This window comes from Cetorhinus maximus, chromosome 21 (genome assembly GCF_964194155.1).
Source record: "Cetorhinus maximus chromosome 21, sCetMax3.hap1.1, whole genome shotgun sequence".
Taxonomy (NCBI): Eukaryota; Metazoa; Chordata; class Chondrichthyes; order Lamniformes; family Cetorhinidae; genus Cetorhinus; species Cetorhinus maximus.
In genome coordinates this window covers 16,615,004-16,759,182 of record NC_135899.1, presented here as the reverse complement: position 1 = coordinate 16,759,182, position 144,179 = coordinate 16,615,004, and the positions used below count along the sequence as shown (strand labels likewise).

Genomic DNA, 144,179 nt, shown 5'->3' with positions numbered 1-144,179 from the left:
GCATAACAAAAAACAAACCCCACACTGGGACTTATTTCTAGAAGGATAGAATTGAACAACAGAAATTCTGGTAAACTTGCAGAATCTTGGTTAGTCCATGCTTGAGCATTTCTGATCTCCACAATATTAAAAAGATTATCAAGACTCTGAGGAAGGCGTGAAAAACATTTACAAGGACAAATGAAAAGGACATTAAGTATGGTGGAGGTATGCACTCAGTGTTAAACTATATTATTACATTTATTCAATTATTCGTTATAACATTTTATTCAATAGAATTTTGAAATCAGGTGTTCTTCAATATTCCAGAGACATTTCAAATTTTGTGTATTTGTGATGGCAACGATCTGGATCCTTATGGACTTCAAAGCAAAGACTGATAGGACAGAATTCAAGGATCCTTCAAAAATTCACGGATGGTAAACTGCCAGGCATACTTTGGTGCTGTGAGCTTTGGACAATATTACCCTCTAAATGAATAGATTATAACTATCAACCTTTCCATTATGGTTACTTCAATTATTTAATTATCTAATAATCCCACATGAATGTAAATTGAGCACCTTAGACAATCTGATCAGTAGAGCCTGGATTGTATGAATTATATTATTCACTCCACAGTCTCCTTTGTGGAAAAGCAGTGTTTATTTTCATCTCCCCCACTGCCCCCTGCCAACCCTCGCTGCATTAAGTCAGCGGACAATGGAATGCTCTATAACCGTGATGTAGATTTTCCTTTTCAGCGCCAGAGTATCGGAGCTTGGCTCACAAAGAACCCAGGGCAAATTCAAGTGCCTGTTGCCCGTGACTCAATTCTAATTCATGGACAGAAAATGGTGCCCAGATGTATAACAGATGCTCCCAGTCAATGAAGCTTTCTTAGTTGGCTGCAATTCTGACTGATTCTGTTTTGTATAAGCAGCTGTAGTTTCAGAAATTACATTACGGTCATCAGGAGTCAAAATGTACTCTTTAAAGCGGATCTGTCACAATGTTGCTCACAGTGCATCAGATGATGTGCTGTTTTACAAGGACAATGTGTATTCTGCTGGTGAGATTAAGTTTTTAAACCACAGGATCTCCATAATAAATATACTGGGGATGGAGCAGACAGTACAAGTTGGTAACCAAAGATTTCTAGTGGATGTGACGTAATAGAGCTGCCCTTAATGAGGGTCAAGCTAATTCTTCTAATAGTTTGTGTTTTGTAACTTGAGTCAAAGAATATATATCATTTATTTAATGTAGCTGTCTTGAATATATAAAAGTGAGCCTTTCAACTAATGTGCACATTAATCTGAAGCTCATGTACTTCCATGCTATCCATCGCAGGTAAAGAATGTGATCCATCAGAGCCAGCAGCCAGTGTACAAAAGATTGTAATTCCTGTGGTGGTGTTGTAGTGGTGCTGATAGTTTTCTTGGTCAATACACATTACAGCAAATGTAAGTATTGATGCAGTTACAGGTTGCTTCAAAAGTGTTGTAATGGATACCAGGTGCTGTGGGAAGGAATTGTGACTGGGATTTTTCACTTCACTCACTCCTTGAGCCCACCAGGAGTACACATTGGGAATTCTGTACTTCTAGTGGCTAGCACATAACTATTTATCCACTCATTTTTACTGATTAGAGAAACATTCTGAGCTGTGAGTGTGGAATATACTGATATTATTGCCTGGTTTGTGTCAGGGCTGCTAAAATGGGAAATCCTGGCAAAGTTCTTCCTTCTAACATTTGTCTTTGGAATTTTGTTAAATGAATGAAAGGACTCCATTTAGTAACCTGGCAGTTTGACACATTGGAACTCTGATATAAGATGCTTGGTTATGGGTTGGCTGGATGAGCGTTTAAGGTCTGCAGTATATATTCTCATTTTGATCCAGTGCCACCTGGCTCATGTGTAAGTAGGCTCCACACTCCTTATGATCGGGAGTCTACCTTTACTGGACAATATCTAGTCACATTATAGTGTGGCCTGGGAGTCATAACAATGAAATCCATTTATTGAATGAACTATGTATTTAATTTTACACATGCCACCCACATCTGTTTCTTCAAACTTCTGAAAGACCAAATGATGAACACTCATGAGCGATGAAGCCAATTATAAACCAATGGGCTGGCTTGTCTTCCAAAGGAAATGTAGGCCACAGAATTCTAAACTGTTTTCAAATGCTCCTTATAACTTAGAAAATAAAGTATTTGCACTCTCCCTGTTATCAAGCTAAATGCACTTTTCTTGCCAGTAACTTCTCTGAAGCTAGTTAAATGTAAAGTTTCCTGCTTGGTGTTTAGCTGTTCCTGGGACCTGACTTTGTCTTGTTGATTGCAGCATTGATTTTAGATTGTAAAGTCAGTTTTTGTTTATATTTTTTTGTGTGACTGGTTGATCTGCCGTGCTTTTTCTCCTTCCTACACTCACCTTCTTTTGACTGGCTCAACCCTGTTTGCTGTTTTATAAAACGGACCTGAGACTACAGGACACTGTCTAATGTTTGGAAGGGGCACTCGAATGTAACATTCCTTTCTTTAGTGGGGGCAATAAAATAAGCAGATTAGTAATATGGACAAGGATTCACAGGAGCTGTTCAACTTTGGCATGCTGCATGGTAAAATTTGATAGAGAAAATGTTTTGGGAGGGGGGAAGAATTGCAGACTCATATTCTAATCATCTATTGAACGAAAACTTTTGTCAGTTCATTTTTTTTTTGCATCAATATAATTCATTGCATGTTCACATCAACGGGTAGAAAATGCAAACATAATTGAACAACTGGATCCCAGGCAGTACATTCCAGTGCACATTGTCATGAACTTTAATGTGCTGTAAGTATTGTGATCAAATTTTAGTGACAAGTTAGATATGCAGCTGTTTTGCTCTGAACCTCTCTGTAAATAAATGTCCCCTTAGTTTTTGCATATTGTAGTAAGAAATTGGAATTCTGTTTCATTTTGCTGTTCGAGAGTAATTAGTGTAAGAATGGGAACTACTCCAATATCTGCTGTACTGAGCAAAATGCATGCATGTCACGGTGTGTTTGTTCTTAGAGAGAGACAAATGAAAGGGATTATTTCTCAAGTTCTGTTCAATATCTAAAAGGGAAATGAAATAAAACTATCTCTGTCAAACAGAGTGTTAAATATTCAAAGGTATAGAGATAATTTAAAGTGTATTTAATACCATATATTTAGTGCTTCTGATAAAATGCATATTCAACAGGGTGATAACATGGTTCACAAAAAGAAAAACTTGGCCATAAGCTTTTTCTTGTCTGAAAGAAAACTTGTGAAGCATAAAGTGAAGAGAAAACTCAAAAAATATCACCTAGTGTTAAAATGTTTTTAATTATTGTGAAAAAAATCAAATTTTTCTTCAGCTGTTTGCAAACATTTTGATTCCATTTTGACTTTTTTTTTCTATAGGAGCTGAATGTCCCATCCTTTAAATCCAGGAGCACTGTTCCATTGAATGCCTTAAATCTGGGAGTATGACTGCCATTGAGGAGCCATCTTATATTTGACTTTGAATACGGGTGAACAATGAGCTTCCAACACAATTTTCCCTCATTCTCAATGAGTGCAGAACATGGATCAAAATCAGTTTTTAAAGCTGTTTTTGATTTTCAGCGGCCACGTTTTCAACCTCACTAACCTGTTTACTATGTGATTGTGTCACTTAATGTTGTCTTCTGTATTTGTGTAGACTTTTTTAGCTTCCTTCTTTAGCTAAATAAGAGCAGAGATATTGCATTTATAGTGTATATTATATTTGTATATTATGATATTTGTAAATTAAATATTTTAACCTCTTGGGAGTGTTGCGATAGGTCACCGGGTCAGTGGCCAGGTTTCGGAGGAAGTTAGTTTCGGGGAGTCAGCCTACAAGGGTCAGAGACAGGACAGGAGCAGGTCCCAGTTAAGTTTAAAAAAGCATGAAAAGGGCTGCCAGTTAGCAGACTTTGAGAGAATCGCAGAAGATCCAAGAAGCAGCACGCAGCCACAGTACTGCTGTTGGCTCTGAGGAGCTGAGTCGGGAACGAGTGAAGCCCTGGGAGCTATTTGGCAGCCTGTGCAGTTGGGGCTAAGAGTAAGCCCTAATGTGGCGAAGTGGGGGTGGTGGTGGTGTTTGCTGGTTCTGTGCCGCTGAGGCAGAATTCGGGTTTGGAAGACAACTCTGCTACCAAGCACACTTACAGTTAAAGGTTAGGTGAGGATAGAAGTAAAATGTCTCTTTAAGACAGATTAATGAAGGGGTAGTTCCTTTATGGGTAAGTAATAAACATTTATGTAATCTTGCACGGCGCAAGGATTACATATATAGAATGAATGTTTAATGTATAGTAAATAATAATATGCTAATAGGCATTGTCTTAGTGATACCTGTTATACCTATGTCAACACCTGGCAGGACATTACATAGAGTAGAAAATATTGGGGTGATATGGGGGGATAATTATATGAGGTACCATGACATTCCACAATATGCAGTAGACATCGTTAGCACCACATTAGAAGAGTGTAAGATAGCACACTCAATATATGAGACAGATGAAGCTAAGTGCCGATTTAAAGCAGCAACAACTTGTACAATGGAAACTATTGTATCACCACGTGGCAGCAAAAGATCCAGCATGGGAGCAACCGGATATGCCCCATCCACACACATTCAATGTGCCTACACCCGCAGGTGCCGGCAAGGGTAGGAAAGGTGGAACTGACCGAAATATACAAGAGATGGAAAGTCTTAGGGAGAACCTGACACAGTATTTGAACCAGTTCTCCTATGAAATTCCTTTACTTCCAGAGCACTTGACTGCGAATCGGAGACAGACTCAACAAATGAAAAGGACTTACTATACACTGCAGCAACAGGTTACAGCCTTAAAAGGTGTTGATCGAATAGATTTTTCCACATGGTGGCCCGATATGTGGAATTGGGGCATAAATGTACACACACCCATGGATTATCTCCCATGCTCTGGTTGTGATTCAGCTGATACTAATTATATATTTTTCTTTTATCTATATATTTAACATACTTGATTCAGCGTACCCGAAGGTGGCAAAAGAGGTGGTGCTGCGGGAGTTTTAGAAGGAGGAGAAGAAATTTAGTGAGCCAGAGGCCTGAATTGAAGGGTCAGATGATACAGGTGGTCTGACAGTACCTTTTACAACCCAAAGCTGCATGACTGGCCAGCATCAATGGGTGGCGGTGTGTGAAGAGGGCGGACAGTACCACTATAGTTGGCTACCTTGGGCTAGGCCAAGGGCCAAAAGGGGGGACTGTTAGGGGGAAGAAAGTAATTAAGAATTTATGGTAAGGGAGAATTTATTGAAAGGGAATGAATTACTTAAAATCTCCAGGTAGCCAGTGCTACCAAGCACATTAACAGTTAAAGGTTACCAGATGAACCTTGCACAGCCTTAGGGCCTGCAAACAACAGAAAGGCCTTGGGAGCTGGACTGGAGTCAGAGGATGACAATAACAACTAAGGTTAAGTGTGCTCTTCAACAGATAGGGGAAGAGCAAATGGTCCTCGTTTAGGGAGGAGGGAAGGTCTCTGCCTGGGTGAAAAATAGGGACATACGATGCATGTGCCTGTTACTAGAGATGTCTGTTTAATGTAAACTTATATGTTGATGAGATCGGTAACTGGAAACGTTCTTCTACGTGACCAATAATGGATAAATATGTTATTTAGCAGAGTGCTATCTCAAGCTGCATTGAGATGGTTCTCTCCTTGCAATTGCTTGAATAAACGATCGTGACCTGTACCTGAGATTCCCATGGTCCGTTTGTCAAAGTGACCACAACATTTGGTGAGTCATCCTTCTGTCTGGTTAGCTTGCTTTCTGTGGAAGGAGCCAATTGGAAAATATAAAGGTATTGTCTCAGAGTTAGCTCATCAATCCTGTGCACATACAGTGCAGTGGCAGATCAGTGCTGCTTGTATCCTGCTGGATGTGGAGCAAAGGTGGGTAAAATAGAGTTGAGGTACGGCCAGGAGTCTGATTGCCTCAGCATGCTGCCTTCAATGCAACTGCAGTGGAGCAGAGACCATTGCCCACTTCCCCCTTAATGTGCCTTTGCGATGCATGTCTGGGAAGAGATGCAGTGGTTTTAGGTTCATCTCAAGCAGCTCTGTAACGCAGGATTCAGTGTTCTAAAAGCAGTTCCTATGGACTCAGATTGAGATAAATATCAGCTGCTGCTGGAGGACCATCAACTTGAGGAAAGACATACTTTGGTCTTCCCAAAACTGGCTGCGCTTCCAGTACAAAGAGCTACCTGTGACCGAGTGTTGCGACTGGCACATTACAAGATCCTGGACGACATCTTGAGGGATGCAGCAAAGCTTGAGGCAGCTGCCACAAAGCCTCAATGGTGGAAAGGCACTGTCTAAGGCTTTCTACCACAGTCTGCTGAGGGTCTGGAACCAATGTAAACCCTCTCAGATGTATGCAGAGAATGGCATGAAATGTGAATTTCAGTCAGGTGATGATCCCATGGCACAGAACTGTAGGACTCATCTCACTTAGTTTAACAGCCCCAGCTTCTTTAATCTATCCATGTAAGTGAAGTTCCTCAGCCCTGGAACCATTCTCATGATTCTTTTCTGAATTTTCGCTTAACGCATTTGTCATCATTGGCATCCTTCCATCAGTGTAAGATGATGGGCATGCAGCAGATCAGTTGGAGATGGGATAGTGCACTTTTGCTGATGGCTGAACAGACCACTCCATGAGAGGCAGATTCTGCCACAAGTGTCCAACATGAAGTGCTCATTGTGGGTTATTGTTTTTGGTGTTGGGACTTGTTGCCAAGCTACTGTGGCCACTCATCATGGTAGCGCACACTGGTCCACAAATGATGTTGTATAACTAACCTGCAGTGTGTAACATGTCAAATGTAGCAAAATGCTGGGAGTCTGGAATTAAAAACAGGAAAATCTTGGACACTTTCATCAGGTTAGCATCTGTGGGGAAACGAGCAGTTCAGGCCAATGACCATTGATGAGAACACAGATGTAACTTTGGTGAGGATAGAAGTAAAATATATTTGAGCGTGTAAATTGTGAGAGCTGTAAGTGGAGACTATAATTGCTATTACCTCATTGTAAACGAGAGCAGAGAGAAGACTAAAGACAGTTAGAGCCAGGAAACAGCTAGAAGGGACACGAGTGTGTGTGGTTTCTAAACCAATAAATTTCTCTATCTTCATTAATCTTCCATCTTTTCAAGTTCTATTTCTGACTCTTTCCTCATTCTGTTCACACCAGTTCTCAGAATCTCAGAATGATATTTGAGGATTGCTGTGTAGCACATTGTCCAGAGGTGGTGTGACATCTGTGCTGCATGCTTCCACCATACCTTCTGTTCTTCTTTCCCCCTTTCCATGTCGAGGTATGCTTTACATACCTGTGAAGTGGTTTGGTTAGTTATTTTCCTGGGGAGGTTATTCCAGTCTTTTATGGTATTTGAAATGAAGCTGTTCAGATATGATTGTGTGTAACATTGGAGAGGCTGGTGTTGGTGTTTTTACTCTTGCAGTGGATTACTTGTTTAACACATGGTGGAATATCAATAGCAACTTCATGGTGAGCTGCTTTGTTGAACAGTGTAAGCCTACTCCGCTGTCTTCATTGTCATGTAGGCCTCTCCAGAGAGTTCATCATAGACATAACACTGGATGTCCAAGCATAGTAATTGAAGACAAACCGTTCTGTCAAACTATTTCCAGTTTGTTTCCAAGGTGGGTTTGGTAGGGGTCCCAGACTGTTGCTGCATACTCCAGTTTGATATTGTACCAAAAGCCTTGACTTATGTTACATTTGGTTAGATTTCTCCTTAAAGATCCTAGGATTTTGTTTGCATCATTTACAGCATGTTTTATGTGGTAACTTGAGGAACAGCACCTCATCTTTCAACTTGGCACTCTTCAGCATCTTGACTCAACATTGACTTCAGCACCTTTAGATCATCGTGTTCTGTTTTGCTTTGCTGGGTTGGTCTTGTCTCTTTATCCCTTCATGTTGCACTCAGATGGTTGCTATGTAGCCATTCATGCCTTATTATATATCTGTTTCATTACTATAAAATAATAAGTATTATATTTGTTTGTCAGTGGTAACACACTCTGGCGGTTGCTTCATGAAATCTTCTGATATTTAATCTTTCCTGCCCTCCACCCAATCACAGACCTTCCTTTTTGTTCTTCCTACCCCTTCTCAGTTTTCACTGGCTTAAAAATTCCTACATTTCTATCTTTCTAAAGTTCTGATGAAAACTCATCTCTGCCTGAAACATTAACTCAGACTGACCTGAGTTTTTTTCAGCATTTTTTTTTTTGTTTTTCACTTCAGACCTCCAGAATCTGCTGTATTTTGGATTTTTTTTAATGGTTAACCATATGGTTAAAGAAATGGTTTATGTGGTGATGTCCTGCCATTTGTCAGCAAAATACAAGCTCATTTTTCTGGCTGTAAGATCTCATTAGGTTATCTTTAATATTGCCACCCCTCTTCCTTTTCTATCTTTTCTGAACATTTCGTATCCAGGAATATTTAATCCCCAGGCCTGCCTTTCTTTGAGCCAGGTCTCTGTTATAGTCACAATATCATATTTCCACATGGCAATCTGTGACTATAGCTCACCAATCTTATTTACCACAGGCCGTGCATTTACGTACATGCACAGCAGCCCTAATTTAGACTTCATTAATTTCTCCCATACTCTGAACCCACTTAATCTTCCACTATTTCCCCTTAGTCCACTCATAACAAATATCGAACTATTCCCCTCTCCAGAACTCGCCTAGTGTCTAACTTTACACACCTCGTTCCTTTTTTCCCCCATATGTGCTGGTGCCTATCCCCTGCGAATTTAGCTTAACCATCACCAGCCACACTAGGGAAGTGATTGTATTTGACATGAAGGATTGACTTGAGGAGTTCACCTGACATGCATCATAAACTCTCCTTTTTTTGTTTCATCATATTCTTTGTCTCCAACCACATCCACTAATTGGCCACTTGTGGAGCTCAATAAGCCTGAAGGTGCCTGGGCCATCCAACGCCTTCCCCACCTGCTCTGTAAAATTTCAGACAGGTTGGGTGTGGGCGGGTAAGTGGAGTGAAGCCAGCCCCGCTGGATATTACCCCAGCCTTTAAAATAATTTATGGGGGAGAATAAAATCCAGCCAGTGAGGTTCTACAAGAGATATCCTACAAGAGGCAGCCAATGTGCAACAGTAATTTTACATCCGGGTAGCAAATTGAAAATCAACCCCAGAGGCCGGGATTTTGCAGCGCCGTCGTGGTGGTACCGGCCGTGGGAGATTCAGCGGCCCAGCCAAAAACCCGTTGACTTTCAGCAGGGACGGACTATCCCAGTGGTGGGTAGGGCCAATAAATCTCACCCATCGTCTTTCATATTTGGCCTAACAAAACCTTTAATCATCTTACAAAGACTCCAAGCTAAGCCAAATTCTGACAATCTACCATCTAGATAAGCTTCTTTTCATTTATTCATTGGATATGGACATCACTGGTTCGGGCAATGCTTATTGCCCATTCCTAATTGCACTTCAGAAGGTGGCGGTGAGTCAACTTTTTGAACCACTGCAGTCCATGTGGTGTAGGTACACCCACGGTGCTCTTCGGGAGGGAGTCCCAGGAATTTGAACCAGCAACGGTTAAGGAACAGCGATATCGTTCCAAGACAGGTTGGTGAGTGAGTTGGAAGGGAATTTGCAGGTTCCCACGCATCTGCTGCCCTTGTCCTTCTGGCTGGTAGAGGTCGTGGGTTTGGAAGGTGCTTTTGAAGGAGCCTTGGTGAGTTACTGAAGTGCATCTTGTAGATGGTACACACTACTGCACTAGTGTGTCGGTGGTGGATGGGGTGCCAATCAAATGGGCCACTTTGTCCTTGATGGTGTTGAGCTTCTTGAGTGTTGTTGGAGCTTATCCAGGCAAATGGAGCGTATTCCATCACACTCCTGGCTTGTGACTTGTAGATGGTGGACAGGCTTTGCGGAGTCAGGAATTGAGTTACTCGCTGCAGGATACCCAGCCTCTGTCCTGTTCTTGTAGCTGCTACTCCAGTTCAGTTTCTGGCCAATGCTAATCCACAGGATGTTGACAGTGAGGGATTAAGTAATGGTAATGCCATTGAATGTCAAGAGGAGATGTTTAGATTATGTCTCGTTGGAGATTGTCATTGCCTGATACTTGTGTGGCATGAGTATTACCTGCCACTTATCAGGCCAAGCCTGAATGTTGTCCAGTCTTGCTGAAAGTGGACATGAACTACTTCAGTATCTGAGAAATCACAAATGGTGTTGAACATTGTACAATCATCAGTGAACAACCCCACTTCTGACCTTATGATGGAAGGAAAGTCATTGATGAAGCAGCTGAAGATGGGATCCAGCATCAGTCCAACTCGAGGGCAGGATTTTCACCTTCCGAGGTCCTTGATCCCATGGGAGGCCCTACGCTTATAATTGCCTGAGTGTACTTGAACTACTACTGTGTATAAACATACAGATTAGAAGAAGGCCATTCGACCCCTCGAGCCTTCTCTTTCATTCGATAAGATCACGGCTGATCTGATTGTGACCTCAACTTCACATTCCAGCTACTCCTGATAACCTTTGACTCCCTTGTTACTCAAGAATCTATCTACTTCTGCCTTAAAAATATTCAATGCCCCTGTCCCTACTGCTCTCTGGGGAAGGGAATTCCACAGACTCAGGACCCTCTTGAGAGAAAAAAACTTCTCATCTCCATCTTAAATGGGAAACCCCTTTAGTATTAAATTGTGTCCTCGAGCTCTAGTCTCTCTCAAAAGGGGAAAAACCCTCTCAGCATCCACTCTGTGAAGGCCTCTCAGGACCTTATATCAGGTGATCAACAAGATCACATCTCATTCTTCTAAATTCCAGTAAATATAGACCCAACCTGTCCAACCTTTCCTCATAAGATAACCCCTTGATCCCATAAATCAGTCGAGTGAACCTAATGCAATTATGCCCTTGCTTAAATAAGGAGACCAAAACTACACGGTACTCTAGGTGTGGTCTCACTGACACTCTGTACAACTGTAGCAAAATATTCGTCTATTTCCCTTGCAATAAATACCAACGTTCCATCTGCCTTCCTATTCATTTGCTGTACTTCCACAACAACCTTTTGTGATTCAAGTACCAGACGCCCCACTTTCTTTGTACATCACAGCTCTGTAATCTCTCTCTATTTCATTAATTTGCTGCTTTTGTATTCTTCCTGCCAAAGTTGTCAAGTTCACATTTTCCCACAATATACTCTATCTGCCATTTTTTTTGCCCACTCACTTAACCTATCTATATCCCTTTTCAGAATCATTATGTTCTCTTTGCAACTTACTTTCCGATCTATCTTTGTGTCATCAGCAAATTTAGCAACCGTACATTTGGTCCCTCCATTAAAGACATTGATGTAGATTGTAAATGGTTGAGGCCCCAGCCCTGATCCCTGTGACATTCCACTAGTTACATCTTGCCAACCCAAAGATGACCAATTTATGCCTGCTCTCTGCATCCTGTAAACTAATCAGTCCTCTATCCGTGCTAATGCATTACCCTGTACACCATGACCTCTTGTATGGTAAACTTTTGATGTGGTGTGAGGCTCCCATTGGTTCTCCAACCTGTGGTGGTGGATTCTGTGGCCCTTGAGCTTAATTCTGCCCATGATCTCCACATTCGCAAGCAACCCCAGTTTCCTTAGGGCCTGTTTTTTCAGGTATGGTCACTTTTATACTTTTGCTTTGAAGGATTTTTTTTTAATGATCTAGTTTCAGATTTTTTGGATGGATAATCCAGGTGCACTCCGGGCAAGGTGACCAACCATGCCACCTTTTCCAGGGCTGTCCTGAAAGAGTTGTCTGCACTGAGAGTTGGTGGGTGAGAGAGTTTTAAGAGTTAATTTCTAACTAAAGTCTAGTTATTTCTTTAATTTAGCAATGAACTAAAAATTACTCTTTAAGTTAAGAGAAGTTAAGCTTTATTCCATCCATAAAACAGTGATATAGAAGCTCTCTGAGAGCAGTTGCAGCTAGTTAATTAGATAGCTGGCCTAAACTGGTTATCAGAAGCTTGAATCAGTAATCAGGGAGCATAAAAAGAGGCCTTCCTCAGTGCTGCCTTGTATGCACTTGTTTTGCACCCGATTTCTTCTTTTGCTGTTCCCGGCATGAACTTCCTTCACTACCGTGTGTCTGCCCTGCATGTAAGTAGTTTTGATCCTGGAACGCACTCCGGCTGAATTGATGAACTGGAAGCGATAATCCCTCACTCCCCACGCTTTCGGGTCCGCACCCGCCCTTCTGCTCTTTCGGGTCCGCACCCGCCCCTCTGCTCTTTCGGGTCCGCACCCGCCCCTCTGCTCTTTCGGGTCCGCACCCGCCCCTCTGCTCTTTCGGGTCCGCACCCGCCCCTCTGCTCTTTCGGGTCCGCACCCGCCCCTCTGCTCTTTCGGGTCCGCACACGCCCCTCTGCTCTTTCCGGTCCGCATTCCCCCCTCCTCCCTCTTTCGGGTCCGCATTCCCCCCTCACCCTCTTTCGGGTCCGCATTCCCCCATCACCCTCTTTCGGATCCTCATCCCCCACCCCCTCTCCGTCTTACCGTAAAGCTCCGTATCCCTGTGCCAAGGTGTTTCAATCATCACAAAATATATTTCAAAGCGTAAGAGTTAATTGCATGCTGTACCTGACAACTTGCCCTTAAATGTGGTTACAATATTTCTTCAGCAACTACCTCATGAAGAATAACAAGCTGATAGCTCTCTCCACCAAGCAGAGATAAACATCAGTCTTCCCAAGAGGCGCTTCCGTTGCCTGGTACGCTCAGGGGGTGCATTCCAGTACCCCCCAGATCGGGTCTCTGTGATAGTGGTGGCATGCTGCGCTCTGCACAATCTTGCACTGGAAAGGGGGGGATGCAATTGACGATGAAGACCTTGACGCAGTGGATGAGGCTGCACATGCCGAATCCAGCAGTGGCTCAGAGGATGAGGGAGCACGGGACAATGAGGGGCAGGACTCCAACACGCTACTACACCAAGGAGGCAGGGACACCCGGGACACTTTAATCCAACGAACCTTCAGCTAGCGCCACACACGTGGGTCTGCAGGACCAGCATTGCCTGGCGCTTCCACATGTAGCACTTTGGTGCTACATCTTTTACCTCATCAGCTGCAACTAAGGGCTTAGTACAGAAACATCAGTGTCCATTCAAACACTCATGATATGTCTGTGAAACATACAAATGCAGCACAAAGGAAACACCCTCAGCCATGGTGAGAAAAGTGGACTTTATTGCCACCAAAATAAATTACAAACGTCGCTCTGATGCAGATAATGATATATTCCCGAATCTAGGGCCAACACAAAATCACCAGTGACAAACCTGTGGAGTGCCAAATGTTCCTTATACTTACATTTGCGGGTTGCTACGTCTTGGTGCCGCCCCATTGCTCCGAGTGGCTTGTGAGACAGCCTGCTGACTCTGCTGTCCTGTTGGCCTCGATGACCTTGGCGGGCATCCTCTGGCCCGTAGAGCTTGTGCTGGCCCTGCCTGGGAGGGAGTGGCCAGTTCCAGAACTCCCCAGTTGTCCCAGCCTCAACGCATGCAATGGTCACTGGCAGAGGGTCGAAGGAGCTGCTGCCCTCATCCGGAGCGCCCTGAGAGGAGCCCGCAGCGATGACAGGCAGCTGCTGCACTGACGTGAGGTCACATTGGACCTCCCTGCTCACCGCAAATGAACGGGTACTGAGCTGCAACACTTGGGGCCCAGAACATCTCCCAAATTGCCAATGACTACCTGTGGCCACTAGCGATGTGAGGGCTTGTAGGTCAGAGCGTAACCCAATCAGAAGATTCTCAATCTGCTGGAAGCCCCTCTCCATGATAGTCACCAATCTCTCAATGGAGGAAGCCTGCAGCTCTGTCCTGAGGTTCATGCCATCGCTGACACTCTGCCTGGATTCCTCCACCACACAGACCAAGTGAAGCACACCCTTGTGCAACCCTGCCAGATGCTCCCACGCACCCTGCCGCTTCCCCTGCAGCTGCTGCATGGCTGACATCTCCAGAGGCAAATCATCACTGCCCAACTCAGCATATGCCTGGTCCCCTGCAGTCCCCCAGCTGCTGGCGCCATAGGCACTCTCTGTCCATGCCATCTCCTCCAGCGATTGTGAAGTGCCCTCTCCACTGTGCCCCGGGACACTAGCCGATGTCATAATCCCCACCGATGTGTTTGTCGCTGCGCTGGTGCCTGGCTCGCTGAAATGATGTGACACAAGTTGCAAGTCTTGGCCCTCAGGTGTGGAGGGGGGGGCTCTGGACTTGTTGTTGATGATGCTGAAATTAACAACAAGGACAGTGCATCAGTTAGCATTCAGTCAGTAACACCTTTCATCACTTTCCCCTCCAGCCTCATAGTGCGCTCAACCTTCAAGAACCTATGGAGATGAACATTGGTGGGGTGGTAAATAGTCAAGAGGAGGCCCAAACATTACACGCACATACAGACAGGCTGGTCAGATGGCCTAAGGAATGCCACGTGGAATGTGATGTGGATAAGTGTGCAGTTAAGCACTTGGGCAAGACAAACAAGGCACAGGAATACATGAGTAATGGTAGGACCGTGGGAAGTCACGACAATTACAGGGACCTTGTTGGGCAGAACCGTTCGGGTAGCAGAAGAGGAGCATAAGGCGTTTAACAAGGTCAAAGCCAGACTTGCCTTTATTAGCCGAGAAATAGAATGTATGAAATTAGAGGTCATGTTGCAGGTGCAGAAAACGCTGTCGAGGCCACATCTACACTTCTGCATTCACTTGTGATCTGCGCTTCATGGGAGGGATGGTAATTGAGTGGGGAGAGTGCAGAGGTTCCTGACCTGGATGCATGCTGGCCTGGAGAGTTGGAGTTATGAGGAAACATTTCATACACTTGCGACATTTGCTGTGGAGCACAGGAGATTGACAGGTCACATTATTGACCTTCATACTGTTATGAGGAGCATAGACCAGGTGGACAGAAGGCAACATTTCACTTTGGCGCAGGGATGACTAATGTGGTGGCATTTATTTAAGTTGAGTGCCATGAGGTTGACAGGTGAGGTGCTGAGGACCTTTTGGACAGAGTAATGTGGGACGCACTGGCTGAAAGAGTGGTGGAGGTACAAACCCTCCTAAGATGCAATAAGTCTTTGGATGTGCAGCAGCGATGCGATAGTGGTCACAAGTGGGATAAGGCGACATTGGAAGGAGCTAGAGACGTGCATCCTCAAGGGGCCGAGGGACCTTTGTGTATGACCCACTTGTCTGACTGTATCAGTCTGTGAATGAGCAGTGTTGCTGCATTAACGATTGCAGCAACCATCAGTGCTTTGGATGGTGGGGAGAAAGAGTGGATGGGACTGTGGCCCTCAAATACCTGGCCGCTGAACCCCAGCGTCGCCGACACCTGCCGACCTGGCCACCTGCCTCCTCCCCAGCTCCATTGCCTGCTCCTCATAAGTGGTGATGTGCTGCAGCACGGTGTGCCCACCACCAGTCCGCTGATGCTCCCGGCTATTGTTCTCGGTCTTTGCCTGCAGGGCAGAGAAGAGCATTTATTGGGGCTGATCGCTCATGTACTCTGCACATGCACCATGCACCCCAAACACAGTGGCCCATCTGAGGTCTCCAGCGGCTCCTGTCCACATTACTGGTGATCAGTCACCAGTAGATAGTACGGCTGCTCCCAACCCCCTCCCCTAATGGCCACCTTGGACACATTTGGCGTCCATCATTTTGAATAACACACGGATCTTAGCGCCCATGGCAAGGAGACGCAACTAGGTGTGGCGCAGAGGCCAACAGACAGATAACCCTGGGAACCACAAGGGTTGGGAGGGCCTCAAAGGGCTAAGGCTACCTGCTGGGTAAAATGGCCATGGCGGACATGGTACTCAGCCTTCCAGAGCACAAATCATTGAAGCGCTTGCGGCACTGTGTTCCTGTGTGCCACACAACATCTTGAGAGCTAACAGCCTCTGCCACCTCCTGCCATGCCTGCCTGGTCATGTGGGGGGCTCTCTTCCTCCCATCCTCTGGAAACAACACCTCCCGACGTTTTGACACCTCTTCCAGGAGGGCAGCAAGGTAGGCATCGGAGAACCGAGTGGCACATTGGACCCCTGCTGGCCTACCCTGCAGCCTGCCCCCCTGCTCCTCTGCCCTCACCTCTTCTGGTGCCCGGTCGCTGGCCATGGTAAACAGCCTAAAGGAGGCTGCCTGGCCTTTCTTTATACAGAGTGTCGATTCCCCATTGGAACCGGTGGTCTGAACATGCCGCTGCAGATTAGAATTTCCAGCTGGACACGGGAGTCTGAAACGTGTTGGGTGGGCCTTAATTGGCCCGCCCGTGCAAAATGGCAGCGCTGCCCGTTTCCCCGGCGGCGATCGTCTCCGTGCCCGCTGCCGATTGGGTCGGGCCCGCCCACTCGACAAACAGAAAATTCAGAAGAGAATGAAATGGAATATCAGACTGACGTAGAACAAAGAGTTGATTGAATAACGCCCATTAATCTGTGTTTCTTCGTCAACTTGTGCAATTCCAGACATTTACAAGTATTCTCTAAAATTATGAATTCGCTCACACCACATTCGTCCGGGTGGTCCATAATCACCCAAGTAATTCTTCTCTCATTCCCAAAGAGCCCTGGAACAATTTTCATATATAAGGACATTTGGAATATTGGAGGCAGAGCCTCTGTTAGCTCCTCTCTGACTTCCTTTCACAGTCCAGGTTACATGACATCGGATCTGGTGACTTAGTCACCTTGAGCTCTGCTATGATTTTCTCATAAAATTTCTATTTTTCCACAGTTGTTACCATTATTTCTTTTTCCATATTCTTCTCGACCATGCCTAAACATTTATTTCCACACCACTTGTATGAAAAAGGTGCCAAATATTTATGTAGTGGCTCCACCATATTCCATCACCCTCCACAATTAAAGGGCTAGAAAGAGAAAGAGGGGTTCCTTTTCATGGCATATTGGCACTAGATCTGGGACAGGGAAGATTCTCTATTGGACCGAGTAATGAGAATGAACCAGTGCAGATAAGAGAAGGAAAAGAAAGAGAACACACCAAGGCAATAGTGACCATAAGATGATGATAGAGAAGGACATAATCACAGACTCAGAATTTTAACGGCACAGAAGGAAGCCCTCATCATGTCTGCACTGGCTCAAAATGAGCATTATGACCTAGTGCCATTGCCCTGCCTTTTCCCTGTACCCTTGGATGGCGTGAGGAGGGCGAATGGGTGTTTGAGGAGGAGGGGGAATGGGCAGGTGAGGAGGATGGGGATGGGTGGGTGAGAAGGAGGCATATGGGGTAAGAAGGAAGGGAATGGGAGATGAAGAGGAAGGGGCATGGTGAGGGTAAGGAGGAGGGTGCGATGGGGAGCTGAGGGAGAGGGGGAATCTGGAGGCTGAGAAGGGGGAGATGTGGTGAGGAGGAGGGAGGAGGGGGATGGCGAAAAGGGGGATGGGTTGAGGTGGAGGGAGGATGGCGTGAGGAGGGGGATGGGGAAAGGAGGAGGGGCGAATGGTGGCTTAGGAGGAGGGGTATGGGGCTGAGGAGGAGGTGAGTTGGGGTGTTGAGGAGACAAATTCAGGAAAATCAGCGAGAAATACAAGGCAAAAACAAAGATAAAAACCAAAAAGGGTCATGAGGACTCGAAACATCAACTCTTTTCTTCTCTGCCGATGCTGCCAGACCTGCTGATTTTTTCCAGGTAATTCTGTTTTTGTTTTGAGAAATACAAGGCAATTGACAAGAAACTATTTTATATATAATAAGTTAGACTTGGTTATAAAAATTACACTTTTAAAATTTGCAGATGATACTAAACTTGGCAGCGAGCTGAATAGTGAAGAGAAGAGTAGCTGACTTCAGGAGCATATGGACTGGTGAAATGGACAGGCTCAAGGCAAATGAGATTTAATGTGGATAAGTGTGAAGTGATGCACTTCCATAGTGGAAAGATGTAGAGACATCATAACCTAAATGGACTTATTTAGACAGGGCCGGTCTTAATGTTGGTTGACTGCCTGGGGAGAGCCTGATAATACTGAAAACAACCTCTGCAAAGAATTTGGCGAACTCCAAAATCTGTTTCCAACTAACACTAGTGCTAGTTAAATAGAACAAATTTCTGGTTTCTGAACACATGGATAACACTCAAGACCCTGTTAACTCACATCAGTGGTGAGCAGTCAACAGTTGTAGCTTAGAAAATCACATTAGTGATTGAATGTGGGAGAGGACAGACTATCTTCACTTGTGACCCTGTCTATCGAAAATGATGTGATTCAAAATGTCTTGGTGAATAAGGTTTTTTTAAAATCGGCATTATTATTTATTAGTTCAGTGTTTAACGTGTAGATTATTTGCCACTTAAATGCAATGTTATTCTTATAACTTAAATAATAGTCAATCGAAGAAAAACTTCCAAGATTGCAGTTTTCTTTCTGAAACTTTCACTAAATACCACTACATACAACTCAAAGGGCATCAAAATACACATTTGTCCAGGCCAGCATTTTCCTAAAGGAACATAGGAACAGCAGAAGGGGTATTTAGCCCCTTGAAGCTGTTCTGTCATTCAGTGAGATCATAGCTGAGCTTCGATCTAACTCCATATACCTGCCTTTTCCTTTATCCCTTGGCTGACAAATATCAATCTATGTCTGACTTGAAATTCAAAATTGATCTAGCATCGATTGCCATTTGGGGAAGAGAGTTGCAGACTTCTACCAGTCTTTTCATCTTGAAGTATTTCCTCGTTTCACTCCTGTAACGTCTGGCTCTATTTTCCGGAATAACTTCCATCATTTCTTACTTTGTTATTTTGTCCTTCCCGCTCCTCTAGTACCTTTTCTTATTCATCCTCACCGTACACATATCTTTCTCTAGATACTCAACTCATCATCATTCCCACACTCATCACTACTCACAGCCAGAATCTCCCTGCACCTTCCCAACAGCATGTTTGTCCTAACCACGTTCTCTGGCTTCTGATCTACTGGATCTTCTGTATTAGGCTTTAGTGTTTGATTGAATGAAATGGTGGGGAGGTTCAATAGGCTTAATGTCCTACTCCTGTTCCAGTAGCTTCCCATTGTTGTGGCTTTATCAGTGTCTTTACAAGTGTTCTCCCTGTTGTCAGTGCATCCTCTATTATTTTATGTGTTTGGTTTCCCCCCGCACTTATTTCTGTTTCCTGCTGCCTCTGTCTGTTGGTAAAAATCCCTGACACAGTTCTCCAGTGATTCCCCCCTCAATATTGAATACCAGCCCGTCCACTGACCGTTTAGCCAATTAGTCCTATATTATTCACTCTGCTTTTCTAATTAGCTTTTCAATCGCTTCCTTCCATTAGTTCACGTCCACTCCTGTCCAAGACCCAAAGGCTCTCCCTTCATGTTCTTTGCAGCTGAGATCAGCAATTTGCTCATCATTTTACTATTGACTCTTGTGCTCTTTCATGCTGGAAAATCAAAGCTTTTTGAGTCTATTTTTGGACTTTCATCAGTCTACAATGTGTTAACATTTGAATTTTGTATATTCCAGGACAGTACATCTGATGACATGTTCTCGAAAAATTACTGAGTAACATTATGAAGTGTTTTTTTCAGTTTCTGCTATTAAATATATCACATTTGCATAATTAGTTAAAATGTTTATCAGCCAATCAAAGCAGAAAGCCGTCTGTCACTGGGAGCATTTAATGGATGCACCCAGGATGGAGAATGGAGTGATGTAATAGACCTTCTCAGAACTGGTGTGGAGATATTTTGCTGTTTACTTATTTAACCCACAAACTCCTCAAGTGTGCACATCTACCAAATAGCAGGTATAGGTGAGGTGAGGGTGACTGCCCTTGACATCTCAGCTTCAGGGCATCATTGCAGGAGTTCCTTCAGATAGTGTCCTAGGCCAAACCATCTTCAGCTTCATCAATATACTTCCTTCCATCATAAGGTCAGAAGTGGGTTTGTTTGCTGATGATTGCACAATGTTCAGCACCACTTGTGACTTCTCAGACACTGGAGAAGCCCATGTCCAAATGCAGCAAGGCGTGGATAATATCCAGGCTTGGGCTGACAACTGGCTAGTAACATTTGCACCACACAAATGTCAGGCAATAACCATCTCTAACAAGAGAGAATCGAACCATCACCCCCTAACGTTCAATGGCATTACCATCACTGAATTCTCCACTATCAACCCCCTGGGGTTTACCATTAACCAGAAACTTAATTGGACCAGCCATATAAATACTGTGGCTAGAAGAGCAGTTAAGAGACTAGGAATCCTGCGATGAGTAACTCACCTCCTGACTCCCCAAAGCCTTTCCACCATCTTCACGGCACAAGTCAGGAGTTTGATGGAGTGCGACCCACTTGCCTGGATGAGTGCAGCTCTCACAACACTCAAGAAGCTTGACACCATCCAGGACAAAGTGGCCCGCTTGATTGGCCCCACATCCATAAACATTCACTCTTTCCATCACCGATGCACATCAGCAGCAGTGAGAACCAACTACAAGATGTACTGCAGGAATTCACCAAGGCTCCTTAGACTGCACCATCAAAACCCATGAACACTACTATCTAGAAGGGCAAGGGCAGCAGAAAGTTTGGAACACCACCACCTGGAAGTTCCCCTCCAATTCACTCACCATCATGTTTTGGAAATATATCGCCATTCTTTAACTCTTGGTGGGTCAAAATCCTAGAGCACCCTCCCTAAAAACACTGTGGCTGTACTTGCACCAAATGGACAGCAGCGGTTCAAGAAAACAGCTCACACACTTACCCCTTCTATGTGTCTTTGCTGGCTTCTTATGTCATCTTCACAACTCACTTTCCCAACTTTGTGTTATCAGCAAATTTAGCAATCACACTTTCAGTCCTTTCATCCAAGTCATTGATATAAATTGTAAACAGTGGATGCCCCAGCACTGATCCCTATGACACTCCACTCGCCACATCTTGCCAACTCAAAAGTGACCCACTATGCCTGCTCTCTGCTTCCTGTTAGCTATCTAATCTTCTACCCTTGCTAATATGTTACGCCCGACACCATGAGAAATTTCTTCGCTCATAGGATTGTGATGATTTGCAATTCTCTACACCAGAAGGTTGTGGAATCAGTGAATGTATTTAATACTAAGGACAGATTTTTGATCTCTCCAGGAATCACGGCATAGGGGGAGTGGGCAGGAAAGTGGAGATGATGCAGAATATCAGCGATGATCATATTGAATGATGGAGCAGTGTCTGGGCCCGATCGTCTACCCCTGCTCATGGTTCTTGTGTTCTTCTGGTCTAATCAAATCAATTCATTAATAAGAAACACTGATCTCAATCAGTAAGCTTGTCACAGTGGGATCTTAAATGGCTTAAGACTGGAAAATTAAAAGAGACAGATGTTCACAACTGATTTGTCAAATAACGTTTGAGTGATAATAGAGAAAAAAACTTATAACATGAAATATTTGCACTTATATTATTAAAGAGTAAGAAACGGATATGAAGGGTGTGGAATTTGAGGAAAGTTGAAAACATTTGACAACAAAATGAGGAAAATCAGAAAGTAATGGTTCATGTGTAGAATGTGTTTTTAAAACCTATAGGAGAGAGAGATCAGAGATGTTAAACTATAATTTTCCCATCAATGTGACGTAAGAGGTTGACTGATACATTTTCACAAAAGGAGGGATGACGGTCAAGTGCTCAACGGTGGAGTTTCCCAACGCCTGTCCTTTATCACTGTGGAGCCTTGGAGAGGCTTCTGGAATGTAATTAAACATCAAGTCCTCTTTTTAGATCAAGTGCTGCTTTTACTGTATATTTAACAACAGTGCTTGGCAGCAAAGGTTTTGCACTGATTCATCTCAAACACGCTGATGTCCCACCACCTTCCGCCTGTGGAGCAACATTACAGGCAGGAAGGTCACCGGGTTCCTGCAGTTCACAGCTCATTCTACCCAGTAAGTTCTTCTCTACAATTGAGCTTCTATTTGTTTCTTCTCTCCCCCTCCTTCTTTCCCCCAGCCCTACAGAGGTCCTCGCTGATCTTTCAGTTCCCAGTTCCCATACAGGGTTTACACCCGGAATGTTAACCTGGCTTCTCTCTCCACCTGTGATAGAGACCCACACCCATCAGTTTACTGCAGGCAGAAGGCAGGGAGACAGTGTGAAATTATGGGATGGATCTGTTAGTGACCTTAAATACCACGGAATGCCAGCGGTGCAGAATTTTCCTGTTGTTATTCCATCCCGGCTTGTAGAAGGGAAAGATTCTCTCAGTGAAAGTGTGGGTGGAAGTGTGGAGATGGGACATGTTGTCCGCATTGTAAAACGACACCTGTCCACCCTCATAGCCCAGGAAAAACCCGATCTTCCGGGGATTCACACTCGGGGGGTCGATGAAGGGGTGGTTCTGCCAGAATAACCTGTTCCTGGTTCGAGCCACACTATCCAGTATCCAGTTTCAGGTCTCTGGTTGATCATCTTTTTACTGTTGGCAGACCCTTGGACCATTGTCAGACCCAACAAGTCTTGTTTCCCACCTTCACCTTCCAGCAATGTCTCCCTTTTATAAATTGCCCTAATCGCAGGACGCAGCCCCAGATGTCAAACCTCTCCGGGCTGCCGTTTGTCTCCGAGCCTCACACTGGTCCGGTTCTCAGACAGGATAAGCCGGGGATTCGCTGTGTTCAGATCCAGAGTCAGAGAGGCTGGATCTGGGGGAAAGTTAAAATAACACAGTCAGTGATTTAATATTCTGCTCTGTTTAATTTGAATGCTTTCCTTTTAAAGATCTCACTCAGGTTGTAGTTTAAATTCTTGGAATTTGCTGTTACCTGAGAGTTTACACCCTGGGTGTCTGGAGATAAAGACCTGAAATTCACTGGAAACATTGGGTGGAGGGGCGGGCTGCGGAGTGTGGGAGAGTGTGGTTGGAGAGCAAGAGTGCTCAGTGGGGAAGACAAACTGAATGATGGTGGGGTAAGGGGAAAGTACATTGCGGCAAGGAGAGAGTGAGCAGGGGTAAGGAGGATGGTGCAGGGAAAAGTCTGGTTCAGTCAGAGACAGAGTCGGAGTCAGACACCGTGGACAAGGAGCGGATGGAGAATCGGTAATAACTTTGTAAGGTAATAACTTAAATCTTCTCAATACTCATTTGAAAGAAATTCCGGTTCCTACATAACTGAATTCCAAATAAGCTGCTTGAAAACAAACTGGTGGTGGAAGGTCCAAGACAGGTCGTGGAGAGGTAGAGTTGGTTGTCATTGGTGTACATCTGAAAACTGACCCTGTTTCTGTGGATGAGGTTGAACTGTGCAACATCTGGATCAGTAATAGAGAGATGTAAAGAATATATCCTGGGGAGATTCCGGATACAGTGCTGAGGGGGGAAGAGAAACTATTGCTGCAGAAACACTTCTGTTGATCAAATTGCCAAATGTGGAACCAAATCAATACAGTCACACTGACAATTGAGGAGAGAAATTGGAGGAGAATGGTGCTAATGACCATGTCAATGGTTACAGGATGGTCCAAGAGGATGATGAGGGTTAATGCACTATACTCGCTGTCATAGTACATGTTATTTGTGACAATTATTAGACCCACTGACTCTCTGATGGATGAAAATCCTGTTGTTGGTTTAAACATGTAACTGCTGGAAAATGGACATGGATTTCAGAAGTGAGCACACATTCAAGGACTTTGTTAAGGTAAGGTTGGAGATCAAGTGCAAGAACAGCGATTGATGGTCGGTATTTTTGAAATGGGCCTTATGAAAGTGGGGGAATTTGAAAATTAGCTGGACAGGAAGTGAGGAGATGCCCCCATTTACAATGTGAGCTAACATGGGAACAGGACGGGAAGTTGGATAGCAGCAGTTCAGTGGGAATGTGCTTAATGGAGCTCGGAGGAGGGTCCAGAAGAGGATACAATCTCAGTAAAAAGCTGCAGCAAATACAGAGATCACAGTACAACTGGAATTCAGCTCAGACAAAAGCCAATTCCTGACCAGAACCCAGCAAAGTAGCAGAGTGAAGCTCAGAGATCAGCTATGCAGCGAAGTATTGTTCTGACCAGGAATTTATAACAAATGACATTAAACTTGAAGCGATTGAGTGGAAGAGCAGAATCATGGTAGCCAGTGAACACTGGGGGTGATATTGGAAATTGGTGAGGACGCAAAACAGTAGAATCACATTTTTTCAATTGTTCATGGGATGTGGATCTGGAGTCACATGTAGGCCAGACCAGGTAAGGACGGCAGATTTCCTTCCCTAAAGGGGCATTAGTGAATCAGATTTTAAAACAATCGGCAATGGGGCAATGTAATAGTCATCATCAGACTTTTAATTCCAGATTTTTATTGAATTTAAATTTCACCAGCTGACGTGGTGGGATTCGAAACTGACTCCCCAGAGCATAACCCTGGGTCTCTGGAATACTAGTCCAGTTACAGTACCACGATGCCACCTTTCACTCCCTTCCTATCTGCCTTCTCCACTCCCCTCCCCTCCTCCTTCCCACTGACAGGGTGGATATTATGTTTTGTTCAAGTCAATGAAAGTGAATATGGGGCGGAGAGCAGAACAGCTAACCAATTGGGTACGGTTTGTATTGACCACCGACCTAAGTCCATTTATATGGCTGGAGCATTTCTCAGCAGAGTGGCACAGTCCTAATGGCTCAGGGATTCCGGAGTTCAGAAAGTCTAATGGGAGCAGCGTTCCAGCCATTGAAAAGAGCAGAGGTTCAAACGCAGAACAGACAGAGGAGAGGATGGACAATGTGTTCTGTACCTAGATTTACCTTGTAGTTTAGGCTTTGTAGCCTGAGCTAAACTGTACCACCAATTAGGGGCAGGAATCTTAAACAGTGCAGGAAAGGAGACTGGGGCTCCATTCTGCAGCCCGGATTCTGATTGGATATCAACTTGTGACAATATGCTTTGCAAAGAGAAGAGTGGAGTGAGAATAAAATAAAAATATCAGAAGATTGATCCGAATTATGCCGCTTTTTTCCAATAGGGATATTGGTTTAAAATATCAGAACAGAGATAGATGTGTATTTAATTGGTGAACTAAGAACTGTAAATAACTGAAACCAGATCATTGAAAGTGGGTGACAGTCTAGGTTGAAGTGAATGACGCTGAGTGTCCTGTTCAATCAATATTTATCTCTCAAACAACATCACAGAAACAGATTATCTGGTCATTATCACATCTGTAGATTATAGAATGCCTGATGTGTTTCCTATATTGCAACAGTTAACAGACTTTGTAAACAACTCACTGGCTGTAAAGTGCTCTGGGATGTCATGTGGTCGTGAATGGCGCTATAGAAATGTAAAGTTATTTCTTTTTGTTCTCTTTATTGACAATTTGTGCCCGGGAGGCTGCATGAATTATCCTGCCTGCTGCTGGCTGCTCCTCACCTTTCCACAACCCCGATATACTGCATTCACCACCTTCCCAACCAACCCCACTCCCACCCTACACTCACACTTTAAATACCTCCTACTCACTTTCACTGCTGCGAGAGCTGCTGGGTTTTTCCAGCACTTTCTGTTTTTATTACAAGGAGACCTCATCTTAACTTCGGAAATCTTCACTTTCTGTTTTGTTGTAGTTTACAGAATGGCCAATGTATTTTTTTGTGTGTGATTCTAATGAAGACTTCAACCGATCCTCGGATTGAGAAAGACAATCACAGAATGAAAGTGTTTCTGAAAACATGTGAGTGAATCTCTTGTTGATTGTACCTTGTAGATCTCAACAGCTTCATTGATCAGCAGGAGATGGTGCGACTCGTGATTCTGTTGGTCTCTCCCAGCAGGACATGTCTTGTCAGTTTCACAAAACAGCTTCACTTCTTCCCGATGATCCTCATGTTTAATTTCCTTGTCGCGTCCAGATTGAATTTTCCAGATGTTTTCAGCTGAATCACCATGCTGCCCAGTTCTAAACTCTTAAATCAGATGAAACATACTTCCAGCATCTACCATGACAAAGCTCTTAACAATTTTAAATGCTGCAATGAGACAACCTTTCATTCTCCTCATCTCTACGGATTACATGCTAGATTTACACAAACTCACCGCATAGAAATCCCTCATCAATTAGTTTCATGAAACTTCTTTCCACTCCCTCTATAATAAGCATATCCTACGATAGTTAAGGAGACCAAGACTGTACACATTACCAGTTGACGACTCGCCTAGCCCCTGTATAATTACTGTAAGACTGCTTTACTCTTATACTCTGATCCCTTTGGAATAGAGTGAAAGGCAGGAGTTAACAGTGACCTGATTCGGGGATTAAAAAATATAAGGAAAAGCTTTAGGTGGAAAACACGAGGCTCATAATGACTTTTATTGGCACACGTATCTCTGTGCTTGTCTGTAGAGTCTAAGGATGTCTGAGCAGAGAGTTGACCGTCACATAATTTGCTCCGTAGAGTGAACCCCATTGCGTTATTCACTTGAGTACCATACAAACCAGAAGTGTAGAAGATTGGGAGTTCATCACCACCATCTTCTCAAGGGTAATTAGGGGTGGGCAATAAATGCTGGCCTAGCTAGAGAACCGCACATCGCATGATTGAATTAAAGAAACTGACACCTAAACAAGAAGTTTGACACCATACTGACAGTGATTGTGTCTATTTCCTGAGTTCTTCAATCAGTTGGTCCCACCATTACTGAACTCAAATCGTTCTGTTAGAACTACACCGTCTTGACGTCAACCATGTTCTTGAGGCTGAAGTTAAAACCAGTTAAATACTACAGTTTATATCAAAGGTTAGACATTAATGGAAAATCATGCTGATTATATCTATCCCACATAATTGTGGATTTTAGTGTGGGGCTGCCCAGTTAAACTTTCCCAATGATGGTCACGGAACATACAACCAAACAAGGGGATTGGATGAATTCAATTTGAGAAAGTGGTATCGATTAGATTTGAGTAGCAGAATACATGATAATCATTGTATGATCCAGCACAGAAGGACCCCAATCGATCGATATGGCACATAATTTCCACGCACACACAAACCAATAAACTGGTACTAATATAATTTTATGATATTGCTATGTTGCCATTAAAATTTCGAGCACTTCCATTTGCCAACTTTGTAAACTTGTAAGCTTGAGGCCTTCTGACTAAGGTCCATCCTTAAATAATTCTAAATGCCTATAAAGCATCTTTCTTATCCAGGGAATTTTTGTACAGTTTTCTACTGATACTTTGATGTATAATACTGAAAATTTATGTGCAATTTGGCTGGGAGAGTGTTTCAATTTTTATTAATTGGAGCTGTTATAATTTAAAATACTGTTGCTGGATTAACCCTGCTGTACTGCAATTACATACCAACAATAGTCCATTTACAAGTTAGAAGTAATAAAGTTGCTACACCTTCTGAGACCTAACTTCTGTATTTTAACCTTGTAATTTGGATATTTTATTTTATTGAAGCTTTTGCTTACTTTTCTTCACTTGTAGCCTTCCTTTGCAAAGTCACATTATCAGACTTTCTACAAAAGAAGAAAGCAAAATTACAATGCACTCCTGTTCTTTATAGTTGGATAATCAACCATGATCATAATGAATGACGGAGAAGGCTCGAAGGGCCGAATGGCCTACTCCTGCTCCCATTTTCTATGTTTCTATGATCCGTGGTGCCTGTGAACCTTCAAAGTTAGCCCCCACTTCTCGGGTCCTTTTTCTTTCATGCAGCACCGAGCTTCAGTCAGCAGGTGGCAGCTTTGTATCAATGAAAAACTTGCGTACATTCAGAGTTTCAACCCATCCCTCAAACTAATGCGGTCCACAGTGAATTACTCACAAGCGCACATTCACCCGTCACAGTAAAATCCCACAAAATGCCCTCTGATATCGATACTCAATGATAATCTTCAGTAATCCTGCAAATAAAAAAATCTGACACCATAAATGCACAACAAGCTCTTAAATGGCTCGTAGCAAGGTGCAAAGTGCATATGGCAAATACTGCTGCCACCGAACACTGGTGGTGGAGGGGGGTGAATGTTTAAGATAGTGGATGGGCAGCCGATAAGGCGGGCTGCGTTGTTCTGGATGATGCCGAGTTTCGTGAGTGTTGTTTGTTTTACCAGGCAAGTGGAGAATATTCCTTCACACTCTTGACAAAAAACTAGCATGCAGATGCAGCAAGAAATTGGGAAGGTAAATGCATGCTGGCCTTCATCGCGAGGAATACAGGAGTAAGGATGTCTTGCTGCAGTCATGCAGAGACTTGCTGAGACTTCACCTGTAGTAATGTGCACAGTTTTGGTCTTCTCATCTAAAGAGGAATATACTCGCTACAGAAGTAGTGCAGCGGAGCTTCACTAGATTAATTCTGGAGGGATTGTTTTATGAGGAGAGATTGAGCAGACGGTCTGTATTCTCTAGAGATTCAAAGAATAAGGGGTGACCTCATTGAAACTTACAAAATTCTTACAATGTGATAGGGTGGATGTAGATAAAATGCTCCCCCTGACTGGTGAGTCTAGATCCAGGGGAGATAATCTCAAGATAAGAGGTAGACCATTTAAGGCTGAGATGAGGAGGAATTTCTTCATTCAGAGGGTGGTAAACCTTTGGAATTCTCTACCCCAGAGGACTGTGGAAACTCAATCACCAAGCATGTGCAAGACAGAGATCGACAGATTTCTTGAGACCGATGTCATCAAAGAATATGGAGTTATTGCGGGGGAGTGGCATTGAAATAGATGATCAGCCATGATCTAATTGAATGGCAGAGCAGGCTCGACAAGCCGAATGGCCTCCTCCTGTTCCTGTGTTCTTAGGCTCATAAACTGGTTCCAGAGCAGGTGTTAATGGTTACAGCAGAATGTGAACGGTGGTTAGAATCTGAAGTTCCTGAATTCAATGCTGAGGCTGAAAGGCTGTAAAGGGCAGGATGGCAACATTCCTAATTCCTGTCAGGAACAACTAACACTACATTCCCTGCGGCTGTTTGAAAGGGAGACTTGTAGGTGTCATTTCAGAAACAAAGGCAACAGTTAACAGTGGAGTCAGTAAAAGAGGAGTAATAATTACATAAGAACACACTTTAGATGGAAAATATGAGGTTCATAGACGATTTTACTGGGTAAAGCGACCCTATGGTCCTCTGTGGAGTCTAACAAGTTCCGTAGAGAGAGTTTAATGTCCAACATTTCATCCCGCAGAATGGATCCCATTGTGATATTCACCAGATGAACAGACAAACCAGGAGTTCAGTACATTGGGGTTGATCTGCACAAACCAGAGTATTGATATCAAGACTGACTCCGATGCTGTTCAGTTCCAGAGATCTCCAATCACTTGTTTCCCACCATTACTGTTTTTAAATCCCTCTGTTAGCACAGCAATGCCAGGATGACAATCATGTTGGTTTATATAGCCGATTTCAAAACCAGCTAAATACTGCAGCATATATCACATTAATGCAGAATCTTAATTTGTAAATATTTCCCGGATAATTGTGGATATTAATGTGAGTTTCTCCAACTAATCTTTCCCACTAACACCCCTGGGAACAAATCACGAAACAATGGGATTGATTGAATCGACTTTGTGAATCTGAATTTGATCGGATCCAAGTCTAAGAATGCTTGAAAGTTGCAACCTCATACAACACAGAAGGAGACCACTCAGCCTTTCGAACCTATGAACCTTCAAAAACCATACTCAGCAATTCTTGGGCCGCTTTGAATGCTCAATTCTTTCATTCAGCACTGAAATTCTGTCAGAAAATAAAAGCAGAAAGTTCCTGGAAAAACTCAGCAGGTCTGGCAGTATTTGTAGAGAGAGAAGGAGAGTTAACATTTCCAAATTGCACTTTGGTGCTGCTTTGGGCTGCAGTAGATTGCTTAAGTTGGAGTTTGGTGACTGAGGGAGAGCGGTGAGCAAGGGAATGTGGTGATCCTTTGAGGACTGTGTGTACATTCAGGTAAGTATTTACTACTTTTAACACTTATAGTTTTCAAGGTCTTATTTTGTGGTTCATCGTTTGTACGGGCTATATTCTGTAACAACGAGGAGCAGAGAATAAGTAACCGAGAGTAATTGATATATCTGGTATTAAGTATAAGGTACAATTTAATTAAAAGTGGTAAGTCATGGCAGGAGAGCTCAAAGCCGTGGTTGCTCCACCTGCTCCATGTGGGAAGCTGGGAAAATTTCCTGTGCCCGGGGCCAGCATGTGTATGTGAGGTGTTTCCAGCTGCAGCTCCTGGAAGCCCGGGTTTCGGAGCTCGAGCGGCGGCTGGGGACACTTTGGAGCATCTGCAAGGTGGAGAGTATTGTGGATAGCATATATAGAGAGGTGGTCACACCGCAGGCTAAGAGTCCACAGGCAGGAAGGGACTGGTTGACCACCAGGCGGAGCAAGAGGACTAGGCAGGCAGTGCAGGAATGTCCTGTGGCTATTCCTCTGCAAAACATATATACAACTTTGGATACTGTTGGTGGAATGTTCTCTCACAGGAAAGCAGCAATAGCCAAATTCGTTGCACCACACTTGACTCTGCTGCACAGGGGAGGAGGAAAAAGTGTGGGAGTGCAATAATTTTAGGCGATTCAATAGTAAGGGTAATGGACAGGCGTTTCTGTGGCCACAAATGAGACTCCAGGACGGTTTGTTGCCTCCCTGGTCCTAGGGTGAAGGATGTCTCACAATGGCTACAGGACATTCTGAAGGGGGAGGGTGAACAGCCGGTGGTCATGATAAACATTCGTACAAATGACATAGGTTAAAAAAAAAGGTTGAGGTCCTAAAAGTAGAATATAGGGAGTTCGGAAGTAAGTTGAAAAGTCGGACCTCAAAGTTTGTATCTTAGGATTACTACCAGTGCCACGTGCTAGCCAGAGTAGAAATAGCAGGATATTTCGAATGAATACGTAGCTGAGGTGATGGTGTGAGGAGGAGTGTTTCACATTCTTGGGACATTGGGTCCAGTTCTGGGGCAGGTGGGACCAGTACAAACTGGACAGGTAACACCTGGGCAGGACCGGGACTGATGTCCTGGGGGGAATATTGGCAAGAGTGGTTGGGTAGTGTTTAAACTAAAATATCAAGGGGATGGGAACCTATGCAAGGAGTCAGAGGAGGGGGGATTATGGACAAGAACAAAAGACAGAAAGGGGAATAAGAAGAGATAGGCAGAGAAATCAATGGCAAGAATCAAGCAAGGCCTTGGTGAAAAATAATGGGAATGGGACAAGTAATATTAAAAAGATAAGCCTTAAGGTTTTGTGCCTTAACACAAGAAGCATTCGCAATAAAGTGGATGAATGAATTAATAGATGTAAACAGGTATGATATAGCCGTGATTTCGGAGACATGGCTGCAAGGTGGCCAGGGACGGGAGCTGAACTTCCAGGGATATTCAGTGTTTAGGAAAGACAGACAAAAAGAAAAAGATGGTGGAGTTGCATTGCTGGTTAAAGAGGAAATTAACGCAATAGTGAGGGGAGATATTAGCTCCAACGATGTGGAACCTGTATGGGTAGAGCTGAGAAACACTAAGGGGCAAAGAACGTTGGTAGGGTTTTTATATAGATCCCCAAATTGTAGCGGTGATGTTGGGAATAGCATTAAACAGGAAATTAGAGAGGCATGCTATAAAGGAATGTCTTTAATTATGGATGACTTTAATCTGCATTTAGATTGGGCAAACCAAATTAGTAAGAATTCCATAGAGGAGGAATTCCTGGCGTGTATATGGGATAGTTTTCTAGATCAATACGTTGAGGAACCAACTAGAGAACAGGCCATCCTAGGCAGGGTATTCTGTAATGAGAAAGGAATTATTGGCAATCTAGTTGTGCGATGCCCCTTGGGGATGCGTGACCATAATATGATAGAATTCCTCATCAAGGTGGAGAGTGATGTAGTTGAGTCTGAGACTAGGGTCCTGAATCTCAATAAAGGAAACTACGATGGTATGAGACACGAGTTGGCTCTGATGGATTGAGAAAACTTACTTAAAGGGATGATGGTGGATAGGTAATGGCAAACATTCAAAGAGCGCATGGGTGAACTGCAAGAATTTTTTATTCCTAAATACAAAAATACCTGGAAAAACTCAGCAGGTCTGACAGCATCTGTGGAGAGGAACACAGTTAACGCTTCAAGTCCGCATGGCTCTTCATCAGAACTAAGGCAAAATAGAAAAGAGGTGAAATATAAGCTGGTTGGGGGGTGGTGGCGGGGGGTGGGGGTGGGACAGGTAGAGCTGGATAGAGGGCCAGTGATAGGTGGAGATAACCAAAAGATGTCATAGACAAAAGAACAAAGGGGTGTTGACGGTGGTGATATTAGGTAAGAAATGTGCGAATGGTTAAATTAAGGGTAGAAAGCAGGGCAATCAAGTGACAGAAAACTCTAGTGGGGGTAGGGTGGGGGTAAGGGATTGAAATAGGCTAAAAGGTAGAGGTAAAATAATGGATGGAAATACATTTAAAAATAATGGAGGACGAGACAGACTAGATGCAGGAAGGATGTTCCCGATGGTGGGGGAGTCCAGGACCAGGGGTCACAGTCTGAGGATACCGGGTAGACCATTTAGGACTGAGATGATGATGAATTTCTTCACTCAGGGAGTGGTCAGCCTATGGAATTCGCTACCACAGAAAGCAGTTGAGGCCAAAACATTGTATGTTTTCTAGAAGGAGTAAGATATAGCTCAATACCCGAAAGGGATCCAAGGGCATGGGGAGAAAGCGGGAGCAGGCTATTGAGTTGGATGATCAGCCATGATCATAATAAATGGCGGAGCAGGCTCGAAGGGTCGAATGGCCTACACCTGCTCCTAGTTTCTATGTTTCTTTGTTTATTAGGCTCTTCTTCGGAACTGATATTCTGTCAGCAGGTGGCAGTGATGCACTTTGTATGAATAAAAGAGACGTTCACATAGAGTCTGAACCCATCCCAGAAACTGACTGCACCCGAAATTCATTACTCGCAAGTGCAGTAACCGCCGTTTTTCAGAGAAATGAATGAGTCATATTACACCCAGCACGACCCTGCAGAAAGGAAATTAGATGAATTACGGGTTAATCTGTCCTTGGTGGTGTTGGTTGAGGGAGGAATGTTGTCCAGGACACCGGGAGAATTCCCCTGCTCCACTTTACCGTGGGATCTGAAACTCCCACTTGAGGCCTTAGTTGAATATCTCATTGGAAGGTCTCAGACTGTCGGAGGGGGACAGGAAAAGGATTGGAACGTTCAGCCGCCTGAATCCCTTCCACCTTTCGATTAGATATGACTGACATGTCCCTCAACTCCATTTATCCGCCTCAGCTCCGTATGTTTTGATACCCTGGAAAATTACATTATTCCTAGTATTCCCCCTTAAAGGAGAGACAATTCCACATTTCTCCGACACTTGGAGGTAAAAAGTTGCTTCGAGATTTCACTCCTCAATGGCCTCGGTGAAATTTTAACGATGATGACAGAACTCTCCTCATGTTGATGATGGGTGAGAGTATTTTCCAAAATCGAGTCGAATTCCGACCGGTGGGGAGGAATGTTTCCAATGACAGGAACTTCCCAGGTTTTCCCTCCATTGAAATGAATGTCAGTAAATTCCGGTGGGCTGTGTAAGGGGTGTTCATGTCCCCCAGGCCAGATTGTCATTTCTGTGCCCCACACAGGAGCTGTTCAGCACCCAGACAGTGACATTAAAATCCAATGTTCAATACTGTCAAATGTATGAAACATTTTGCGCTAGAATATCAGACAATATCTCTGCAATAAAACAAGACATTTTTTTTCTCCAATCGACATTTTCTCCAATCGACTTCCCCTCTGCCGCCTTAACTCTTTGGCCAGAATTTTTCCGTCGGCGAGTTGGGGACGGGTCCCGCTCGCCCATCGAGGGCTAAATTCTGCCCTATATTTTTCCAACTTTACTGAATTATCTGTTTATAATCCTGATGTATCTCAAAACTTCAATAGCCTGTGGTTTTCCTTTCTGCCGGAGCACAAGTGTCGGGGGAAGCTCTTCAAGTTTAACCCCAATAGGATGCCGTTTTATCCCCACCCATTTTCCATTGGCCTGTCCCACAGCCCTGCCCCCACAGCCTGTGATGTCCTTCCTCTTTATCAGGGACTGGGAGGGCAGCACTGCCTTAGACATGAATGCACAGAGCTCAAAATCCCCGAGGCGGAGTTTGAATATCTCTGGATTTTTTTTTCTATTTCCGAAACTAAATCTTATTTTCTCAAGCAGTTACAAAGAAACTCCAAATACATTCTGCATAAAAACATATTTCAAGCCTCCTTTTCAATGCATTAATGCTCTCGACCTCAGCCACATCATGTGGCAGCGAGTTCCACATTGTGACCAATCGCCAGATGGACAAATTCTTCCTAATATTGGGGGAAATAAGTCACCCCAAAGCTTTCCTGCATCAGTTGAAGTGTCCCTGGGAAGGATCCATGAAGCACAGAGGTCTGTGCTACAGAGTTACCTGGGAGGAGACCCCCTCGCCAGTAAATCCGCTGCTTCATCTCTCCACACTCCTGCATAGAAACATTGCGGAAACAAGTGAAAAATATCTAATTTTAGTGCCATCTGTCAGCTGTGGCTCGTTGGTAGCTTATTTACCTCTGAATCAGAAAGTGGTGGGATCGCGTCTCATTCCAGATGCTTCGGTACAGAACTCAGACTTGTTCTCATGTTGACTGATGTATTTTCCAACGTGACACCAGTGACTCCCCTTCTAAAGTACTTCCTCTGCTTCAAAGCGCGTTGGGACGTCCAGCGGCTGCCAAAGGCGCTATTAAAACACAAGATTTTCTTTAATTAAATATAAAGTAACTTGACAGGACGAACCCTCTAAATTCTCTGAATCTATCTCTCGAAATGCTTTCTTGAAGTTATGGTACTTTTTGCCTTAGTGTGAGCGACTGCAATCAGGAACGCATTTTAAGGATCTGGATCTCACACCTTGTTTCACCAGAGGGTTTGTAATCGGCAGCGAGTTCACACAGGAGAAAAGTGCAATAGAATCTCGATCCCACCGATCTCCCCCTCCTCTCTCCCTCCCTCTCTCTCTCTCTTTCTCTCCACTGTCAACATTCCCTGGAGCCCAACCCGCCCTCGACAGGTTTCAATTATTCCCCTCCGTGCTTCAACTCTGCTTTTCCCCCTTTAGACTGGGCGTGTTATTTTTACTGTCCTGTGTGGAAGTCGCGAGGACATAGACTACGATGGAATAATAATTCCCTGAGGATCGAAGTGAACGTTATAAGAAAATAGCTGTACTGAGGGTGTGCGGCAGCAACATCGAAACTGAAAGCGGTTTGAATCAGGAAGTGCTGAGTGTGAACATGGCTTCCAGAGAACAGGTCCGGAGTTTGACCGAGGAGGCAATTTGTTCCATTTGCCTTGATTTCTTCACTGATCCGGTATCACTGCAGTGTGGACACAACTTCTGCCGCTCCTGTATCACCCAGTGTTGTGAAAAGAAGGAGATAAACTCCTGCCCGGAATGTAGAGAGGAGTTTCCGGAAAGAAACCTCAGGGCAAATCGGGCCTTAGCGAATCTGGCCGAGAAAGTTCGAAAATTAAAGCTGGATCTGAATGAGACGGAAAGCAAACTTCACTGTGAGGAACATCAGGAAGAACTGAAGCTGTTTTGTGAAACTGACAAGAAATTGATCTGTGTCACTTGTGTAGTTTCGCGGGAACACAAATCTCACAACTTCCTACCGATTAAAGATGCTGTTGAAATCTACAAGGTAAAAGGGGATATATTTTCTAAGTTGATAGTTTTATCACATTTTCATGGTCTAACACTTCAATTCTGTGATTTTCTCTCCCAATCCCAGGGTCAGCTGAAATCTTCCTTAGATTCTCTCACACAGAAGAAATCTGCGGTTCTAGAAACGGAACAGAAACAGAAGCGGAAGATTTCCGAAGTCATGGTAAGGTCTCCCTGTTCTGGTTTTCTGGGATCTCGGTCAGTTTTGCTCCCTTTATCGCGGGACATTAATTATGTTTCACATTTCATTTGGTAGGAACAGTCGAGCAGTCTGCAGACCCACATCACATCCGAGTTCACTAAAATGCATCAGATTCTCACTGAGAAAGAGCAGCGACTACTCAGAGATCTCAGGGAAGAAGAGGAGAGGATTCTAGAAATAATGGAGAAAAACCTTCGATAGATTGAGGAGAATTTAAATTCTATTGAGGAGAAGCTCTCAAAGTTGCAGAAACAGATGGAGCAAAAGGACGAGTTGATATTTTTAAAGGTGAGGGAATATATTGCGGGTCAGTTCAATGAAACTTCACACAGTCACAAAATAACTGATAACTGTGGAATAAATATAGAATTTACTGAATAAATAAAAACGGAGTTAAGCACATTTCTGTCTGTTTCGTGGCAGTTCTGCGGTCTCCCCGAAATAATCAGCTTCCACATTGCAGATTCCCGAGAATACCTGTAACCTCCTGAGAATCAGTTTTCTTGATCTTCACACTTGCTTTGTGATTATTTCCGTGTTGCCAAGTTTAATTTTCACCTGGACCGCCCATTGTAATCCAGTTCCAGTTCATGTTGTGTGTGTGGGTGTGTCTGGTACGGTGTGTGAGAGTCACTGTGTGAGCGGGACTGATGTTGAGTTCCAGTTTATTTGACTCTCCACAACCTTCCTGCCAAAATGCATCACTTTACACTTCCGTGTTGAATCTAACATGCTCTGAGTCTGCTCATTTCACCAGCCGCCCTGTTTATGTCCTCCTGAAATGTGTGCGGTTCTGGTTACCTCATGACAGAAAAGTAATTGAATTAGAGAGGGTACAGAGGAGATTTACAAGGATGTTACTAGGACTAGAAAATTGCAGCTATGAGGAAAGATTGGAAAGACTGGGGTTGTTCTCCCTGGGACATAGGAGACTGAGGGGAGATTTGAGATATACCGAATTGTGAGGGGCCTGATAGAGTGGGTGGGGAAGGGCCTATTTACTTAGCAGAGAGGTCAGTGACCAGGGGGCACAGATTTAAAGTGCATAGAAAGATGAGAGGGAAGATGATGAAAAACCTTTACACCCAGTCGGTTATGGGATCTGGAACTCACTGCCTGTAAGAGTAGTAGAGGCAGAAACCCTCAGCTCATTTAAAAGCTGTCTGGATATTGGCATGAAGTGCTGTAAACTGCAGGGCTGGGGATCAAATGATGCAAAGTGCGATGAGGCTGGGTGGCTTGTTTTTCATCTGGCACAGACAGGATGGGCCGACTGGCCTCTTTCTGCGCCGTAAACTTTCTATGATTCTAAATCTGTTACTGTGCTCCTCACTGTTCGTGATTCATTTATTTCAGGAGGAAGCTTGTCGGAAGAGAAGGTAGGACATGTTTTCTGCTGAAACTCTGCATAATTTGGTAAAATAACTCAGAAAGGTTTTGTTATGAATTTCTTTTCTACTTACAATCGCAACATTAAAGTGCCGTTCATCTGGCGACAATAACTCTGCTTATGGTTTAAGCACCAGTCTTTTATTGTTATGACATGTTTTATTGCAGATATTAAATTAGATTTCTTATAACTGGTCCACATGATTGTATTAAATTACAAGATGCCATGCAGTCCTGAAGTGCTCACTTGCAGGCTGCGGACTGCTGTTAGTGCGGCTGTGGCCTTCCGACTGACCCTGAGAGAGCCACACCGTCCATGTTTCCATGGTGTTGACCATCCATGTCCCTGCAAGGCTCCTGACCAAACCAAGACAGTCACATGTTAAGTGGGAACAGGTTTTGTTTTTATTCCAGTATAGAACCTTGACCTGTATCCTTAACACCGACAAGACAGACCCAGCAGATTTGGCAGCACTGTGGTATAAAGTTTGGAGGGAGTTGCCCTGGGAGTACTTAACATCGACTCGGAACCCGATGAAGTTTCATGGCATCGGGTGAAATATGGGCAAGGAAACATACTGATGATGACCACGTAGCAACCCGTTTGCCAACACCCTCCCCCCACCCCTCCCTCACATACTCTTTGGCTGATGAATCAGTACTCTTCCATATTGAACGCCACTTGGAAGAAGCACCGAGAGTGGCAAGGGTGCAGGATATACACTGGATCGGGCACTTCAATGACCATCACCAAGAGTGACTCGTTAATGGAACTCCCTCCCTAACAGCACTGTGGCTGTACCTACACCACATGGCATGCAGCAGTTCAAGAAGGCAGCTCACCACCAACTTTTCAAGGGCAATTAGTGATGGGCAGTAAATGCTGGCCTAGCCAGCGATACCTACATCTCATGAATGATTTTTTCATAAAGCGCCACTACTGGCCGAGCTGGTTCTGTCCCAAAGGACATAGCTGCTAGACTGGGTATGTGGCAGGTGATGAGGTAACCAACAAGAGGATAAAAACGTACTTGATCTCATCCTCACCAATCTGCCTACCGCACATGCATCTGTTTATGACTGCAGCAGTAGGAGTGACCACCGCACAGTCCTTGTGGAGATGAACTCCTGCCTTCACATTGAGGATACCCTCATTCAAAACCGGGCATCCATGAGGCGCTGTTGGCCATCAGCAGCAGCAGATTTTACTAAACCACACTCTGCGACCTCATGGCTCAGCATATCCTGCACTCGACTATTATCTCCAAGGCAGGGAATTAACCCTGGTTGAATAAGAGTGCAAGAGGGCATGCCGGAAGCAGGACTATGCATGCCTAAAAATGAGGTGTCAACATGGTGAAGCTACAACCCAGGGCTCCTTGCATGTCAAACAGTGTAAGCAGCAATGGATAGACAGAGATAAGTGATCTCACAACCAATGGATCATATCAAAGCTTTGCAGTCCTGCTACATCCAGCGTTGCATGGCGGTGGACAATTAATCGACTAACGTAAGGAGAAGAGTCCACCAATACCCCACCCTCAATGATGGGGAGCCCAGCGCATCAGTGCAAACGATTAAGGCTGAAGTATTTGCAACCATCTTCAGCAAGATGTACCCAGTGGATGACCCACCTCGCCCTTCTCCAGAAGTCCGCAGCATCACCAATGCCTGTCTTCAGCCAATTTGATTCACTCCACGTAATATTAAGAAATGGCTGAAGGCACTGGATACTGCAAAGGCCATGGGGCTTGATAATATTCTGGCAATAGTACTAAAGCCTTGTGCTCCAGGACTTATCACACCCCTAGCGAAGCTGTTCCAGTACAACTGACATGTACCCGGCAATGTGGAAAATTGCTCAGGTATATCATGTACACAAAAAGCAGGACAAATCTAACCTGGCCAAGTACTGCCTCGTAGGTCTACTCTCGATCATCAGTGAAGTGACGGAAGGGGTCTTCAACATTGCTATCAAGTGGCACTTACTAAGCAATAACCTTCTCACTGATGCTCAGTTTGGGTTCTGCCAGGGTTGCTCAGCTCCTGACCTCATTTTAATCTTGGTTCAAGCATGGACAGCAGAGCTGAACTCCAGAGGTGAGGTGAGAATGACTGAACATTACATCATTTGACCGAGTGTGGCATCAAGGAACCCTAGCAAAACTGGAGTCAATAGTATTTGGAGGAAAACTCTCCACTGGTTCGAGTCATAACTATCTCAAAAGAAGATGGTTGTGGTTGTTGGAGGTCAATTATCTCATTTCCAGGAAATCACTGTAGGAGTTCTTCAGGGCACTGTCTTATGCCCAACCATCTTCAACTGCTTCATCATTGACCTTCCGTCCATCATAAGTGGTCAGAAGTGAGGACTTTCGCTGATGATTGCATTATGTTCAGCACCATTTGTTACTCCTCAGATACTGAAGCACTCCATGTCCAAATGCAGCAAGACCTAAACAATATCCAGTCTTGGGCTGACAACTGGCAAGTAACATTTTCCCCACACAAGTGCCAGGCAATGGCTATCGCCAACATGAGAGAATCTAACCGTCGCCACTTGATATTCCGTCGCTTGCTATTACCATTACAGAATCCCCCACTATCAACATCCTGAGGGATACCATTGAGCACAAACTGAACTGGACTAACCATATAAATACAATAGCTATAAGCACAGGTCAGAGGCTAGGAATCCTGAGTCTTTCCATCCTCTGCCCTTGTGTTTCAAAGTTATGTTTTGCTCAGTTATAGAGAGAAATTTCACTTTCTATCACATTTGTTCTAACATGAAAAATGCTGAAAGATATGCATTTTGGGGTAGCTTCACCATTTAAATCATGTCTAAAATGCTCAAATGGGATGAATTTATAGCATTAATTCTTTGATATTTACAGGATTAGCGATGACACTCCGAAACTCTCAGTAGCAGATGTTGCAGCCCTGTCTATCGGAAAGTTCATAGGACCTTTACAGTACAGAGCTTGGAGGGAAATGATCAATTCCATTGACCCTGGTAAAACTTTTATATTAATTTTCCTAACTATAATTCCAGTTGTGAAGGGAATAAATGAGCTCCAAAGTTCCAGGGGTGTGAGGGAAACAGGAAATCCAACGTTCCTCCAGTGAGGGGTTGTGGTCGTATGATCATCATAAGATTATAAGAAATAGGAGCAGCAGGAGGCCTCTTGGCCCATTAAACCTGTCCCGCCATTTGATAAGATCATGGCTCATCTAACTGTGGCTTTAACTGCCCTTTTTCCCTGTTCCCTATAGCCCTTAACTCCACTGTCGTTCAAAATTCTGTCTAATTCAGCCCTGAGTCTATAGAACAGCCTCTTCTCCATTACTGTCTGTGGAACAGAATTCCAAAGGCTAACATCCCTCAAAGAGAAGAAATTCCTACTCATCTCTATCTCAAAAGGGAGACAGAGGCCTGATTTATAAACTATGTCGACTGCTTCTAGATACCCCCACGAGAGGAATCATCCTCCCACTATCAACACTATCAAGCTCCCTCAGAATCACATATGTTTCACTAAGATCACCTCTAATTTTTCTAAATTTCAAGAGTATAGGGTTAAATGTCTCAACCTTTCTTCATCAGACAACTCCTTCATCCAGGAATCAGCCTAGCGAACCTTCCCTGAACTGCTTCGAAGACATAAATATAACTCCCTTAAGTAAGGAAATGAAAACTGTGAAGTGAAAGTCAACATTGTCCCAGAGGACCATCGGCTGCGCTCTCATTAGAGATAGATGACTGGTGGTGAGTTTAACCTGAAGGTCACCACACCTCAGGTGTGGGGTGAGGTTGAAAAGGCAGGGCCTTCATGGATGTTCAAAACCTCCCCACACATGAACAATTCCTCCCCCTCCCCCTCCCCCACCCTTTAGGTTAAAGTCCTCTCCACAGACCTAGTTGTACAATTTGCCAGGACACTGGTTCCAGCGTGGTTCAAGTGAAGGCCATTCTAATAGTTTCACTCACTTTTTCCCCAGCGTTAGTGCCAGTGCCCCATGAATTGAAACACATTTTTCCAACACCAATCTTTGAGCCACACATCCAATTCTCTGATCGTATTCACTCCATGTCAATCAGCTGATGCCTCAGGCAGAGATTATTACCTTTGAATTTAGTGCCTAACTGCACATACTCTCTCAGTAGAACCTCTTTCTCAGTCCTATCAATATGAGTATCCACGGGGACTATAAGAACTGGATGCTTTTCCTCCCACTCCAAGTTCCTCGCCAGCCCTGAGAGGATTACTTTGACTCTGGCACAGGACATGCAACACAGCCTTTGGAATGCATGCACTTGACTGAAGTGAAGAGTTTCTATCCCCCTAACTAACCTGTCCCCTACTACAATGACATTCCTTTTTGCATTTGGATAGCTTTCTGCACCACTGTGCCATAGTCAGTTTGCTCATTCTCCCTGCATTCATGCTCTCGTCCACATGAGGTGCAAGGGCTTTGAATCTGTTGGGCAATTGCAAAGGCTGGACTTTCTAACCTGACTTTCTTCCCTTTCCCTGACCAATGAACAAATTGGAATACCTAAGGGTGTCACTGCCTCCTGGAACAAAATGTTCTGGTAACTTTACCCCTCTCCAGTGCATTGCACTGTCCAAATCACGGATTCCAGTGGATCAGCTCGGAGCTGAGGTTCCTCAAGCTGCAGACACTTACTGCAGATGTGTTTGCCGTGAATCAGACGGGTAGCCTCTGGTCCCCACCTGCTGCAACTGCAACACATCACCTGCCCATCTTTATTTCATTTTTATCTAAATGATTCGATTTCAAGTGGCTCTGGTGGAATGCAAACAGAGGATTATAAGCATTTTATTGCTGTGTAAGTGCCACATGATGGCATTGTCAACATCACATTCTAAAACTTGCCTGAAGATTGAGAGTAGGCTGTTGGACCACTGATTGTCCGCATTGCATTTGTCCTGCTTTTTGTCGGCAGTATATACTTGGGCAATTTCCCACATTGTCGAGCAGATGGCTGTGTTGTCAGTCGACTGGAACAATTTGGCTATGGGTGTCACTAATTTCAGAGTTAAAATCTTCAGTACTACAGCTGGGATGTTGTTAGTGTCCATTGCCTTTGCTGTATCCAGTGAGTTCATCCCTTACTTGTGATCAGGTGCAATCAGTTGCCTCAGCTGAAGACTGGCATCTATGACATTGGTAACGTTGGAAGGAGACCAAGATGAATCATCGAGGTCATTGTTTCTCCTGCAGCTGTTGCCCTGATGTGAGATGTGGTGGTTGCCACGAGTACTCAATCAGTGTTAAATCTGCTATGTGAGTGGCACGGATGCAGTTTTAAGGCTAAGAGACTGAAGCTCTACGCTGTCTTCTTAACAGTAGAAAATCAGAGGCTGCACATTATTCTTGACTGCAAGAGGGATTTGGGTGTAATATTAAAGAGATGTTTGTGCATTTGCCTAAATCCTTTGTCGACCGCACATGGAGATTTTGGTGTCGTGCTCGTCTACTTTATCTCCTTTATCAAAGGTGGCAGTAGGCCTCACATAAAAGGTTTGCAACCATAGAATGATAGAAAAGTTACGGCGCAGTAAGAGGCCATTCAGGCCATTGTGCCTGCGCCAGCCAAAGAAAAAAGAAACTAGCCGCTCATTTTAATCCCAATTTCCAGCTCCTGGTACATAGCTGTGCAGGATACAACACTTCAGGTGCAGATCCAGGTACCTTTCAAATGAGTTGAGTATTTCAGCCTAAATCACCAACCAGGCCAAGACTTCCAGATGCCCATCACCCTCTGGGCGCAAAATATTTTCCTCATTTCCCCTCTAATCCTTTTACCAATCACTATAAATTTGTGCCCTGTGGTAACCAGCATCTGATACAGTTCCATCACAACGTCTTTGCCTTGGACTTAAATACCTCATCCAATAAAGAAAAGCATTCCATATGGTTTCTAGACCACTGTACCAACTTGTACTGCCACCTTCCAGGATATGCGGCATGCACGCCAACGTCTCTCACTTCCTCAGCCCCACCTCAAATGCATCACTCACACTTATCTGGATTGAATTCAATTTTTCCACTCAACAAAACCATTGATATAATTCTGGAGATAACAGCTACCCTCTTCACTTCCAACTACAGGGAAAATGTTTGTTTCATCAGCAAATTTCCCAATCATACTTCCCACATTTACGCCCAAACCATGAATATATGCAACAAGCAGCAAGGACTCCAACACTGAGCCCTGTCAATCACCACTGGAAACTATTTTCCATTTGCAAAAATATTTATTGACCATGACATTTTGTTTCCTGTTGCTGAGCCAATTTTGGATCCAACTCGCCACCTTCCCTGTGACCCATGTGATCTCACTTTCCTGACCAGTCTGCCATGTGGGACCTTGTCAAATGCCTCACTAAAATCCATGTGGACAATGTCTGCTCCACTACCCTCATCAATCCTCCTTGTTGGTTCCTCAAAAATTTCGATTAAGTTAGTAAGACATGATCTTCCCCTACAAAACCATGCAAGCTATCCCAGATCAATCAATGCCTTTCTAAGTGACACTTTATCCTGCCTCTCAGAATTGATTCCAATAATTTACCCACAACTGAAGTCAGGCTGACCAGCCTATCATTTTCTTGCCAATCCCTCACAACCTTTTTAAATAATGGTACAATGTTCAAAGACCTCCAACCATCTGGTACCTCACCTGTCTCTAGTGAGGATTGGAACATAATCCTCAGGGCATCCATTATTTCCTCCCTGGCTTCTTTTAACAACCCGAGATACAATCCATGTGGTCCTGGTTATACATCCATGTTCAAGGATGTCAGTTCCTCCATTACTTCCTCTCTCACTATACTTATTTTATCTAATATTTCACACTACTCCTCTTGAACTAGAATGTTTGCATCATCCCTCTCTTTAGTGAAGACTGAGACAAAGTACGCATTGAGAACCCAGCCCACATCCTCAGCATCAACGCACAGGTTACCATGTACATCTCTGATAGGCCCTACCCTTCCTTTAATTATTCTTTTGCTCTTAATGTACTGGCAAATCTCCTTAGGGTTTTATATGATTTTACCTGCCAACATTTTTGCAAATCCTCGCTTTGCTTTCCTAATTTACATATTTACTTCACCCATGTACTTTCTATACTCCTCTAGACTTGCTTTTTGTGACTGCCATGAGCCTTCTTTTTTTGCTTCATCTTGACCTGTCTGCTTCTGTGTAACCTGGGGGCTCTAGATTTGTCAGTATCACCATTCTTTTTATGGGGACATGTCTCCACTGTGCCCATAGAATCTTGCTTTTGAATAACCCCCACTGATTTGACAACATTTTCCCGTCTAATGACTCTACCCAGTCCACTTTCACCAATTAACCTCTCAGCTTTGTAAAATTTGTCTCCCCCCAATTTAGAACTTTTATCCCTGCTTTCTATTTGCCCTTTTCCATAATGGTGTTAAATCTAACTGTCTTATGGTCAGTATCTCCAAAATGGTCACCCACTGCTACTTCATCCACTTGCCCAGGTTCATTTGCTAAGACTAAATCTAGAATTAGGCCCCCTCTCGTTGGGCTTGTTATGTGCTGGCTAAGAAAGTTCTCTTGAATGCAGTTCAAGAATTTTGTGCCCTCTGTGCCCTTCACACTGTTTGCATCCCAATTCATATTAGGGTAGCTAAAGCCTCCAAATATTGCTGTCCTATTGTTTTTGCACTTAGAAATTTGCCTACATATTTGTCCCATTCCACCATCTGGGGGCCTGAGTACACTTCTAGTAGTGTGCCTGCCCATTTTTATTTCTGAGCTCCACCCATAGGGCCTTATTTGATGCTTCATTTTGGATGTCATCCCTCCTTTCAGCTGTCATTGATTCTTGAACCGATAATGCTACACCCCCACCTTTTTTATCCCCCTCTCTACCCTGCCTGAAAACTCTATATCCAGGGATGGTAATCTGCAATTTTTGCCCCTCCATAACCCAGGTTTCTGTTATGGCGATGATATCATGCTGCCATCTGTCTAACCAAAGTGCATTGGATATCATTGAAGGATCTTTGCTTGTTTAGAGCACGAGGAGAGGGAGTGTCGATTGGACCTGTGCTGAGGACTGTGCGGAGATCCATGTGAATGATCAGCAGCTTTAACTGTCCTGTGCAGGGTCCATGCAGGAAAGAAGTTTTCCTTGGCTGTGGGTGCCACAATGACAGATCACGGTCTTCCACTAAAGCTAAAGTCCATCTGAGACTCAGACTCGTAGGGGTCTCTGTGACTGGAGGGTCAGTGGCCTTGCACCTCAGCAAAGCATATTGCAGGTGAGGCACTCAGTGAGTGGACTACAAAGTAACCCCTTAACTTGTTGGCATGATAAACATGTCAAGGGATATGCGATTATGATGTGTGAGTGGTGACCGGGGGGTGGCAGGAACATGATAATCTCTCATCAATATGCATGGACCAGCGATTTATAGGGGTCAAACGTTCTCATGTTGCTCCTCCTTGTCTGGTTATGGTTGAAAGAGCTCTCTGCTAGGTCGGCTCCCCTTTGAGAGCAGGTGTCAGGGTTAGCAAGAGCCGGCCTCAGGGAAGTCAAGATGGCGGCCATTGGCCTGACCACAGGTGTATCACAGGCGGTGCTGTTATCTACAAATGGGTGAAAGGCAATGCTGGAGGTGCCTTCGTATATCCCGGGATCTATCTGCCAGCTTCTCCACAATGAGCTGCGGCCACAAGGGCTTGGAGGGAATCCAATGCTGGTGGCGTTGAAGGTCACCCCTGCCTTCAACTTCTTTAATAATGTACCCATCTAGGGCTTCACTTGGGACCAATGTGTCAGCTTTCAGTCAGTGACACACAAGTGTATTCAGAATGCCCAATCAGGATAGTGCACCTCTGGAAAGTTTAGATTTGACATTCCTTCCAATCTGTCGTGTTCAGGACTTTGTCAGTGCATTGCTGAAATCACAATTCTACTTACAGGTGCCTGAGGTTGCAGGAGATGGTGCAGATCCTAATAAGCACATTTGGCGCCAGGGTTCAGCATTTTATTATAGTTGAGCACATGCAAGGCTCAAACCAACAGCAGGGAAGATGTCACTACTGCAATTTAATTCTGCTCTCATAAATAAAGGCACATTTGAGAAACCTATGGTCAGTAAACAAGAAGGTGCTGGGGCCTTCCAGTTTCCAAAGGATAGAAAACCAAAAAGTTCAACAAATGTCCCGGAAGCTTACTCTGCCTGGAATCTGGTAACTATCAGATTGGTATGGGCCTGTCTACCACATCATATTCCAGCTATAGCCTCTGCATGTGGTTTGGCCACATCCTGGCCCTCCCATCCCCTTCATTGTCCTTCTCATCGGAGCAGACATCTTGCTTCCCCATGTCTCGCTCAGGCAACACATCTCCCATTTGTATCACGAGGCTGTGCAGGGTGCAGCAGACAATGATGATCTGAGACAATCTCAGTATGGGAAAGCACTGCCTGAGCCATCCAAACATCTGAACCTCATCTTTAGGGGCTCAATCACCTGCTCAGTCAGGGACCTGGTGGGGGTATAGCCATCATTGTACCTCCTCAGCAGTACTCTGCGGGTGGTGAACTGGCATCATCAGCCATTTTTGCTTGGGGTATTCCTTGTCCCTGAGAATCCTGCTCGGCAATCACCGAGATAGTTCCTTTAATACCCTCCACTACCCTCGAGACCCTACATTGCCTTGGTAACATAGAAAGACTAAACACATGAGCCCTTGTCAGGCATGACCATTCAGTTGGGGGGATGGAGTTTTGGAGTCATGAGTTGGCCACCACCCGTGCTCCTTGGAGGCTTCCACCTCTCTCTCTCCATTCATCCCTGCCTCTGACTGCAGCTGATGGCGAATGGACAGAATGAAAGGAAGCTCCATACCTTGTTGGGATCTCGATGTGATGAGATGGGCATAAACCTGCTGACGTGTGGGCTTCACCATAGAGGGGAGAACACGACTGAGCATGGATGACATCCAGTTACCTCATAATTATTAGGGTGTCCCTTTAGTCGGCCATTTGTGCTGACCTTGAGCACCACCCACCAAAAAGACCTTGCTCCCACTTCGAGGCATCTTACTTACTGACTAACTGCGTGGTCAACGTCAGATTTGAAGAATGGTGTGTGTCACCTTCCAAACTTCATCCGCCAACTTCTACCCTTCCCCCTGCCACCCATCAACTTCCCCCCATCACATTAACCCACCCAATATCAGCTTTCCACTCCCCTCTGTCATGCTTGAACCTCCCTTCGTTCCACTGGGCATTATTCTGATCCACCTCCACATGCCCTCCCGACCCTGAGATCTGATGAGTACAGGCCCAACCTAAACAACCCCTCAAAACCTTTATTAACCAACCATGCAATAATATACACTTCCAACACCAGTTGTTCAGTGAGATCCGCTTGTCGGAGCCCATTCCCACGTGGTCAGTCTGCTGAATGACTTCTCCTGCACGACTTCCTGTGACTGACCACGTCATGCTTTCCTGGCTGTCCCTGTGGCTGTGGCTTTATATCCCTTTCTGACCCTGGTCCCTTGATATATAAGTTAATACTTTGATTCGGGTCATCCAATTGTGTTTCATGCCTTATCAATCCCTCCACTTGCATGTGGTCATTTCCTGCTCTCAGCAGGGGATATCTCCAGGTGTATGACAGCTATGGATGTAATATCTGTATCTTGATAAGGCAGTAAGAAAGCTATTCACACATATCCAGAGAGGCCATTGTCTATGAAAGTTGCTGTAGATGGAGTGCCTGTTGGTGAGCCACCACATCAATGACATGTCCTGAAATTTCTGTGTGCCTAGTTAAAACTGTCTTTATTTTTAAACAGTTCAAAAGGAGTTTCAGAAAGAGTAAACCTTGTTTGGATGGTAATGCAATATGTGAAAATCAGACAGTAAATCAGTAACCCAGCTTACATCGTGCTCAATATCAATCTCCATCGGAGTTAATGGAAACAGATATTGAGAGGAATGTGTTCCGAGCTGCTACTTCAGTGTTGTCCAAGTCACACAACCGTCCATAACAAATTTCACCCCCTCCCCCTGTGTCTCCATGTCACCTTGGGGCATCTGCTGTTGACTCTTGATCGCCTTCTGGATGAGAAAATCTGGATAGTGAACTTGTCCCTCATGTGCAAGTGCACGGGTATAGAAAGGAGCAGTTTCAGGTGCAGTGTTTGCACCAATGAGCACGTCAAATATGCCTTTAGAGGAGTAATTTCTGCATTTCTGGACACCACACTTTAAGAAAGATGTCAAGTCCTTGTAGAGGGTACAGGGGGGTCTTACCAGCACAATAGCACTGATGAGGGTCTTCAGTTTACAGGGTAGTTGGATAAGCTGGTAATGCTCTCCCTATAACAGCGAAGTTTAAAGGGAGATTTAATGCAGGAATTTGAATTATGGGGGCTTTATTGAGCAGATTAAGAGAATCTGTTTACTCTGGTAAGTGTGTCTGTAACTAAAGGCTAAGATTTAAAATAATCACCAAAAGAATTAGAGGGGTAATGAGCAAAAATGAAATCTCACAGACTATGTTCATGATCTGCAATTCATTGTCTGAAAATGTGGATTTCATAGGAACTTTCAAAAATGAATTGAACATGTTCTCAAATGGACTAATATGCAGGGATCCGGGCAAAAAGCTGGACTAGAAGATTAAATTGGACAGCCTGCACAAGTACGATGGCCTGAATGGCCTCCTTCTGCACTATAAGATTCCGTTATCTAGTCCAACTCATAATTGGGCTGGGATGTTTTTAAGGGACTAGGGCAGTCCCGAAAACAGACGTTAGGCGCCATCCATCTGCTAATGTTGGTGCTGTTTTGGACTCTGTCCAAAAAATGAGATGTCCTGAGACTCAAGCCCTGAGCCTTGGGTTTCCTGGACATGGATGTCGGCGACAGTGAAAAGCTGAGCACATTTATTTTCCTGTTTACAATATGGAGATGGGGGAGGCAGCAGTGTTATTCTCAGCTCCTCAATGCTCCTGTCCACGCTGGATGACACAATGCCCACATCCCTCCCACTGCTGCCTGGCCCCTTCACACTCTACGCTCCCTTACACACTGTCTCCCCAATATCACCCACCCAAATCTGCACTTGCTCTTCCCGCGTCTCTGCTCTCTCCCCTCCTCCACTCTCTATACTCGCCACTCACTCCCTCTTCCCCCCCAGTCCTCCCTTCCTCGATTTCTTGCTCCCATGCTCCCTCTGCCTCCCCCCCTGCAGATTTTCCTCACAACCCTCCTTCCTCACCTTCTTTCTCTCTCATCTCACTTTCCTGGTCCCCTGCTCCCCTCCACCTCCCTTCCCGTGGCCTCTGTTCTCTCCCTCTGCCCATTCCTACACATACTCCACTCCCCATCCATCCCCTCTCTCACTCACTTCCCTCCAGTCAGTCTTCCCTCCCCATTCCGCACTTCTTCCCTCATCTTGGTCCCATACTTTCCCTGTCCTCCCTGTCCCGCACACTGTCCCTCGCAATCCCCCCTCTTTTCCCTCCAGCTTTCTTTCTCCTCTCCCTCTCCCTTGCTCCCACTCCGCTCCACCTCCCAACCTCTCTCCCCTCCCCCTTCCACCATCTCAGCCCTCCCCTTCCATCATTGTCACTGTCCCCTCCAGCTAACTCTAGCTCCACTCTGTTCACTCACTGACCACACCCCCACTCCTCCCAATCTCTCACTCCTTCATCACCCTTTCTCCCTCCCCTCCCCCTCCCTCTCCCCTCTCTCTATTAACACGTTTTTTTTTCTCTCTCTCTCCCAATCCTGCTCCTGTGTTTGGGTTGCTGAGTTGTAACTTGTGGAGTGACACAGGGATGAGCGCTGGGAACTCAACTATTTACAATCTATATCAATGACTTGGATGAAGGGACCGAATGTATGGTAGTTAAATTTGTTCATGACACAAAGATATTAGGAATTTAACTTGTTAAGAGCACAGGAAGAGTCTACAAAAGGATTTAGATAGATTAATTGATAGTTAACTTAGCGGGTGGATTATAATGTCCAAATTCATGAACTTGTCCACTTGGCAGGAAGAATATCAAGGCAATGTATTATTTTAATAGAGAGGATGATTAAAACTATATTGTTGGAGTTCTGACTGTGTATTTTCGGTGTGGAGCGATTGTAAGTTCACACCTGTGGGAATAACCTTTGTTAAAAACAAAAAGATAAAAGCTACTGCGGATGCTGGAAATCCAAAACAAAAACAGAATTACCTGTAAAAACTCAGCAGGTCTGGCAGCATCGGTGGAGAAGTTCTCCACCGATGCTGCCAGACCTGCTGAGTTTTTCCAGGTAATTCTGTTTTTGTTTTGGAATAACCTTTTTGTTGTCTGGAGATAGTATCATTTAACGTTCAGAATGTACCAAGGGTTGATACATTCAGATCCTGTCTCAGGGCAAGGGGGCTGAACCCTGCTGGGAGATCACAGGTTAACAGGTGAATTCAAAGGTCAGTGAACAACCATTAGTGTTCATTTGTATTGAGTTTAAAGAGTTGGGAGCTGCAGTTGGTGCAGCAGCTCAGCTGAGGAGCTGGGACCGTGCCTGTGTTGAGATGCTGGAGTGGAACTGCGGTCAGCAGGTTGTAGTTTGCCCTACAAACTACCAGGAGACTCAGGTACAGGCCACGATCTTTCATTAGTGATTCAAGCGTACGTAGGGAGAGACAGCATTGGGCAGTCCGAGACCGAGCTGTGCAGATTACAGCGAAATCTTTTTATACACAATTAGTCACAGACTCGTAATCTAATCTTGTCAATTCACAATCACATGCTTAAAGAGGCCTTCGGCTTTTGTCACTTATTTCCCATGTATACAGACACTCGACATTGTTCTCATCCTCGCAAGAGCACCATCTCCTGCTGACTGTGCAGGAGTCTGTGCCTCCTGACTTCAACAGCCACTCACTCCCTCGCCTTGTTCTTTGTTCTCCTGCCTTGCCCGTCTCCTTTCTTATTCTGTCTGAAAAACATCTGCTGTTCTCCCATTCTGCTTTTCTGCTTATATTTTATTGTTACTAACAGGCAATTCTAACTAAAATTGTTTAACCCTTTCAAGATACTGGAGTAGATTAACTCTTGGCAGGAGTAGATCGTGCAGCCCTTCCAGGCCATTCTGGCATTCAATGAAATCATGGCTGATTCTCTACTTCAACACCATTTTCCTGCACTATCCCCGTATCCATTGATGTTTTTAATATGTAGAAAACTATCCATCTCAGTCTTGCGCATACTCAATGACTGAGCCTCCAAAGTCGTCTGGGACAGAAAGTTACAAAGATTCATCACCCTCTGAGTGAAGATATTCCTCCTCATCTTGGTCTTAAATGTCCTGCCCCTTAATCTGAAACTGCGTCCCCTAGTTCTCGACCGCCCCACCACCGCAATCAGGGTAACATCCTTGCTGCATTTATCCTGTCAAGTCATGTCAGAATTTTGTATGTTTGAATGAAATCACCTTTCATTTTTCTAAACTTCAGAGAGCAAAGGACCCGTCTATTTAATCTTTGCTCACAGGACTGAAAGGTCCGAGGAATACTCTGGTACAAAATTTCAACACTCGGAGTCCAGATGCAATATTCAAGTGGTTCCTTTATTACACATGCGGGCAGCTAACGCTGGGCAATCCAGGCGCTTCTCCACCGAAGTTCAAATGAGCACAGTTTATATATTTTTTACTACCAGTTACAACTTAATGGTGCTAGTTAGACAAAGGCCACAAAACAATAATCTGATCATTGTGTTCTTGTACAGTAATTGCAGTGCAGAGACTGGGCATTATCCTTTTGGGAGACAACAAAGAATATGCGTTTGTTCTAGACAAAAGTTTTACGGGGGCTGACTGGGTGTGGTTCGGGGCTATCAAACGGTGTTAAATGGCCTTCCCCATGTCTTGATCGAGTCATCCTGAGTCCCTGCCCATGTGTGTCTCCCATTTCCTAATTGCAAATTTACAGCTGAGCCCTTTGTACAAGTTTTTAGCTTTCATGTAAGGCTGTGATTGTCTGTGTATGCTTTGGCAACCGAGTTGCTGGTCCTAGCTGGCACTTTAAAATAAATCCAAATTTTCTGCATCTTCAGCACAATCCCTCCATTCCAGGAATTTATTTGTGAACCTTCATTACACTCAGTCTATGGCAAATATACCTTTCCTCATGCTCGGAGACCAAAGCTGCACATATTAGTGCAGATGCAGTCTCACCAAGGCTATATATAATTGTAGTAAGACACCTTTACTCCTGTAACCAAATCATCTTGCAATAAAGGCCAACAGAGCATTTGCCTTCTAAATTCCTTGCTGTACCGGCTTTCAGTGATTCATGAACATGGACGCATAAGTCCCTTTTATGCTTAACATTTCCCAGCCTCTCTCCATCTAAGAAATAACCTACATTTCGGTTTTTCCCACAAAAGTGGATATCCTCACATTTCTCAAGCTTGAATTCCATCTGCCACATTTTTGCCCACTCACTGAGCCTCTCCAAATCTCCTTCAATCATCTCTGCATCCTGCTCACAACTAACACTTCCATCTGCAAACTGGAAATATTACATTTGATCCCAACATTCAAATCATTGATATGGATTGTGAATATCTGGGGCCCAAGCACCTATCCTTGCGATACCCCACTAGTCACAGCCTGATCACCTGGAAATGACCCATTTATTCCTACTCTTTGTTTTCTGCCCATAAACCAGTTCTCAATCCATGCCAGTACATTCCACCAAATTGCATTTGCTCTGATTTTGTTTGCACACCTCTGTTGTGGGACCTTATCAAAAGCTTTCTGAAAATCTGAATAAACGACATCCTCCAGTTACCCCTTCCCTATTCTCCTAGTTATATCCTCCAAAAACTCCAACAGGGATTTGTTAAACGTGATTTCCCTTTCATCAAGTCCATGTTGATTCTGCCCAAGCTTCCCATTATTTCTAAGCGTCCCGTTATCACATCCTTTATTTTAGCCTCTTGCATTGCCCCTACGACTGATGTTAGGCTAACAGGTCTGTAATTCCCTGTTTTCTCTCTTCCTCGTTTCTTAAATAGTGGGGTTACATTTGCCACCTTCCAATCTGCAGGAACAATTCCAAAGTGTTTCAAATTTTGAAAGATGACCACCAATGCACCGACTTTCTCTACAGCCACCTCATTCAACATTCTGGGATGTAGATCATCAGGTCCAGGGGATTTATCTACTTTAAGTCCCATTAATTTCTCTTGTACTCTTTTTTTAACTAATAATATTGTGTTGCAGTTCCTTGTTGATATTTGTCCTTTGATCCTCCATTATTCCGGGAGGTTTTTAATGGTGATAATTGACATTTTGGCAGATTATGAGCAAGTTCATGTGATTTGCCTTACTCGTGTCTGTCATTAACCATGTGGTTTGTGGTGTGTTCGACCGCAGTTTTCCTGTTAATTAATGTTTACCTCATGTTAATTCTTTATGTTAGAATATAAGAGATAATATTATCTGTTTGCATTGTTGACTCTTGGTTAGTAAAATTCTTCTGTTTGTTTCAAAACATGGAATCTTATGGATTTATCCTCTTAGCAAGCAACTTGGATTTCAAATCTGGTCAACTAACATAAAAAAGTTAATGGTCACTAAGCAGATCATAACCAAATTTGAGGGTCTTGCCTGGGACTGTATCAAATTTGGGGTCTGGCCTCGCAATGTACCAAGGGAGACAGCAGAACTCTACAGTAGAGAGGGATCTGGACAATCTGGTACATGAATCACAAAAATTACTTTGCAGGTACAGCAAGTGATTAGGAAGGTAAATGGAATATTCATGTTTATTGCAAGAGGAATCGAGTATTAAACTATGCAATTGTTGCTACAGCTGTACAGGGTCTTAGTGAGACTGCATCTGAAGTCTGTGTACCATTTTGATCTCCTTACTTAAGAAATGAGATAGTTACATAAGACGCAGTTCAGAGAAGATTCGCTCGACTGATTCTTGGGATGAATGGATTATCTTATGATAAAAGGTTGAACAGGTTTGACCTTTACTCATTGGCGTTTAGAAGGATGAGAGGTGATATTACTGAAACGTGTAAGACGCTGAGAGGATTTGACAAGGTGGATGCCAAGAGGACATTTACCTTGGAGAGGCATCTGGAACTAGGGGGCAGTTTTAAAATTAGGAGTCTCCCATTTAAGACTGAGATGAGGAGAATTTGTTCTCTGTCAGAGGGTGGTTAGTGTTTGGAATTCTCTTCCCCGGTAAGCAGCGGAGGCTGGGTCATTGAATATATCCAATCAGATCAGCCATTATCTCGTCGAATGGTCGAGCAGGCTTGAGGGACCGAATGGCCTACCCCTGCTCCTAATCATAGCGTTCTTGTAATTTAATTTTCTTTGGTACCTTACAGGATCAGATTGTATACAATCTGTGTGGTGACACTTTCATACCTGTTTCGCAGAAGTATCACTCCCCACCTAGTCTCTCCAGCTCTCTTTCTCTCCAGCCTGCTGTTTCCTCCCCCCTTTCTCCCAAACCTTATCTTTCCCCTTCCCGCTCTCCTTCTCACAATCTCTCTTCCCTCTCTCATACTCTCTCTCTCCCTGCGTCACTATCTCTTTCCACTCCCTGTCACTCATGCTCTCCCTTCCTTACGCTCTCCCTCTTCTCCCCCATCCTTCTCTCCACCCACACTTTCTCACTCCCCTTGTCCCCACACTCTCTCACTCACCTCCCACTCTCCCTTTCTCTTTGCCTCTTTAACTTCTGCTCTCATTATTACCTCTGCCCTTTCCACAATCTTTCTCTCTCCCCTTCCACACACACTCTCCCTCTTCCTGCCATGCACTCACCCTCTCAACAATGCTCCTGTTCGATCTAATATCAGTCCCTCCCGCCCTCTACCTCCATTCCCCACCCATTGTCCCTGTCAGGCCCATTTCGCCCTCTCTTCCACCGACCCAGACACTCTCTCTCCTTCCTCTCCTTCCCCCTTTCCTCATCATTCCACTATACCTCTCCCACGCCCTCTCCTCCTCCCACGCTCTCCCTTTCCTCTTCTACACTTTCGCCCCTCCCCTTTCTGCTTTCGTTCACATTCTCAGCAGTCTCCCACTCTCTCTGAGACCTTCACATTCTCTCTCCCACCCTTGTAAGCCCTCCCCTTCTCTCTTTTTCACTCTGCCCGATTTGCGTTCACCCTCCAGTTCTTGCTCGCTCTCTCTCTCACGCCTTTAAACTCTCCCTGCCCCCCTGCACTCTCCACCCCTCCATCTTGTTCTGCCTCTCACACCATCACACTCTCCCTGCCCCCCTGCACTCTCTACCCCTTCATCTCACACTCACATCCCCACACACTTCCTGCCAACCCCCTGCTCTCTTTACTCCACCCTCTCTTCCTTACCCACTCTCCCAATCTCTGTCATGCTGGTCTCTCTCCCTCTCTCTCTTTCTCTCCGGCTTCCATGTTCTCAAACCCTCCTGCTCTCACTCTCTCCCACCTCTTCCTCTCCATCAGTCCACCCACACTCTCCCTCTCCACGTTCCTGCTCCCTCCTCTGCTGCCATTTTTCTCTCCTCAACTTCACCTCCACCCCCCTCCATCTCTTTCCAGCTCCCTCTCTCTCTCTCTTTCTCTCCCCGCCTCCCTCTCTCTCTCTCTCTCTCCCACTTCCTCTCTCTCTCTCCCACTTTCTCTCCCTCTCTCCCCACTTCCTCTACCTCTCTCTCTCTCTCTCTCTCCCGCTTCCTCTCCCTCTCCCTCTCTCTCTCTCTCTCCCACTTCCTCGCCCTCTCTCTCTCTCTCCCTCTCTCTCTCTCTCCCGCTTCCTCTCCCTCTCTCTCTCCCTCTCTCTCCCACTTCCTCTCCCTCTCTCTCTCTCTCCCACTTCCTCTCCCTCTCTCTCTCCCTCTCTCCCTCTCTCTCTCTCTCTCCCACTTCCTCTCTCCCTCTCCGGGCTCCTTCCTCACACTCTCTCCCCCTCCCCAGCCCCTCTCTCTAAATCACTGACTGTGTTATTTTAACTTTCCCCCAGCTCCAGCCTCTCTGACTCTGGATCTGAACACAGCGAATCCCCGGCTCATCCTGTCTGAGGACCGGACCAGTGTGAGACTCGGAGACAAACGGCAGCGGCTCCCTGAAACCCCGGAGAGGTTTGATCCCCGGGTCTGTGTCCTGGGATCAGAGGGATTCACATCAGGGAGACATTACTGGGAGGTGGGGGTGGGGGAGGAGACTCTGTGGGGGCTCGGAGTGGCCCGAGAGTCTGTGAACAGGAAAGAGTTAATCGACCTGATCCCCGAGTCCGGATTCTGGTTTGCGTGGCTGGTTCCCGGATTTGGTTATTTAGCCGCCACCTCCCCCTCACCGACCCCCCCTCACCCCGAGTGTGAATCCCCGGAAGATCGGGGTTTTCCTGGACTATGAGGGTGGACAGGTGTCATTTTACAATGCGGACAACATGTTCCATCTCCACACTTTCACCCACACTTTCACTGGGAGAATCTTTCCCATCTTCAGTCCGGGATGGAATGACGGCGGGAAAAACTCGGTACCGCTGACAATCTGCGGGATTCAAGGTCACTAACAGATCCATCCCATAATTTCACACCGGCTCCCTGCCTCCTGCCAGCTTTGAACTGATGGGTGTGGGTCTCAGTCACAGGTGGAGAGAGAAGCCAGGTTAACATTCCGGGTATAAACCCTGTGTGGGAACTGGGAACTGAAAGATCAGCGAGGACCTCTGTAGGGCTGGGGGAAAGAAGGAGGGGGAGAGAAGAAACAAATAGAAGCTCAATTGTGGAGAGGAACTTACTGGGTAGAATGAGCTGTGAACTGCAGGAACCCGGTGACCTTCCTACCTGTAATGTTGCTCCACAGGCGGAAGGTGGTGGGACATCAGCTTGTTTGAGATGAATCAGTTCAGTGATTCTCAAACTGGGGTCCGGGGAGTCTTTCCCGGGGGGTCCAAGAAATAATTTCTCCAGAGGGTGGGAGAGAGAGAGAAAAGCACAAGAGGGAGAGGAAGTGAAGTGGGGAAATGACAAGCTCCCCGCTTTGTATAAATTCCCAGGAGTTAGTGTTATTCCTGCATGAGCAGCTGTCAAGATTTCCACCCCCAAACCTCCCGAATTCTCTCCCTTCTTCACGGTCATGGACATTTCGGCTGTCATGGTTTTCAGCGGTGAGTCTGATATTTCCTTTCGGTAGGAGGGGAGGTGGAAGACCAGCTGCTGCTGTGATACTCGTCTGCCTTCAATTTGGGCTCAGACAGTGAGCAAGTGCCGTTATCATGCTGTCTGGCCTGCTGAGTATTTCCATCATTTTCTGTTTATATTAATCTCTAATTGGTTTGTTTCCTGTAACCGCGATAAAACTGTCATCTTGACTTTCTTCACACTCTCACCATGTTTCAATAACACTGAGAAACTGGACTCGGTTTGTACACGCCTGTAAATATTGCCCAGACTGTCACATACAAGTGGGTACTCTGTATTAAAATTGGAGGGGTGTTTCCGGTTTGTTTTACATTAAAATAGGAACGTGCTTTGAGACTGTTTGAGCATGTAAATGATGTGACACTGTTGTGAATACTGATTTGATAATCTGTCTGTATTGAACGTGATGTGTGAACTGATCGGGTATGTATGCTATTAACAGGCAGTGTTAACCACGTGAAAAGTAGTTAAGTTGCTGCATTAGAATGTTTGTGATGGTCTTTCTCATGTACTGACGCATCTCCGAGTGCAGCATGACCATTTGAATATCATTGCAATTTCTGTGATGGTTATTTTGAAATGTTCTTTTAGATATTTTAGGAACAATGTATATTTTGCAAAAAAAAAGCGGAGTCACAGTTATCATTTATCTCTGGTTTGTCTGCTCTGTCTCATCACTTTCCCCGTCAGTGAAATAGTCCTTAAATAACTAGTATGTAGTTACCTATTTTATTAAAAACATTATTAAGTCTCTCTGTATATGTAACCTGTTCATATTATCATTTTTATATAGAATTATAATTTACATTGGGGTTCCATGATTACATTTGTAAATTGGTTCTTCAACCAAAAGAACCTGAAAACGAGTGGAATAGAAGCAGTTTTCTCAAAAAGGACACAGTTCATCATTAAATCTGAGAAGCAGAACCTAAACATGCTATTTGTTTTATTTACAAATTGCTCCAGAGTCTGGGTCCTTACAGCCCGAGTTCCAAATTCACCTGGATGATTTGAAGAGCTTCTGGCTGGAGTAAATGGAGTGACAGTTGCCTGTAAATTGTCCTGAAGTTTACTCTGGTGCTTCAGCCATCACTACCGTGGATAGGGACCTGAGATGTGCAGTGGGAATGCCAGCCTGCTTCAGGTGGGAAGCAATGCAAAATCATAAAATCACAATGCACAGACTGTGGTCAATCAACCCCCTCTGTCTGGAGAGGCACCTTGATAGAGCTATTCAACTGGTCCCAGTCCAGTTCCTTTACCCCCACTGCCAATCCCTTTTTTGAAAGTTAGTTTTGAATATTGTTTCCACCACACTGGCAGGCAGTGCATTCCAGATAATAACTGGCTGCGGGAAAATCTGTATTAATCTCACTCTGGATATTTTTAAAACAATACCTTACACCTGTATCCTTTGGTTGCTGAACCCTCTGCCACTGGAAACAGCTTCTCCCTATTTTCTCAAAACCTTTCATGATTTTGTACTTCTCTATTAAATTTTCCATTAAACTTCCCTGCAGAGACACTGGCCATAATCTTCCAATCCCCTTAGGTACAGGAGAGGAGCCAGAGGACTGGAGAATTGTAAATGTTTCATCCTTGTTCAGAAGCGGTCCAACAATAAATCCAGCAGCTCCAGGTAAGACAGTTTAACCTCTCTGCTGGGAAAGCTTTTAGAAGTTATAACCTTGGACACAATTAAAAAACATGTAGACAATTGTGTGGAGTACTTAAGGAAAGCCAGCCCGGATTTTTCAAAAGAAATGTGTCGAACCAATTTGACTGAGTTTTCTAATGCCGTAACAGGTATGATTGATAGGGTAACATGGCTAATGTGCTATTTCTAGACTTCCAAAAAGGCATTTGAAAGAAATCACATAATAGGCTAACATCATAAATTTGAAGCCCGTGGGATAAAATGGGCAGTGAAAGTGTGAATATGAATTTGCCTCAGCAGCAGAAACAGGTATGGTGAATGGTTATTTTTCAGACTGGAGTAGTTTTACACTGTTCCCAAGGGGTCGGTGTTATGACAAGGCAGATGATGTGTGCCGGGCGGACCACATCCACACTGGAGACTTGTTCGCTCTATCACAATGGTTTTACAATTTGTATTTATTACGAGATGTGTGCACTAAATTCAGAAATAATGTGTCCACTAAGACTTTAGAGATCTTAAAAATGAAATTAGAGTATTTATTAACAAAATAAAAGATTTTAAACACATAAATCAGACTACAAATTACTTACTCCTATACCAACTCCTAACATTCTTAATATTAACCTGATTCCCAGCTACAGATCCCCCTTTAAGGCAACAGAACAAAACAGATTTTAGAATTTAAAAAACCCAGCAAGTTAGCACAGTGCCCACTTGACAGTGGAATTCCAAATGACCTCCCCAACTTCAGTTACTTTACATAGCAGACTTATGCATGAATGGCTGGGGGCTTCTTGAAGGCAGGAATGTGAGCGGTGAGTAGGATGTTTAGAGGCCTCAAGGCAATTTAGACGAGTTAAGTGAGTGGGAAAATACATGTCAGATGTAGTATAACGTGGATAAGTGTGAAGTTATCCACTTCCCTAGGTAAAACAGGATGACAGAATATTTTTTAAATGGTGTCAGATTGGGAAATGTTGATGTACAAAAGGACCTGGGTGTCCTTGCATACAAATCACTGAAAGCAAGCATGCATGTGCAGCAAGCAGTTGCAAGAGGACTTCAGTACAGGGGTAAGTATGTCTTCCCGCAGCTATACAGGGCCTTGGTGAGACCACACCTGGAGTATTCTGTGCAGTTTTGATCTCCTGAGCGGAGAAAGAAAACTTGCCATACAGGCAGTGCAGCGAAGGTTCACCAGGCTGATTCCTGGGATTGTCGTGTGAAAAGACATTGGGTCGATTAGGCCTGTATTCACACGAGTTTAGAAGAATGAGAGGGGATCTCATCGAAACATGTAAAATTCTGACCGGGCTGGACAGGCTGGATACAGGGACGATGTTTCCTCTGGCTGCGGGGTCTAGAACAAGGGGTCTCAATCTTAGGATACAGGGTAGGCCATCCAGTACTGAAATGAGGAGAAACCTCTTCGCTCAGAGGGTGGTGAATTCTCTGCCACCGAGGGATGTGAAGGCCAATTCACTGAATATGTTGAAGAAGGAATTAGGTAGATATCTGGACACTAAAGTCGTCAAAGGGGCTGGGGAGAGATCGAGACTATGACGTTGAGATTGAGGATCAGCCATGATCATATTGAATGGTGGAGGAGGCTCGAAGGGCGAATGAGCTACTCCTGCTTCTATTTTTCTATGTTTTTCCACTCCTGTTAGATCTTACATGGCCCTCTCCTCACATAGCCTTTCATTTTCCTTTAATTTTCCCTTTAATATGTAAATTTAACTATTTGATATGACTCTGAAACGTTAAAGTCTGAAAAGGAAGGAAAAAAATAAAATATTTTTCAGGCACATAAATAAAAATAGGAAGGCTGGGATGGAAATAGGACCATTAAGGGATAGATAGGATAATGCCACAGATAAGGATAGAGACAGGGCAGAAATATTAAATGATTACTCAACCTCTCAGGCTGTACGGCTCACAATGAATGTATATAGTTAATACTAAATGTATCATTATTGTATTGAAGCACCTCAGAGTGCAACATGATGTAGGTTGATAACTCCAATACCATTGCACTGTCTGACTGTCATGACCAGGTTGAAATGATTGTAATATTCATGGATTGTCTTGAAGCACCTCGGGATCCATGTGTTAAAGTTGAATCTGATTGCACTTTTTGTGATGGCAATTTAGAAATGTTTGTAATGTCCTTTCAGATATTTTATGAATAAAGTATATTTTTCTAAATAAATTAAATGATTATTTAATTTCAGTGTTTAACAGGGAGCTAGAACAGGTAGACATGATATTGATTGATGATCTAAGTCTTCAGGTAAGTGCAATTAAAATAAGAGAAAAGAGATAGATTCAAACTCAAAGAGGATAAAACCCTGGCCCAGAAGTTTTCACAACCACACATTTAAAATAATTCTAGGGAATAGATAGCAGAGGTATTACTGCAGATTTAAAATATTTTTTTTTAGGAAAAGGTGTGGTGCTAGAGGACTGGTGGATAGTGAATGTAATTCCTGTTCTTAAAAATGCAGGACAGAATGTGCCTAGGGAATAGTAGATCAGTCAGCTTCATTTTGGTGCTAGAAGAAATAATGCAATCCCTACTAGAGAGAGGAAGAACTTCTAACAAAAAAAATGAATCATGAGCATGGATTTCAAAAGGGAAAATCTCTCTTGACCAAAGTAATGAAATTTTAGGAGGAGGTAACAGAGACAGTAGACAATGGTAATGTAGTAGATGCAATTTACCTGGATTTTCAAAAGTCCTTTGACAATGCCTCTTACAATAGGCTACTGAATAAAGTTAGAAAATATGGAGTCAGGGGAGAAGGGAAGAATGGGTTGCTAGCAGGTAGTAAGCAGAGGGTAGTTATTCAGAGTGGCAGAAAGTGGAAAATAGTATTTGACAAGGATCAGTACTGGGCCCACTGCAGTTGATAATTTGCATTAATGTTTTGAACTTCAGAATCAGAAACACAATTTATAAATGGATGACGTGTCTTTATATGTGCATGTGTGTATGCGTGTGTGTGTGTGCGTGTGTGTGTGCGTGTGTCTGCGAGAGAAACAGTCGGTCAGTCAATACTGAGGAGGAAAAGGCTGAAGAGAAACAAACAAAGCAGGAGGGCTTCTTTTTGAAGGGATCAAATTGAAAATTAGGGAAGTTAAGCTAAATTTATTTCAAACTTTGGTTAGATCATACTTACAGTACTGCACGTGGCTCTGGTCAATTTATTATTAAAGAGGATAGAGGAACTGGGGAGAGTGCAGACTGCATTTAAAATTTCACCCCACCCCTCCACCCCCACACCCCCCTCCTTTCCGTCCAAGGGCCCAAATACTCCTTTCAAGTGAAATAGTGCTTCACTTGCACTTCCCTCAATTTGGTCTACTGCATTCGCTGCTCCCAATGATGTCACATCAACATTGGAGATACCAAATGCCGACTGGGTGACAGCTTTGTGGAATACCTTCAGTCTGTCTGCAGGCATGGCCCAGACCTTCCTGTCCCTTGCCATTTCAACACACCATCCCGCTCTCATGCCCACATGTCCATCATGGGCCTGCTGCAATGTTCCAGTGAAGCTCACCGCGAAATTGAGGAACAGCGCCTCATCTTCCGACTAGGCACTTTACAGCCTTCCGGACTTAACAACGAGTTCAACCACTTCAGATCATGAACTCTCTCCTCCATCCTTACCCATTTTAATCCCCTTTTTTCCAAATATTTAATTTTAAATTTTAATTTATATACATACATTTTTTTCCTCCCCATTTCTATTATTATTTTTAAAATTTATTTCCATTCATTGTTTTATCCCCACCTTTTAGCTTATTTTGATCTTTTCTCCCACACCATCACCCCCCAGCCCCCCACCCCCATTAGGGCCAAATGTAACTTGCTCATCCTGCTTTCTATCATTAATGCCACCATTAGCACTTCCTTTAGCCAGTATCACCACCATCAACACCCCTTTGACATTTTGTTTATGACATCTATTGCAATCTCGCCGTTGCCTCCACCTATCACTGGCCTTCTAGCCAGCTTCATCTGTCCCACCCCCTTAAACAGTATATATTTCACCACATTGCTACTTCTCTTTAGTTCTGAAGAAAAGTCACCATGGACTCGAAACGTTAACTCCATCCTCTCCACAGAAGCTGTCAGACTTGCTGAGTTTTTCCAGCAATTTTTGTTTTCATTACCCAAAATTAACATTAATCCTACAGAAAGTGAGTCTGGGGAATTAATAATGGAAAATAATGAGATGGCAGATGAATGGAACTGATACTTTGCATTAAGCTTCACTATTGAGGATATAAGTAACCTCCCAGAAATCACTGTAGCTCAGGAAATGGAGGGGAGTGAGGAACTCAGGAAAATTGCAAACACCAGGGAAGTGGTATTGAGCAAACAGTTGGAGCTGCGGGCTGACAAATCCCCGGATCCTGTGGACTTCATCCTAGGGTCTTAAAAGAATTGGCTAGTGAGAAAGTTGATGCATTGGTAGGTGGGGTGGGTTGGGGAGATGAACAGAAGGGAAGGTCTATGATAAAATAGAAAACAGGACAGATTAAATGCTGCAAAGTTTCTTTACGAAGTAAGTCTGGAATGAGATGCAGTGGTTTCTGTCGAGTTTCTTCCTGAGCAGTTCCGTGACACAGGACCCTGTGCTCTACAGACTGTTCCCAGGGACGCACACCAAGATAAATGTCAATTCCTGTTCGACAGGTACTAGAAACTGTAATACTATTGTTTTCAAAATATAAACTTTATTCATAAAGTTAAGGTAAATTACAAGACAGTTCCAATTTGACATCACATAAAGTGCAACACAAATCTATTTTGTTTAATGCAGCCTATGACATTCTCAGGTAATTCAGCACGCTCACAAACAGATTACAAATAGATTTACAATTCTCGTTTCATATCAAACATTCCCTGGTACGTTGTCTGGTGAAAGGAAAATTAAATGACAGAACAGATAATAATTGAGGGGAAAATGCACAAATATTGAGGAAAACCAGACACTGAGCTGCTGCACAGAGGCTCACTCACCTGTACATTATATTACACAGCGCTTTCTCCCCCTCATTCACTCTGTGAACCACATAGGGACACCGGGCAGACACAGCCTGTGCTGATGGGGAGCCTTGCTCGCCTGTACACATACATTATCTTGTACTCCATGTCGGTGATTTTACAATGATATAAAGGCATCAATTGCACATAAGTGATTGTGTAAATATGCTGTGGGTTCATTTATTGAGGCGAGGAACATGGGGACAGATATACATGGATAGAAATATTGAAGGTATCAGCAGCAGAACTGTCCGTTGTGTGCTCTGCTCAATATCAAAAGTGAAACTAAAGCTAGATTGCATGACACACTACCCTTCTAGCGATGATAGGCAGCTATCTCTTAAAGACATATTACAGCATTCCCCCTTTTTAAAGGTACTTCAACCCCTTCCAAAGAAGTGTAACTACTTACAATACTTGTTCATGTTTAGATACCTAATGGTATAACATGAGCATATCGAACGGATAAATCTATGAGTCCCTGAAGGGTAAGGGCAATCTGCAGGTATGCCCAGATCCTATGATGGTAACTTTATCTGGAGGTGTATTTAATTGCTCACAGTGTCCTGCGGGATTGTGAGACTTGCATTTTGTTTCTGGTTTCATTAGGGATCTTTTCCTAAATTCAATAGGAATGTACGGTGGTTGAGGAGCTGGAATAGATCTGATTTCTCCTCAGTTAAGTCTCACCATTGTGCCTTTTTGTATCATGACTTCATGGGACCCTGGTTTTGAACCAATCTTTGACGCCTCGGCTGGTTGCCACGTACCCTTCTGTGGGCCCCTGGACGTGAAATTGTTCCAACTGTAAACTTGGCAGCTCTGTACCCACATTTTTATCAAGACATTAGCCGTCTTCTCTTACAGTTTTAAAAGTTGCTCTCTAGTCTTTTAGACAGTAGGATGGATAAGAGTCCGTAAATTGGTATGCACTGGTCGGCCAAACAAAATCTGTGCCAGTTATAGAATAATTCCACTTAAAGGTGTCACTCTTGGATGTAACATTGCAATGGGTAGATCTTGCTTGGTCTATCTACATTTGAGAATTAGGGATTTCACTGTGCAAATCATTCATTCATCTGGGCCATTAGATCAAGCTAATATCAGGTCATAAAGATTCCAGTTTGATGAGCTGCCTGCCTTTAGAAATGACTTACCGGGAGGTGCCTGACTTGTCCCAATATGGCCAAAATGATCTTATGTGCTCGTGGAGATACTGAATTGAATCAGGCCATCCGTTTTCCACAGTTTCTGTAGAGTCACCTTTCACCATTTCTTCTTGTAGCGGCTAGCATTTGTTTTGCACAAAATGTTATGGATCAATTGACCAACTTGCAGACTTGTTCTGGATCAATTGATAGACTTGCATTCTCCTCCAAGCATAATGTTGCAGCTCACTTTTAATTGACAATTATGTCTAAACATCCTGGATATTTCGATTTTAGTTCATGAACTGAGGTGACAGGCGTAGTTTCTGAGTTTGATCTGCCTTGTGAGGTCTGATTGATTCCATGGATTGTTGCTAGTGTGAGGTCATGGCATGCTGGTACACCTAGGGACTCTGGGCCTTTAGTCTCCATGATGTAGAACATCTGTGTCACCAGGAGGATTGACTGTACTTACAGTCCAGGAGTATGATCCTGCACATGGAATTCGTGAGATGTTGTATGCTGAGTGTTTCACAGCAGTGGGTTTTGCCATGTCTACAGATATGTGTCTTTTAGAATTAGTAGGGGTAGCATGTTGGCACTTGCCCCTGTGTCAATCTTGACCAATAATGAATCCTTACCAACTTTCTTAGGGCAGCTAATTCGAATCTTGGCAAACACTTCAGATGGTGAGATGGCATCAATGCTTTCCGCAAGATTGACGGTGTGAAATAGGTGCTCTTCACTCTCCATATCATTGTGCATATCGTCATTTTCTTGTTTGTCAATCGCTTCATGTATATGTTTCTGGTGGGATACCAGCTGGCCATCCTCATTGCTGAAAAGTACCTGTTGCATGCAGGTTGTTTGGGTCAGCGAACGGCTCTTTGTAGCTGCATCAGCCTTTGCTCAAGTGTACAGCCTCTGCCAACGGTCCTTTCTGCCACATGCCTTACAGAATCGATGAAAAGTTGGGCATTTCCTTGGTGCATGCAGAAGGCTACACCCTCCACATTTCCGGCTAGGTTTGGGTTTCCTAGTGGGTGCTTCAACAACTGGGTTGTACTTTGGACCTGTAAGTTTCATCAAACTTTGAGGATCGCTTTGTACTTACATCCATCCTCTTCAGCCGCTCTTGAATGCTACACATTTTCGGCTTGTCTAACAGATCTTCCTGGAATCCTTCCATGGGAGTGGATGTGATCACCAACTCAACAATTCTGCCTGCTAGCTCTGCATTTGAAAAATCACAGAACGTACCCTTTTCTCTGCACCTGCTGATGAAGTGGTCTATGGATTCTGTAAAAAAAACAAAAAGAGCTGGAAAAACTTAGCAGGTCGGACAGCATCGACGAAGATGAATACAATTGTAGTGTCGAGTCCGTATGACTCTTCATCAAAACTAAAGAAAAATAGAAATGATTTGAAATATAAGCTGGTTGATGGGGGTGGGACAGGTGAAGCTGGATAGAGGGCCAGTGATAGGTGGAGGCAATGAAGAGATTGCCAAACATGTCATAGACAAAGGGACAAAGGATTTTTATGGTAATGATATTACCTAAGGAATGTGCTAATGGTGACATTAAGGGTAGAAAGCAAGACGAGAAAGTGACAAATGGCCCGAGTGGGTGTGGGTTGAGGGGAAGGGATCGAAATAGGCTAAAAGCTGGAGATAAAACAATGGATGGGAATAAATTTAACATTAATAGAAATTGGTGGGAAAAGGAAAATATATTTTAATAAATATATTTTAAAAATGACAAATTATTAGAAAAAAGGGGGATCGGAAAGGGGCTAAGGATGGGGGAGAGAGGTCATGCGCTGAAGTTGTTGAACTCAATGTTAAGCCCGGAAGGTTGAAACGTGCCTAATCGGAAGATGAGATGCTGTTCCTACAGTTTGCGTTGAGCTTCACTGGAACATTGCAGCAGGCCAAGGACGGATATGTCGGCATGGATTCTGTAGGGTGTTGTCGAAATGACATGAACTCTAATTGATGAAGCCAGAAGTTGAACCTGATTCTGCACCAGTCACCCAATATCTTTTGGGGATCCTTTAGCTCTTCTGCTGTTGATCCTGACGTGTTCAGCCTGTGTAGACCGACAATGACATTATCTTGCCCCCTCACATTCTGTGAACCAGATGCTGTTCAAAAGGGAATTGGATAAATAATAAAAGAAAAATGATAAAGGTCATTTCCTGAGCCGATTTGGCATTGGGATTTAAAAGCCTAAAGTCATTTTAGAAGAAGCTCGCTGCTGCAATGGGGGAATCATTTGTTTCTGGGTGAATGAATTTAAAAAGCGTCTCTTCCTAAAAGCCGTTTCTCTTGCTTATGCCACCCTCTGCTGGCCTTTGAACGTTAGTACACAAGCAGAGAGGTAATCATGATAAATGCAGTGAGTGCAGAGCGACCTCAAATGCCAACGTCAAAATAAAAGCAAAACACTGCGGATGTTGGCGATCTTGGACCTCGAAACGTTAACACTATTTGTTTTTCCATATACATGTGTCCTGTATGTGTTAATTTTTCGAGTACTTTGTAGTACATGCAACAGCGGTCTCTGTTGGTGAACAAATATGTTACAGTAAAATCTGACATTAATTAGTTAATCAGAGGAGAGCGCCAATGCAGTCCTCCCGCTCCCACAAATTTTACAGTCGAGAATCCCGCATTTGGGGACATCGCAGGTGTCAGCACACTCGAAGTGCAATGGGCTGACCTCGTCCTGGGAGAACCACCTCTTTTTTGGACAAATATACTTTATTCATTAAATATCTGGAAGAACGTTACAAAACATTTCTAAATCGCCATCACAAAAAGTGCAATCAAATTCAACTTTTAGACATGGATCACGAGCTGCTTCAATACAATCAATGAATATTACAGTCATTTCAATATGGTCATTACAGACAGTAGGAAAGTGCAATGGTATTGGAGTTATCAACATACATCCTGTTGCACTCTGAGGTGCTTCAATACAATTATGATACATTTAGTATTCACTGCATACATTCAATGTGAGCTGTACAGCCTGAGGGGTCGATCCAATTCCCAGTCTCTCGGTGCACTATGGCAAAAAGGTCTTAGTCAGCGACCTTTCCCTATTGCGCCATTGCAGCGGCTTCTCCAAGCTTTCGTGTGTCTCTCAGCACATAGTCCTGGACCTTGGAATGTGCCAGTCTGCAACACTCGGTCGGGGACAACTGTTTGCACTGGAAGACCAACAAGCTTCGTGCAGACCAAAGAACGTTGTTCACTGAGTTGATGATCCTCCAGCTGCAATTGGTGTTTGTCTCGGTGTGTGGCTCTGGGAACAGCCCTTAGAGCACAGGGTCCTGTGTCACAGCACTGCTCGGGATGAACCTCGACAGAAACCACTGCATCTCTCTCCAGACCTTCTTTGCAAAGGCACAATCCACAAGGAGGTGAACAAAAGTCTCTTGCCACCCCCTTACCACACACAGCCACCTCGAGGGCAAGGTGCAGAGAGGGTGAGACTCCTGGCGTGTAGGAAGGATCTGATTGGGAGGCACCTTGGAGCCTGTTGGAAAGTTCTGGCGATGAACCATTCTGCCACATGACTGTGACAGTCTGCTCGGGGAACCATCGGACAGGATCCAACATCTCCTTTTCCTGCAGGGCCTCTAAAATGTTACGTGCCGACCACTGCCTGATGGACTTGTGGTCAAAGGAGTTTCTCTGCATAAATTTTTCCACGAGGGACAGGTGGTACGGCACGGTCCAACTACTTGGAGCATTCCGCGGCAGCGTGGCCAGACCCATCCTTCCCAACACCGGGGACAGGTAGAACCTCAGCACGGAGTGACACCTGGTGTTTGCGTACCCAGGATCTACACACAGCTTGATGCAGCCGCACACAAAGGTGGCCATCATGATGAGGGCGATGTTGAGCACGTTTTCTCCCCATTATCTTGAGGCTTGTAGATCGCGTCCCTGTGGACACGATCCATTTGCAAACTCCAGATAAAGTGAAAGATGGCTCGGGTGATCAGGAGTCTGGAATGGGCCAGACCTGCGCCACGTACAGCAACAGCGAGTGTGTCTCACACCTAATGACCAGGTTCTTACCCGCAATGGAGAGGGAGAGTCGCTGCCACATGCCCAGTTTTCTTTCCACCATAGACACTCGCTCCTTCCAGTTTCTAATGCATGCCCCGGTCCCTCCGAACCATAACCCCAGCACCTTCAGGACATCTGACCTGACGGTGAAGGGGACAAAGGATCAGTCAGCCCAGTTCCCAAAAAACATGGCCTCACTATTCCCATGATTTACCTTGGCTCCCCAGGCCAGATCAAACTGGTCGCAGATGTTTCTCAGTCTGCACACCGACAGCAGATCCGAGCAGAAGACGGTGACATCGTCCATGTACAGGGAATCTTTGATCTGAGTGCCTCCACTGCCTGGGATCGCCACACCGCTTATGCCCTGATGGACTCAGCAAAGGGTTCTGTGCAACACACAAACAGAACAGGGAAGAGAGGGAAGCCCTGCCTGACTCCACATTTAATTGGAAAACTTTCTGATTCCCACCCACTGATTTGAGACTGCGCTACTGATGTTAGTGTAGAGCAGTTGGATCCAGTTGCGGATTCCCTCCCTTGTAGAGCACATCCACCATGTAGGTGTGCAATATTCTGTCAAAGGCCTTCTCCTGATCCAGGCTGATGAGGCAGGTATCCACACCCCTGTCCTGTACATAGGTAATCGTATCCCTGAGCAGTGCAAGGCTGTCCGAGATCTTCCTGCCGGCCACAGTGCAGGTCTGGTCAGGGTGGATCACCAACTCCAGAGCAGACTTGACCCGATTGGCGATGACCTTGGACAGAATCTTATAGTCCACTTTCAACAGTGAGATGGGTGTCCAATTTGTAATTTCTGCCCTTTCCCCCTTGTGCTTGTAGATGAGGGTGATGATGCCTTTCCTCATGGATTCTGACATGCTGCCGGCCAGGAGCATACTCTCGTACACTTCTAGCAGGTCTGGGCCAATCCAGTCCCACAGAGCCGAATACAACTCAGCCGGTAAGCCATTGCTTCCGGGAGTCTTACACTTCTCGAAGGACTCAAGGGCCTTAGTCAGTTTGTCAGGTGATAGCAGTTTGTCCAGACTCTCCCGCTTGGAGCAGCAGTTAGAACTTGGTGGTTGGGGTAAGGTTGCTGAGGAAGTTTTTGGAGTCGCAAAGATGTTGTTTATTGTAAAAGCAAAATACAGCTCTGAAGAAGGGTCATAGAGACTCGAAACGTTAAATCTGTCTGCCTCTCCACAAGTGCTGCCAGGGTTGCTGAGATTTTCCAGCATTTTCTGTTGTTTCTGATGTAGTTTTTTGTCTCCAGGAGAGGCGACTAGAGCCATGGGGAGCATCCGAGGAGAAAATTAAAAGGTCCATTATTGGGGTATATGTGGAGGTTATTGGTTTTCAGGATAATGTTAGTGGGGAAACAGGGGTTATTGGGGTTCCGGCTAATGTTAGTGGGGACTGCGGGAATTCTTGGGGTTCAGGGTAATGTTATTGGGGGCAGGGGTTATTGGGGTTCAGGAAAATGTTTTTGGGGGCACTGATGGATTATTGGGGTTCAGGGTAATGTTGTTGGGATGGGGGGTTATTACGGTTCAGGTTAATGTTATTGGGGGCACCGGGGTAAAATTGGGATTCAGGATAATGTTCCTGGGGGCACTGGGGTATTATTGGGGTTCAGGATAATGTTAGTGGGGACACGGCAGGGGGTTTATTGGAGGTCACGGTGTGGTTGTGGGGGTGATGGGGTGTGAGGCAGACTCGCTCAGCAGACTTCGCTGAGGGAATGCTGCCTGCAGTATGGATATTCCCCATTTGGTGGCGCCACTCCCTCACCTCTCAGGCTGACTCCTCATTTTGCTTTCTCCAAAACTCAGCCACCCTCACTGCAAAACAGTCCTGGGCTGTTCCCAAGGCATTCTCAACGCTTCCCTCAGTTTGTCTCCTTCAATATTTTTATTTTTAAAAGAGAAATCTTTTTCTCCCTTCCTTTCTGTCCCATCCTTCTGTGTCGCCCAAATTTCTCTTTGAATTGCTGGATGGTCCTGGGGTTAACCCCCACTGGTTTTGAGGTTAGGTTGGAGAAGCTAGGCTTGTTCTCCCTGGAGCGAAGGTGGTGGGTCTAATAGAGGTGAACAAGATTATGACAGGTTTAGATAAGGCCGGCAAAGGAAGGCCGCTGCCATAAGCTCCCATATACAAGGACTAGTGTCTGTAAGTGTGGCGGGAAGCAGAAACAGAGATTCCGTTTGACTGAGGATCTGACAGGCCACTCGCTTCGTTCCCCTGTAGACTAGTGAGGACGGGGATGATGTGTAACAGGGACTTGGCAAGAGATGGGATATAAGCGGTAGAGTTACAGATGAATTGAAGTTTATGTTGGGCGGTGGGCGAGTTACTGGCGATGAGAACATTGTAATAGTCAGGACTGGAGTCAGAGTGATGGCTGAGTGTGTCAGTCAGGCTGAAGTCTGGGCAAAGCTGGACAATGTTACAGGAATGGAGTTTTTGTGATCACGGGGTCAGCAGTTCATTTCCGGGTTGGAGCATAATCGATATGTGTGAAAGACAGCGCACTGATTAACTAGCCTAACATAGTGCAAATTAATAATGTTGTCTTATCTCTTTGTTCATTATCTCCCACTGAACCAGTGTCAAAAGTTGGACAGAATCCAAAAGTGCTGTATCCTCAAGAACATTTCCCTTGCGTGAAAACAGGTTTTGTAACTTATGGCGTAAACAAAAATCTTCACTTGGAAGCATATACTTACGCAAAGACGTGTGGCAGGTCAGAATATTGGAAAGAATATAAAGAACAGCAAAAATGACCAAAAAAATAATGAGGAGGGAAAAATTAGAGTTTGAGGGAAAGCTCGCTAGTAATATAAAGACATATAGTTAGAATTTCTATAGACATTTAATTAAAAGAGTTTAGAAAGTGAGTGTTGGTCCTTTAGAGAGTGAGTCCGGGGATTTGATAATGGAAAGTAGGGAGATGCTGGATGAATTAAACAGATATTTTGCTTTGGTCTTCACTGTGGAGGACACAAGTAACATCCTGGAAATGGACGGAAGGCAGTAACTTGGTAAAATTACAATCACCGGGCAAGTGGTATTGAGCAGATTGTTGGGGCTGCGGGCTGGCAAATCCCCAGGTCCAGATGGACTTCAACCTAAGGCCTTGAAAGAAGTGGCTAGTGAGATAGTTGATGCATTGGTTTTAATTTTCCAAAATTCCCTAAATTTGGGGAAGGTTCCAGTAGATTGGAAAACAGTAAATGTAACTCCTTTATTCAAAGAAGGAGGGCGAGAGAAAGCAGGAAACTATAGGCCAGTTAGCCTAGTATCTGTCATGGGTTCAATGTTAGAAGCTATTACTAAAGATGTTATAGCAGGGCACTTAGAAAAATTCAAGGCAATCAGACAGAGTCAAAATGGTTTTGCAGAAGGGAAATCATGTTTAACCAATCTATTAGAGTTTTTGAAGGAATCAGATGTGCTGAGGATAAAGGGGAACCAGTGGATATACTGTACTTAGAATTCCAGAAAGCATTTGCTAAAGTGCCACATCAAAGGTCGTTGCAGAAAATAAAGGCTCATGGTGCAGGTGGTGACATATTGGCAAGGGTAGAAGATTGGCTGGCTAACAGGAAGCAGAGAGTAGGCATAAATGGGTCTTTTTATGGTTGGCAGGATGGGACGGGTAGTGTGCCACAGGGATCAGTGCTGGGGCCTCATCTGTTTACAATTTAGATAAATGACTTGGATGAAGGGACCAAAGGAATGGTTGGTAAATTTGCTGATGACACAAAGATAGTTAGGAAAGTAAATTGTGAAGAGGATGTAATGAGGCTACAAAGTGACACAGATAGGTTAAGTGGGCAAAGATCTGGCAAATGGAGTATGATGTGGGAGAATGTGAAATTATTCATTCTGGCAGGAAGAATAAAAAAGAAGCTTATTATCTCAATGGTGAGAGATTGCAGAGCTCAGATTCAGAGGGATCTGTGTGTCCTTGTGCATGAATCTCAAAAGGTTAGTATGCAGTTACAACAGGTAATTAGGAAAGCTAATAGAATGCTATCATTTATTGTGAGAGGAATTGATTACAAAAGTAGGGAGGTTATGCTTCAGTTGTACAGAACACTGGTGAGACCATATCTGGTGTATTGTGCTCAGTACTGGTCTCTTTATTTAAAGAATGTCGTAAAAGCATTATAAGCATTTCAGAGAAGATTTACTAGACTAATGTCAGGAATGGGAATGCTGTCTTATGACGAAAGGCTGGACATGTTAGGCTTGTATCCACTGGAATTTAGAAGAGTAAGAGGTGAATTAATTGAAACCTTTAATATCCTGAGGGGTCTTGACAGGGTGCATGTGGAGAGGATGTTTCGTCTTGTGGGAGAATCTAGAGCTAGGAGTCAATGTTTAAAAATAAGGTGTCTCTCATTTAAGACAGAGGTGAGGAGAATTTTTTTTCTCTCAGAGGGTGGTGAGTCTTTGGAACTCACTGCCTCAAAATGCGGTGGAAGCAGAGTCTTTGAATAGTTTTAAGGCTGAGGTAGATAGATTCTTGATTAACAAGGAGGTGAAAGGTTATCGGGGGTAGGCAGGAATATGGGGTTGAGGTTACATTCAGATCAGCCATGATCTTATTGAATGGCAGAACAGGCTCGAGGGTCTGAGTGGCCTACTCCAGCTCCTAATTCGTATGTAGGTTCTAAGAAAATATAAATAAACAAAAGCATGAACAGGAAACTCAAATGTGGAAGATCGGTTATGCATTTCCTTGTGGCCTGTCCTGCAGAAAAGTATTCACAATTTTAATTCCTTTTACACTTCAGAATTACCGGATTTAAGATTTTGTTAGAAATGGGAGAGACAATGTGACATTTCTACTCTCAACAAATAACGCTTATCCAAAATTAGCTCACCAGTTACTCCAAGTATCCTATCTCCTCTGGACCCAGTTCACACAGACGCTGAACCCCATCTGACTCATCAGCCTTTCACACTGACATTGAATCCCTTTCTCACCTAAATGTCTGCACAGGTCCACATTAAGAGGAACTACGTCAGGTCATTTTGAGCTAGTAACCCAGGGCAATTACCAAAATGATGCTGGATTATAACCAGCATTGCAATGTGAAGCTGGGAGCTGGGTTTTGACTGGCAAACCAGCTTCACATGGGTCCTCAGAGAGAGGAGACTGGGTAGAAACGGTACTCAGGTCTAAGAGGCTCCTGGCCAGGGTGCTCACCAAATGCTCCTTACATTTTTTCTGCAATTTAAAATGCCGCCAATGATTCTGGAATGTTTACTTGCTGAGGATCACAAGTCACCTTGCTCAACGAATATCAAATATTACATGTCATTACTTGACCATTTTTACCCATTAATTCAACCAGATCAGTGTTCAATGTTTTGGGTTTGAATTACTTGGGTAATTGGGGTGGGGTGATGGTGGTGGTGGAGGTGGAATTATCTATACAGTCAGGCTTTCTTTAAAATCGGAGTGTGCTAATTGGAAGACATGCGTCTCAGTTTCAGAATGTACAGTGGGACAATGATGTGACAAAAATGAAGCTTCCTGGGCAAAGGGAAAGGATGTCAAAAGCTAGGCCCGTGTTCCCGCGGAGTAGTTTTGTTCAGGGCTACTGACTGTCCCTCAGAGGCGGACTGACTGTGGGGAAATTTCCGCCAGTGCCTCTCGAAACGCTGAATGCTTGTGTCTGAATGTTGCCCCCTCCCGGGCTCTGCACCCATCCACTGCTCCTTCCATCACAGCCTCATCTGTGACTGCTATCTCTGGCCCCATTTAACTGCACCCTCACCAATTGTTTCAGTGATCAACACGCAACTCTGGTCTGGTGATACATCCCGAGGAAAATGCTAAAAGCGGCTGAGGAGAGTGCACCAACAGGTGTTAATGGTGCTAAGGACAGGCTGACTGTCCTTGGTTGTGCCAATGCAGCCGGCACACGCAAATGTAAATTGTCTGTAATTGGGAAGAGCAAACGTCCCAGATGCTTCAAAAGGATTCGGACATTACCTGTTCACTATTCTGCCAATGAGGGTAACCAGGGACATGTTTTCTGATTGATTTCACAACCACTTTGCACCAGAGGCACGTTGGGTAGCTGTGAAATCATGTTTCTCCTGGACAATGGTTAAGCACATTCTCCTGCTGAACTCTTGGTGAAAAACAATGTTTTCACTGTTTACTTTTCCCCCAAAGTAACGTCATTAACTCAGTCAATGGACCAAGGTAATTTTCAGATCATGAAATGAAAATATAAAGACTCCTTCTTGAATAGTATATTTGGCGCTATGACAGAGGCCTGGGGGTGGAAGGCATCCAAAAGGGGTTTACAGTTTTTAAAAAATTCATTCATGTGATGTAGGCATCACTGATTAGACCAGCATTTATTGTCCTTGTTCAGAGTCACATGGAGGCCTGGTAAGGACAGCAGATTTGCTCCCCTAAAGGACATTAGTGAATGAGATGGGTTTTTATAACAATCAGCAATGGTTCCATGGCTATTATCAGACTTTAAATTCCACATTTTGATTGAATTTAAATTTCACCATCTGTCTTGGTGGGATTTCAACCTGGGTCCCCAGAGCATTGCCTTGGGTCACTAGAGTATTAGTCCAGTCACAATACCACTATACCACCAGCTCCCCCTGACACCATCTATGTATCTGCTAATGTGTGGTGCCTTGTTGATAAAGACACCGACCAACGGTGGGACAACCTTTGGCCTGCAACGTTGTTCATCAAAACGATAATATTGACAAAGAACTTTGAAGATTTTCATGTGAACAAGGGAAAAAATTCTGTTAAACTAGCTCCTTGGGTATTCAAGATGCATATGAATGGTAATGTGTGAATACACTGGAGGCTGAGGATATTGAGGAAGTGTTTAACACCGTTAACAATGCTCCCAATGTGCATTCTTTGACTGACAGGGAGATTGCAGGAATGGTGTTACATCAAGATCAACTTGATAAATACAGTACAAAAACAGAATTACCCGGAAAAACTCAGCAGGTCTGGCAGCATCGGTGGAGAAGAAAACAGTTGACGTTTCGAGTCCTCCTGACCCTTCGGCAGAACTGAAGTATAGTTAGGAGAGAGGTGAAATATAAGCTGGTCTAAGGTTTGGGGCGGGGGGAGAGAGACGTTGAGGGTGGGGTGGTTGTGGGGATAAGCAAGCAGTGATAGGAGCAAATAATCAAAAGATATCACAGACAAAAGGATCAAAGAGGTGTTGAAGGTGGTGATATTATCTAAGAAAAGTGCTAATTAAGAATGGATGGCACGATACTCAAGGTACAGCTCTAGTGGGAGTGGGGTGGAAAGACTAACAAAGTATTAGTTGTAGATTTAAAAATAATGGAAATAGGTGGGAAAAGAAGAATCTATATAAACTATTGAGAAATTAAAAGGGAGGGGGAAGAAAATGGGGTGGGGATGGAGGGAGGGGGAGTTTAAGATCTAAAGTTGTTGAATTCAATATTCAGCCCGGAAGGCTGTAAAGTGCCTAGTCGGAAGATGAGATGCTGTTCCTCCAGTTTGCGTTGGGCTTCACTGGAATAATGCAGCAAGCCAAGGACATACATGTGGGCAAGAGAACAGGGTGGAGTGTTAAAATGGCAAGCGACAGGGAGGTTTGGGTCTTTCTTGCGGACAGACCGCAGGTCAGGATAAATACAGTGTTGATGAGTGAACCCAGTAGAGAAAGTGCCCATGGATGATATTCTTAAGATGTGTGACAGGTTGATAGATGCACTTGAAGAACATGCAATTATAAGTGAGCAAGAAATAACGTCAATCAAATGACAAACTTATGAAAGAAAAGCCAATGTTGATGACGCAAATGAAGCTGGGGGAACTATTCAAGAATGCCTCCCAGGAGAGAACATCGACACTCTGAACCCTCTCCTACAAGCAGAATTGCCATGGGTGGGTACCCTGCATTTATTATTCAGTGATACATCTTACTTTTCTGGCCATTTTATTCAATTTAGGCTTGGACTATTGTAATGTAAGTAGGCCCAGTCCCATATGTGGTATCCCGAAAATCAAAATTATCTGAAATCCAAAATGCTTTTGGCCCTGAGGATTTCGGATAACAGATACTCAATCTGTAGAATATTGCGTAATGAAATTCTAGCTACGCTAGAGACGAATGATTTGAAATACCACACAGTTGAAAATAAAATGCCCACTGCCCACCGGCAGAAATATTTTTCACTTAAAAATCATAGCTTTAGTGATTTTTGGGCACTCAAAAATTAATATGCAGGAAAATGACGTAATAATAGATTTAGAAATGATATGGTCAACATATTTTATTGGAGCTCTGCACCTCAGAATTTGGCACTACACCCCTGAAGCAGAGAGCATTAGGTCTTTATGAGTCACAGGTAATAGTCGTGAAGGCGGCCAGTTGTGGTTGTAAAACAGAGAAGGAATGGAGGAATTCAACAAGACGGGTGTATAGTTCACCCGAAAGTTAGGTGGCTCAGTCCTAGGTCTATTCTGACTTTGTACCCTTTCTGTTAGGATTGAACCATCTCAAATCAACAGATGTTCCAGGTCGATAGCATACGAATGATTAAATTATGCAAAAATGTAATGGGATAGACAGCAGCAGGTTATTTCCAGTGAACGGTAAACACAAAGGGCCATAGGTACAAAATAAAATGTATGAGATTTGGACAGCAGTCAAGAGAAACTTCTCTATGCAGAACGGTGAGGCTGTGGAATTCACTTCCGGGGTTAGTGGTTGGAACAAAACGTTCCATCGTGACAAGGGGTTTACCCAGGTCAGGCCTCAGCCCAATCATTTTTCGCCAAGATTTGATGCATTGATTCAAGCTAAGAGATGTCAGAGATGAATTTCAGTGCTGGCGTGAGCTAGTTATAAATGCCATATGGCTCAGCGATTAGCTGTTGGAATCAAACAGCCTGTTCCTTTGGTTGTTCATAATAGGCAGAGTACGGACCGTACGCAACCAGCCCACACTTGCAAAACTGTCCGATGTGATTCCGTGATTGGGCAGCACTTACGGAACAATCCTGAGTGTGCTAATAGCTACACTAAAAACCAGTTTACGAGAACAATCGAGCTCATATTGTGGCTCATTTATGTTTGTTTAAAGCAACACATTTTCATACATAGAGATCTGTTCTCTGCAAACAAAAGGAATAAGTTCAAGCTTTGCGCTTTTCTGAATTACCCGGCAGCTTGGGGAGCTGATAGTTCCCTGTTGCTTTCTCAAAGGCAATGGGCAGAATTGTCCCAGATTTGCACCAAGTGCGGTAGCAGGAGGAAAAAACAATATTTTACCTGCCAGCGGCAATGGTGGTTCTTATCACATATCATCCCAAACTTGCCACTTTTAACTATGCATTCCCAGGAAACATGCCATTTCGATTGTGGGTGGGTTTTGATTCGCCCGCCACGCCATCACCTTGCCGCTTCATCACGCCAGTTGCCACATTCAAAGTACAGCCACACGCATATCTCTCAGTGCTTCCAGCCCAGGACAGCTGCAAGTAAGACCTGGCCCTGAAAGGCAAGAAGACTGCAGCCCCCAGGTTTAGTGATGCGTCTCTTGAGCGCCTTTTGGACGCCGTGGGGGCCCGCTGTGATGTACTCTACCTCCACTCCGGCCACAGGAAGGGCAGCAACATTACCACCTCTTCCCCTGTGGTATAATTCTTTTGGCTGTTTGAAATTTGGCATTCTTGAGTATGTCCTGAGGAATGTAAGACTTCAGTAATATTCAAGATGCCAATTATTGCAGAGCAGTAACAGCAGTTGCCAAGATATTGGATAAGGTCCACCAAAGAAAGTGAGTTTGACATCCTAGTTTAAGATTTAAGTTTTGTAATTGTTTGTTTAAATCATCGAAACAGCGTGTTTCCCGGGAATGCAAAGTTAAACGCGGAAAGTTTGGGATGATATGGGATAAAAAGCCACCATTGCGGCGGCAGGTGACACGTTGTTTTTCCCCTACTGCCACCGTACTTAGTGAAAATCTGGGACAATCCTGCCCATTGGCTTGGTGGACGATGGCCCTGGTGATCAGAGTCAGTGCTGCACAGAAGAGGTTGGCCATCCACTGCAGATAAAGGATAAATGCTCTCACCCGTACCGCCAGGGTATGGCAACCATCTCATTGCTCTAAACACACACATTCAACCCCATCATTCATGCACTGGCATCTCACTCACTGCCAGCTGAAGGGACACCACCACTCGCCCTTTCACACACACCCTCACATCTCCATCTGGCCTCATCTTCTCTGGAGGCTGCTTCCTCAGCCCTCACCATCTTGAGTCACTTGCACAGTTCAACTGGTGGCCCCACACAAACCCTGGCATACCCCCCACTTCCCCAGTACAGGTCTCACCCTGCAGCCTCTTCCCCTGTGGTATAATTGTTGTGATTGTTTGAAATTTGGCATCCTTGAGTTTCTCCTGAGGAGTGTAAGACGAAGGGTTTCAGTAATATTCAAGATGCCAATTATTGCAGAGCATCAGTAGTAATTCAAATCTAAATGTAAATAAATATCAATCTTGTTTAAATTTCTATTTTAATAACTTTTGCCAAGATATTGGATCAGGCCCACCAAAGAAAGTGAGTTTGACATCTTAGTTTAAGTTTAAGTTTTGTATTTGTTTGTTAAATCTGTGAATATACAACTTTATTTTCATGTATCATATATCAGTTCATTCAGTGCAATGTTGTGCTAATTGTTTAGTTCTGAAATCTTAATTCAGGGAAGAGGCATTTACTGACCTATCAGCCCTCCATCTTCCATTAATTTAGCGATGGAAGAAATAAAAATGGCTCATTTATAAAATGTATTTCGCAGCTTCAGTGCTTCCAAAGTGCTTGACAGCCAATGAAATACTTTTGAAATGTAGTCACTGTTGTGATGCAAGAAGCACAGTCGACCTTGGGCAGGATTTTCCCGCTGGTGAGCGGGCGGAGCTCCCGATGTCACCGCGCCCCATTTAAATTTTCAGGTAGCCGGGGGCTCAGCACAATTAGCTGCGCGTCCACCGACCTGTCAATGGCAAATTGAGGCCATTGACAGAGTAATTAAACTAATTAATGGACCTGCCCATCCAACATTAAGGCTGGCGAGCAGGCCAGAAGGCCCGGCGGGAAATAGAAAAAACATGAAACCTCATGCACGGGTGGGATACGGTTGCATGTAGGTTTTTAAAAATGCTATTAAGGTTTTTTTTTAAATTATGGACATGCCCCAATTGATGTGACATTGTCACATGAGGGGACACATCAGGATTTTTTTTCTATTTTTAATGTCGGGGAATGGGGGGGGGGGGGGGTGGATAAGGAGGTCCGGGAATGGGGGGTAAAGAGGTCAGGGGATGGCGGTAAGTAGGAGGGGGGATGGGAGTGAGGAGGGGGGATGGGGTGAGCAGGAGGGGGAATGACGGTAAGGAGGAGGGGGGACGGGGTAAGGAAGAAGAGGGCATGCGGGGTAAGGAGCAGGGGAGATCTGGGTTAGGAGGGGGATGGGGTGAGGAGGAGGAGGTATGAGGGTGGGGAGATGGGGGATTGGGGGTGAGAAGGAGTGGGATGAGGTTGAGGAGGTGGGGGAAGGGGATGTGGAGGGGGGTGAATGAGGGATAGGGGAATGGGTGGGTGAGGAAGGGGAAAGGGTGGGTGAGGAGGAGGGGGAATGGGTGGGTGATAAGGAGGGGGAATGGGTGGGTGAGGAGGAGGGGGAATGGGTGGGTGAGGAGGAGGGGGATGGGGTAAGAAGGAAGGGAATGGGAGATCAAGAGGAAGGGGCATGGTGAGGGTAAGGAGGAGGGTGCGATGGGGAGCTGAGGAGGAGGGGGAATCTGGGGGCTGACGAGGGGGAGATTGGGAAAAGGGGGATGGGGTGAGGAAGAGGGAGGAGGGGGATGGTATAAAGGGAGATGGGGTGAGGAGGAGGGAGGAGGGGGAAGGGGAAAGGAGGAGGGGTGAATGGTCGCTTAGGTGGAGGGGTAAGGGGTTGAGGAGGAGGTGAGTTGGGGTGTTGCGGAGACAAATCCAGGAAAATTAGCGAGAAATACAAAGCAATTGACAAGAAACTATTTGGTATATAATAAATTGGACTTGGCTATAAAAATTACACTTTTAAAATTTGCAGATGATATTAAACTTGGCTGCAGGCTAAATAGTGAAGAGAAGAGTAGTTGACTTCAGAAGCATATGGACTGGTGAAATGGACAGGCTCAAGGCAAATGAGATTTAATGTGGATAAGTGTGAAGTGATGCATTTCCATAGTGGAAAGATGGAGAGACATCATAACCTCAATGGACTTATTTAGACAGGGCCAGTCTTAATGTTGGTTGACTGCCTGGGGAGAGCCTGATAATACTGAAATCAACGTCTGCAAAGAATTTGGCTAACTCCAAAATCTGCTTCCAACTAACACTAGTGCCAGTTAAACAAAATAAACTTCAGGTTTCTGAACACATGGATAACACTCAAGACCCTGTTAACTCACATCAGTGGTGAGCAGTTGTAGCTTAGAAAATCACATTAGTGATCGAATATGGGTGAGGACAGACTATCTTCACTTGTGACCCTGTCTATCGAAAATGATGTGATTCAAAATATCTTGGTGAACAAGGTTTTTTTAAAATCAGTATTATTATTTATTAGTTCAGTGTGTAATGTGTAGATTATTTGCCACTTAAATGCAATGTTATTCTTATAATTCAAATAATAAACAATCGTAGAGAAACTTCCGAGATTGCAGTTTTCTTTCTGAAACTATCACCAAACACTACTACATACAACTCAAAGAGCATCAAAATACATATTTGTCCAGGCCATCATTTTCCTAAAGGAACATAGGAACAGCAGAGGGGTTATTTAGCCCCTTGAAGCTGTTCTGTCATTCAGTGAGATCATAGCTGAGCTTTGATCTAACTCCATATACCTGCCTTTTCCCTTATCCCTTTGCTGACAAATATCTATCCCTGACTTGAAATTCAAAATTGATCTAGCATCGATTGCCGGATGAGGAAGAGAGTTGCAGACTTCTACCAGTCTTTTTATCTTGAAATATTTCCTCATTTCAATCCTGTAAGGCCTGGCTCTATTTTCCTGAATAACTTCCATAATTTCTTACTTTATTATTTAGTCCTTCCCGCTCCTCTAATACCCTTCCTCATTCATCCTCAATGTAAACATATCTATCTCTAGATACTCATCATCATTCCCACATTCATCACTACACACAGCCAGAATCTACCTGCACCTTCCCAACAGCATGTTTGTCCTCACCACGTTCTCTAGCTTCTGAACTGCTACCTCTTCCGTGACTGGATCTTCTGTTTTAGGCATTAGTGTGTGATTTAATGAAATGGGGAGGAGATCCAAGAGGCTTAAAGGCCGACTCCTGTTTCTGTAGCTTCCCATTGTTTTGGCTTTATCAGGGTCTTTACAAGTGTTCTACCTGTCATCAGTGCATCCTTTATTATTTTATGTGTTTGGTTTCCCGCTGCACTTATTTGTGTTTCCGCTGACTCTGTCTGTTAGTAAAAATCAATATTGAATACCAGCCCGTCCACTGAACTTTTACACAATTAGTCCTGTATTATTCACTCTCCTTTTCTAATTAGCTTTTCAATCACTTCCTTCTATTAGTTCACGTCCACTCCTGTCTAAGACACAAAGCTCTCCCTTCAGGCTCTTTGCAGCTGAGATCAGCAATTTGCTCATCATTTTACTATTAACTCTTGTGCTCTTTCATGCTGGAAAATCAATTCTTTTTTAGTCTATTTTTGGACTTTCATCAGTCTACAATGTGTTAACATTTGAATTTTGTATGTTCCAGGACAGTACATCTGATGACATGCTCTCGAAAAATTACTGAGCAACATTATGAAGTGTTTGTTTCAGGTTCTGTGATGAAATATATCTCATTTACATAACAAGTGAAAAAGTCTGTCAGCCAATCAAAGCAGAAGGCCGTCTGTCTCTGGGAGCATTTAATGGATGCACCCAGGATGGAGAATGGAGTGATGTATTAGACCTTCTCAAAACTGGTGCGGAGATATTTTGCTGTTTGCTTAATTAACCCACAAACTCCTCAAGTGTGCACATCTACCAAATGCCATATATAGGTGATGTGGGAGTGACTGCCCTTGACATTGAGGCGGCACTTGACCGAATGTGGCATCAAGGATCCCTAGAAAAACTGGAGTCAATGGGAGTCAGGGGAAAACGCTCCACTGGTTGGGGTCATACCCAGCACAAAGGAAGATATTTGTGGTTGTTGGGAGGCCAGTCATCTCAGCTCCAGGGCATGATTGCAAGAGTTCCTTAGGATAGTATCCTAGGCCAAACCATCTTCAGCTGCTCCATCAATCTACTTCCTTCCATCATAAGGTCAGAAGTGGGGATGTCCTCTGATGATTGCACAATGTTCAGCACCATTCATGACTTCTCAGACACTGGAGAAGTCCATGTACAAATGCAGCATGGCCTAGACAATATCCAGGCTTGTGCTGACAACTGGCAAGTAACATTTGCACCACACAAATGGCAGGCAATGACCATCTCCAACAAGAGAGAATCGAAGCAACATCCCTTGATGTTCAATGGCATTACCATCACTGAATTACCCACTATTAACACCCTGGGGGTTAACATTAACCAGAAACTTAATTGGACCAGCCATATAAATAATGTGGCTAGAAGGGCACTTAAGAGACTAGGAATCCTGCGATGAGTAACTCATCTCCTGACTCCCCAAAGCCTGTCCACCATCTTCAAGGCACAAGTCAGGAGTTTGATGGAGTGCGACCCACTAGCCTGGACGAGTGCAGCTCCCACAACACTCAAGAAGCTTGACATCATCCAGGACAAAGTGGCCTGCTTGATTGACCCCGCATCCATAAATATTCAGTCCTTCCAACACCGACGCACATTAGCAGCAGTGTGTACCAACTTCAAGATGTACTACCAAGGCTCCTTAGACTGCACCATCTACTCCCATGAACACTACCATCTAGAAGGGCAAGGGCAGCAGAAAGTTTGGAACACAACCACCTGGATGTTCCCCTCCAATTCACTTACCATCATGACTTGGAAATATATCGCCATTCCTTACATGTCGGTGGGTCAAAACCCTAGAAGCTCTGTGGCTGTACCTGCACCACATGGACAACAGCGGTTTAATAAAACAGCTCACACACCAACTTCGCAAGGGCAGCTAGGGATGGGTAATAAATGCTGCCCCAGACAGCAAAGCCCACATCACCTGAATGAATGAAAAAAGTAAATATTATTCATACTGACCTTAAATGAAAAAAAAAAATGGTGGCTTTTATTTGTCTGCTTCATGGCTTTGAATGCAAATAATAATGAAAAATATTTTAGAAGAAAGACAGGAAATAAATATTTTGGTCTCAGCAATTGATCAGCCAGTTACAGTGAAGGATCATTCGATTAGTTCATGTTATGAGAAAGGGTTGTCCGATGATAAAAGGCTCATTAAATTAGACCTATACTGTCTGGAGTTTAGAAGAATGAGAGATGATCGCACTGAAACAGACAAGATTCTGGGCTGGGAATCTAGATCATGGGACACAGTCTCAGCGTAAAGGGTTAATCATTTAGGACTGAGATGAGAAATGTACAACATATAATTCAGGAGCAGGAGTAGGCCAGTCAGACCCTAAAGCCTGCTCTGTCACTCAATGAGATTATGGCTGATCTGATTGTGGCTCATCTCCACACCCCGATATCCTTTTACTCCCTTGTTGGTCCAGACTCTATTTATCTCTGCCTTAAAAAATATTCAATGACCCTGCCTCCACTGCTCTCAGCAGAAGTTAATTCCAAAGAAAAGCAACCCTCTGAGAAAAGGTTTCTCCTTGTCTCAGTCTCAAATGGCAGACCCTTTATTTTAAAATTGTAGCCCCTGGTTCAAATCGCGCACATAAGAGGAAACATCCTTTCAACATCCACCTTGTCATGTCCCCTCAGGATCTTATGTTCTTCAATAGCATCACCTCTCATTCTTCTAAACTCCAGTTGATACAGGCCCAACCTGCTCAACCTTTCCTGCCAAGATTACTCCCACTCCACTTCCCCAGCCCCGGGTAGCAGTTGAGTGAACCTTCTCTGTCCTGCACCTGCATTTATATTCTTTCTTATGTAAGGGGACCGAAACTGTACACAATACATCGGATGTAGTCTGACCAGTACCCTGCACAACTGGAGTAAAACATCTTCACTATTATATTCCATCTCCCTTGTAATAAATGCTAGCATTCCATTTGCCTCCCTAATCACTGCTGCGCCCACATACTCACAGGACACCCTTTGCGTCTCAGAGTTCTGCAATCTCTCAGCGTTTAAATAATGTACTGCTTTCCTATTCTTCTGAAAAAGTGAATAAGTTCACATTTTGTCACTCCAATTTTTTGTCAACATATTTAACCCATCTATGTGTCTTTGCTGGCTTCTTATGTCATCTTCACAACTCACTTTCCCATCTTTGTGTTATCAGCAAATTTAGCAATCACACTTTCAGTACTTTCATTCAAGTCATTGATATAAATTGTAAACAGTGGATGCCCCAGCACTGATCCCTATGACACTCCACTCGCCACATCTTGCCAACTCAAAAGTGATCCACTATTCCTGTTCTCTGCTTCCTGTTAGCTATCTAATCTTCTACCCTTGCTATTATGTTACGCCCCACACCATGAGAAATTTCTTCACTCATAGGATTGTGATGATTTGCAATTCTCTACACCAGAAGGTTGTGGAATCAGTGAATGTATTTAATACTAAGGACAGATTTTTGATCTCTCCAGGAATCACGGCATATGGGGAGTGGGCAGGAAAGTGGAGATGATGCAGAATATCAGCGATGATCATATTGAATGATGGAGCAGTGTTTGGGCCCTATCGTCTACCCCTGCTCATGGTTCTTGTGTTCTTCTGTTCTAATCAAATCGATTCATTAATAAGAAACACTGATCTCAATCATTAAGCTTGTCACAGTGGGTTCTTAAATGGCTTAAGACAGGAAATTTAATACAGACCGATGTTCACAACTGATTTGTCAAATGACGTTTGAGTGATAATAGAGAAAAAAACTTATAACATGAAATATTTGCACTTGTATTATTAAAGTGTAAGAAACGGATATGAAGGATGTGGAATGTGAGGAAAGTTGAAAGCATTTGACAACGAAATGAGGAAAATCAGAAAGTAATGGTTCATGTGTGGAATGTGTTTTTAAAACCTATAGGAGAGTGAGATCAGAGATGTTAAGCTATAATTTTCCAATCAATGTGATGTAAGAGGTTGACTGATACATTTTCACCGAAAGGAAGGATTACGGTCAAGTGCTCAACGGTGGAGTTTCCCAACGCCTGTCCTTTATTACTGTGAGGCCTTGGAGAGGCTTCTGGAATGTAATTAAACATCAAGCCCTCTTTCTCGAGCAAGTGCTGCTTTTACTGTATATTTTAATAACAGTGATTGGCAGCAAAGGTATTGCACTGATTCATCCCAAACACGCTGATTGTCCCACCACCTTCCGCCTGTGGAGCAACATTACAGGCAGAAAGGTCACCGGGTTCCTACAGTTCACAGCTCATTCTACCCAGTAAGTTCCTCTCTACAATTGAGCTTTTATTTAGTTCTCCTCTATCCCTCCTTCTTGCCCCGAGCCCAACAGAGGTCCTCGCTGTTCTTCCAGTTCCTTGTTCCGGGTTTACACCCGGAATGTTAACCTGGCTTCTCTCTCCACCTGTGACTGAGACCGACACCCATCAGTTTACAGCAGGCAGGAGGCAGGGAGACGGTGTGAAATTATGGGGTCGTCTTGTTAGTGACCTTAAATACCACGGAATGCCAGCGGTGCGGAAGTTTCCTGTTGTTATTCCATCCCGGACTGAAGAAGGGAAAGGTTCTCTCAGTGAAAGTGTGGGTGAAAGTGTGCAGATGGGACACGTTGTCCACATTGTAAAACTACATTGTCCATCCTCATAGTCCAGGAAAACCCCGATTTTCCGGGGATTCACACTCGGGGTGAAGTGGGTCGATGAGTGGATGGTTGCGCCAAAATAACCAGCTCCTAGTTCGAGCCACACAATCCAGCATCCAGTTTCAAGTCTCTGGTTGATCACCTTGTTTACTGCTGGCAGACTCTTGGACCATTGTCAGACCCCACCAAGTCTGTTTCCCACCTTCACCTCCCAGCAATGTCTCCCTTATGTAAATTGCCCTAATCGCAGGACGCAGCCCCAGATGTCAAGTCTCTCCGTGCTGCCGTTTGTCTCCGAGCCTCACACTGGTCCGGTTCTCAGACAGGATAAGCCGGGGTTTCGCTGTGTTCACATCCAGAGTCAGAGAGGCTGGAGCTGCGGGGAAGTTAAAATAACACAGTCAGTGATTTAATTTCCTGCTGTGTTTTATTTGAATGCTTTCCTTTTAAAGATCTCACTGAGGTTGTAGTTTAAATTCTTGGAATTTGCTGTTACCTGAGATTTTACACCCTGGGTGCCTGGAGATAAAGACCTGAAATTCACTGGAAACATTGGGTGGACGGGCGGGCTGCGGAGTGTGGGAGAGTGTGGTTGGAGAGTGAGAGTGCTCAGTGGGGAAGGCAAACTGCATGATGATTGGGTAAGGGGTAAGTACATTGCGGCAAGGGGAGAGTGAGCAGGGGTAAGGAGGATGGTGCAGGGAAAAGTCCATGGTGGGCAGGGTAGAATATGTAAGGTGGGGGTGTAGAGTGCCCAGGGCGTGGGAGGTGGGAGAGATTGCACATTTGGAGTTGGTGCAAAGTGGTAGTGGAGAGTTTGCAGGGGGAGCAGAGTTGAGAATGGTTGAGTGCGGGGGTCGATGTTTGGCAGTGCACAGGGAGTGGGAGAGTGCAACGGTGGAGAGGAGAGGGAACGGCTGAGATAGAGAAGGGCAAAAGAAAGTATGAGCCCGGGAGTGTACAATGTGAAATGAGCTACTGATTTGCGACCGCACATGTTGCTTTACCACTTCGGCGAATTTAACCTGCAATCTCTGGAGGCTTGACTAGCGTGTCACTCATTAATGATTTTGAGGTGAGGAGAGGGAGAAATTCACAACATCAGAGCGAACGGAAGTAAAAAAGGAAAAGGGGAGGTGGTGAACGAATGCAGAAATGATGAGATCCAAAATCACCCTGAGAAACTAAATTTAAATAAAAAACACTCAGCAGAGGAGATTGGAAAGACGGGATACACCATGTACTCCAGAGAATGTCCCAGACACTCTTAGTTTGATCACAACCAGCAGTGCGATTCCAGATTGAATAGGACAGCAAGGGTTTGGTTTAGTCAGTGACAGTCAGAGTCAGACACCGTGGACATGATGGGATGGAGAATCGGCAATAACTTTGTAAGGTAATAACTTAAATCTTCTCAATACTCATTTGAAATAAATTCCGGTTCCTACATAACTGGATTCCAAATAAGCTGCTTGAAAACAAACTGGTGGTGGAAGGTCCAAGACAGGTCGTGGAGAGGTAGAGTTGGTTGTCATTGGTGTACATCTGAAAACTGACCCTGTTTCTGTGGATGAGGTTGACCTGTGCAACATCTGGATCAGTAATAGAGAGAAGAAAAGAATAAATCCTGGGGAGATTCCGGATACAGTGCTGAGGGGGGAAGAAAAACTATTGCTGCAGAAACTCATCTGTTGATCAAATTGGCAAATGTGGAACCAAATCAATACAGTCACACTGACAATTGAGGAGAGACATTGGAGGAGAATGGTGATGATGACCATGTCAATGGTTACATGATGGTCCAAAAATATGATGAGGGTTAATGCGCTATACTCGCTGTCATAGTACATGTTATTTGTGACAATTATTAGACCCACTGACGCTCTGATGGATGAAAATCCTGTTGTTGGTTTAAACATGTAACTGCTGGAAAATGGACATGGATTTCAGAAGTGAGCACACATTCAAGGACTTTGTTAAGGTAAGGTTGGAGATCAAGTGCATGAACAGCGATTGATGGTCGGTATTTTTGAAATGGGCCTTATGAAAGTGGGGGAATTTGAAAATTAGCTGGACAGGAAGTGAGGAGATGCCCCCATTTACAATGTGAGCTAACATGGGAACAGGACGGGAAGTTGGATAGCAGCAGTTCAGTGGGAATGTGCTTAATGGAGCTCGGAGGAGGGTCCAGAAGGGGATACAATCTCAGTAAAAAGCTGCAGCAAATACAGAGATCACAGTACAACTGGAATTCAGCTCAGACGAAAGCCAATTCCTGACCAGAACCCAGCAAAGTAACAGAGTGAAGCTCAGAGACCAGCTGTGCAGTGAAGTATTGTTCTGACCAGGAATTTAAAACAAATGACGTTAAACTTGAAGCGATTGAGTAGAAGAGCAGAGTCACGGTAGCCAATGAACACTGGGGGTGATATTGGAAATTGGTGAGGACGCAAAACAGTGGAATCACATTTTTTCAATTGTTCATGGGATGTGGGTCTGGAGTCACATGTAGGCCAGACCAGGTAAGGACGGCAGATTTCCTTCTCTAAAGGGGAATTAGTGAATCAGATGAGTTTTTAAAACAATCGGCAATGGGGCAATGTAATAGTCATCATCAGACTTTTAATTCCAGATTTTTATTGAATTTAAATTTCACCAGCTGACGTGGTGGGATTCGAAACTGACTCCCCAGAGCATAACCCTGGGTCTCTGGAATACTAGTCCAGTTACAGTATCACTATGCCACCTTTTCACTCCATTCCTATCTGCCTTCTCCACTCCCCTACCCTCCTCCTTCCACTGACAGGGTGGATATTACGTTTTGTTCAAGTCAATGAAAGTGAATGTGGGGCGGAGAGCAGAACAGCTAACGAATTGGGTACGGTCTGTATTGACCACCGACCTAAGTCCATTTATATGGCTGGAGCATTTCTCAGCAGGGCGGCACAGTCCTAATGGCTCAGGGATTCCGGAGTTCAGGAAATCTAACGTGAGCAGCGTTCCAGCCATTGAAAAAAGCAGAGGTTCAAACGCAGAACAGACAGAGGAGAGGATGGACAATGTGTTCTGTACCTAGATTTACCTTGTAGCTTAGGCTTTGTAGCCGGAGCTAAACTGTAACAACCATTAGGGGCATGAATCTTAAACAGTGCAGGAGAGGAGACTGGGGCTCCATTCTGCAGCCCGGATTCTGATTGGATATCAACTTGTGACAATATGCTTTGCAAAGAGAATAGCGGAGTGAGAATAAAATAAAAATATCAAAAGATTGATCCGAATTATGCCACTTTTTTCCAATAGGGATATTGGTTTAAAATGTCAGAATAGAGATAGATGTGTATTTAATTGGTGAACTAAGAACTGTAAATAACAGAAACCAGATCAGTGAAAGTGGGTGACAGTCTAGGTTGAAGTGAATGACGCTGAGTGTCTTGTTCAATCAATATTTATCTCTCAAACAACATCACAGAAACAGATTATCTGGTCATTATCACATCTGTAGATTATAGATTGCCTGTTGTTTTTCCGATATTGCAACAGTTAAGAGACTTTGTAAACAACTCACTGGCTGTAAAGTGCTCTGGGATGTCATGTGGTCGCGAAAGGCGCTATAGAAATGTAAAGTTATTTCTTTTTGTTCTCTTTATTGACAATTTGTGCCCGGGAGGCTGCATGAATTATCCTGCCTGCTGCTGGCTGCTCCTCACCTTTCCACAACCCCGACACACTGCATTCACCACCTTCCCAACCAACCCCACTCCCACCCTACACTCACACTTTAAATACCTCCTACTCACTTTCACTGCTGCGAGAGCTGCTGGGTTTTTCCAGCACTTTCTGTTTTTATTACAAGGAGACCTCATCTTAACTTCGGAAATCTTTACTTTCTGTTTTGTTGCAGTTTACAGAACGGCCAATGTATATTTTTGTGTGAGATTCTAATGAAGACTTCAACCGATCCTCGGATTGAGAAAGACAATCACAGAATGAAAGTGTTTCTGAAAACATGTGCGTGAACCTCTTGTTGATTGTACCTTGAAGATCTCAACAGCTTCATTGATCAGCAGGAGATGGTGCGACTCGTGATTCTGTTGGTCTCTCCCAGCAGGACATGTCTTGTCAGTTTCACAAAACAGCTTCACTTCTTCCCGATGATCCTCATGTTTAATTTCCTTGTCGCGTCCAGATTGAATTTTCCAGATTTTTTCAGCTGAATCACCATGGTGCCCAGTTCTAAACTCTTAAATCAAATGAAACATCCTTCCAGCATCTACCATGACAAAGCTCTTAACAATTTTAAATGCTGCAATGAGACAACCTTTCATTCTCCTCATCTCTACGGATTACATGCTAGATTTACACAAACTCTCCACATAGAAATCCCCCATCAATTAGTTTCATGAAACTTCTTTCCACTCCCTCTATAATAAGCATATCCTACAATAGTTAAGGAGACCAAGACTGTACACATTACCAGTTGACGACTCGCCAAGCCCCTGTATAATTACTGTAAGACTGCTTTACTCTTATACTCTAATCCCTTTGGAATAGAGTGAAAGGCAGGAGTTAACAGTGACCTGATTCGGGAATTAAAAAATATAAGGAAAAGCTTTAGGTGGAAAACACGAGGCTCGTAATGACTTTCATTGGCACACGTGTCTCTGTGCTTGCCTGTAGAGTCTAAGGATGTCTGTACAGAGAGTTGACCGTCACATAATTTGCTCCGTAGAGTGAACCGCATTGCGATATTCACTTGAGTACCAGGCAAACCAGAAGTGTAGATGATTGGGAGTTCACCATCACCATCTTCTCAAGGGTAATTAGGGATGGGCAATAAATGCTGGCCTAGCCAGAGAACCGCACATCGCATGATTGAATTAAAGAAGCTGACGTCTAAACCAGAGGTTTGACACCATACTGACAGTGATTGTGTCTATTTCCTGAGTTCTCCAATCACTTGGCCCCACCATTACTGAACTTAAATCGTTCTGTTAGAACTACACCGTCTTGACGTCAACCATGTTCTTGAGGCTGAAGTTAAAGCCAGTTGAATACTACAGTATATATCAAAGGTTAGACATTAATGGAAAATCATGCGGATTATATCTATCCCACATAATTGTGGATTTTAGTGTGGGGCTGCCCAGTTAAACTTTCCCAATGATGGTCACGGAACATACAACCAAACAAGGGGATTGGATGAATTCAATTTGAGAAGGTGGTATCGATTAGATTTGAGTAGCAGAATACATGATAATCATTGTATGATCCAGCACAGAAGGAGACCAATCGATCGATATGGCACATAATTTCCACGCACACACAAAGCAATAAATTGGTACTAATATAATTTTACGCTATTGCTATGTTGCCATTAAAATTTCGTGCACTTCCATTTGCCAACTTTGTAAACTTGTAAGCTTGAGGCCTTCTGACCAAGGTCCCCATCCTTAAATAATTCTAAATGCCTATAAAGCATCTTTCTTGTCCAGGAAATTTTTGTATAGTTTTCTACTGATACTTTGATGTATAATACTGAAAAAATATGTGCGATTTGGCTGGGAGAGAGTTTCAATTTGTATTAATTGGAGCTGTTATAATTTAAAATACTGTGGCTGGATTAACCCTGCTGTACTGCAATTACATACCAGCAACAGTCTAGAAGCTAGAAGTAATAAAGCTGCTACACCTTCTGAGACCTAACTTCTGTATTTTAACCTTGTAATTTGGATATTTTATTTTATTGAAGCTTTTGCTTACTTTACTCCACTTGTAGCCTTCCTTTGCAAAGTCACATTATCAGACTTTCTACAAAAGAAGAAAGCAAAATTACAATGCACTCCTGTTCTTTATATTGGATGATCAGCCATGATCATAATGAATGGCGGAGAAGGCTCGAAGGGCCGAATGGCCTACTCCTGCTCCCATTTTCTATGTTTCTATGATCCATGGTGCCTGTGAACCTCCAAAGACAGCCCCACTTCTCGGGTCCTTTTTCTTTCCTGCAGCACCGAGCTTCAGTCAGCAGGTGGCAGCGGTGCACTTTGTATCAATGAAAAACTTGCGTACATTCAGAGTCTCAACCCATCCCAGAAACTAATGCGGTCCACAGTGAATTACTCACAAGCGCACATTCACCCGTCACAGTAAAATCCCACAAAATGCCCTCTGATAACGATACTCAATGATAATCTTCAGTAATACTGCAAATAAAAAAATCTGACACCATAAATTCACAACGAGCACTTAAATGGCTCGTAGCAAGGTGCAAAGTGCATATGGCAAATACTGCTGCCACCGAACACTGGTGGTGAAGGGGGGATGAATGTTTAAGATAGTGGATGGGCAGCCGATAAGGCGGGCTGCGTTGTTCTGGATGATGCCGAGTTTCGTGAGTGTTGTTTGAGCTGCGCTTTACCAGGCAAGTGGAGAATATTCCTTCACACTCTTGACAAAAAGCTAGCATGCAGATGCAGCAAGAAATTGGGAAGGTAAATGCATGCTGGCCTTCATCGCGAGGAATACAGGAGTAAGGATGTCTTGCTGCAGGCATGCAGAGCCTTGCTGAGACTTCACCTGTAGTAATGTGCACAGTTTTGGTCCTCTCATCTAAAGAGGAATATACTCGTTACAGAAGTAGTGCAGCGGAGCGTCACTAGATTAATCCTGGAGGGATTGTTTTATGAGGAGAGATTGAGCAGACGGTCTGTATTCTCTAGGGATTCAAAGAATAAGGGGTGACCTCATTGAAATTTACAAAATTCTTACAAGGTGTGATAGGGTGGATGTAGATAAAATGCTCCCCCTGACTGGTGAGGCGAGATCCAGGGGAGATAATCTCAAGATAAGAGGTAGACCATTTAAGGCTGAGATGAGGAGGAATTTCTTCATTCAGAGGGTGGTAAATCTTTGGAATTCTCTACCCCAGAGGGCTGTGGAAACTCAATCATCAAGCATGTGCAAGACAGAGATCGACAGATTTCTTGAGACCAATGTCATCAAAGAATATGGTGTTATTGCGGGGTGGGTGGCATTGAAATAGATGATCAGCCATGATCTTATTGAATGGCAGAGCAGGCTCGACAAGCTGAATGGCCTCCTCCTGTTCCTGTGTTCTTAGGCTCATAAACTGGTTCCAGAGCAGGTGTTAATGTTTACAGCAGAATGTGAACGGTGGTTAGAATCTGAAGTTCCTGAATTCAATGCTGAGGCTGAAAGGCTGTAAAGGGCAGGATGGCAACATTCCTAATTCCTGTCAGGAACAAATAACACTACATTCCCTGCGGCTGTTTGAAAGGGAGATGTGTAGGTGTCATTTCAGAAACAAAGACAACAGTTAACAGTGGAGTCAGTAAAAGAGGAGTAATAATTACATAAGAACACACTTTAGATGGAAAATACGAGGTTCATAGACGATTTTACTGGGTTAAGCGACCCTATGGTCCTCTGTGGAATCTAACAAGTTCTGTAGAGGGCGCTTAATGTGCAAATTTTCATCCTGCAGAATGAATCCCATTATGATATTCACCAGATGAACTGACAAACCAGGAGTTCAGTAGATTGGGGTTGATCTCCACAAACCAGAGTCTTGATATCAAGACTGACTCTGATGCTGTTCAGTTCCGGAGATCTCCAATCACTTGTTTCCCACCATTACTGTTTTTAAATCCCTCTGTTAGCACAGCAATGCCAGGATGACAAACATGCTGGTTTATATAGCGGATTTCAAAACCAGCTAAATACTGCAGCATATATCACATTAATGCAGAATCTTAATTCGTAAATATTTCCCAGATAATTGTGGATATTAATGTGACATTCTCCAACGAATCTTTCCCACTAACACCCCTGGGAACAAATCACGAAACAACGGGATTGATTGAATCGACTTTGTGAATCTGAATTTGATCGGATCCAAGTCTAAGAATACTTGAAAATTGCAGCCTCATACAACACCTCACCATTTCGAAGTTATGAACCTTCAAAAACCTTAGTCAGCAATTCTTGGGCCGTTTTGAATGCTCAATTCTTTCATTCAGCACTAAAATCCTGTCAGTAAGTAAAAACAGAAAGTTCCTGGCAGCATTTGTGGAGAGAGAAGGAGAGTTAACATTTCAAAATTGCACTTGGGTGCTGCTTTGGGCTGCAGTAGAGTGCTTAAGTTGGAGTTTGGTGACTGAGGGAGAGCGGTGAGCAAGGGAACGAGGTGATCCTTTGAGGACCATGTGTACATTCAGGCAAGTATTTACTACGTTTAACGCTTATAGTTTTCAAGGTCTTATTTTGTGGTTCATCGTTTGTAAGGGCTATATTCTGTAACAACAAGGAGCAGAGAATAAGTAACCGAGAGTAATTGATATATCTGGTATTAAGTATAAGGTACAATTTAATTTAAAGTGGTAAGTCATGGCAGGAGAGCTCAAAGCCGTAGTTGCTCCTCCTGCTCTATGTGGGAAGCTGGGAACATTTCCTGTGCCCGGGGCCAGCATGTGTGTGTGAGGTGTCTCCAGCTGCAGCTCCTGGAAGCCCGGGTTTTGGAGCTCGAGCGTCGGCTGGGGACACATTGGAGCATCCACAAGGTGGAGAGTATTGTGGATAGCATATATAGAGAGGTGGTCACACCGCAGGCTAAGAGTCCACAGGCAGGAAGGGACTGGTTGACCACCAGGCGGAGCAAGAGGACTAGGCGGGCAGTGCAGGAATGTCCTGTGGCTATTCCTCTGCAAAACATATATACAACTTTGGATACTGTTGGTGGAATGGCCTCTCACGGGAAAGCAGCAACAGCCAAATTCATTGCACCACACTTGGCTCTGCTGCACAGGGGAGGAGGAAAAAGTGTGGGAGTGTAATCATTTTAGGCAATTCAATAGTAAGGGGAATGGACAGGCGTTTCTGTGGCCACAAACAAGACTCCAGGACGGTTTGTTGCCTCCCTGGTCCTAGGGTGAAGGATGTCGCAGAATGGCTACAGGACATTCTGAAGGGGGAGGGTGAACAGCCGGTGGTCATGATACACATTGGTACAAATGACATAGGTAAAAAAAAAAAGGTTGAGGTCCTAAAAGTAGAATATAGGGATTTCGGAAGTAAGTTGAAAAGTCGGACCTCAAAGGTTGTGATCTTAGGATTACTACCAGTGCCACGTGCTAGTCAGAGTAGAAATAGCAGGATATTTCGAATGAATACGTAGCTGAAGTGATGGTGTGAGGAGGAGTGTTTCACATTCTTGGGACATTGGGTCCAGTTCTGGGGCAGGAGGTACCAGTACAAACTGGATAGGTAACACCTGGGCAGGACCGGAACTGATGTCCTGGGGGGAATATTGGCAAGAGTGGTTGGGTAGTGTTTAAACTAAAATATCAAGGGGATGGGAACCTATGCAAGGAGTCAGAGGAGGGGGGATTATGGACAAGAACAAAAGACAGAAAGGGGAATAAGAAAAGAGATAGGCAGAGAAATCAATGACAAGAATCAAGCAAGGCCTTGGTGAAAAATAATGGGAACGGGACAAGTAATGTTAAAAAGATAAGCCTTAAAGTTTTGTGCCTTAACACAAGAAACATTCGCAATAAAGTGGATGAATTAATTAATAGATGTAAACAGGTATGATATAGTCGTGATTTCGGAGACATGGCTGCACGGTGGCCAGGGACGGGAGCTGCACATCCAGGGGTATTCAGTGTTTAGGAAAGACAGACAAAAAGAAAAAGATGGTGGAGTTGCATTGCTGGTTAAAGAGGAAATTAACGCAATAGTGAGGGACGATATTAGCTCCAACAATGTGGAACCTGTATGGGTAGAGCTGAAAAACACTAAGGGGCAAAGAACGTTGGTAGGGTTTTTATATAGATCCCCAAATTGTAGCGGTGATGTTGGGAATAGCATTAAACAGGAAATTAGAGAGGCATGCAATAAAGGAACGTCTGTAATTATGGATGACTTTAATCTGCATTTAGATTGGGCAAACCAAATTAGTAACAATACCGTAGAGGAGGAATTCCTGCCGTGTATATGGGATGGTTTTCTGGAACAATACGTTGAGGAACCAACTAGAGAACAGGCCATCCTAGGCAGGGTATTCTGTAATGAGAAAGGAATTATTGGCAATCTAGTTGTGCGATGCCCCTTGGGGATGCGTGACCATAATATGATAGATTCCTCATCAAGGTGGAGAGTGATGTAGTTGAGTCTGAGACTAGGGTCCTGAATCTCAATAAAGGAAACTACGATGGTATGAGATATGAGTTGGCTCTGATAGATTGAGAAAACTTACTTAAAGGGATGATGGTGGATAGGTAATGGCAAACATTCAAAGAGCGCATGGGTGAACTGCAAGAATTTTTCATTCCTAAGCAAATACAAAAATACCTGGAAAAACTCAGCAGGTCTGACAGCATCTGTGGAGAGGAACACAGTTAACGCTTCAAGTCCACATGGCTCTTCATCAGAACTAAGGAAAAATGGAAAAGAGGTGATATATAAGCTGGTTTGGGGGGGGGGGGGGTGACATGTAGAGCTGGACAGAGGGCCAGTGATAGGTGGAGATAACCAAAAGATGTCATAGACAAAAGAACAAAGGGAGGTTGACGGTGGTGATATTAGCTAAGAAATGTGCGAATGGTTAAATTAAGGGTAGAAAGCAGGGCGATCAAGTGACAGAAAACCCGAGTGGGGGTGGGGCAGGGGTAAAGGATCAAAATAGGCTAAAAGGTAGAGGTAAAATAATGGATGGAAATACATTTAAAAATAATGGACGACGAGACAGACGATGCAGGAAGGATGTTGCCGATGGTGGGGGAGTCCAGAACCAGGGGTCACAGTCTGAGGATACCGGGTAGACCATTTAAGACTGAGATGAGGATGAATTTCTTCACTCAGAGAGTGGTGAGCCTGTGGAATTCGCTACCACAGAAAGCAGTTGAGGCCAAAACATTGTATGTTTTCAAGAAGGAGTAAGATATAGCTCAATACCCGAAAGGGATCCAAGGATATGGGGAGAAAGCGGGAGCATGCTATTGAGTTGGATGATCAGCCATGATCATAATGAATGGCGGAGCAGGCTCGAAGGGTCGAATGGCCAACTCCTGCTCCTATTTTCTATGTTTCTTTGTTTATTAGGCTCTTCTTCGGAACTGATATTCTGTTAGCAGGTGGCAGTGCTGCACTTTGTATGAATAAAAGAGACGTTCACATAGAGTCTGAACCCATCCCAGAGACTGACTGCACCCGAAATTCATTACTCGCAAGTGCAGTAACCGCCGTTTTTCAGGGAAATGAATGAGTCATATTACACCCAGCACGACCCTACAGAAAGGAAATTAGATGAATTACGGCTTAATCTGTCCCTGAGGGTGTTGGTTGAGGGAGGAATGTTGTCCAGGACACCGGGAGAACTCCCCTTCTCCACTTTACCGTGGGATCTGAAACTCCCACTTGAGGCCTTGGTTGAATATCTCATTGGAAGGTCTCAGACTGTCGGAGGGGGACAGGAAAAGGATTGGAACGTTCAGCCGCCTGAATCCCATCCACCTTTCGATTAGATATGACTGACATGTACCTCAACTCCGTTTATCCGCCTCAGCTCCGTATGTTTTGATACCCTGGAAAATTACATTATTCCTAGTATTCCCCCTTAAAGGGGAGACAATTCCACATTTCTCCGACACTTGGAGGTGAAAAGTTGCTTCGAGATTTCACTCCTGAATGGCCTCGGTGAAATTTTAACGATGATGACAGAACTCTCCTCATGTTGATGATGGGTGAGAGTATTTTCCAAAATCGAGTAGAATTCCGACCGGTGGGGAGGAATGTCTCCAATGACAGGAACTTCCCAGGTTTTCCCTCCGTTGAAATGAATGTCAGTAAATTCCGCTGGTCTGTGAAAGGTTTGTTCATGTCCCCCTGGCCAGATTGTCCTTTCTGTGCCCCACACAGGAGCTGTTTAACACCCAGACAGTGACATTAAAATCCAATGTTCAATACTGTCAAATGTATGAAACATTTTGCGCTAGAATATCAGACAATATCTCTGCAATAAAACAAGACATTTTTTTTTTCCAATCGACATTGATCTCTCCACTTCCCCTCTGCCGCCTTAATTCTTTGGCCAGAATTTTTCCGTCGGCGAGTTGGGGGCGGGGCCCGCTCGCCCATCGAGGGCTAAATTCTGACCTATATTTTTCCAATTTTACTGAATTATCTGTTTATAATCCTGATATATCTCAAAACTTCAATAGCCTGTGGTTTTCCTTTCTGCCGTAACACGAGTGTCGGGAGAAGCTCTTCAAGTTTAACCCCAGTAGGATGCCGTTTGACCCCCTCCCATTTTCCATTGGCCTGTCCCACAGCCCTGCCCCCACACCCTGTGATGTTCTTCCTCTTTATCAGGGACTGAGAGGGCAGCACTGCCTGAGACATGAATGCACAGAGCTCAAAATCCCCGAGGCGGAGTTTGAATATCTATGGATTTTTTTTTTACATTTCCGAAACTAAATCCTATTTTCTCAAGCATTTACAAAGAAACTCCAAGTACATTCTGCATAAAAACATATGTCAAGCCTCCTTTTCAATGCATTAATGCTCTGGACCTCAGCCACATCATGTGGCAGCGAGTTCCACATTGTGACCAATCGCCAGATGGACAAATTCTTCCTAACACCTTATGTCACATCAACAATTTCCAGTTCCCTGGCCCCAACCGCTTCCTCTTCACCATGGATGTCCAATCCCTCTACACCTCCATCCCCCACCAGGATGGTCTGAGGGCCCTTAGCTTCTTCCTTGAACAGAGGCCCCAACAATCCCCATCCACCACTACTCTCCTCCGTCTGGCTGAACTTGTTCTCACACTGAACAATTTCTCCTTTAACTCCTCTCACTTCCTCCAAATAAAAGGTGTGGCTATGGGTACCCGCATGGGCCCCAGCTATGCCTGTCTCTTTATGGGGTATGTGGAACATTCCTTGTTCCAGTCCTACTCCGGCCCCCTCCCACAACTCTTTCTCCGGTACATCGATGATTACTTCGGTGCTGCTTCATGCTCTCGTCGGGACCTGGAAAAATTTATCAATTTTGCTTCCAATCTCCACCCCTCCATCATCTTCACATGGTCCATCTCTGACACTTCTCTTCCCTTCCTTGACCTCTCTGTCTCAATTTCTGATGATAGACTGTCCACCAATATCCATTACAAGCCTACCGACTCTCACAGCTACCTCGACTACAGCTCCTCACACCCCGCTTCCTGTAAAGACTCCATCCCATTCTCTCAGTTCCTTCGCCTCCGTCGCATCTGTTCTGATGACGCTACCTTCAAAAACAGCTCCTCTGACATGTCCTCCTTCTTCCTTAACCGAGGTTTTCCATCCACGGTCGTTGACAGGGCCCTCAACCGTGTCCGGCCCATATCCCGCGCATCCTCCCTCACGCCTTCTCCTCCTTCCCAGAAACATGATAGGGTCCCCCTTGTCCTCACTTATCACCCCACCAGTCTCCGCATTCAAAGGATCATCCTCCGCCATTTCCGCCAACTCCAGCATGATGCCACCACCAAACACATCTTCCCTTCACCCCCCCTAACGGCATTCTGTAGGGATCGTTCCCTCTGGGACACCCTGGTCCACTCCTCCATCACCCCCTACTCCTCAACCCCCACTTATGGCACCTCCCCATGCCCACGCAGAAGATGCAACACCTGCCCCTTCACTTCCTCTCTCCTCACCGTCCAAGGGCCCAAACACTCCTTTCAAGTGAAGCAGCATTTCACTTGCATTTCCCCTAACTTAGTCTACTGCATTCGTTGCTCCCAATGCGGTCTCCTCTACATTGGAGAGACCAAACGCAAACTGGGCGACCGTTTTGCGGAACACCTGCGGTCTGTCCGCAAGAAAGACCCAAACCTCCCTGTCGCTTGCCATTTTAACACTCCATCCTGTTCTCTTGCCAACATGTCTGTCCTTGGCTTGCTGCATTGTTCCAGTGAAGCCCAACGCAAACTGGAGGAACAGCACCTCATCTTCCGACTAGGCACTTTACAGCCCTCTGGGCTGAATATTGAATTCAACAACTTTAGATCTTAAACTCCCCCTCCCCCCATCCCCACCCCGTTTCTTTTCCCCCCCCCACCCGCTTTTTTTCAATAATTTATATAGATTCTTCTTTCCCCACCTATTTCCATTATTTTTAAATCTAAAACTAAAACCTTTAGTCTTTCCACCCCACCCCCACTAGAGCTGTACTTTGAATATCCTGTTTTCCATTCTTAATTAGCACTTTTCTCAGACAAAGACCACCACCTTCCTTCAACACCTCTTTGACCCTTTTGTCTGTGACATCTTTTGATTATTATCTGCTCACACCACACCCTCAATGTGTCTCTCCCGCCCCCCACCCCCCACCCACCTACCTTAAACCAATTTATATTTCTCCCTTGTTGAAACTATGCTGCAGTTCTGCCGAAGGGCCATGGAGGCTCGAAACGTTGACTGATTTCTTCTCCGCCGATGCTGCCAGACTTGCTGAGTTTTTCCAGGTAATTCTGTTTTTGTTTTGTTTTAAATTCTTCCTAATATTGGGGGAAATAATTCACCCCAAAGCTTTCCTGCATCAGTTGAGGTGTCCCTGGGAAGGATCCATGAAGCACAGAGGCCTGTGCTACAGAGTTACCTGGGAGGAGACGCCCTCGCCAGTAAATCCGCTGCTTCATCTCTCCACACTCCTGCAAAGGAACATTTCGGAAACAAGTGAAAAATATCTAATTTTAGTGCCATCTGTCAGCTGTGGCTCGTTGGTATTTTTTTTTACCTCTGAATCAGAAAGTGGTGGGATCGAGTCTCACTCCAGATGCTTCGGTACAGAACTCAGACTTGTTCTCATGTTGACTGATGTATTTTCCAACGTGACACCAGTGACTCCCCTTCTAAAGTACTTCCTCTGCTTCAAAGCGCGTTGGGACGTCCAGCGGCTGAGAAAGGCGCTTTTAAAACGCACGATTTTCTTTTATTAAATATAAAGTAACTTGACAGGTCGAACCCTCTAAATTCTCTGTGTCTATCACTCGAAATGCTTTCTTGAAGTCATGGTACTTTTTGCCTTAGTGTGAGCGACTGCAATCAGGAACGCATTTTAAGGATCTGGATCTCACACCTTGTTTCACCAGAGGGATTGTTATCGGCAGCGAGTTCACACTGGAGAAAAGTGCATTGGAATCTCGTTCCCGCCGATCTCCTCCTCCTCTCTCCCTCCCCCCGATCCCCCCCCCCTCTCTCTCTTTCTCTCCACTGTCAACATTCTCTGGAGCCCAACCCGCCCTCGACAGGTTTCAATTATTCCCCTCCGTGCTTTAACTCTGCTTTTCCCCCTTTAGACTGGACTTGTTATTTTTACTGTCCTGTGTGGAAGTCGCAAGGACATAGACCACGATGGAATAATAATTCCCTGAGGATCGGAGTGAACTTTATAGGGAAAAAGCTGAACTGAGGGTGTGCGGCAGCAACCTCGAAACTGAAAGTGGTTTGAATCAGGAAGTGCTGAGTGTGAACATGGCTTCCAGAGAACAGGTCCAGAGTTTGACCGAGGGGGCAATTTGTCCCATTTGTCTTGAGTTCTTCACCGATCCGGTAATACTGGAGTGTGGACACAACTTCTGCCGCTCCTGTATCACCCAGTGTTGGGAAAAGGAGATAAACTCCTGCCCGGAATGTAGAGAGGAGTTTCCGGAAAGAAACCTCAGGGCAAATCGGGCCTTAGCGAATCTAGCCGAGAAAGCTCGAAAATTAAAGCTGGATCCGAAAGAGAAGGAAAGTAAACTTCACTGTGAGGAACATCAGGAACAACTGAAGCTGTTTTGTGAAACTGACAAGAAATTGATCTGTGTGATTTGTAGAGATTCGCGGGAACACAGAGAGCACGGCTTCCTACCGATTAAAGAAGCTGTTGAAATCTACAAGGTAAAAGGGGAAAATATTTTCTAAGTTGATAGTTTTATCACATTTTCATGGTCTAACACTTCAATTCTGTGATTTTCTCTCCCAATCCCAGGATAAGCTGAAATCTTCCTTAGATTCTCTCACACAGAAGAAATCGGCGGTTCGAGAAACGGAACAGAAACAGAAGCGGAAGATTTCCGAAGTCAGGGTAAGGTCTCCCTGTTCTGGTTTTCTGGGATCTCGGTCAGTTTTGCTCCCTTTATCGCGGAACATTAATTATGTTTCACATTTCATTTGGTAGGAACAGTCGAGCAGTCTGCAGACCCACATCACATCCGAGTTCACTAAAATGCACCAGATTCTCACTGAGAAAGAGCAGCGACTACTCAGAGATCTCAGGGAAGAAGAGGAGAGGATTCTTGAAAGAATGGAGAAAAACCTTCGAGAGATTGAGGAGAATTTAAATTCTATTGAGGAGAAGCTCTCAAAGTTGCAGAAACAGATGGAGCAAAAGGACGAGTTGATATTTTTAAAGGTGAGGGAATATATTGCGGGTCAGTTCCGTGAAACTTCACACAGTCACAAAATAACTGATGACTGTGGAATAAATATTGAAATTACCGAATAAATAAAAACTGAGTTAAACAAATTTCCGTCTGTTTCGTGGCAGTTCTGCGGTCTTCCCGAAATAATCGACTTCCACATTGTCTGCAGATTCCCGGGAATACCTGTAACCTCCAGAGAATGAGTTTCCTTGATCCTCACACTTGCATTGTGATTATTTCCGTGTTGCCAAGTTTAATTTTCTCCTGGACCGCCCATTGTAACCTAGTTCCAGTTCATGTTGTGAGTGTGAGGGTCTGTCTGGTACGGTGTGTGAGAGTCACTGTGTCTGTGAGCGGGACTGATGTTGAGTTCCAGTTTACTTTACTCTCCACAACCTTCCTACCAAAATGCATCACTTTACAATTCCGTCTTAAATCTAATATGCTCTGGGTCTGATCATTTCACCAGCCGCCCTGTTTATGTCCTCCTGAAATGTGTGCAGTTCTGGTTACCTCATGACAGAAACGGTGTAATTGAATTAGAGAGGGTACAGAGGAGATTTACAAGGATGTTACCAGGACTAGAAAATTGCAGCTATGAGGAAAGGTTGGAAAGGCTGGGGCTGTTCTGCCTGTGACAGAGGAGGCTGAGGGGATATTTGAGATACACAGAATTGTGAGGGGCCTGATAGAGTGGGTGGGGAAGGGCGTATTTACTTACCAGAGAGGCTAGTGACGAGGGTCACAGATTTAAAGTGCATAGAAAGATGAGAGGGAAGATGAGGAAAAACTGAAAGGTCTGAAGGTGAATAAATCACCTGGACCAGATGGATTACACCCCAGGGTTCTGAAGAAGATAGCTGAAGAGATAGTGGAGGCGTTAGTGGTGATCTTTCAGGAATCTCTCGAGTCAGGGAGGGTCCCAGAGGACAGGAAAATCGCTAAAATAACCACGCTGTTTAAGAAGGGAGTGAGGCAAAAGAGAGGAAATTACAGGCCGATTAGCCTGATCTCAGTCATTGGTAAGATTTTAGAGTCCATTATTAAGGATGAGATTTCAGAATACTTGGAAGTGCATGGTAAAATAGGGCAAAGTCAGCATGGTTTCATCAAGGGAGGTCATGCCTGACAAATCTGTTAGAATTCTTTGAGGAGGTAACAAGTAGGATAGTCAATGGAGAGCCAATGGATGTTATCTACTTGGACTTCCAGAAGGCCTTTGACAAGGTGCCGCACAGGAGGCTGCTCAGTAAGATAAGAGCCCATGGTGTTAGAGGCAAGGCACTAGCATGGATTGAAGATTGGCTGTCTGGCAGGAGGCAGAGAGTGGGGATAAGGAGGTCCTTCTCTGGATGGCGGCCGGTGACTAGTGGAGTTCCGCAGGGGTCAGTGTTGGGGTCACAACTTTTCACTTTACACATTAATGATCTAGATGAAGGAACTGAGGGCATTCTGGCTAAGTTTGCAGATGATACAAAGATAGGTGGAGGTACAGGTAGTATTGAGGAGGCGGGTAAGCTGCAGAAGCATTTGGACAGGTTAGGGGAATGGGCAAAGCAGTGGCAGATGGAATACAATGTGGGCAAGTGTGAGGTCATGCAGTTTGGTAGGAAAAATAGAGGCATAGACTATTTTCCAAATGGGGAGAGAATTCAGAAATCTGGAGTGCAAGAGACTTGGGAGTCCGTGTCCAGGATTCTCTTAAGGTTAACTTGCAGGTTGAGTCGGTATTTAGGAAGGCAAATGCAATGTTGGCATTTATTTCGAGAGAACTAAAATATAAAAGCAGGGATGTGCTGCTGAGGCTTTATAAGGCTCTGGTCAGAACACATTTAGAATATTGTGTGCAATTTTGGGCCCCATACCTCAGGAAGCATGTTCTTGCCCTGGAGAGGGTCCAGAGGAGGTTCACGAGAACGATCCCAGGAATGAAAGGCTTAACATATGAGGAACGTTTGATGACTCTGGGTCTATACTCGATGGAGTTTAGAAGGATGAGGGGGGATTTAATTGAAACTTACAGAATACTGAAAGGCCTGGATGGAGTGGACGTGGGGAAGATGTTTCCATTAGTAGGAGAGACTAGCACCCGAGGGCACAGCCTCAGAGTAAAGGGAAGACCTTTTAGAACAGAGATGAGGAGAAACTTCTTTAGCCAGAGAGTGGTGAATCTATGGAATTCATTCACAGAAGGCTGTGGAGTCCAGGTCATTGAGTGTATTTAAGACATAGATAGATAGGTTCTTGATTGGTAAGGGGCTCAAAGGTTACGGGGAGAAGGCGGGAGAATGGGGTTGAGAAACTTATCTGCCATGATTGAATGGCGGAGCAGACTCGATGGGCCAAATGGCCTAATTTCTGCTCCTATGTCTTATGGACTTATGGTCTTATGGAAAAAACGTTTACACCCAGATGGTTGTGGGATCTGGAACTCACTGCCTGTAAGGGTAGTAGAGGCAGAAACCCTCAACTCATTTAAAAGCTGTCTGGATAGTAACATCAAGTGCTGTAACCTGCAGGCCTGTGGACCAATGGATGCAAAGTGCGATGAGGCTGGATGGCTTGTTTTTCATCTGGCGCAGACACGATGGGCCGAGTGGCCTCTTTCTGTGCCGTAAACTTTCTATGTTTCTAAATCTGTTACTGTGCTCCTCACTGTTCTTTATTCATTTATTTCAGGAGGAAGCTTGTCGGAAGAGAAGGTAGGACATGTTTTCTGCTGAAACTCTGCACAAGTTGGTAAAATAACTCAGAAAGGTTTTGTTATGAATTTCTTTTCTAGTTACCATCGCAACATTAAAGGGCGACAATAACTCTGCTTATGGTTTAAGTACTAGTCTTTTATTGTGATGACATGCTTTATTGCAGATATTAAATTAGATTTCATATAACTGGTCTACATGATTGTATTAAATTACAAGATGCCATGCAGTCCTGAAGTGCTCACTTGCAGGCTGCAGACTGCTGTTCGTGCGGCTGTGACCTTCCGCCTGACCCTGAGAGAGCCACACCGTCCATGTTTCCATGGTGTCGACCATCCATGTCCCTGCAAGGCTCCTGACTAAACCGAGACAGTCACATGTTAAAGTGGGAACGGGTTTTGTTTTGATTCCAGTATAGAACCTTGACCTGTATCCTTAACACCGACAAGACAGACCCAGCAGAGGTGGCGGCACTGTGGTGTAAAGTTTGGATGGAGTTGCCCTGGGAATACTTAACATCGACTCAGGACCCGTTGGAGTTTCATGGCATCGGGTAAAATATGGGCAAGGAAACATATTGATGATGACCACGTTCCCACCATTTGCTAACCACACCCACCCCCCCTCTCACCCACTCCTCAGCTGATGAATCAGTACTCCTCCATGTTGAACGCCACTTGGAGGAAGCACTGAGAGTTGCAAGGGTGCAGAATATAGATTGGATGGGGCACTTCAATGACCATCACCAAGAGTGACTCGTTAATGCAACTCGACTTCCTGCTGTTTGGCACCTTGCTGATGAATGCAGGAGCTGTGCTGAACTTCAAACTAAAGAGAAAAGAACTGCAGGGTTTTGGAGAAGATGGCCATAAACTGACGACAGGTGATAACATCAAAGAGTTCCTGCTGAGTCTGCGCTACTTCCGGATCTTCATCGCCCTGTGGAATATCTTCATGATGTTCTGTATGATTGTGCTGTTTGGATCTTGAAACCTATAGATGCTGTGAAAATAATGCAGTTCAGGACAGCCCCATTGGACTTGGATTCTTAGCAGGCTCTTTCCCTTCTCCATTATAATTTCTACAAATTGTTCAGTCTTGAGAGTCAGACATGTTTTTTTCCTACCTCCAACAATTGTACATATCCAAAGTCAAGCTGTTCTGCAACAGCAGCTACAGAGGTGGTAGCTGCTGTCCAGTGTAACTATCTCAATATTTTCCCTCCCTAACAGCACTGTGGGTGTACCCACACCACATGTGCTGCAGCTGTACAAGAAGGCAGCTCACCACCAACATTCTAAGGGTAATTATGGATGGGCAGTAAATGCTGGCCCAGCCAGCAATGCCCACATCTCATGAATGAATTTTTAAAAAGCGCCACTACTGGCTGAGCTGGTTCTGTCGCAAAGGACATAGCTGCTAGACTGGGTATGTGGCAGGTGGTGAGGGAACCAACAAGAGGGTAAAAACAGACTTGATCTCATCCTCATCAATCTGCCTACCGCACATGCATTGTGGAGATGAACTCCTGCCTTCACATTGAGCATACCCTCATTCAAAACTGGGTGTCCATGAGGCGCTGTTGGCCGTTAGCAGCAGCAGATTTGTACTCAGCCACACTCTGTGACCTCATGGTTTGGCATATCCTGCACTCGACTATTATCACCAAGCCAGGGAATTAACCCTGGTTCAATGAAGAGTGCAGGAGGGCATGCCAGGAGCAGCACCAAGCATGCCTAAAAAGGAGGTGTCAACCTGGTGAAGCTACAACTCAGGGCTACTTGCATGTCAAACAGCGTAAGCAGCAATGGATAGACAGAGATAAGCGATCCCACAACCAACGGATCAGATCAAAGCTGTGCAGTACTGCCGCATCCAGCGTTGCATGGTGGTAGCCAATGAATCAACTAATGTGAGGAGAAGGGTCCACAAATACCCCCACCCTCAATGATGGGGAGCCCAGCACATCAGTGAAAAAGATTAAGGCTGAAGTATTTCAGCCAGATTTACCAAGTGGATGACCCATCTCGTCCTTCTCCAGAAGTCCGCAGCATAACAGATGCCTGTCTTCAGCCAATTTGATTCACTCCACATGATATCAAGAAATGGCTGAAGGCACTGGATACTGCAAAGGCTATGGGGCTTGACAATATTCTGGCAATAGTACTAAAGACTTGTGCTCCAGGACTTATCGCACCCCTAGCCAAGCTGTTCCAGTACAACTACAACACTGGCATCTACCTGGCAATGTGGAAAATTGCCCAAGTGTATCATGTAAACAAAAAGAGGGACAAATCTAACCTGGCCAAGTACTGCCCTGTCAGTCTACTCTCGATCATCAGTGAAGTGATGAAGGGTCTTCAAAAGTGCTAACAAGCGGCACTTACTTAGCAATAACCTGCTCACTGACGCTCAGTTTGGGTTCTGCCAGGGTTGCTCAGCTCCTGACCTCATTACAATCTTGATTCAAGCATGGACAGTAGAGCTGAACTCCAGAGGTGAGGTGAGATTGACTGAACATTACATTATTTGACCGAGTGTGGCATCAAGGAACCCTAGCAAAACTGGAGTCAATAGTAATCGGAGGAAAACTCTCCACTGGTTGGAGTCATAACTGTTACAAAAGAAGATGGTTGTGGTTGTTGGAGGTCAATTATCTCAGTTCCTGGACACCACTGCAGGAGTTCGTCAGGGCATTGTCTTATGCCCAACCATCTTCAACTGCTTCATTATTGACCTTCCTTCCATCATAAAGTCAGAAGTGGCGATGTTCTCTGATGAATGAACGATGTTCAGCGCCATTTATGACTCCGCAGATACTGAAGCACTCCATGTCCAAATGCAGCAAGTCCTAAACAATATCCAGGCTTGGGCTGACATCTGGCAAGTAATATTTTCCCCACACAAGTGCCAGGCAATGGCCATCGTCAACATGAGAGAATCTAGCCATCGCCCCTTGATATTCCATCCCTTGCTATTACCATTTCTGAATCCCTCACTGTCAACATCCTGAGGGTTACCATTGAACTATTAAGTAGAAACTAAACTGGACTAGCTATATAAATGCAATGGCTACAAGCACAAGTCAGGGGCTAGGAATCCTGCGATGAGTAACTCAGCCTGCCAATCACCTAAAGCCACATGTCAGGAGCATGATGAATACTTTCCACTTGCCTGGATGAGTGCGGCTCCGATAACATTCAAAAAGTTTGACATCATCCAGGACAATGCAGCCCACTTGACTGACACCCCATCCACAATCATTAACTCTCTCCACCACCAACGTACAGTGGCAGCAGTGTGTACCATCTACACGATGCAGTGCAGGAACTCACCATTCCTCATTAGACAACACCTTCCGAATCCATGACTGCTACCACCTAGAAGGACACGGGCAGAAGATGTGTGGGAGCACCACTACTTGGAAGCTCCCCTCCAAGCCACTCACCATCCTGACTTGGAACTCTATCATCGTTCCTTCACTGTCGCTGGGTCAAATTCCTCCCTTACAGCACTGTGGGTGTACCTGGACCACTTGGACTGCGGGGGTTCAAGAAGGCAATTCACGACGACCTTCTGCAGGGGCAGTTAGGGATGGGCAATAAATGCTGGGCTAGCCAGTGAAGCACACACCTCGTGAATGATTGAAAAAAAACCAACGCAACAGCAGAAACATGTTTTAAGCTATAAAGCAATATTGGCACCAAACCACGAGGAGATATTAATACCAAAGATGAGGTGCATTTTAAAACGTTTTAAAGGAAGAAATAGAGAGGCAGGAAAGTTTAGGGAAGGAATTTCAGAGCTCAGGGTCCTTGGCAGCTGATGGTCCTGCTGCCAATGGTGAAGCGATTAAAATCAGGGATATTCAATTGGCCAGAAGTAGAGGAGCGCAGGTGTCTCGGAGAGTTGGGTTGATGTTTTCAGTCTTTGCTTTCATTCAACAAGCTTTGTTTGGAATACAGCAAGTGAACAGGCTAAATGTTTATCTTCTCCTGTGATCTGTGATATACTGGTAACTAATCTGTTATCATGCTGTGGGCCTTTTGCAGGACATGAGTTTCCATCCTCTGCCCTTGCATTCCCAAGTTACCTTTTGCTCAGTTATAGAGAGAAATTTCACTTTCTATCACATTTGTTCTAATATGAAAAATGCTGAAATATATGAATGCTGGGGTAGCTTCACCATTTAAATCATGTCGAAAATATTCAATTGGGATGAATTTACACCATCAATTCTTTAATATTTACAGGATTAGTGGTGAGATTCATACACTCTCAGTAGCAGATGCTGCGGCCCTGTCTATCAGAAAGTTCAAAGGACCATTACAGTACACAGCTTGGAGGGAAATGATCAATTCCATTAACCCTGGTAAAAATTTTATATTAATTTTCCTAACTATAATTCCAGTTGTGAAGGAAATAAATGGGCTCCAAAGTTCCAGGGATGTGGGGGAAACAGGAAATCCAACGTACCTCCAGTGAGGGGCTGTGGTAGTATGATCATCTTAAGATCATAAGAAATAGGAGCAGCAGGAGGCCATTTGGCCCATTAAACCTGTCCCGCCATTCGATAAGATCATGGCTCATCTAACTGTGGCTTTAACTGCCCTTTTTTCCTGTTCCCTATAGCCCTTACCTCCACTGTCGATCAAAAATCTGCCTAATTCTGCCCTGAGTATAAACAACAGCCTCTTCTCCATTGCTGTCTGTGGAACAGAATTCCAAAGGCTAAGATCCCTCAAAGAGAAGAAATTCCTTCTCATCTCTGTCTTAAAAGGGAGACAGAGCCCTAATTTATAAACTATATCCATTGCTTCTAGATACCCCCACAAGAGGAACCATCCTCCCACTATCTACCCTATCAAGCTCCCTCAGAATCACCTATGTTTCAATAAGATCACCTCTGATTTTTCTAAATTCAAGAGTAAATGCCTAAATTGTTCAACCTTTCTTCGTCAGACAACCCCTTCATCCCAGGAATCAGCCTAGCGAACATTCCCTGAACCGCTTCTCAGACATAAAAGAACTCCCTTTAGTAAGGAAACGAAAACTGTGAAGTTAAAGCCGCCATAGTCCCAGAGGATCATCGGTTGCACTCTCATTAGTGAGAGATGACTGGTGGTGAGTTTAACCTGAGGGTCACCACACCTCAGGTGTGGGGTGACGTTGAGAAGGCAGGGCTTTCATGGATGACCTCAGCCAGTACAGGTATTGTACTGTTGCATCACTCTGCACAAACCAGCCGTCCAGCCAGCTGAGATAACCGACACCCAAACTGTACTGTTACTCTCAGCAATGACCTGTACAGTTATATCAAGAGTTCCCCACTATTATACTCCATCTCCCTTTCAATTAAGGCCAACATTCCATTGGCTTCCTAATTACTTTCTGTACCTGCATGGGGAGGTAGAAGGAAGTGGAGCTGATGCCGCAATCAGATCAACCACAATCTTATTGAATGGTGGAGCAGGCTCGCAGGCCCCGAATGGCCTACTCCTGCTCCTAATACTTCTGTTCTTGTGCTCACCTTTGTAATTAATATATAAGATACCCCTATACTCCAGCATTCTGCAACTTCTCTCCATTTAAATAATATTCTATTTTTTAATTCTTACTGACAAAGTGGACTACGTAATAATTTCCCACATTAAACTCCAGCTGCCAATTTTTCCCACTCACCTTTCCATATTCCTTTGCAGACAATTTTAATCCCTCCTCACAACTAGCATCCTATTGCATCATCAGAAAATTTGGCTGCAATATAGTCAGTCCTTTTAATATGTCCTATCTATAAACTGTAATTAGTTGAGGCCCAAGCACTGATCCTAGGTGCACTCCACCAGTTACAGTTTGCCAAACTGAAAATGACCCATTTATCCTGAATCTCTGTACCTGCTCATTATCCAATCCTCTATCAATGCCATTGTATCACCCCTAACACTTCTCTTCTGCAGTAAACCTTTATTGATACTTTATCTAATGCCATTTGGAAATCAAAATACACTACATCTACTGGTTCCCCATTATCCATCCTGCTTGTTACATCATCAAAGAGCTCTAATAAATTTGTCAAACATGATTTCCCTTTAACAAAACTATGTTGACTCTGCCTGATAATGTAATGATTTCTAAATGTCCTGCTACTACCTTTGAAATAATGGTTTCCTGCATTTTCCCAATGACAGATATTAGATTAACTAGCCTATAGTTCACTGATTTCTGTCTCCCTCCTTTCTTGAACAGTGGTGTTACATTCATGGCTTGCCAGTCCATTGTGACCTTCCCAGAGACTAGAGAATTTTGGAAGTTTGCAAACAGTGAATCAATTATCTCTGCAGTCACTGCCTCACAAACCCAACTATGCAAGTCATCAGGTCAAAATTTCTTGTCAGCCTTTAGTCCTATTATTTTCCTCCTACTTTTTCTCTGGTGATCTTGATTGTTTTAAATTCCTCTCTCCTTTTTGCCTTTGTTCCTCTATTATTCTTGGTATGCTTCTTGTGCCTTCTACTATGAAGAATACTTGTTCAATGTCTCTGCCATTTCCTGTTTTCCCACTATCGATTCCCCAGTCTCACCCTCTAAGGGGCCCACACTTACTATCGCAACTCTTTTTTTATGTATGTGTAGAAGCTTTTACTGTCTGTCTTTAGGTTTCTTGCGAGTTTCCTCTCATACTCCAATTTCTCCCTCGATTTTTTAGTCAATCTTTGCTGGTTTCTAAAATTTTCCAAATTTTCTGGCCTACCACTAATCATTGCGGCATTGTACATCTTTTATCACAATTTGATGCCACCATTACCTTGCTAAGTCAGCCACACATGGCGAACTCTGTTCATTGAGCCTTTCTTTCTCAATGAAATGTATTTTTGTTGAGAGTTATGAAATATCCCCTTAAATGTCTGCCACTGCTTCTCTACCAACTTGCCTTTAATCTATTTGCCCTGCCCATTTTAGCCAACACGGTCTTCAAACCCTTGTAATTGCCTGCATTTAAGTTTAAGGCATGAGTTTCAGACATAAGTTGCCCATCCTAAAACTGAATGTGAAATTCTATCTTATTGTGATCTCTCTTAACTAGAGGATGTTTCACCATGAGGTCATTTATTAATCCTTTCTTGGTAGATATTACCAGGTGTAAAACAGCCTGTTCCCTGGATGGTTCAGGAGCATATTGTTCAAAGAATCTGTCCCAAATACAATCTACGAACTCATCCTCAGTCACCTTTTCCAATTTGATTCAGCCAAACGGTATGAAGATTACAACCGCCTACAGTTATTGCAGTATCCTTCTTACAAGCTCCCATTATTTTTTGATTTACACTCTGTCCTACAGCTTAGCTACTTTCAGTAGGCATATAAACCACTCCCATTAATGATTTCTTTCCCTTGGTGTTTCTCATCTCCACCCAAATTGTTACAACCTTTTGATCCTCGGAAACAAAATAATTTCTCACAACTATACTGATCACGTTCCTGATTAACAGAGCTACCCGATCTCTTTTTTTGCTTTCCCCCTGTCCTTCCAAAATGTCACATACCCTTGAATATTCAGGTCTCAGCTGTGGACACTCTGCAACCATATCTCTGTAAAGGCCATCATAAAATAATTTATTTCCATTTGTGCTATCAATTCATCCATCTTGATACAAATTCTGTGTGCATTCTGATAAGGAGCTGTTATTTTGGTCTTTGGGCAATGTTTCCCTACCCTGGCCTTATTGGCTGGTATACTCTTATGTTTGTAAGCTCTATCACTTCCTGTTATACTCTGTTTATCATCACCTGCAATGCTATCCTACACTATTGACTTGTCCTTTTTCTTCAATGTTCAAAATCTCACCGCACATGAACACTTCCTCCCCCTCCCCCACTCTTTAGGTTAAAGTCCTCTCCACAGCCGTATTTTACAATTTGCCAGGACACTGGTTCCAGCGTGGTTCAAGTGAAGGCCATTCTAATAGTTTCACTCCCTTTTTCACCAACGTTGCTGCCAGGGCCCCATGAATTGAAACACATTTGAATCTGTTGGACAATTGCAAGAGCTGGTCTTTCTTACCTGACTTTCTTCCCTTTCCCTGACCACTAAACAAATTGGAAATACCTAAGAGTGTCACTGCCTCCTGGAACAAAATGTGTTGGTAACTTTACCCCTCTCCAATGCATTGCACTGTCCAAATCACGGATTCCAGTGGATCAGCTCAGAGCTGAGGTTCTTCAAGCTGCAGACACTTACTGCAGATGTGGTTGCCGTGAATCAGACGGGTAGCGTCCGGTCCCCACCTGCTGCAACTGCAACACATCACCTGCCTATCTTTATTTCATTTTTATCGAACTGATTCGATTTCAACTGGCTCTGGTAGAACACAAACAGAGGAGCATAAGCATTTTATTGCTGTGTAAGTGCCACTTGATGTCATTGTCAACATCACATTCTACCACTTGCCTGAAGATTGAGAGTAGACTGTTGGATCTGTGATTGTCCGCATTGTATTTGTCCTGCTTTTTGTGGACAGGATGTACTTGGGCAATTTCCCACATTGTCGGTCAGATGCCTGTGTTGTAACTCGGCTATGGGTGTCTCTAATTTTGGAGTTAAAATCTTCAGTTCTACAGCTGGGATGTTGTTAGTGCCCATTGCCTTTGCTGTTTCCAGTGAGTTCATCCCTTACTTGTGATCATGTGGAGTCAGTTGCATCAGATGAAGACTGGCATCTGTGACATTGGCGACGTTGGAAGGAGAACAAAATGGATCATCTAGGTCATTGTTTCTCCTGCAGCTGTTGCCCTGATGTGAGATGTGGTGGTTACCACAAGTACTCAATCAGAGTTAAATCTGCTACGAGTGTGGCACGGATGCCGTTTCAAGGCTAAGAGACTGAAGCTCTATGCTCCCTTCTTAACAGTAGCAAACCAGAGGCTGCACTGGAAGAGGGATTTGGGTGTAAGATTAAAGAGATGTTTGTGCATTTGCCTAAATCCTTTGTCAGATCGCACATGGAGATTTTGGTGGCCTGCTCGTCTACTTTATCTCCATTATGAAGGGTGGCAGTAGGCCTCACATAAAAGGTTTGCAATCATAGAATGATAGAAAAGTTACGGTGCAATAAGAGGCCATTCAGCCCATTGTGCCTGCGCCAGCCAAAGAACAAAGAATCTAGCCGCTCATTTTAATCCCAATTTCCAGCTCCTGATACGTAGCTGTGCAGGTTACAACAGTTCAGGTGCAGATGCAGGTATCTTTCAAATGAGTTGAGCATTTCAGCTTAAATCACCAACAAGGCCAAGACTTCCAGATGCCCATCACCCTCTGGGTGAAAAATATTTTCCTCATTTCCCCTCTAATCCTTTTACCAATCACCTTACTTCTGTGCCCTGTGGTAACCAGCGTCTGATACAGTTCCATCACAATGTCACTGCCTTGGACTTCATTACCTCGTCCATTAAAGAAAAGCATTCCATATGCTTTCTTGACCACTGTACCCACCTGTACTGCCACCTTCCAGGACATGCGCATGCACACCAACGTCTCTCACTTCCTCAACCCCACCCCAAATGCATTACTCACACTTATCCAGATTGAATTCAATTTTCCCTCTCAACAAAACCATTGATATCATTCTGGAGATAACAGCTACCCTCTACACTTCCAACTGCACGGAAAATGTTCGTGTCATTGGCAAATTTCTTAATCATATCTCCCACATTTACATCCAAATCATTAATATATGCAACAAGCAGCAAGGGCTCCAACACTGAGCCCTGTCAATCACCACTGGAAACCATTATCCATTTGCAAAGATATCTATCGACCATGACATTTTGTTTCCTGTTGCTGAGCCAATTTTGGATCCAACTCGCCACCTTCCCTGTGACCCATGTGATCTCACTTTCCTGACCAGTCTGTCATGTGGGACCTTGTCAAATGCCTCACTAAAATCCATGTAGACAACATTTGCTCCACTATCCTCATCCATCCTTCTTGTTGGTTCCTCAAAAATTTCGATTACGTTAGTAAGACATGATCTTCCTCTCCAAAACCATGCTGGCTATTCCTGATCAATCAATGCCTTTCTAAGTGACACTTTATCCTGCCTCTCAGAATTGATTCTCATAATTTGCTCACAGCTGAAGTCAGGCTGACCAGCCTATCATTTTCTGGCCAATCTCTCACAACCTTTTTAAATAATGGTACAATGTTTGCAGACCTCCAATCATCTGGTACCTCACCTGTCTCTAGTGAGGATTGGAGAATAATCCTCAGGGTATCCGTTATTTCCTCCCTGGCTTCTTTTAACAACCCGGGATACAATCCACGTGGTCCTGGTTATATATCCACTTTCAAGGATGTCATTTTTTCCATTGCTTCCTCTCTCACTATACTTATTTTATCTAATATTTCACACACCTCCTCTTGAACTAGAATGTCTGCATCATCCCTCTCTTTAGTGAAGACTGAGACAAAATACGCATTGAGAACCCTGCCCACATCCTCAGTATCAATGCACAGGTTACCATGTACATCTCTGATAGGCCCTACCCTTCCTTTAGTTATTATTTTGCTCTTAATGTACTGGCAAAACACCTTAGGGTTTTATATGATTTTACCTGCCAATATTTTTGCAAATCCTCACTTTGCTTTCGTAATTTACATATTTACTTCACCCCTGTACTTTCTATACTCCTCTAGACTTGCTGCAATATTAGACTTTTTGTGACTGCCATGAGCCTTCTTTTTTTGTTTATCTTGACATTTCTGCTTCTGCGAAACCAGGGGGCTTTGATTTGTCAGTATTTTTGATGTGGACATGTCTACACTGTGCCCGTAGAACCTTGCCTATGAATAATTCCCACTGATTTGACAACATTTTCCCCTCTAATAACTCTATCCGGTCCACTTTCGCCAATTAACCTCTCAACTTTGTAAAATTTGTCTCCCCCAATTTAGAACTTTAATTCCTGCTTTCTATTTGTCCTTTTCCATAATTGTGTTAAATCTAACTGTCTTATGGTCAGTATCTCCAAAATGGTCACCCACTGCTACTTCATCCACTTGCCCAGGTTCTTTTCCAAAGACTAAATCTAGAATTGCGCCCGCTCTCGTTGGGCTAGTTATGTGCTGGCTAAGAAAGTTCTCTTGACTGCAGTTCAAGAATTTTGTGCCCTCTGTGCCCTTCACACTGTTCACATCCCAATTCATATTAGGGTAGCTAAAGTCTCCAAATATTGCCGTCCTATTGTTTTTGCACTCATAAATTTGCCTACATATTTGCCCCCTTCCACTATTTGGGGACCTGAGTACACTCCTAGTAGTGTGCCTGCCCCTTTTTTATTTCTGAACTCCACCCATATGGCCTCATTTGATGCTTCATTTTGGATGTCATCCCTCCTTTCTGCTGTCATTGATTCTTGAACCGATAATGCTGCACCCCCACCTTTTTTATTCCACTCTCTACCGTGCCTGAAAACACTATATCCAGGGATGGTAATCTGCAATTTTTGCCCCTCCATAAGCCAAGTTTCTGTTATAGCGATGATATCATGCTGCCATGTGTCTAACCAAAGTGCAATGGACATCATTGAAGGATCGTTGCTTGTTTAGAGCATGAGGAGAGGGAGTGTAGATTGGACCTGTGCTGAGGGCAGTGAGGAGATCCATGAGAAGGATCAGCAGCTCTAACTGTCTTATGCAGGGTCCATGAAGGAAAGAAGTTTACCTTGGTTTTGGGTGCCACAATGACTGATCACGGTCTTCCACTAAAGCTAAGGCCCATCTGAGACTGAGACTTGTAGGGTTCTCTGTGACTGGAGGGTCAGGGGCCTTGCACCTCAGCAAAGCATAGTGCAGGTGAGGCACTCAGTGAGTGGACTACAGAGTAACCTCTAATCTTATTGGTGTGATAACGATGTCAAGGGATATGCGATTATGATGTGTGAGTGGTGACCAGGGGGTGCAGGAACATGATAATCTCTCATCAATGTGCATGGAGCAGCGATTTATAGGGGCCAAATGTTCTCATGTTGATGATCCACAGCTGGTTCATCTTGAAAGAGCTCTGTGCTAGGTCGGCTCCCCTTTGAGAGCAAGTGTCAGGGTTAGCAAGAGCCGGCCTCACGGAAGTCAAGATGGCGGCCATTGGCCTGGCCACAGGTGTATCACAGGCGGTGCTCTTATCTACAAATGGGTGAAAGGCAATGCCGTAGGTGGCTTTGTAGATCCCAGGATCTATTTGCCAGCTTCTCCACAATGAGCTGCGGCCACAAGGGCTTGGAGGGAATCCAATGCTGATGGCATTGAAGGTCACCCCCGCCTTGAACTTCTTTAATAAAGGACCCTTCTAGGGCTTCACTTGGGATCAATGCATCAGCTCTCAGTCAGTGACACACAAGTGTATTCAGAATGCCCAATCAGGATAGTGCATCTCTGGAAAGTTTAGATTTGACATTCCTTCCAATCTGTTGTGTTCAGGACTTTGTCAGTACATTGCTGAAATCACAATTCTACTAACAGGTGCCTGAGGTTGCAGGAGATGGTGCAGATCCTAATAAGCGCATTTGGCGCCAGGGTTCTGCACTTCATTATAGTTGGGCACATGCAGGGCTCAAACCAACAGCAGGGAAGATGTCACTACTGCAATTTAATTCTGCTGTCAAAAATAAAGGTACATTTGAGAAACCGAAGGTCAGTAAAGAAGAAGGTGCTGTGGCCTTCCACTCTGCAAAGGATAGTAAACCAAAAAGTTCAACAAATTGATTCTGGTAACTATCAGATTGGTATGAGCCTGTCTACCGCATCATATTCCAGCTATAGCCTCTGCATGTGGTTCGGCCACATCCTGGCCCTCCCATCCCTTCATTGTCCTTCTCATTGGAGCAGACATCTTGCTTCCCCGTGTCTCGCTCAGGAACATGTCCCCCTTTTGTAACACGAGGCTGTGCAGGGTGCAGCAGACAATGATGATCTGAGACATTCTCAGTATGGGAAAGCACTGCCTGAGCCATCCAAACATCTGAACCTCATCTTTAGGAGCTCAATCACTTACTCAGTCAGGGACCTGTGTGGGTATAGCCATCATTGTAACTCCTCAGCAGTACTCTGTGGGTGGTGAACTGGCATGATTAGCCATTTTTGCTGGGGGTATCCCTTATCCCTGAGGATCCTGCCCGGCAATCGCCGAGATAGTTCCTTTAATACCCTCCACCGCCACCCCCCTTCCTCCCACTTCGAGGCATCTTACTTACTGACTAACTGCGTGGTCAACGTCAGATTTGAAAAAATGGTGTGCGTCACCTTCCAACCTTCATCCGCCAACTTCTACCCTCACCCCTGCCACCCACCAGCTACCCCCATCACATTCACCCTCCCAATATCAACCTTCCACTCCCCTCTGTCACCCTTGAACCTCCCTTCGTTCCACTGGGCACTATTCTGATCCACCTCCACATGCCCTCCCAACCCTGAGATCTGATGAGTACAGGCCCAACCTAAACAACCCCTCAAAACCTTTATTAACCCACCATGCAATAATATACACTTCCAACCCCAGTTGTTCAGTGAGATCCGCTTGTCGGAGCCCATTCCCACGTGGTCAGTCTGCTGAATGACTTCCTGTGACTGACCACTTCACGCTTTCCTGGCTGCAGCAACACTGTCCTTGTGGCTGTGGCTTTATATCCCTTTATGACCCTGGTCCCTTGATATATAAGTTCATACCTTGATTTGAGTCATCCAATTGTTTTTCATGCCTTATCAGTCCCTCCACCTGCATGTGGCCATTCCTGCTCTCAGCAGGGGATATCTCCAGGTGTATGCCAGCTATGGATGTAATATCTGTATCTTGATAAGGCATGAAGAAAGCTATTCACACATATCCAGAGATGCCATTGTCTATGAAAGTTGCTGTAGACGGAGTGTCTGTTGGTGAGCCACCACCTCAATGACATGTCCTGAAATGTCTGTGTGTGCCCCTGTTTAGTTAAAACTGTCTTTATTTTTAAACAGTTCAATAAGAGTTTCAGAAAGAGTAAACCTTGTTTGGATGGTAACGCAATATGTGAAAATCAGACAGTAAATCAGTAACTCAGTTTACATCGTGCTCAATATCAATCTCCATCGGAGTTAATGGAAACAGGTATTGAGTGGAATGTATTCCGAGCTGCTACTTCAGTGTTGTCCGTGTCACACAGCCTTCCATGACAAATTTCACCCCCTCCCCCTGTGTCTCCTTGTCACCTTGGAGCATCTGTTGGTGACACTTTATCGCCTTCTGGATTAGGAAATCAGGATAGTGAACTTGTCCCTCATGTGCAAGTGCACAGGTATAGAAAGGAGCAGTTTCAGCTGCAGCGTTTACACCAATGAGCACTTCAAATAGGCCTCTGGAGGAGTAATTTCTGCATTTCTGGAACTCCACACTTTAGGAAGGATGTCAAGTCATTGGAGAGGGTATAGGGGAGACTTAACAGCACAATAGCACTGATGAGGGACTTCAGTTTACAGGGTAGTTGGATAAGCTGGCAATGCTCTCCCTATACCAGAGAAGTTTAAAGGGGAGATTTAATGCAGGAATTTGAATTATGAGGGTTTTATTGAGCAGGTCAGGAGAATCTGTTTACTCTGGTAAGTGTGTCTATAACTAAAGGCTATGATTTAAAATAATCACCAAAAGAATTAGAGGGGTAATGAGCAAAAATGAAATCTCACAGACTATGTTCATGATCTGCAATTCATTGTCTGAAAATGTGGATTCCACAGGAACTTTCAAAAATGAATTGAAGATGTTCTCAAATGGACTAATATGCAGGGTTCCGGACAAAAAGCTGGACTAGAAGATTAAATTTGACAGCCTCCACAAGTACGATGGGCTGAATGGTCTCCTTCTGCGTTATAAGATTCCGTTATCTCGTCCAACTCATAATTGGGCTGGGATGTTTTTAAGGGACTAGGGCAGTCCCAAAAACAGGTGTTAGGCAACATCCATCTGCTAATGTTGGTGCTGTTTTAGGACACTGTCCAAAAATTGGGATGTCCTGAGACTCGAGCCCTGAGCCTTGGGTTTCCTGGACATGGATATGTGCGGCAGTGAAAAGCTGAGCACATTTATTTTCCTGTTTACAATATGGAGATGGGGGAGGAAGCAGTGTTTTTCTCAGCTCCTCAATGCTCCTGTCCACACTGTATGACACAATGCCCACACCCCTCCCACTGCTGCCTGGCCCCTTCACACTCTACGCTCACCACCCACTGTCTCCCCAATATCACCCACCCAAATCTGCACTTGCTCCTCCCGCGTCTCTGCTCTCTCCCCTCCCCCACTCTCTATACTCACCACCCACTCCCTCTTCCCCCCCAGTCCTCTCTTCCTCGCTTTCTTGCTCCCATGCACCCTCTGCCTCCCGCCCCCCTGCACGTTTTCCTCACAACCCTCCTTCCTCACCTTCTTTCTCTCTCTCATCTCACTTTCCTGGTCCCCTGCTCCCCTCCACCTTCCTTCCCGTGCCCTCTGTTCTCTCCCTCTGCCCATTCCTACACATGCTCCTCTCCGAGTCCATCCCCTCTCTCACTCACTTCCCTCCAGTTTGTCTTCCCTCCCCATTCCTCACTGCCTCCCTCATCTCGGTCCCATACTCTCCCTGTCCTCCCCGTCCCGCACACTGTCCCTCGCAATTCCCCCTCCTTTCCCTCCAGCATTCTTTCTCCCCTTCCTTTCCCTTGCTCTCTCTCCGCTCCACCTACCAACCTCTCTCCCCTCCCCCTTCCACCATCTCAGCCCCCCCCCTTCCAGCATTGTCACTGTTCCCTCCAGCTAACTCTGGCTCCACTCTGTCCACTCACTGACCACACCCCCACCCCTCTCAATCTCTCACTCCGTCATCACCCTTTCTCCCTCCCCTCCCCCTCCCTCTCCTCCCCCTCCCTCTCCCCTCTCTCTATTCACACGTTTTTTCTCTCTCTCTCTCTCCCAATCCTGCTCCTGTGTTTGGGTTGCTGAGTTGTAACTAGTGGAGTGACACAGGGATGAGCGCTGGGAACTCAACTATTTACAATCTATATCAATGACTTGGATGAAGGGACCGAATGTATGGTAGTTAAATTTGTTCATGACACAAAGATATTAGGAATTTAACTTGTTAAGAGCACAGGAAGAGTCTACAAAAGGATTTAGATAGATTAATTGATAGTTAACTTAGCGGGTGGATTATAATGTCCAAATTCATGAACTTGTCCACTTGGCAGGAAGAATATCAAGGCAATGTATTATTTTAATAGAGAGGATGATTAAAACTATATTGTTGGAGTTCTGACTGTGTATTTTCGGTGTGGAGCGATTGTAGGTTCACACCTGTGGGAATAACCTTTGTGTTGTCTGGAGATAGTAACATTTAAGGTTCAGAATGTCCCAAGGGTTGATACATTCAGATCCTGTCTCAGGGCAAGGGGGGCTGAACCCTGCTGGGAGATCACAGGTTAACAGGTGAATTCAAAGGTCAGTGAACAACCATTTGTGTTCATTTGTATTGAGTTTAAAGAGTTGGGAGCAGCAGTTGGTGCAGCAGCTCAGCTGAGGAGCTGGGACTGTGCCTGTGTTGAGATGCTGGAGTGGAACTGCTGTCAGCTGGTTGTAGTTTGCCCTACAAACTACCAGGAGACTCAGGTACAGGTTCGAGGCTATCAGACGGTGTTAAATGGCCTTCCCCATGTCTTGATCGAGTCATCCTGAGTCCCTGCCCTTGTGTGTTCCCATTTCCTAATTGCAAATTTACAGCTGAGCCCTTTGTACAAGTTTTTAGCTTTCATGTAAGGCTGTGATTGTCTGTGTATGCTTTGGCAACCTAGATGCTGGTCCTAGCTGGCACTTTAAAAAAAAACATATTTTCTGCATCTTCAGGACAATCTCTCCATTCCAGGAATTTATTTGTGAACCTTCATTACACTCAGTCTATGGCAAATATACCTTTCCTCATGTTCGAAGACCAAAGCTGCACATATTAGTCCAGATGCAGTCTCACCAAGGCTATATATAATTGTAGTAAGACACCTTTACTCCTGTAACCAAATCATCTTGCAATAAAGGCCAACATAGCATTTGCCTTCTAAATTCCTTGCTGTACCGGCTTTCAGTGACTCATGAACATGGACACATAATTCCCTTTTATGCTTAACATTTCCCTGCCTCTCTCCATTTAAGAAATACCCTACATTTCGGTTTTTCCCACAAAAGTGGATATCCTCACATTTCTCCACCTTGAATTCCATCTGCCATATTTTTGTCCACTCAATGAGCCTCTCCAAATCTCCTTCAATCATCTCTGCATCCTGCTCACAACTGACACTTCCATCTGCAAACTTGGAAATATTACATTTAATCCCAACATCCAAATCATTGATATGGATTGTGAATGTCTGGGGCCCAAGCACCTATCCTTGCGATACCCCACTAGTCACAGCCTGTTCACCTGGAAATGACCCATTTATTCCTACTCTTTATTTTCTGCCCATAAACCAGTTCTCAATCCATGCCAGTACATTCCACCAAATTGCATTTGCTCTGATTTTGTTTGCACACCTCTGTTGTGGGACCTTATCAAAAGCTTTCTGAAAATCTGAATAAACGACATCCTCCAGTTACCCCTTCCCTATTATCCTAGTTATATTCTCCAAAAACTCCAACAGGGATTTGTTAAACGTGATTTCCCTTTCATCAAGTCCATGTTGATTTTGCCCAAGCTTCCCATTATTTCTAAGCGTTCCGTTATCACATCCTTTATTTTAGGCTCTTGCATTGCCCCTACGACTGATGTTAGGCTAACAGGTCTGTAATTCCCTGTTTTCTCTCTTCCTCGTTTCTTAAATAGTGGGGTTACATTTGCCACCTTCCAATCTGCAGGAACAATTCAAAAGTGTCTCAAATTTTGAAAGATGACCACCAATGCACTGACTTTCTCTACAGCCACCTCATTCAACATTCTGGGATGTAGATCATCAGGTCCAGGGGATTTATCTACTTTAAGTCCCATTAATTTCTCTCATACTTTCTTTTTAACTAATAGTATTTGTTGCAGTTCCTTGTTGATATTTGTCCTTTGATCCTCCATTATTCCAGGGGGGTTTTAATGGTGATAATTGACATTTGGGCAGATTATGAGCAAGTTCATGTGATTTGCCTTGCTCGTGTCTGTCATTAAACATGTGATTTGTGGTGTGTTCGACCGCAGTTTTCCTGTTAATTAATGTTTACCTCATGTTAATTCTTTATGTTAGAATATAAGAGATAATATTATCTGTTTGCATTGTTGACTCTTGGTTAGTAACATTCTACTGTTTGTTTCAAAACATGGAATCTTATGGATTTATCCTCTTAGCAAGCAACTGGGATTTCAAATTTGGTCGACTAACATAAAAAAAGTTAATGGTAACTAATCAGATGAGAACCAAGTTTGAAGGTCTTGCCTGGGACTGTAACACATTTTAGGGTCTGGCCTCGCAATGTACCAAGGGAGACAGCAGAACTCTACAGTAGAGAGGGATCTGGACAATCTGGTACATGAATCACAAAAATTACTTTGCAGGTACAGCAAGTGATTAGGAAGGTAAATGGAATGTTCATGTTTATTGCAAGAGGAATCGAGTATTAAACTATGCAATTGTTGCTACAGCTGTACAGGGTCTTAGTGAGACTGCATCTGAAGTCTGTGTACCATTTTGAACTCCTTACTTAAGAAATGAGATAGTTACATAAGACGCAGTTCAGAGAAGATTCGCTCGACTGATTCTTGGGATGAATGGATTATCTTATGATAAAAGATTGAACAGGTTTGGCCTTTACTCATTGGAGTTTAGAAGGATGAGAGGTGATCTTACTGAAACGTGTAAGACGCTGAGGGGATTTGACAAGGTGGATGCCAAGAGGACATTTACCTTGGAGAGACATCTGGAACTAGGGGGCAGTTTTAAAATTAGGAGTCTCCCATTTAAGACTGAGATGAGGAGAATTTGTTTTCTGTCAGAGGGTGGTTAGTGTTTGGAATTCTCTTCCCTGGCGAGCAGTGGAGGCTGGGTCATTGAATATATCCAATCAGATCAGCCATTATCTCGTCGAATGGTCGAGCAGGCTTGAGGGACCGAATGGCCTACCCCTGCTCCTAATCATAGCGTTCTTGTAATTTAATTTTCTTTGGTACCTTACAGGATCAGATTGTATACAATCTGTGTGGTGACATTTTCATACCTGTTTCGCAGAAGTATCACTCCCCACCTACTCTCTCCAGCTCTCTTTCTCTCCAGCCTGCTGTTTCCTCCCCCCTTTCTCCCAAACCATATCTTTCCCCTTCCCGCTCTCCTTCTCACAATCTCTCTTCCCTCTCTCATACTCTCTCTCTCCCTGCGTCACTATCTCTTTCCACACCCTGTCACTCATGCTCTCCCGTCCTTACGCTCTCCCTCTTCTCCCCCATCCCTCTCTCCAACCACACTTTCTCACTCCCCTTGTCCCCACACTCTCTCACTCACCTCCCACTCTCCCTTTCTCTTTGCCTCTTTAACTTCTGCTCTCATTATTACCTCTGCCCTTCCCACAATCTTTCTCTCTCCCCTTCCACACACACTCTCCCTCTTCCTGCCATGCACTCACCCTCTCAACAATGCTCCTGTTCGATCTAATATCAGTCCCTCCTGCCCTCTACCTCCATTCCCCACCCATTGTCCCTGTCAGGCCCATTTCGCTCTCTCTTCCACCGACCCAGACACTCTCTCTCCTTCCTGTCCTTCCCCCTTTCCTCACCATTCCGCTATACCTCTCCCACGCCCTCCCCTCCTCCCACGCTCTCCCTTTCCTCTTCTGCACTTTCGCCCCTCCCATTTCTGCTTTCGTTCACATTCTCAGCAGTCTCCCACTCTCTTTGAGACCTTCACATTCTCTCTCCCACCCTTGTAAGCCCTCCCCTTCTCTCTTTTTCACTCTGCCCGATTTGCGTTCACCCTCCAGTTCTTGCTCGCTCTCTCTCTCACACCTTGAAACTCTCCCTGCCACCCTCCACTCTCTACCCCTCCATCTCGTTCTCCCTCTCACACCATCGCACTCGAACTGCCCCCTGCACTCTCTACCCCTCCATCTCGTTCTCCCTCTCACACCATCACACTCTCCCAGCCACCCTGCACTCTCGACCCCTCCATCTCACTCTCACATCCCCACACACTTCCTGCCAACCCCCTGCTCTCTTTACTCCACCCTCTCTTTCTTACCCACTCTCTCAATCTCTGCCATGCTGCTCTCTCTCTCTCTCTCTCTCCTGCTCCCATGTTCTCAAACCCTCCTGCTCTCAATCTCTGCCACCTCTTCCTCTCCATCAGTCCACCCACACTCTCCCTCTCCACGTTCTGCTCCCTCCTCTGCTGCCATTTTCTCTCCTCAACTTCACCTCCCCCCCTCCATCTCTTTCCAGCTCCCTCTCTCTCCCTCTCTCTCTCTCCACCTCCCCCCCTCTCTCTCTCTCTCTCTCCCACTTCCTCTCCCCCTCTCTCCCTCCGGGCTCCTTCCTCACACTCTCTCCCCCTCCCCAGCCCCTCTCTCTAAATCACTGACTGTGTTATTTTAACTTTCCCCCAGCTCCAGCCTCTCTGACTCTGGATCTGAACACAGCGAATCCCCGGCTCATCCTGCCTGAGGACCGGACCAGTGTGAGACTTGGAGACAAATGGCAGCGGCTCCCTGACACCCCGGAGAGGTTTGATTTTTGGGTCTGTGTCCTGGGATCAGAGGGATTCACATCAGGGAGACATTACTGGGAGGTGGGGGTGGGGGAGAAGACTCTGTGGGGGCTCGGAGTGGCCCGAGAGTCTGTGAACAGGAAAGGGGGAAACTTCCTGATCCCCGAGTCCGGATTCTGGATTGTGGGGCTGGTTCCCGGATTTGGTTATTTAGCCGCCACCTCCCCCTCACGGACCCCCCTCACCCCGAGTGTGAATCCCCGGAAGATCGGGGTTTTTCTGGACTATGAGGGTGGACAGGTGTCATTTTACAATGCGGACAACATGTCCCATCTCCACACTTTCACCCACACTTTCACTGGTAGAATCTTTCCCATCTTCCGCCCGGGATGGAATGACGCCGGGAAAAACTCGGCCCCGCTGAGAATCTGCGGGATTCAAGGTCACTAACAGATCCATCCCATAATTTCACACCGGCTCCCTGCCTCCTGCCAGCTGTAAACTGATGGGTGTGGGTCTCAGTCACAGGTGGAGAGAGAAGCCAGGTTAACATTCCGGGTATAAACCCTGTGTGGGAACTGGGAACTGAAAGATCAGCGAGGACCTCTGTAGGGCTGGGGGAAAGAAGGAGGGGGAGAGAAGAAACAAATAGAAGCTCAATTGTAGAGAGGAACTTACTGGGTAGAATGAGCTGTGAACTGCAGGAACCCGGTGACCTTCCTGCCTGTAATGTTGCTCCACAGGCGGAAGGTGGTGGGACATCAGCTTGTTTGAGATGAATCAGTTCAGTGATTCTCAAACTGGGGTCCGGGGAGTCTTTCCCGGGGGGTCCAGGAAATAATTTCTCCAGAGGGTGGGAGAGAGAGAGAAAAGCACAAGAGGGAGAGGAAGTGAAGTGGGGGAAATAACAAGCTCCCCGCTTTGTATAAATTCCCAGGAGTTAGTGATATTCCTGCATGAGCAGCTGTCAAGATTTCCACCCCCAAACCTCCCGAATTCTCTCCCTTCTTCACGGTCATGGACATTTCGGCTGTCATGGTTTTCAGCGGTGAGTCTGATATTTCCTTTCGGTAGGAGGGGAGGTGGAAGACCAGCTGCTGCTGTGATACTCGTCTGTCTTCAATTTGGGCTCAGGCAGTGAACAAGTGCCGTTATCATGCTGTCTGGCCTTCTGAGTATTTCCATCATTTTCTGTTTATGTTAATCTCTAATTGGTTTGTTTCTTGTCATAGCGATAAAACTGTTATCTTGACTTTCTTCAAACTCTCACCATGTTTCAATAACACTGAGTAACTGGACTGGGTTGGTACACGCCTGTAAATATTGCCCAGACTGTCACATCCAAGTGGGTACTCTGTAATAAAATTGGAGGGGTGTTTCCGGTTTGTTTTACATTAAAATGTGAACGTGCTTTGAGACTGAGCATGTAAATGATGTGACACTGTTGTGAATACTCATTTGATAGTCTGTCTGTATTGAACGTGATGTGTGAACTGATCGGGTATGTATGCCATTAACAGGCAGTGTTAACCACGTGAAAAGTAGTTCAGTTGCTGCATTAGAATGTTTGTCATGGGCTTTCTCTTGTCCTGAAGCTCCTCCGAGTGCAACATGATCATTTGAATATCATTGCAATTTCTGTGATGGTCATTTTGAAATGTTCTTTTAGATATTTTAGGAATAAAGTATATTTTGCCAAAAAAAGAAAGTGGAGTCACAGTTATCATTTATCTCTGGTTTGTCTGCTCTGTCTCACCACTTTCCCTGTCAGTGAAATAGTCCTTAAATCACTAGTATGTAGTTACCTATTTTATTAAAAATATGTAACTCTGTACATGTAACCTTTTCATATTATCATTTTTATATAGAATTATAATTTACATTGGGAGTCCATAATTACATTGGTAAATTGGTTCTTCAACCAGAAGAACCTGAAAATGAATGGAATAGAAGCAATTTTCTCAAAAAGGACACAGTTCATCATTAAATCTGAGAAACAGAAATGAAACATGCTGTTTGTTTTATTTACACATTGGTCCATAGTCTGGTTCCTTACAGCCCCCATTCCAAATTCACCTGGATGATTTGAAGAGCTTCTTGCTGGAGTAAATGGAGTGACAGTTGCCTGTAAATGGTCCTGAAGTTTACCCTGGTACTTCAGCCATCGCTACCGTGGATAGGGACCTGGATGTGCCGTGGGAATGCCAGCCTGCTTCAGGTGGGAAGCAATGCAAAATCATAAAATCACAATGCACAGACTGTGGTCAGTCAGCCCTCTCTGTATAGAGAGGCACTTTGATAGAGCTATTCAACTGATCCCAGTCCAGTTCCTTTTCCCCCACAGCCAATCCCTTTTTGAAAGTTAGTTTTGAATATTGTTTCCACCACACTGGCAGGCAGTACATTCCAGATAATAACTGGCTGCGGGAAAATCTGTATTAATCTCACTCTGGATATTTTTAAGCAAAAGCTTATATCTGTATCCTTTGGTTGCTGAACCCTCTGCCACTGGAAACAGTTTCTCCATATTTTCTCAAAACCTTCCATGATTTTGTACTTCTCTACTAAATTTTCTATTAAACTTCCCTGCAGAGACACTGGCCATAATTGTCCAATCCCCTTAGGTACAGGAGAGGAGCCAGAGGACTGGAGAATTGTAAATGTTTTATCCTTGTTCAGAAACGGTCTAAGAATAAATCCAGCAGCTCCAGTTAAGACAGTTTAACCCCTGTGCTGGGAAAGCTTTTAGAAGTGATAACCTTGGGCACAGTTAAAAAACAAGTGGACAATTGTGTGGAGTACTTAAGGAAAGCCATTTCAAAAGAAATGTGTCCAACCAACTTGATTGATTTTTCTAATGCGATAACAGGTAGGATTGATAGGGTAACATGGCTAATGTGGTATTTCCAGACTTCCAAAAAAGGCATTTGACAAAAGTCACATAATAGGCTAACACGAAAATTTGTAGCCCATGGGATAAAAGGGACAGTGACAGAATGAATATGAATTTGCCTCAGCAGCAGAAACAGGTATGGTGATTGGCTATTTTTCAGGCTGGAGTAGTTTTACAGTGTGGTTTCCAAGGGGTCGGTGTTATGACAAGGCAGATGATGTGTCCCAGGCGGACCACATCCACACGGGAAATTTGGTTGCTCAATCACGATGGTTTTACAATTTGTATTTATTACGAGAAGATGTGTGCACTAAGGTCAGAAATAATGAGTCCACTAAGACTTAAAAATTAAATTTGAGTATTTATTAACAAAATAAAAGATTTCAAACACATAAATCAGACTACAGATTACTTACTACTATACAAACTCCTAACATTCCTAATATTAACCTGATTCCCAGCTACACATCCCACTTTAAGGCAACAGAACAAAATAGATTTTAGAATTTAAAAAAAACCAGCAAGTTAACACAGTACCCACTTGACAATGGAATTCCAAATGGCCTGCCCAACTTCAATTACTTTACATAGCAGACTTATGCACAAATGGTCGGGGGCTTCTTGAAGGCAGGAATGTGAGCAGTGAGTAGGATGTTTAGAGGCTTCCAGGCAATTTAGACGAGTTGAGTGAGTGGGAAAATACATGTCAGATGTAGTATAAAGTGGATAAGTGTGAAGTTATCGACTTCCGTGGGAAAAACAGAATGACAGATTATTATTTAAATGGTGTCAGATTGGGAAATGTTGATGTACAAGGGGACCTGGGTGTCCTTGCATACCAATCACTGAAAGCAAGCATGCACGTGCAGCAAGCAGTTGCGAAAGGACTTGAGTAAAGGGGAAAGTATGTATTCCTGCAGCTATACAGGGCCTTGGTGAGACCACACCTGGAGTATTGTGTGCAGATTTGATCTCCTGAGCGGAGAAAGAAAACTTGCCATACAGGCAGTGCAGCGAAGGTTCACCAGACTGATTCCTGGGAATACCGTATGAAAAGACATTGGGTCGAGTGGGCCTGTATTCACACGAGTTTAGAAGAATGAGAGGGGATCTAATTGAAACATGTAAAATTCTGACTGGGCTGGACAGGCTGCATACAGGAATGATGTTTCCTCTGGCTGCGAGGTCTAGAACAAGGGGTCTCAATCTTAGGATACAGGGTAGGCCATCCAGTACTGAAATGAGGAGAATCCTCTTCACTCAGAGGGTGGTGAATTCTCTCTCACAGGAGGCTGTGAAGGCCAATTCACTGAATATGTTGAAGAAGGAAATAGGTAGATATCTAGACAGTAAAGTCATCAAAGGGGCTGGGTAGAGATCTGGACTATGACGTTGAGATTGAGGATCAGGCATGATCATATTGAATCGTGGAGGAGGCTCAATGGGCGAATGAGCTACTCCTGCTACTATTTTTCTATGCTTTTCCACTCCTGTTAGATCTTACATGGCCCTCTCCTCACATAGCCTTTCATTCTCCTTTAATTTTCCCTTTAATATGTAAATTCAACTATTTGATATCACTCTGAACCATCAAACTCTGAAAAGGAAGGTAAAAAATAAAATATTTTTCAGGCACATAAATAAAAATAGGAGGCTGGAATGGAAATTGGACCATTAAGGGATAGATAGGATAATGCCACAGATAAGGATAGAGACAGGGCAGAAAGATTAAATGATTACTCGACCCCTCTGGCTGTATGGCTCACAATGAATGTATGTAGTGAATACTAAATGTCTCATTATTGTATTGAAGCACCTCAGAGTGCAACATGATGTAGGTTGATAATTCCAATACCATTGCACTGTCTGACTGTCATGATCAGATTGAAATGATTGTAATATTCATTGATTGTATTGAAGCACCTTGTGATCCATGTGTAAAAGTTTAATCTGATTGCACTTTGTGTGATGGCGATTTAGAAATGTTTTGTAACATCCTTTCAGATATTTTATGAATAAAGTATATTTTTCTAAATAAGTTAAATGATTACTTAATTTCAGTGTTTAACAGGGAGCTGGAACAGGTAGATATGATATTGAATGATGATCTAAGTTTTCAGGTAAGTGCAATTAAAATAAGAGAAAAGGTATCGAATCAAACTCAAAGAGGATAAAACCCTGCCCTAGAAGTTTCACACCCACACATTTAAAATAAATCTAGGGAACAGATAGCAGAGGTATTACTGCAGATTTAAAATATTTTTTTGAGGAAAAGGTGTAGTGCTAGAGGACTGGTGGATAGCGGGACAGAATGTGCCTAGGGAATAGTAGATCAGTCAGCTTAATGTTGGTGCTAGAAGAAATAATGTAATCCCCACTAGAGAGAGGAAGAACTTCTAACAAAAAAAACGAATCATTAGTGTGGATTTCAAAAGGGAAAATCTTTCTTGACCAAAGTTATGAATTTTTTGGAGGAGTTAACAGAGACAGTAGACAATGGTAATGTAGTAGATGCAAGTTACCTGGATTTTCAAAATGCCTTTGACAATGCCTCTTGCAATAGGCTACCGAATAATGTGAGAAAATATGGAGTCAGGGGAGAAAGGAAGAATGGATTGCTAGCAGGTAGAAAGCAGAGGGTAGTTATTCAGAGTGGCAGAAAGTGAGAAATAGTGTTTGACAAGGATCAGTATTGGGCCCACTGCAGTTGATAATTCGCATTAATGGTTTGAACTTCAGAATCAGAAACACAATTTATAAATGGATGACATGTGTCTTTATATGTACATGTGTGCATACGTATATGCATCTGTGTGCGTGTGTCTGTGAGAATAAACAGTCAGTCAGTCAGTCAATACTGAGGAGGGAAAAGCTGAAGAGAAACAAACCAAGCAGGAGGGCTTCTTTTTGAAGGGATCAAATTGAAAATTAGGGAAGTTAAACTAAATTTATTTCAAACTTTGGTTAGATCATACTTAAAGAACTGCCGTGGCTCTCGTCAATTTATTATTAAAAAGGATAGAGGAACTAGGGAGGGTGCAGAGAGGATTTAAAAATTCTGCCATTTCCGCCAGCTCCAGCATGATGCCACCACCAAACACATCCTCCCTCCACCCCACCTTGTCGGCATTCCGTAGGGACTGTTCCCTCCGGGACACCTTGGTCCAGTCCTCCATCACCCCCAACACCTCAAACCCCTCCCATGGCACCTTCCCATGCAATCACAGATGGTGCAATGCCTGCCCCTTTACTTCCCCCTCTCCTTACCGTCCAAGGGCCCAAATATTCCTTTCAAGTGAGGCAGGCTGGGTGACCGCTTTGTGGAACACATTTGGTTTGTCTGCAGGCATGACCCAGACATTCCTATCCCTTGCAATTTCAACACTCCATCCCACTCTCATGCCCACATGTCCATTATTGGCCTGCTGCAATGTTCCAGTGAAGCTCAACGCAAAGTTGAGGAACAGCACCTCATCTTCTGATTAGGCACTTTACAGACTGCTGGACTTAACATTGAGTTCAACAACTTCAGATCATGAACTCCCCCCTTCATCCTTACCCATTTTAATCCCCTTTTTTCGAAATATCTAATTTTTAATTTTAATTTATAACATACATTTTTTCCTACCCATTATTATTATTTTTAAAATGTATTTCCATTCATTGTTTTATCCCCACCTTTTAGCCAATTTTGATCTTTTCTCCCACACCATTCCCTCCCCCGACTCCACCCCTACTAGGGCCAAATGTAACTTGCTCATCCTGCTTTCTATCATTAATGTCACCATTAGCACTTCCTTTAGCCAGCATCACTACCATCAACACCCCTTTGACCTTTTGTTTATGACATCTATTGCAATATCTCCTTTGCCTCCACCTATCACTGACCTACTATCCAGCTTCATCTGTCCCACCCCCTTAAACAGTATATATTTCACCACATTTCTACCTCTCTTCAGTTCTGAAGAAGAGTCACCATGGACTCGAAACGTTAACTCTATCCTTCTCTGCACAGAAGCTGTCAGACTTGCTGAGTTTTTCCAGCAATTTTTGTTTTTATTAACCAAAATGAACGTTAATCCTACAGAAAGTGAGTCTGGGAATTAATAATGGAAAATAATGAGAAGGCAGATGAATGCAACCGATATTTTGCATTAACCTTCATTATTGAGGATAGAAGTAACCTCCCAGAAATCACTGTATCTCAGGAAATGGAGGGGAGTGAGGAACTCAGGAAAATCGCAATCACCAGGGAAGTGGTATTGAGCAAACAGTTGGAGCTGCGGGCTGACAAATCCCCGGATCCTGTGGACTTCATCCTAGGGTCATAAAAGAAGTGGCTAGTGAGATAGTTGATGCGTTGGTTGGTGGGGTGGGTGGGGGGAGATGAACAGAAGGGAAGGTCTGTGATAAAATAGAAAACAGGACAGATTGAATGCTGCAAAGTGACTTTACGAAGCAAGTCTGGAATGAGATGCAGTGGTTTCTGTCAAGATTCTTCCTGAGCAGTTCCGTGACACAGGACCCTGTGCTCTACCGGCTGTTCCCAGGGACACACACCGAGATAAACGTCAATTCCTGTTCGATAGGTACTAGAAACTGTAATACTATTGTTTTCAAAATATAAACTTTATTCATAAAGTTAAGGTAAATTACACGACAGTTCCAATTTGACATCACATAAAGTGCAACACAGATCTATTTTGTTTAATGCAGCCTATGACATTCTGAGATACTTCAGCACGCTCACAAACAGATTACAAATAGATTTACAATTCTCGTTTCACATCAAACATTCCCTGGTACTTTGCCTGGGGAAAAGCAAATTAAATGACAGAACGGAAAATAATTGAGGGAAAATGCACAAATATTGAGGAAAACCAGACACTGAGTATCACTCACCTGTACATCATCTGACACAGCGCTCTCTCCCCCTCATTCACTGTGTGAACCACCTACGGACCTAGGGACTGGGCAGACACAGCCTGTGCTGATGGGGAGCCTTGCTCGCCTGTACAGGTACATTATCTTGTACTCCATGTCGGTGATTTTACAATGATATAAAGGCATCTATTGCACATAAGTCATTGTGTAAACATGCTGTGGGTTCATTTATTGAGACGAGGAACATGGGGACAGATATACATGGAAAGAAAGCTTGAAGGCATCAGCAGCAGATCTGACTGTTGTGTTCTCTGTTCAATATCAAAAGTGAAACTAAATCTAGATTGCATGACACATTTCCCTTCTAGCGATGATAGGCAGCTATCTCTTAAAGGCACATTACAGCTTTCCTCCTTTTTAAAGATACTTTAACACCTTCCAAAGAAGTGTAACTACTTACAATACATGTTCATGTTTAGTTACCATTATACAAGCATATAGAACAGATGAACCTATGAGTCCCTGAAGGTTAAAGGCAATCTGCTGGTACACCCAGATCCTATGATGGTAACATTATCTGGAGGTGTATTTAATTGCTCACAGTGACCTGCCGGATTGTCAGACTTGGATAATGTTTCTGGTTTCATTAGGGATCGTTTCCTAGTCAGTAGGAATGTACAGTGTTTGAGGAGCTGGAATAGATCTGATTTGTCCTCGGTTACGTCTCACCATTGTGGCTTTGTGTGTAATGACTTCATAGGGCGCAGGTATTGAACCAATATTTGACACCTTGGCTGGTTGACATGTACCCTTCTGTGGGACCCTGGACGAGAAATTGTCCCAACTGTAAACGTGGCAGCTCTGTACCCACATTTTTATCAAGGCGTTGGCCGTCTTCTCTTGCATTTAAAAGTTCCTCTCTACTCTCTGAGACAGTAGAATGGGTAAGGGTCCGTAAATTGATATGCACTGGTCTGCCAAACATCAGCTCTGCCGGTGATAGAATAATTCCTCTTAAAGGTGTCACTCTTGGATGTAACATTGCAATGGGCAGATTTTGCTTGGCCTGTCTATATTTGAGAATTAGGGATTTCACTGTGGAAATCATTCATTCAGCTAGGCCATTAGATCAATCTAATATCAGGTCGTAAAGATTCCAGTTTGATGAGCTGCCTGCCTTAAAAATGACTCCCCAGGAGGTGCCTGACTTGTACCAATATGGCCAAAATGATCTTATGTGCTCGTGGAGATACTGAGTTGAATCAGGCCATCCGTTTTCCACAGTTTCTGTAGTGTCACATTTCACCATTTCTTCTTGTAGCTGCAAGCATTTGTTTTGCACAAAATGTATCGGATCAATTGACAGACTTGCATTCTCCTGCAAGCATAATGTTGCAGCTCCCTTGAAATTGACAATTATGTCTAAAGATCCTGGGTATTTCGATTTTAATTTATGAATTGCGGTGATAGGCGTAGTTTCTGAGTTTGATATGCCTTGTGAGGCATGATTGATTCCATGGATTGTTGCTAGGGTGAGGTCATGGTGTGATGGTAGACCTAGAGGTCCTTGGCCATTAGTCCCCATGATGTAGAACATCTGTGTCACTCTGGAGGATTGACTGTACTTACACTCCGGGAGTATGATCCTGCACATGGAATTAGTGAGCTGTTGTAAGCTGAGTGTTTCACAGCAGTAGGTTTTGCCATGTCTGTGGATATGTGTCTTTTAGAATTAGCAGGGGTAGCATGTTGGCATTTGGCCCTGCGTAAATCTTTACCAATAATGAATCGTTACCAACTTTTTTAGGGCAGCTAATTCGAATCTTGGCAAACACTTCAGATGGTGAGATGGTACCAATGCTTTCCACAAGATTGACGGTGTGAAATAGGTACTGTTCGCTCTACATATTGTCATGCACATTGTCATTTTCTGGTTTGTCAGTCGCTTTGTGTATATGTTTCTGGTGGGATACCAGCTGGCCATCCTCATTGCTGAAAAGTATCTGTTGCGTGCGGCTTGTTTTGATCAGCGCACGGCTCTTTCTAGCTGCATCATCCTTTGCTCGTGTGCACAGCATCTGCCAATGGCCCTTTCTGCCACATGCCTTACAGAATCGATGAAAAGCTGGGCATTTCCTTAGTGCATGCAAAAGGCCACTCTTTCCACATGTCCTGTTAGGTTTTAGAGTCCTAGTGAGTGTGTGACCAAGTGGGTTGTACTTTGGAACTGTAAGTTTCATCAAATTGTGAGGATCGCTTCGTACTTACATCCATCCTCTTCAGTCGCTCTTCAATGCGACACCTTTTCAGCTTGTCTAACAGATCTTCCTGGAATCCTTCCATGGGAGTGGATGTGCTCGCCAACTCAACAATTCTGCCTGCTAGCTCTGCATTTGAAAAATCACATGACGTACCCTTTTCTCTGCACCTGCTGATGAATTGGTCTATGGATTCTGTAACAAAAACAAAAATAGCTGGAAAAACTCAGCAGATCTGACAGCATCTGCGGAGAGGAATACAGTTGAAGTGTCGAGTCCATATGATTCTTCATCAGAACTAAAGAAGAATAGACATGAGGTGAAATATAAGCTGGTTGAGGGGGGTGGGACAGGTGAAGCTGGATAGAGGGCCACTGATAGGTGGAGGCAAAGTAGAGATTTCCAAAGATGTCATAGACAAAAGGACAAAAGGGTGTTGACGCTGTTGATATTAGCTAAGGAATGTGCTAATGGTGACATTAAGGGTAGAAAGCAAGACGTGGAAGTGACAAATGGCCCAAGTGGGTGTGGGGTGTGGGGAAGGGATCAAAATAGGCTAAAAGGTGGGGATAAAACAATGGATGGGAATACATTTAAAATTAATGGAAATAGGTGGGAAAAGAAAAACATATTTTAAAAAATATATTTAAAAAATTACAAATTATTAGAAAAAGGGGGGATCGGAAAGGTGCTGAGGATGGGGGAGAGAGGTCATGCCCTGAAGTTGTTGAACTCAATGTTAAGTCTGGAAGGTTGCAAAGTGCCTAATCGGAAGATCAGGTGCTGTTCCTCCAGTTTGCGTTGAGCTTCACTAGAACATTGCAGCAGGCCAGGGACGGATATTTGGGCATGGAGGGTGTTGTCGAAATGACATGAACTCTAATTGATGAAGACAGAAGTTGAACCTGATTCTGCACCAGTCGACCAATATCTTTTGGGGATCCTTTAGCTCTTCTGCTGTTGATCCTGACGTGTTCAGCCTGTGTAGACCGACAATGACATTATCTTGCCCCCTCATATTCTGTGAACCAGATGCTTCTCAAAAGGGAATTGGATAAATAATAAAGGAAAAATGAAAAAGGTCATTTCAGGAGCCGATTTGGCATTGGGAGTTAAAAGCCTAATGTCATTTTAGAAGCAGCTCGCTGCTGCAATGGCGGAATCATTTGTTTCTGGGTGAATGAATTTAAAAAGCGTCTCTTCCTCAAATTCTGTTCTGATGAAGAGTCATACGGTTTAGAAAGGTTAACTGTATTCCTCTCCGCAGATGCAGTCAGACCAGCTGAGTTTTTCCAGGTATTTTTGTTTTTGTTTCAGATTTCCAGCATCCACAGATTTTTGCTTTTGAATTTAAAAAGCATCTCTCCCTCAACATTATAGGTTCCCCCTTGTCCTCACTTATCACCCCACCAGCCTCCGCATTCAAAGGATCATCCTCCGCCATTTCCGCCAACTCCAGCATGATGGAACCACCAAACACATCTTCCCTTCACCCCCACTGGCAGCATTCCATAGGGATCGTTCCCTCCGGGACACCCTGGTCCACTCCTCCATCACCCCCTACTCCTCAACCCCCACCTATGGCACATCCCCATGCCCACACAGAAGATGCAACACCTGCCCCTTCACTTCCTCTCTCCTCACCATCCAAGGGCCCAAACACTCCTTTCAAGTGAAGCAGCATTTCACTTGCATTTCCCCTAACTTAGTCTACTGCATTCGTTGCTCCCAATGCGGTGGAGAGTCCAAACGCAAACTGGGCGACCGCTTTGCAGAACACCTGTGGTCTGTCCGCAAGAAAGACCCAAACCTCCCTGTCACTTGCCATTTTAACACTCCACCCTGCTCTCTTGCCCACATGTCTGTCCTTGGCTTGCTGCATTGTTCCAGTGAAACCCAACGCAAACTGGAGGAACAGCACCTCATCTTCCGACTAGGCACTTTACAGCCTTCCGGGCTGAATATTGAATTCAACAACTTTAGATCTTAAACTCCCCCTTCCCCCCATCCCCACCCGGTTTCTTCCCCCTCCCTTTTGTTTTTTTTTCAATAATTTATATAGATTCTTCTTTTCCCACCTATTTCCATTATTTTTAAATCTACAACTAATACCTTGTCAGTCTTTACACCCCACCCCCACTAGAGCTGTACCTTGAGTATCCTGCCATCCATTCTTAATTAGAACTTTTCTTAGATAATATCACCACCTTCAACACCTCTTTGATCCTATTGTCTGTGACATCTTTTGATTATCTGCTCCTATCACTGCTTGCTTGTCCCCACAACCACCACACCCTCAGCTTCTCTCTTCCCCCGCCCCCCCACCTTAAACCAGCTTATATTTCACCCCTCTCCTAACTATACTTCAGTTCTGTTGAAGGGTCATGTTGGACTCGAAACGTCAACTCTTTTCTTCTCCACCGATGCTGCCAGACCTGCTGAGTTTTTCCAGGTAATTCTGTTTTTGTTCTCTCCCTCAAAACCGTTTCTCTTACTTATGCCACCCTCTGCTGGCGGATGAACGTTAGTACACAAGCAGAGAGGAAATCATGATAAATGCATTGAGTGCAGAGCGACCTGAAATGCAAACATTAAAATAAAAGCAAAACACTGCGGATGTTGACGATCTTGGATCAGGAAACTTTAACACTGTTTGCTTCTCCACATACATGCCTATTACTCACTGTATGTGTTAATTTTTCGAGTACTTTGTAGTATATTCAACAGTGGTCTCTGTTGGTTAACAAATATGTTACAGTAAATTCTGACACTAATTAGTTAATCAGGGGAGAGCGCGAATGCAGTCCCCCCGCTACCACAAATTTTACAGTGGAGAATCCCGCATTTGGGGACATGGAAGGTGTCAGCACACTCGAAGTGCAATGGGCTGACCTTGTCCTGGGAGAACCATCTCTTTTTGGACAAATATACTTTATTCATAAAATATCTGGAAGAACATTACAAAGCATTTCTAAATCACCATCACAAAAAGTGCAATCAATTCAACTTTTAGACATGGATCACGAGCTACTTCAATACAATCAATGAATATTACAGTCATTTCAATATGGTCATTACAGACAGTCAGACAGTGCAATGGTATTGGAGTTATCAACATACATCCTGTTGCACTCTGAGGTGCTTCAATACAATTATGATAACTTTAGTATTCACTGCATACATTCAATGTGAACCGTACAGCCCGAGGGGTCTATAAAATTCCCAGTCTCTCGGTTCACTCTGACAGAAAGGTCTTAGACAGTGACCTTTCCCCCTTGGGCCTTTGCGGCGGCTGCTCCAAGCTTTAGTGTGTCTCTCAGCTCATAGTCCTGGACCTTGGAATGTGCCAGTCTGCAACACTCGGTCGGGCACAAATCTTTGCGCTGGAAGACCAACAGGCTTCGTGCAGACCAAAGAGCGTCTTTCACCGAATTGATGATCCTCCAGCTGCAGTTGATGTTTGTCTCGGTGTGTGTCCCTGGGAATAGCCCATAGAGCACAGAGTCCTGTGTCACAGCACTGCTCGGGATGAACCTTGATAAAAAACCACTGCATCTCTCTCCAGACGTTCATTGCAAAGGCACAATCCACAAGGAAGTGAACAATGGTCTCTTCCCCCCCACAACCACCTCGAGGGCAAGGTGCAGAGCGGGTGAGACTCCTTGCGTGTAGGAAGGATCTCACAGGGAGGCATCTTGGTGCTTGTTGGAAAGTTCTGGCGATGAGGCATTCTGCCAAATGACTTTGACAGTTTGCTCAGGGAACAATCCGACAGGATCCACCATCTCCTTTTCCCACAGGGCCTCTAAAACATTATGTGCCGACCACTGCCTGATGGACTTGTGGTCAAAGGTGTTTCTCTGCGTAAATAATTCCACGAGTGGTAGGTGGTACGGCATGGTCCAACTACTTGGAGCGTTCTGCGGCAGCGTGGCCAGACCCACCCTTCGCAACACTGGGGACCGGTAGAACCTCAGCACGTAGTGACACTTGGTGCTTGCATACCGAGGGTCTATGCACAGCTTGATGCAGCAGCACACAAAGGTGGCTATCAGGATGAGGGCAATGTTGGGCACGTTTTTTCCCCCTTATCTAGAATCTTGTACATCGCATCCCTGCAGGCACAATCCATCTTCGACCTGCAGATACAGCGAAAAATCGCTCGGGTGATCGCCATCGCGCAGGAGTCTGGAATGGGCCAGATCCGCGCCACGTGCAGCAACAGCGAGTGTGTCTCACACCTGATGACCAGGTTCTTACCCGCAATGGAGAGGGGGCGTCACTCCCACATGCTCAGTTTTCTTTCCACCATAGATACTCGCTCCTTCCAGTTTCTAACAGATGCCCCGGTCCCCGCGAACCATATCCCCAGCACCTTCAGGCCGTCTGACCTGACGGAGAAAGGGACAAAGGATCAGTTAGCCCAGTTCCCAAAGAACATGGCCTCCCTCTTCCCATGATTTACCTCGGCTCCCCAGGCCAGTTCAAACTGGTCGCAGATGTTTATCAGTCTGCGCAGGGAGAGCGGATCCGAGCGGAAGACGGTGACATCGTCCATGTACAGGGAGTCTTTGACCTGAGTGCCTCCACTGCCTGGGATTGTCACTTCTCTTATGCCCAGACCCTTCCTGATGGACTCAGCAAAGGGTGCTCTGCGACACACAAACAGGACAGGGGAGAGAAGGCAGCCCTGCCTGACACCAGATTTAATTGGAAAGCTTTCTGATTCCCACCCATTGATTTGAGACTGCGCTACTGATGTGAGGGTGGAGCAGTTGGATCTAGTTGCGGATTCCCTCCCCAAACCTCATTTTGGAGAGCATATCCACCATGTAGGTGTGCGATATTCTGTCAAAGGCCTTCTCCTGATCCAGGCTGATGAGGCAGGTATCCACACCACTGTCCGGCACATAGGTAATCGTATCCCTGAGCAGCGCAAGGCTGTCAGAGATCTTCCTGCCGGGCAGAGCGCAGGACTGGTCAGGGTGGATCACCAACTCCAGAGCAAACTTGACCCGATTGGCGATGACCTTGGATAGAATCTTATAGTCCACATTCAACAGTGAGATGAGTCGCCAATTTATAATGTCCTCCCTTTCCCCCTTGTGCTTGTAGATGAGGGTGATGATACCTTTCCTCATGGATTCTGACATGCTGCAGGCCAGGGGCATACGCTCGTACACTTCTACCAGGTCTGGGCCGATCCAGTCCCACAGAGCCGAATACAACTCAGCTGATAAGCCATCACTTCCGGGAGTCTTACTTTTCTCGAAGGACTCAAGGGCCTTAGTCAGTTCATCAGGCATTAGCGGTTTCTCCAGACTCTCCCACTTGGAGCACCATTCAGAAATTGGTGGTTGGGGTAAGGTTGATGAGGAGGTTTTTGGAGTCGCAAAAATGTTGTTTATTTTAAAAGCTAAATAAAGCTCTGAAGAAGTATCACAGGGACTCGAAACATTAACTCTGTCTGTCTCTCCACAGATTCTTCCAGGCTTGCTGAGATTTTCCAGCATTTTCTGTTGTTCTTGATGTAGTTTGTTGTCTCCAGTAGAGGCTATTAGAGCCATGGGGAGGATCCAAGGAGATTATTAGGAAGGTCCAATATTAGGGTTTATGTGGGGGTTATTGGCGTTCAGGATAATGTTCGTGGTGACACAGGGGTGATTGTTGGGGTTCTGGAATAAGTTAGTGGGGACAGGGGTGTTTTTGGGATTTAGGGTAATGTTATTGGGGACGGGGGTTATTGGGGTTCAGAATTATGTTAGTGGGGACGGCGTGGGGGTGTTATTGGGGTTCAGGATAATGTTAGTGGGGACGGCATGGTGGTGGGGTTATTGGGGTTCAGGATAATGTTAGTGGGGACGGGGGGTTATAGGGGTTCAGGGTAATGATAGTGGGGATGGGAGTTATTGGGGTTGAGATTAATGTTATTGGGGGCAGGGGTTATTGGGGTACAAGATAATGTTATTGGGGGCACCGCGGATTATTGGGGTTCAGGATAATGTTAATGGAGACACGGCAGGGAGTTTTTTGGAGGTCACGGTGTGGTCGTGGGGGGGATGGGGTGTGAGGCAGACTCGCTCGAAATCACTGAGGGAATGCTGCTTTGCAATATGGATATTCCCCATTTGGTGGCGCCACTCCCTCACCTCTCAGGCTGACCCTTCATTCTGCTCTCTCCAAAACTCAGGCATCCTCACGGCAAAACAGTCCCGGCCTGTTCCCAAGGCATTATCAATGCTTCACTCAGTTTGTCTCCTTCAATATTTTTTTTTTAAAATAGAAGTTTTTTTCTCCCTTCCTTTCTGGTCCCACCCCTCTGTGCCGCCCAAATTTCTCTTTGGATTGCTGGGTGGCCCTGGGGTTAACCCCCACTGGTTTTGAGGTTAGGTTGGAGAAGCTAGGCTTGTTCTCCCTGGAGCGAAGGTGGTGGGTCTAATAGAGGTGGACAAGATTATGACAGGTTTAGATAAGGCAGGCAAAGGAAGGCTGCTGCCA

The 144,179-nt window shown here is 44.4% G+C and overlaps 2 protein-coding genes across 2 annotated transcripts; both read left to right on the top strand.

Moving 5' to 3' along the window:
• Positions 1-35,496: 35,496 nt before the first annotated feature.
• Positions 35,497-128,096, top strand: LOC144695530 (E3 ubiquitin-protein ligase TRIM69-like). The gene is given in 12 exon segments (XM_078566406.1): positions 35,497-35,926; positions 36,017-36,112; positions 36,206-36,439; positions 37,508-37,530; positions 40,438-40,556; positions 56,605-56,884; positions 103,224-103,710; positions 103,802-103,897; positions 103,991-104,224; positions 106,914-106,936; positions 111,190-111,308; positions 127,546-128,096. Coding segments are annotated over 12 exon segments (2,673 nt in total). The 5' UTR covers positions 35,497-35,515.
• LOC144695706 (small integral membrane protein 7-A-like) lies at positions 107,699-108,150 on the top strand. Its single transcript, XM_078566663.1, has one exon. The coding sequence runs from the start codon at positions 107,699-107,701 to the stop codon at positions 107,924-107,926; it is 228 nt and encodes a 75-aa protein (XP_078422789.1). The 3' UTR covers positions 107,927-108,150.
• Positions 128,097-144,179: the final 16,083 nt, after the last annotated feature.

Bases quoted from the DNA above. Each gene is read 5' to 3' on its own strand.
- LOC144695706 (XM_078566663.1), top strand. From the start codon at position 107,699: ATGCAACTCGACTTCCTGCTGTTTGGCACCTTGCTGATGAATGCAGGA.